Source organism: Ictalurus punctatus, chromosome 12, assembly GCF_001660625.3.
Source record: "Ictalurus punctatus breed USDA103 chromosome 12, Coco_2.0, whole genome shotgun sequence".
In the NCBI taxonomy this organism is placed as follows: Eukaryota; Metazoa; Chordata; class Actinopteri; order Siluriformes; family Ictaluridae; genus Ictalurus; species Ictalurus punctatus.
This window is the reverse complement of record NC_030427.2, coordinates 7,721,340-7,865,518: the sequence shown is the minus strand read 5'-3', so window position 1 is coordinate 7,865,518 and position 144,179 is coordinate 7,721,340. Positions and strand designations below refer to the sequence as shown.

Sequence of the window (144,179 nt, the reverse complement as noted above, 5' to 3'; positions counted from 1 at the left end):
CAAACGCCATATAAGTCTCTGTGAATTAGCTGTTACTATTGAAAAAGGTCATGTATTTAAATGTTTAACCTTGTTTTGCTTCATAGCCAGTACTAATGTCACAGCTGAGCTGTTTCTGAAAATGAATCAACACCTTCTGACCAATCAGATTCAAGAATTCAACAGTGCTTTTGTATAAGAACTAAAGCATAATGAGGCATGCAGTTATAGAAAAATAATCAACTTCTGGATAGTGGCCACTACAACCCCAGAGCCTCATTCTGCTTATACTATAGCAACTTGCCAATAATTATGCATTTTTCATATTGTTATTATGAAATAACAACGTCAAAATTTTAATCTGTACATATGTATGTAATGCCCACAAAAGAAGTCAGTTCCTGCTAGCAAATATAGCTGAAAGATATCAGCTACAAACAGTTGATCCCTCAACATTACTCATCTCTCTCTTTTTTCATTCTCTTGAGGATTTCCTATGCAACAGAATAGCATTACATTTTGCTGACAATACAATTCAATAAATGTTTAATTAATATTCACTTTTCATAAATCTTAATCCTAGCAATAATGATACAGCTTTTTTATTTACTTTTATAGTATGGTTGCATAAAAGGATGTGGACTGCTGACAAACTAATTCTGTTGTTATTATAGAAATGATAGCCTTTGCTCCCCACACGCATTAATGTGCCGTGGGCGCCCACTGGATACTCTGATCCAGTCGTCTAGCCATCAGAATTTGTCAAAGTCACTTAGATCCTTACGCTTGCCCATTTTTCCTGCTTTCGATACATCGACTTAGTAATTGTAGCAATATAATCAATGTTATTCACTTCACCTATCAGTGGTTTTAATGTTATGGTTGATCGGTGAAGATGTGATTTACATCGCATTGTCTGAGCTGACCTATTATAGAAGCTCTCTGAACTTTTGTCCAATCAGAATAAAAAAATGCAACAACACCTAAAGTCAAATACATAAAAAAAGAATTGTGTTATTTCTGTCCAAGGTTTGGACATGAATTCACACATAGATGAGTGATTATTACTGCATTTCTGTAAACATGAAAGCACACTACACTTAGCACTCCAGTGGCTATCACCATCATTAAGGCATTAATTCTCAAAGTGGGGTCCATAATGCACCACAACCCATCATTCATAGTTCTTATAGTTACTTGCCTATTCAACTGGTCACTTGTATTGAATGGGTTTATTCCAAACGTCAATAACTGAAAAACAAGTAGGCCTATAAATACTATCAACTTGGACCTAATGTGTTCTGTTAGTTGAAAGTTCAAGGAAAAATGCTTTATGGCTCCAATAAATAGCCAAGTTCTTATTGTACACATTTAAATAATGAACCTTATGTTTTTTATTATTATTACTGTAATTGGTTTATGCTCATAAATCTGTGAATTTATTTTATACTTAGAGAGGTCCCTGGCTGCAAACACTTTGACTACAAAACCCTTGCATTTAGTGTTGAGAAAGTGACTCTGCTATTTTTTTGTTAACAGAAAAAAATGAAACTAGTTTTAAATTAAAACAAAATCTAAGATAAAACAAAGGCAACCTGAGTAAACACAAAATACAGTTTTTAATGATAATGTTATTTATTGACGCAAAAAAAGTTATCCAATAACAACAGAGCCTGTGTGAAAATGTATTTGCCTCCGTAGTTCCCCAAATTTATGAAACTGCATTCATAATGGGGTTCAGCTGGACGAGACACAACCAGGCCTAATTACTGCAAACCCTGTTCCATCAAATCAACACTTAAATAGAACTTTTTCAACAACATGAACTTGGTTAAAATGTCTTACCCAGTAACACACTATGACAAAGTTGATAGAAATTCCAGAAATGATGAGGAAGAAGGTGATTGAAATGCATCAGTCTGGGGAGGGTTACAAAACTATTTCAAAGGCTCTGGGACTCTAAAGAACCACAGTAAGAGCCGTTATCTCCAAATGGAAAAACAGCACAGTAGCAAACCTTCCCAGAAGTGGACAACCTACCAAATTTCTTCCAAGAACACAGCAATGACTCATCCAGGAAGTCACAAAAGAGCCAAGGACAACATCAAAGGAACTACAGGTCTCTCTTGTGTCAATAAAGGCCACTGTTCATGACTCCACTATCAGAAAGACACCGGGCAAAAATGGCATCCATGGAAGAGTGGCGAGGTGAAAACCACTAACCCAGAAGAACATTAAGACTCGTCTGAATTTTGCCAAAACACACCTTGATGATCCTCAAACCTTTTGGGAGAATGTTCTGTGGAGTCGAAAGTGGAACTCTTTGGAAGACAGGGGTCCCGTTACATCTGGCATAAACCAAACACAGAATCCCACAAAGAGAACATCATACCTACAGTCAAGCATGGTGGTGGAAGTCTGATGGTGTGGGAATTCTTTGCTGCTTGCTGGATTATGCAGCAAGACAATGATCCAAAGCATAGGAGTAAGTCCATCTCTGAATGGCTCAAAAAATGCCAAACTAAAGTTTTTGAGTGGCCTAGTGAAAGTCCTGACTTGAACCAATTGAGATGTTGTGGCACGACCTTTAACGGGCAGTTAATGCCTGAAAACCCTACAGGGTGGCTGAACTAAAGCAGTTCTGCAAGGAAGAGTGGGCCAAAATTCCATCAGAGTGCTGTGAAAGACTATTCTCCAGTTATTGGAAGTGTTTGGTTGCAGTTATTGCTGATAAAGATGGCACAACCAGATTTAAAGGGGTCATTTGATGATTTTCACTATTTTGTTTATTGTGTGCAACAGAATAAGTTAACATGCTTTAATGTAAAAAAAAAAAAAAAAACAAACACACACATTATTTTTCACATACTGTACATTTCTACAGTACCTCTATTCCCAGTGTGTCTGAAATACTCTGATTGATTTCCGGTTTCTCCAAAGCCCCTCCTTACGAAAAGCCCAGAGCGCTCTGACTGGCCAGCTGACCCATTGCGCTGTGATTGGCCAAAAACCTCAAGTGTGTGTCGGAAATGTAACACCCCTTACCATAATCGCAAACTTCAGCTTCCAAGGCTTCTAAAGCAATTATAAACACAGTTAATAATGCCGTCAATTTTACCATATCAGTTCGAGTCCCAGTCAGATTCTGATAATGCAGATGATCAAGCAGATCGATCGGAACCAACTTTGCAAGCACGACTTGAGCAGAATGTTTCAACAGTGGTAAATTTTTATTTTGTAACTTTCTTACCTTTCAGATATGATGTTATAACGGTTTAATTTGTCTTATTCACTGTAACAACATTATGTCCTGAAGTGACAACATAAAATACAATTTTAAAAAATTATATTAATTAAAATGTAAATAATTATGTCAGCATTATGCTGATATTTAAAATTGTGGTGTAGACGTTTTCATAAGTAATATCTGGATTTCGGGCTAGGCATTTTAAGCAGGTCCGGAGCAGTGTCCTCTGTTAGATAGGATAAATCCCTTTGTGGAAGACTATGAGCTTTGTAACTTTGCATCTCTTATACATGCACAAACAGATAAATTACACACTAAAGGAAACATTAAAAAGCATCATATGACCCCTTTAAGGGAGCAATTTGTTTTTAACATAGGTAATACTAGGTGTTGGAAAACGTTTTTGTTTGCCACGTTCGCCTCACACCTCCACGGTCGGGGGTTCAATTCCCGCTGCCGCCCTGTGTGTGTGGAGTTTGCATGTTCTCCCCGTGCTGCGGGGGTTTCCTCTGGGTACTCCGGTTTCCTCCCCCAGTCCAAAGACATGCATTGTCTGATTGGCGTGTCCAAAGTGTCCGTAGTGTATGAATGTGTGTGAGTGTGTATGTGTTTGTGCCCTGTGATGGATTGGCACCCTGTCCAGGGTGTACCCCGCCTTGTGCCCTATGCCTCCTGGCAGAGGCTCCAGGTTCCCCTGTAGGATAAGCAGTATATAAAATGGATGGATGGATGTATTGTGTGTTTATTCAGGTTGTCTTTGTTTTATGTTGTATTTGGTTTGAAGGGCTAAAACTATTTAGTATGAGATACACACACACACACACACACACACACACACACACACACACACACAAAAATCAATACTCAATAATCAAATACTTTTTCACAGCGCTGTATAAGCTCGACCTCATAACGTTAAACTCCAATGAAACAGCTAGTGTTGAAAAGCGGAAGTGACATAGGACACGAACGAAGCGATTATTTCCGCTGACTGCGTGCGCTTGTAATCCAACATGGCTGCGTCCAGTAGTAGAGCCGTGAGGACTATTTTCTCAAAATGTGCCAAATGCAGCTGGAGCTTGTTTATTTCTACGCCAAACATGAACCGACAGGTAAAAGCGCTTCTTCTATTTCATATGGATTTTTAGAAATACATTTGTTTTGGCTTATCGTTCGCTGTAGTTAGCGGTGAAGCTTGCAGATGACAGGTCGCATACCAAAGCGCATACTTCAGTACTAGATAGTGTGCTAGAATAGTGCGAAACCTCTCTGCATTCTGGCGTCCTTTTTAGTGCTGTAATATACGGTTTGGGACGCAGCCCGTATTTGCCCTTGTGCTATTTCTGGGTAACAAGATAAAGCTGATTTCAATAAAGTTTTACAAAAAGGCTTTTGAATGTTACCATGTTGTCCGTGAGTACTTAACTAACCCCTAAAATGCCAACCCCACGTGATAAAAAATATAAATAAATAAAATAAAATAAACGTACTCTGGTTCTTACACCTCTACTCTGCGCACGTTGCTTCTCTAGAACTATATAAATCCTATTATTATATTATATTATATTATATTTTATATAAAAAATAAATCCTGTATGGTAGCACTACTTGTATTGTTCTCCGCTTGATATGTCACTTTGCTTGTATTTCCTCATTTGTAAGTTGCTTTGGATAAAAGCATCTGCTAAATGAATGAATGAATAACTGTAAACATATAAATAATGCATGCAAGTACTTCAAACAGAGCTTATATTTTATCTAGCTTACTAAAGTTCATTGTGTAGGATGTGTGTTAGGGACCCTGAGTGCTGCAATAGAAGTGTTCTCTGTTTTGCCAGGAGATCATGAGTTTGAATCCCAAAGAAGAGTGGAGATTTGACAAATAACATCTATCATGTACACATCCAGTGTAACAGGACTTTCATGGCAAATGTCAATGTGTGCATCCTGGTAAAATACTGTTTAAAGGCTGCAAATCTGACTGATAAAATCCAAACGTTATTGGTAAAAGTGTTTTGTTTATTCTGCAGTGTGTTCGGTAACGCGAAACATAGCCGCATGGATTTATCTTGATGAATGATAGCATGGTAGTAAATACTTTACTGATGTTTTACAGCAATTGTTTAACACTCGTTTTGTCTCTGCAGCTGATCAGTAGGCAGATCTGTGTGTCCTCAGCCGCATGGAGGAAGAACCTGGCAGCGGCTGGGCCTGAAAAGTTCTCAGAGGAGTACATTAAGAAACAAATAGACGAGTTCAATATCGGCAAACGGCACTTGGCCAACATGATGGGAGAAGACCCTGAGACATTCACGCAGGAGGACATCGATGTAAGACGCAAATTATTGCTATAGATTATATTGTCTGTGTGTTCTGAGCACTTTGCTTTGCACTCGTTGAGCAGGAAGTTTAACACCAGATGGATACACTACAAATCTGATGCTTGTTATATCTAGACCTCAGACTGGACCAAAAACGTAAGTGACATTTATGCATACAGTGCTGTGAAATATTATTTTCCCCCATCCTGATGACTTCTGTGTTTGTGCATGTCTCATACTAAATTGATTCAGAAATTAAAACAAAGGCAACCCGAGTAAACACAAAATACAGTTTTTAAATGATGGTTATTTATACAAGCAAAAAAGTTATCCAATAACAACTGGGCCTATGTGAAAATGTATTTGCCCCATAGTTACTAATTCCCCAAATCTATGAAACTGTATTCATAGTGGGGTTCAGCTGGAGTAGACACAACCAGGCCTGATTACTACAAACCCTGTTCAATCACATCAACACTTAAATAGAACTTTTTCAACAACATGGACTTGGTTAAAAGTTCTTACCCAGTAACACACTGCCAAATGTGAAAGAAATTCCAGAAATGATGAGGAAGAAGGTGATCCAGCAAGTCACGAAAGACTCAAGGACAACATCAAAGGAACTACAGGCCTCTCTTGCATCAATAAAGGTCACTGTTCATGACTCCACTATCAGAAAGACGCTGGGCAAAAATGGCATCCGTGGAAGAGTGGCGAGGTGAAAACCACTGCTAACCCAGAAGAACATTATAGAGGACCTATTATGCCCCCTTTTACAAGCTGTAATACAAGTCTCGGGTATCCCCAGAATGTGTCAGTGACGTTTCAGCTCAAAATACACCGTGGACCATTTATTATACCATGCTGTAAATGCCCCTGTTTGGGTGGAGGCAAAAACACACAGTTTTCATGTGTCTCTTTAAATGCAAATGAGCTGCTGCTCCCCGCCCCCTTTCCAGAAGAGGGATGTGCCTTACAGCTCGTGCTTCAGATACTACGGCAACAACAAATCAGGAGAACCAGTCTGACTGGCACTGTAAATACCAGTGTTCAGCCCTATATGTACAAATTATACAGACAGTGAGTGTTTTTGGGTTAAAAATAAAAATTACGACATTGCTCTGGTCTCTGTGAATACAATCAGAGACAATAGTAACTTTAGCCATGGATTTTGGTAAGCGGTACATTCGGAAAGGCGATTTACTAACATTCACAAAATATAAAGCGCAACACTTACGTCTTCTGGATATGAAGCTGGATCAAGAACAGTTGGTATTGATCCATTTTTGAGAATCAACTTTTCAGAAAATCCTGCTTGGTATTGACCCTCGTTCAGAAAGCTGACTGGTGTAAAATGATTATAAAATAAAACTTCAGTGGCTCTGATGCCGGGACTACATGAAGACTCTTATGTTAATCCTTACAACCAACAACGGAACACTTACAGAGCTTACGAAGCTGAGACATTCTTCTGATCACTGTAGCTGCTTCAGCGCAGGAAGTTGAAACTCAGACGCAACTGGATTATGCAGCAAGACGATCAGTGCGTTTACACGGACAACAATAATCCAATATTAACCCGATTAAAACGATACTCTGATTAAGAAACTACCATGTAAACAGCCATTTTTTATTACCTTAATCCGACTAAGGTACTCGTCTAACTTTAGTGCCACTAACATGGGCAGAGCGAGCTCCTTGATGTGGTTAACATTACTGGTTTGGAGGAAAAGAGTGCTGCTCGAAGTAAACACAAATGGAATTAAGACGTGTGGAGTATTCCTGTTTTACTCGCATTATCGACGTGCGTTACAGACATGTACACACCTTAATCACACTGTTAACGCCGTGTTGGAGTTTTCACCGCATTTTGCGACAGGACACGATCACACACGGCAGTGTTCAACCGTTTGACGGCAAACGAGAGAGCACGGCTGCGTCAAAAAACGCGTATTTATCTACTATATAGTAAGCGAGATACATGTATTTCAGCTACTATATAGACGGTAAGTTCGCGGTTTCAGACGCAGCCCACGGCTTCAAGAAGTCTCCTATTTGCACGTATAGCATGACAAATAATTAACTGCACTTGAAGTTTCCATGAAATTAAAAATGAAAACTGTATACGGTACCATAACGAAGACAAACTGTGTGTCGATACGTGAACTTCTGGAGGGACGTCGGACGGCGTGGCGCGGTGACGCAATGACGTGTGCTGTTGATCGATCTATGTTCTATAACATGTAAAACGGGAACATGAAAGGAATATTCCTAAAGCGACTCATGTAATCAACACCTTAATCACAATATTGTCTTATTCAGAATAAGGGCAATAACTAGATTACTGCTGTCCATGTAAACGTCGTCATTGATCCAAAGCATAGGAGTAAGTCCACCTCTGAATAATAGGTGTTGGATAACTTTTTTTTTTTTGCTTCAATAAAAATAAACTAAAACTGTATTGTGTGTTAGCTTAGGTTGCCTTTGTTTTATGCCGCATTTCGTTTGAAGATCTAAAACTATTTAGCATGAGATGTACACAAAAACAGAAGAAATCAGGCTGATCCACAGCACACCTGACTCTGTATCTGTAATCTGCACAGTTCACTTCAAAATGTGGCATAAGACAGTGGGTCAGTGAGCAAAGAGCATAACTGGGTTTATTTTGGTAACTCATGTTGGGGTAATGATTATGTAGATGTAGACTTTGAAGAAAAACAAAACAAGGTCTGTAGGATCAGGTTTTAAAGAATGGGTTAAAGTTAGGTCTTTTGTGTCTCATTGAGTTGCTCTCATATGAACTGATGGTTAGAATGGAAGCTTAGCTTTATTATACAGTTGATTTTAAAAAGTGCATCAGAAGCGACTTTGGTATGAGTTGGCCATGACTTTGTAAAAACACTACTTGTATTATATATTGTGCTAATTTATTTAAGGAATAAAACACAATGGGATGTACGATGTGGCTGTTACCATATTGAAGTTGATTATAAAGTCTTATACCAAAGCAATGTGATAACAGTTATAATGAATCTTTTTGCCATCACTAATAGAGGGGGGAAGAATTATGTTTTCGGGTTGTCCGTCCATGCGATCATCTGAGATTCTCGTTAGTGCGATATCTCAAGAACGAGTGGTTGAACGTTTATAGGATTTATGTGGGATTATAGTTGTAACTAGCAGATGAACTGATTAGATTTTGGAATTGTTCCAATCAGGGTCAATGTCACAGCAAGGTCAAATGTCTGAGAGTTTTTCTTCCTGTTTTGAGGTCATTTAAGGGTATTTGATGCATACAAATTAGTAACAAGAAGGACTAGACTTGTTGGTGTCTTGGCAATGGACTCATCCCTCGTTGGTGCCGTTCTACTTGTTTGTTTATTAATGATCAATACGTCATACTTTTGTTCCATTTATAGTTACATTAAATGTGGTGGACCATCTGTGAAGAAAAGTTAGTTCCACTTATCACTTACATTATAAAAGATATAAACAGTGGTTCCTTCACAAGACAGGAAAAAAAATGCATCTTGGTACAGAGAAACATAGAAAGCACAAAATGCAGCATTTTCGGTCTTCATGACTTTTCCTTGGGGAGAAAATGTAAAGCGCATGTGTCAAACTGAAGGCTCACAGGCCAGATACAACCCACTGAAACGTTTCATTCAGCCCACAAGAAGTACTACTACTACTAAAAGTAATACTGAAATGGCCTGTAGTATCTACTACTCCACATTAGCCAGAAGTCATAGTAGCAAATACTTGTATATACAGTATATACTTGTATACAGTGGCAAAAAAAAGGTATGTAAACCTTTTGGAATTTCATGGTTTTCTGAATAAATTTGTCCTAAAATGTGATCTGATCTTCATCCTTGTCGAGGGTATTGACGGATATAATGTATCTAAAATAATAACACAAAAAAAAATTCTGATCCCTCATGTCTTCATTGAGAACAACCAAAAAAACCTCATAGTGCTTGTGGGAAAAGTATGTGAACCCTTCAGTTAATGACCTCAAAAAAGCTAGTTGGACTCTTGTTAAGAAAATAAGTTTGGAGGGGTGGACTACAGCTACTTTGACTGATAAAAACCCCTCAAACTTTTGGAGTTTGCTCTTCACAAGAAGCACAGTGAGCCATGCCTCGCCAAAAAGGGCTTTCAGAAGATCTACGATCAAGAATTGTTGTTATACATAAAGCTGTAAAGGATTACAAAGTGATTTCAAAGACTTTAGAAATTCACCAGTCTACAGTTAGGCAAACATTCTACAAATGGAGACTCCTTGGGACTGTTGCTACTCTACCAAGAAGTGAGCGCCCAGTCAAAATGACACCAAGAGCACAACGAAGACTCATCAATGAGGTAAAGAAACAACCGAGGATTTGAAGACATCATTAGAACTGACTAACATCTCTGTTCATGAGTCTACAATACGTAAAACATTGAACGAGCAGGGTATCTACGGCAGGACACCACGAAGGAATCCACTGCTTACTAAAAAGAACATTGCTGCATGACTGAAGTTTGCAGAAGAGCACGTTGACGCTCCACAGCGGTACTTGCAAAATGTTTTGTGGACTGATGAAACTAAGATTGAACTATTTGGATAAACCACACAGCATTACATCTGGTGTAGAAAGGGCACGGCATATCATCATGAAAACATCATCCCAACCGTAAAGTATGCTCCAGGAAACATCATGATTTGGGCCTGCTTTGCTGCATCAGGGCCTGGCCAGCTTGCAATCATTGAGGGGAAGATGAATTCCCAAGTATATGTACAGCTACAGGAAGCGCCTGGTTGAGGTTATTGCTGCCAAGGTGGGGTCAACCAGTTATTAATTCTAAGGGTTCACTTACTTTTTCCACTGCCATTTTGAATGTTGAATGAGTGTGTTCAATAAAGACCTGAGGGATCAGAATTTATTTCCTGTTATTATTTTAGACCCGTTATATTTGTCAATACCCCTGACTTAGATGAGGATCAGATCACATTTTATGACAAGTTTATGCAGAAAACCATGAAGTTCCAAAAGGTTCACATACTTTTTCTTGTCACTGTGTACTCATTTAAAGGTAAGAAGTGCTACTTTGTTTGCTGCTGATTCTGTGCGCAGCCATGTTGACAAGAGGCAGGAAATATGTGATCTGTTTGAGTCTTTTAGAGATGTACATAAAATGCTCGATATTTTGAAAATCTACATTCCTACGATGTCCAACTGTGTCTTCAGTACTTTTAAACGGGTTCAAATGTCCGAAGCTAATTGAAACCTTTTGTCACATTCAGAACTGTGATTTAGTTAAAAGCTGGAGCTAGTCGCCTTTCGAGTGCATCTGTTGAAGGCGAATCCAACTCTCTCTACATAAAACGAGGCTTTTTGGCTGTTTCTTTCTGTTATTTGGAGCGGTTCCCATGGTAGGCCATTTTGTGTACTTCGCTAGACCTGTTCATTAAAACAAACTTTGAAACATGTTTCTGTTCAGGCAAAGAACGATAAAAGTGGTGCTGTGTCCTGGAGGGTGATTACGGGAAGATGAGCCGAGCTAAATAAAATTATACGGTAGTGTTGAAGAATCTCAAAATATATCATTAATATAAACGGACACCGGAAATTAACCAAACAGTTGCAATAGTCATATCCTGGATAAGTTTGAGCTCTTTGTAACTGTATGCTCAATAAATAATCAAATACTTTTATCTGTTTTGCTAGTCATGATTATAACCAAAAAAAAAAAGAATGTCAGCAGCCATGGGGACTCGGTTTAGTGCCATCATACGTAATATGTTCTGTCTGTGGAAACATCTGGAATAAAAAGCTCTACAGCTCCAGTGAATAGCCAAATTATTATCGTGCTTGTTTAAATAATATTCCTAATATTAATGTTAGATCATGTTTAAAAAGTGTGCTGAGGGGGTTTGCGGAATTTATTTCACAGCTGAAAGGATATCTTGCTGCGAAATGTTTAAGAACCCCTGGCCTTGAGAATGTAACTCGAAGGTAGTGACATTGTTTTTGAAATTTCCATAATATTGTGCATGTTGAATATGTAAGGAATAACGCATGATGGAGTGCACTGACACTCAGGATGCTTTACATAAATGTTGAAGGTTAATCTTCCAACATCAACAACTAATATATAAATATATATCTCTTTTCTTTGTTTGACTTTTACATAAACGGTGGTTATCAGGCTTGGCTGGAGTTTCATTTGGGATCTGGGTCCAATTCTGCCATAATGCCTAAAGCTTTGCTTTTGGGAAGAAGCCAGTCGAAGCCTCTCCAGTGGTCACGGGAAGACAGTGATGTTCAAAGATACTTTAATGCCTCTCTCTTGTCCTTTCTCTGAACTGTAATTGATTCATCACACCAAATGTGCCCAATTTGCATTTATTCCCAATCCTCCACCATCGTTAATGAATTGAGTCCTCAGTGCCAGCGTGGCTAAGAGGCAGTGACACCCACCAAGCCTCTGCCAGACGAGCGGGGAATGGCTTGGACTGCCGGGCAGCGAGGCGGGGCACTGAACAGGTTGCCAGCTCTGCTGTGAGTGCAGCAGAGGTGTGGGACAGCTGTGCCAGCAGCAAGTAATTCACCTTCTCTTCGCCTGCCTTCCCTTCACTGTCATGCACAGACACGGTCTTGCACGGTATCTTCGGTCTCGCTCGGTGTTTCCGAACCCGTCAGGTGGAGTGGAAGACTTCAGAATGTGTTGCCAAGACTGGTGACAACTGTGATAAAAGCAGCACTGATGGTTATGGGTTCCAGCATGCAGAGCTGCACTGTTGAACTTTTCATTTCATCGGCACACTCGCGCCAGCTCGTTTACATCCATTAAGCGATAACTGAGCTGCGCGACTGCTCCTGTCGTGAAAGCAGATGTGGCAGTGAGCCAGTGCTAAGATTTTGAAATCCCGGCAACATTCTGTTTTAGATTTTACTCTTGCTTTTGATTTTGCAAGTTTTCACATCATTACTCACTACAATGGCGTATCCTTACTCTGTGTAGCAAGAAGGGATTGGCTTGACTTTTCAAGTGCTTGCAAATGACAGCGGTGATCATGACAAAGGGGAAATTAACACCATCCATCCTCTACCACTTACTCCTTCTTCAGGGTCACGGGGAACCTGGAGCCTCGGGCACAAGGCGGGGTACACCCTGGACAGGGTGCTGATCCATCGCAGGGCACAATCACATACAAACTCACACACCCATTCATACACTATGGACACTTTAGACACACCGATCAGCCTGCCATGCATGTCTTTGGACTGGGGGAGGAAACCGGAGTACCCGGAGGAAAACAGGGAGAACATGCAAACTCCACACACACAGGGCCACGGTGGGACTCGAACCCCCGACCCTGGAGGTGTGAGGCGAACGTGCTAACCACTAAGCCACCATGCAGCCCGGAAATTAACACTTTTTTGCAATTAACACATTTTGCACTCTTTAGCAAAATGTCTAACTAGTTTATATAATAATTATTTTCAGATAGCCTTTAAGAATGCCTTTGACAAAAGTAGACCGTATTGGAATCATTCTCATGGATGGATCGGGAAGCTGTCGCAAGGTTGTGATGGACTTTAACAGGAAACATGGCAAGCACGTCACACACACGACGCTCTCGCGAAACTTATTAACAAATTCAAAAAGACTGGAAGTGTCGTGGACCAACCGAGAAGTGGACGTCCATGAACATCCACTGACGAAGGCACAACCGATGTGGTGCTGGCAAACATAGTCCCCTATGTATGGAGACTTTTGGGACACCCTGTCTAAAAAGAAAGCCATTAAATCCATTTTACATCAAGTTCAGTACCACTACGTCTTTGCAGAAATTAGCTGTAATTTATATAAAATGGGTTCAATTGGCATTGCGATTAGGATTTGGGGTCTACAAAGACATCACAGATGACGGTCAATAATTTCTGGAGCCTCTGGACGTGTAAACAGTCACAAATGCTGAGTGAAGTACAGTACGGTGCAGAGTTATGCAGTGCAAAACTAATATGTGTGCTCAAGACTTGATATCCGGACACACTTCTAATGCTATGGCTCCACTTGCCTTCCGGATCTGCCTGATTCATCCTGATACTTTTTTTCTGCTTGGAGTTTCTGCGCTCACGCTCCTGGAGATGGTCTCGTATGGATACTCTCCCTAAAGACTGTCGAGAAACAGTTTGTGGCATATGTACCTAAGAACTGCTGCTGTAATCATGAAGACTACGATACTCATAATGTATATTCTATCAACACACTGCAGAAGAGTAATGATTCCTTATCCCATTATCCGGAGTCACTCCAGGATGAGTTCCTTTTTGAGTCCGATTCTACTCAAGGTTTCAGGGGGTTCCACCTTGCCACTGTCGGTTCTGGCGTCTTCATTAGGGATCTACATCTGGATTTTTGTAAAACTGCTTTCTGACAACGTAGATATAAAATTTAATCGACTTCCCATTCGGCGTTCCATCTAGAGCCTGGATTGTCTAAAAGGACGGTATTTATTACAAAACGTTTGCACTCTTTGGAACAGGAACCTACTTAGTTAAAACAATAAATAAATAAATAATCCTACCACTGGCAGTTGTCATTGCTTCCTGTATAACACTCCTCACATCCTTTTTGTCTTGTATGTTGGCCTTGCCTTAAAGGAATATCCTGTGTATATTCATGTGTATAAATGGAAAGACTGCAAAACCTGACAAAGTTCTAAAAAGTGACGTTTAAGTGGGGGTGTGGAGTCGCAGTTAAGCGTCGCCGCAACATCGGACAACAAAGTTTGGCCACCTTGTATGAAGTTTTGGCAGCAGTGCTTTTGCAGAACAGCGTGATGAGGCTACACCTCCCTCGGGGAGTTGCACCATATTGCATTTCAAGGTATTAACAGGTGCTGCCTTCATCTGTCACTGCATTCTGCATCCGTCCCCTTCTCTCATCCTCCCTCTGTCTTCTCTCTTGCTCTTGTTTCTTTGCTTGCACTCTCTTCACCACACTCTCTCTAATTCTCCAATTTTGACAGTGTGATGCATGACTGCGTGTCCTTTTCCACTGCATCTGCTGTCATCGCACTTCATCTCGCTCTCTTTCACCTTTTTTTTTCTTCTTCTTCCCTCCAACGTTTTCCCTTTTTTTTTTTTTTTTTTATTTTCTCTTCTTCTTCATCTCGTTCGCAAATGGCTGCATTTTTTTTTTTTTGCCATCTGAAGGGTAAAGATGTTAGCACTGCCCTGGTGCTGATAATTGATCGCACATTATATTACGACGTTCAGCTACGGTGTGTGTGCGGTTACCGTGGATGATCCGCAACGGCATCGGTACCACAATCCATAATCGTGTACACAAGTATAATGTTCCAGCTGTCCAGAACTCAGTGCTGGCCAATTAAACAAATGCATGTAGACACGTACTGTTCTGGTATCGTGTTTATATTATAAAGATGACAAAAACTTAGTAGCAGTTATCCTGATCGAAACGTTTAATACGTTATCACTGTGACATCCTGGTGTCTCCTACTGGGTGTATGCACATGGAGTAGTGAGAGATTGAATTAATAATGTTTAGTAATATGATATAGTAATTAATACTAAAAATGTTAGACTAATACTTCACATTTTGTTTTGTATTTTCGACCCTGCAGAGGTGCATAGCGTACCTCTTCCCCTCTGGCCTGTTTGAGAAGGGAGCTCGACCTATAATGAAGGTATGTTCGAACCCTATTTAAGGCTTGATAGAGTTCATACATTTTTTTATTATTATTATTATTATTATTTTCTTGGTGTTAGTAATAACACACATACGCCACACGTGTAATTTCACATTTGTATATTTGTGTTTCAGCACCCAGATCTGATATTCCCAAAGCAGGCAGGTATGTAAATGAGGCTTTGTTTGTTGGTTTTTGCGATAACCGTGCGTTAACACAACACTTTAATTATAAATTGTGTAAAATTGTGTGTTTTTGTGCAGCGGTGCAGTGGGGCGAGGACGGCCGCCCTTTCCACTATCTCTTCTACACTGGCAAGCAGTCCTACTACTCCCTCATGCATGTAAGTGCAGTCAGTCTCTCTGTCTTCCTGTATCTCTTTGCCTTTCTCTTTATAGTATGTCTCTCTTGGACTTCCTGCTTTTGTCTGTCTATGTCTCTGACTCTATGTCTGTCTGTCTGTCAGTTTAAAAAAAAATTAGAAATCTCTAACCGCTTTTACAAACCCGAAGCAGGGAAGCCAACGTCAGTGGTTTAGCCGTAGCATTTATTATTTGTAATCTTTTGATACAGGAGATGCCTGAAGACACTTTTCTGGTGTGAAAGATAGGCATTTGCTTCTAGTAGAGGTTAATTTCGGTTCACACCGAAATTTAAGTAAAAACAGCTAATGTTCTGCGTGTACTATTTTTAAAAGGTCCATATAAAACGTAAATTACTTCAAACCACCAATAGTGACTTTTTCTTCAGGAATCCTTCAGACGTATCTACCAGTATACTGCCCGAACGTTGACTCGCACTGGCCGCGTCAACGTGGAGTATAAAGAGTATAATAAACTGAATAATCAACTTCTTTTGGTCTGTGAACTCATTTTAAGGGTAAAAAAAAAAAAATCCTCACAGCCCCCACATTGTGGTCGTACACTGCAAAATATACCATGAATATTACATTTTGTAGTGTTTCTAACCAGATACCATGACCATCACACTCCCACAAATAAAAAAAATTTAAAAAGCGCTTATTTTTATTTTAAATATCTGCTCTGAGAACTGACGGTGTCCGGTATAAAGGCTTTGATTAACATGACGGCACGTTGGACGTGACACCGCGGAGGTCTGGTGTACAACGGGCTTAAGAGGAGCTCGAACCTGAATGAAGGCTGATGAAATTTTAATAATAATAATTATCTGACCATTTTAATTATTCTGAAATATTCCCTGCATATTCAAGTTTAAGGGCATATGACGACATTGTAAATAAAGGTTAGTAAATATGTCTGGCGACCCCGTTCACATCTCCAGCGACCCCAAGTTGGGTCGTGACCCCATGGCTGAGAATCTCTGTTAATATTTTTTAAAATAATTGTCCTCCTTTGCTCTCCGTGCCCCTGTCTGTCTCTTTCCGTTTTCACTTTCTCCCCACCCTTCACTGTCTTTTACACTCGGCCTTTCTTTCTCTCTCTCTCTCTGTTTTGGGTTTGTCTTTTGACTCCGAGTAATCTATTCAAGGTGTGTTGTTGAAGTGAACATGTTTAAATAGGCTTTGTCAGTATTCAGTTTATTTTTGTAGACATTAGATCGAAGTATCCTCAGGTATTGTGTGTTTTTTTTTTGGGTTTTTTTTTTTTAAAAATGCAACACTACAGTTTTGCTGGAGATTTGTTAGCAAACCTAAATATCGTGAATGGTAGACATGTCTTTGAGGATCGTGAAATGATGTTTAAGTCACATCGGCTGCCGCTAGACTAAGGAGTGTGTAGAGGAGTAGACCTAGAGAGAGAGAGCGAGAGAGATATGGAGAAAGAGGAGTGTGGTTAAAAGAGAAGCTGGGTTTGTTCACTGTAACGCTTTTTTTCTGTCTCGCCTCCCCAAATCGCATTTACAGCAGGGAGCAGCACACACTTCACTAGGCATGCCTGGGCTTTGTGCTATTTCAGACGTGTGTGTGTGTGTGTGTGTGTGTGTGTGTGTGTGTGTGTGTGTGTGTGTGTGTGTGTGATAGAGGTACAGCTGTGCATTGAGGATTTGGGAAATGAACCCCAGAGACATCACTGCACTGTAACCAGCTCTTTGTCACCTCAGCTAATTCCTTTTCAAAGTTTCTTTTTTTTATTACTTTTTTTTTTATATATATATATAGTGTTTTTCCTGCTCTTTATCCTTTCTCCTCTACCGTTTATCTCTGGACTCGACCTTGGGCTAAGACGTGACGCCATAGTAGTGCAGATCCGTGCGCGAGTGTTGATTAATGTGGCATTGTCCTTGACTTGCCCGAGCCCCCGAGCCGCTCCCCTTTTGCCCGGCAGTAGCCGAGACCCCTGCTGTTCATTTAAATAGGTATGTCAAATCAGAAAATAACGTACAGCTCCCCAGCCGGCAGAGAGCAATATTTTACCGGGACAAGAAGGAAAGGGAAAGAACCCAGACGCACATATACACGCACGCAAACGCAGCATACACATTGAAGACTTTTATTTATTTTATTTTTTTTTTAAATCTTTGTAATGCTGAATCTGTACGCTACTAAAGAGAGAGCCTGTTTTTTTGGGCGGAATAAACAAAGTGTACTGAAATTGTGGTGTAGTACACATGAAAGCCGTACCTTTTAATACAGAGTTAATCTGTAACCTTGATCAATCACAAAGAAAAAGATGTTCACTGGTAACACCGAGTACATTTGCATGTACACACAATAATCATATCTGCGCGCGCACACACACGAAAACATCATATTATGGCAATAATTGAAACTTAATCAGATTAATTAGGAAACTTGGGGTCTACATGAGGCAGACAGTAATCTAATTTCTTTTGAAGTACATGACGTATGCAAAATGGAGTTCAACTGTTGGTCTGCAGCAACAAAACCCCTGTCTGTTTATATGTTTCTTATTTTATTTTTGTTATTAATTATTGCTAGATTATTGGGTCCATCAGTCCGTACAGAATTTTGCGGGGTTTGTTCGCGATCGTCGCGGCCAAAAATGCTCGATTTTGCTGCGGCTTTTTAAAAAAATTAAAATAAATAAATAAAAATTTGCCATGCAACTCGCAGTGGGTTTTGTGCTTTATTTTGTGGGAAACTACTTGAATTGGCGAAGTTTGCAATGGCACTAAATTGTTTTGCACGAGAGCTTTTATCTGTACTCATGTTCGACACGTGTGACTCGGAGAGGGCTTCGGCTGAATGCGCGCTGTGATGATGTCACACGACGTGTCTGCAGACGCTCCTCCGGATATCTCGGCGTCCGTCTGACGTTGTGCGCCTTCATCAGCTCGCTAGAAATCTGAAAACAGCTTTCTTCTAAAGATGTCACGTATTAGTATTGTGCTGTTTACATGACCAATTAAGTAGGTCTGCCAAAAGTCTGCTAATGATCATATTCGTGTGCGTGGAAATGTATTCAGTATTTCAGAATATTATTCATTCCGTATCCAAATGACTCTTGTATGACTTGAACTCGTACAACAATAACCTGGAAAAAGTACAGATGTTGTCGTAATATTATAATAAATTCGGTCTTATTCCATGCTCTTATTTATGCACATGAGATGCATAAAGATATATTATTTTTCCTGCAGACCCCCCCCCCCCCCCCCCCCAAAAAAAAAAAAAAAAAAAAAGCTGCTTAAGACTCCACCTTGTAGACTTTGTCATGCTTTACAATGCTCCTCTGATTTATTGAATTTGAAAAGCTCGCAGCTCATAGCAAATCAGGTGCGTTATCTTACCCACAAACCCCCACCCTCAGCAAAGTGGCCTTGATTCTGCCTGACTCTCTTTTTCCTTTGCTTGGTCGAAATTCTCCGACTCCTTTTTATGGCCATCTTAGCAAATGTGTAATGTGCCTTCCACTCATCTTACCCTCTTTCTCTCTCTCTCTCTCTCTCTCTCTCTCTCTCTCTCTCTCTTTCTCTTGTGCGCTCTCTCTTTCTCGCTCTGCCCATTTCTTTTCTATTACTCCTCTCTCTTTTTTTGCACTGAAAATTGGTTTTTGCCCGATGTTTGCTTTTTTTTTTTTTTTTTTTTTCTTTTCTTTTCTTTTTTTTGGCGAGCGCCGGTGGATTAGACGCACTCTATCAGGATGGAATTAAACAAACAGCTGCGGAATAATTGCGGGGGGAAATGAATTCTCGCGTGGCCGAGGGGAAAGGGCCGACGTGAGCTGCATGCGCGTGTGCGCGCATACACGCACACACACGCTCACACACACGCACCCTGCCCCGCTTCGCTTCATCGCCATGACGCCTGACGGGCACTCCAGGCTCGTGGGCGCGATGCCAATTTAGACAAGAATGCCCGAGGACGCCATCCGGCTCTGCATGGCAGCTCCTCCTGCCGAGAGGAGGGAAGGAGTGTGTGTGTGTGTGTGTGTGTGTGTGTGGATGAGAGAGAAAGGGGTTACGGCCCAAGTGCTCCCCAATTCAATTTCCCCCCACACACAATTAAATCCAGCCAGAGCTGAAGAGACAGAGATGGGATCTGCCTTCATAATGGAGATCCCTGTATGTGTGTGTTTGTGTTTGTATGTGTGTTTCTGTTAAAAAAAATAAAATAAAAAAAAAAGAGAGAAGAAGAAGAGGAGGGGAGGGATTTTAAAATTCATGTTTTTTTCATTTCAAGGAATTCCCGAATACATTTTTTTGTTTGTTTGTTTATTCATACTTGCTAAAGGGTCCGTTTCCACTTGAACTATTTAAAACGGGTGCGTTTTCCCCCCAGCTGCGTCTCACTTGAATGTCTTTTGACCTTATTGCGAAACTGCCATATTAAACATTTTTTTTGTTAAAAATCCAGTTTGTTTAGTCCTTTGCCTGTTCTTATGCTTTGAAATCCTTATTGATTCCAGGATATGTTTGGGAAAGTGTTGGCGATAGAAAAATATCAAGACAAGTTGAGAAGCAAAGGACTTTTTACTCAAGACACCAAACAGATGTAAGTACCGCACTCATACATTTCTAATGACATGTAGAGTTTGGGGGGGGATAGTAACACTACAGCACTGGTAAGGACCCAGTACGCACTGGGACACTGATAACCAAACATTTAAAACCTAAAAATATTTCAGTTTTATACGCCCTATGAATTTGTTAGCTTAATCACATGTTCCTCTCCTAGTATGTCAAGCAGGGTCGTAGACTAGCTAGTAGGTTCATTCATTTATTTATTTTCATTCATTAAACACTTTAAAAGTCGTCAGACTCAACTACGCCGTATATAGAACGTAATATACCAACGTAACGACGATGACGAGCTACGTACATATGTAGGCGAAAGTTGAGCTGAGAGGCTTCAGAAAACATGACGTCATTTCCAGTAAAGGAATATACTGAGCATTGATGCGCCTTGGTTTTCGCGGTGCATTGTGGAATTCCAGGAAGGATTTTGTGATTTGTGACAGGCCGACTCCCTGATCATTTTCCAACCTCTGCGCTAGTATGTATATGCGTGGTGGTCTGGGACGAACCAGCGGATGTCACTAAGGCTGAATTCTGGTCATTCTAATGAATTGCTTTGCAAAAACTCAACTAGAGTCTATAAAATTCTGTAGACCAATGGTTCTCAAACCTTTTTGGGCAAATGACGCTGAATGGAAATTTTCTACAAATCTAAATGCAATAAAAAAAATAATAATTTACACCAGATTTATAATATAGGATTACTGTAACATTTGAATTTATGATGATGTTCAAATAAGATCAATCTTAAGTTCATCTTCAGGTTTAAACGCGACATCCACTAGGACTGTCACACTAATCATGCTATTTTAAGACCTCGACTATCGTTTTCGCTGACCTCCATATTTCCCATTGTGTTTACATGCGTGTTTGAACGTCACCGACAGTTTAGCCGATCACGCTGCCTCTGTCCCCTCGTCCGCTCTAGGGCTGTCAAACAAGAAATTTGAACTTTTGTCGAATTTGAGGTAAAAATGCATAACCGTGTGCATTCGAGTTTAAGATGTGTCGCAAGCACAAGCACCGATTCTTAATTAAAACGGACTGTTGAAAATTAAATGATGCGCAAGATGTTAACAACGCACTGACGATGTTTTCGCAGAAGAAAAATCCAGAAAATAGTTCTTCAGAAACGTCAGGATCGAGCCGCTTGAGCTGCGTGAGCTGAAGCTGAACAGTGAATGAACAGCGGTAAACTGAAGCGCTTTACTAGCGGGTTAATTATCTCCCCCAAACGCATCATATACACACATGAGATTGTTCAGATGTTTACACAGCGTAACCTTAACGTTACAACCTGCTTCTGCACAAAATGACCTGAAATGTTTTTTGCACTTTTTGTTAACAGGGCCCGAGAGTCCGTTTCATTTATTGTTTCGGTTGTGTGGTTTTATTTTATTTGTTTTGTCTTAAGAATTAAAAAATCATTGCTCATCGAAAGGGTGTAGCTGCGTTATTATGTTATTATAATGTCATTGTATGTGTGGCGTAAAATGGTCTTAAAATGACAATAATAAGGTTTCACAATTATTTCTGGGACAATATATCATCCAACTGTTTTCCTGACAGGTCTAACATCCGGTGTAGATTTTTTCGGCTACGGGAGAGGTTTTTAAAATTTGTTTGACAGGATGGTGAAAAACACTAAAGCAGCATGTACACTCTTCATTTAAATGTGGCTTGTTCGAACATGTCCCCCAGTATCATTTCAGAACATAAGCACACCAAATCCCTCTTCATAGATAGAGTGATGCTTCTTACATTAATATGTGAAATAAAAGGGGAGGAGATGAGTGTGAGGTTTCTCTCATGACCTCATTGGGAAATCAAGTGACCCCACTTGGAGTTGCAACCCCTAGTTTGGGAACCTCTGATGTACACTCCTGGGCAAAAACAAAATATGGTCCAAGCCCAAAATGGCAAACTATTAAGCTTGTAATTGTCTAAACAACAAATCATTGGTCTGGAAGTTAGCAAGTATGGGATTAGCTTTTCTCTTTGATTTCTTTAACTGTTTAAGCCTTGTGGGTAAACTTTTAACGGCGTTTTAAATAATTAATTTTATTTATTTTTGTACATGCTAGTTTGCTGTGTTAATTTCACGTCGAATATTTTAATAATTGTCATGATTTTCCCTTTGCATACAAGACGACTATATAAGTGAATTCCCCTGTTTCTAGTTTTTCCCTAAACAATTCAATGCAGCAAAAGTAGGAAAAAAAAAAAAAAAAAAAAAAAGGTCTCAGGAGTGCACTTGTTTAATTCTTTCTAATTTCCTGACCAATGATTTTGTTGTTAAGACCATTAAAAGCTATGAAATATTTTGCCGTCTTGGACTTTTTTTTTTTACCCATTTAAATTTTTGCCCCGGAGTGTAGTACTGTATGTTTTATTATCCTTCTAACATTGTCTTGGGTTTCTACCGACAGAGATCACATAAGATCGATAAGGAGTGCGATGTAAGAAAGTGTTAAACATCTGTAGGCTCTGAACAAAAGGCGGGTTCAAGATGTAGTTTTCATGGTCATATTTATTATTTTTTTTATATGATATTTATTATGTTAAATTAAACGTGGACAGTCAGTGTGTTTTGAGGCTTTCGATGTCGCCAGAAGTCTTAAACCTCATCATGCTAGAACTTTACTTCTTGTGGTTGAGATATGCGCAAGAACAAAGACAATGACTAAAGTGACGTCTATTTTTAGATCTATAGGAAAGATAGTTTAAAGGTTTGGAAATTGAAACGCATATGAAATGACTGTGATGCTTATACATTAGTGTGGTATGTAAGAGGGGGGGGGGGAGTAAGTGTTCTTCAGGTGACGGAGAATGCAGGGATCAGACTTGGCGAGAACAGTCCATCCATAACTACACAAAGATGACTGTTGTAGTAGTGTTAAAGTAAATCATCTACATACTACCAAGATGTGATAGTTCATTGGGGCACTGGTCCTACAGAGATGTGGGAAAAGGTGCTATATTTAGATTTGTTTTTATGTTATTTGCGCTTTATGTGAGTGTTTTACATTAATATTAACATTTACGTTAAATGTCTGTGTGCGCGTGTGTGTTCCCAGCTCTCTGAGCGGAAGCCGGTGGCTATTGAAGGAGGAGCTGCAGCAGTTACTGGTAGAGAATATCTCGGATCATGATGTAAGTGACAAACATCCACCATCACGTCTTATAAGCACTTGCATAGCTGGCACACTTCCTATTAATAACACAAGAGGGCGCTGTTTGAAAACGTCACATCAAGTCTGGTTGAATGTATTTTTCTTTGCCTGTGTGTGTGTGTGTGTGTGTGTGTGTGTGCGTAGTATGCTCGGTTCCTACAGCTGATGGAGAGGCTCTTGTCCATGCCCTACTGCTCTATGGAGGAAGAGTTTGTGCAGCGTTTCCGCCGAAAATTGGAGGTTCAGTCCAGCCAGCAAGAGATTCCCGAGATACAACACGATGAGGAAGGAGTGGCCTTCAGTCAGGCTGATGGTACACACGCGTGCACAAACACACAAACTGTTCTTGTTTTCATTGTCAGGACTGTGCATGAAACCATCTTTATAGCCATTAAGTTCTACTCCCATTTGGGTTCTAAAAAAAAGTGCAGGTGTTTAAAAATAAATAAATACAATTCTCCAAGACTCCTACATGCCAATGATCTCGACTCTCTCACCGCTCTTTCACTCTGCAACAGGAAGGAGAAAATCATCCAAGGCCAGCGTCACACTCAGGGATCGGGGTTCTGGACATATCACAATCAATGGCAGCAACTACATGCAGTATTTCCCCATTCTGCAGGACAGGTGTGTGTGCACATGTGTGTTTGTGTGTGTCTGCTAAGATTGGGCTCTGGTGTAGACGGGTAGCACAATTTTAATAATGTGAGCTGGAGATACAGTGTGGTGAAAAAGTATTAGCCCCCATCCTGATTTCTTCTGTGTTTGTGTGTATCTCATACTAAATAGTTTCAGAAATTAAAACAAAATCTAAGATAAAACAAAGGCAACCTGAGTAAGTTTTGTTTTTCTTATGATAATGTTATTTATTGAAGCAAAAAAGTTATCCGATACCAACTGGGCTTGTGTGAAAATGTATTTGCCCCCATAGTTACTAATTCCCCGAATCTATGAAACTGCATTCGTAATGGTGTTCAGCTGGACTAGATGCGACCCGGCCTGATTACTGCAAACCCTGTTCCATCAAATCAACATTTCAAATAAAACTTGTTCAACAGCATGAGGTTGGTTAAAAGGTCTTACCCAGTAACACACAATTGAAAGAAATTCCAGAAATGATGAGGAAGAAGGTGATCCAGGAAGTCACAAAAGACTCAAGGACAACATCAAAGGAACTACAGGTCTCTCTTGCATCAATAAAGGTGTTCATGACTCCACTATCAGAAGGACACTGGGCAAAAATGGCATCAAAGGAAGAGTGGCGAGGTGAACACCACTGCTAACCCAGAAGAACATTAAGACTCGTCTGAATTTTGCCAAAACACACCTTCAAACCTTTTGGGAGAATGTTCTGTGGATTGATGAGTCAAAAGTGGAACTGTGACATTGACTTTGTTTACTTTCTACATGTGCGTTTGTTATGATTTCTGTCCTGTCCTGTCTCTGCCCCTGTATTGTCATTGGTTGTTCCCGTATGTGTCATCATTAGTCTCAGCTCTTTTGTGTTCACCCTTAATTATGTTTGTCATATAAACCCCTCGTGTCTCGTTGTTTGACGCGAAGTATTGCACGAGTCTTCCATGTACCAAGCATTTGTTCATAGTTTCAGGTCTCATAGTTTTAATCCTGTTCTGGACCTCGTTGTTTGATTCTAGTTCAGCCTTGTTTGTGCCTGTTTGCTGATCGCCTGATCTTTCGCTTGTTTTTGACCACACTATTGTCTCACGTTTTGGATTTGTCTGCCTGTCTTCAATAAAGCCCTTATCTGCACTTGCATCCATCCTAAACCCTCACTACGTGACAGTTAGCAACCGCCTTTTTCAATACACGTAAAAGCTTTTTTTTTTTTTTAAATCACGAGTGGGGTTTTACTGGCGTATTTTATGTCGTAGAATAAAACCTGGAAATATTTTGAGCTTGCGTTCACCACAGACGTTATTTCAGGCTTTTAACCGAAATCCCATTCAAAAAAACCCATTGACTTTGGGATGATGGACCAGAAGGGCTAAAATGCTAACTTGTTAACGGGTTTTGGCGTTACAAAATGATGCGCCGCTCTATGGTGATCGGCTGTAAGTTTAGGAAGCGCTTGATTTGATCTGCAGCGGAGTTTTCCATGAGCGGAGGACGAACATTAAACGTCAACATCGCAGTCGATCGTGTTCATGTAATCGCGGCCAAAATCGAGATCGATATTCGATTAATTGCACAGCCCTACTCCGTACCAGAAAATTCCTAAAGGAGAATGTCCTGTCTTCCGTCCATAAGTTGAAACTAAAGCGCAAGTGTATTATGCAGCAAGACATTGATCTAAAGCATAGGAGTAAGTCCACCTCTGAATGGCCCAAAATGAAAGTTTTGGAGTGGCCTAGTCAAAGTCCTGACTTGAACCAATTGAGATGTCATGGCAGGACCTTAAACCGGCAGTACATGCTCGAAAACCATCCAGTGTGGCTGAATTACAGCAGTTCTGCAAAGAAGAGTGGGCCAAAATTCCACCACGTCTCTATATAAGACTGATCTCCAGTTATCGGAAGCGTTTGGTTGGAGTTATTGCTGCTAAAGGTGATGCGTGTTGGATAACTTTTTTTTTTCTTCTTTTTGCTTCAATGAAAAAAAAAAAAAAAAAACTTTGTGCGTTTACTCTGGTTGCCTTTGTTTTATGTTGTATTTCATTTGAAGATCTAGAATTATTTAGTATGAGACACAAAAAGGAGAAATCAGGATGGTGCGTACTGAAAAAAGCACTGTAGATGTGGTGGCTCATCGGTTAAAGGCTAATCAGAAGGTCGGGGGTTCTAGTCGCAGCACTCGCTACAGGTTATAGCTTTTACTATGCAACACATATAAAACCCATAGCAGACACCTTGTACTGGATAGCAAGTGTAAAATGGTTGTGGCATAAAAGGAATAAAACATCATGATATATGTGCCGTTACTGGAAAATCATTCTTCAGGGTAGTAACACATGACGCCACTCTGTGGCCCGTTGTGTTTTATCCTCACGTTATTCTTTTACCGGTATTTTTATGCAGAAGCGTGGCATTGTATTTTGCGATTAAAAGGTTAAGGAGTTGTCCTGATATGAAACATTTAATGTGCGTATTCTAGTCTGTTCAAGCCTTTATGCTCTTTTAGAATGCTAAAGCCAGAGCCTCTCAAAGAATATGTTCGTACGCAGCAGTTTTCTCCCCACTGTGCTATTGTATTTTCCCTTCTTTTTGTAAGTCTTGGAGGAAGGTTAATTACACAGCTGAGTGAGTAGAGGGCCTACTCTTATCACAACCCATTCAAGAGGATGAGTGACGTTTTCTTGGTCTCGGAAGTGCGAGACACGTTGCCGTGCCTTCAGACTGGTCGACTCGCAAGCACTTGGTGTATACATGCATGCAGTCGTGGATGATATCAGTGACGTCTGGAGTGTTAATATACTTTAATGCAAGAATCATCGAGGAGGTTCTCAGGTCCAGTCGTGGGGACCCCCCCCCCCCCAGGTCTTCACTTCTCCCACCATACCAGAAAACTTCAAACAGTGTGGATCCTCAGAAGTGGAGTTGAGAACCACTGATTCAATACAAACCAAAAGCAAATGGAGAGATCGCTGATGATAAAGCGTCCATGACCTGGAGCCCTGCCTCCTCTAGATCACCTACTGCAACTCTGAGTGTTGCAAGTCTGTTCTACTCTGAATGAGAGATGGGAAATGGGGTGAGATATCTCACTCCTTTATCAGAGAACCAGGGTTACACACACAACCTTAGAAGCTCTTCCGAATGTTTTCTATCTCAGTATGTGAATGATACGGGTGACTGCAAAGTGAAATGGGGAAATAAATGTAATCAAATCAAATACCTTTTTGGCAATAGAACAAATGTCATTTAATACCCACAGTGCAGTGAACTCGAAGGCCATCAGGGGTGCGGATGTAACCGAATACGAATACGTTATTCGGATTTAACAAACAACGTAAATATAAAAGCATTCGCCCTATTGTTAGGAGATTGCAAGCTCAATGCAAGTTTGGTTCTCTTTCCCAAAATATAAAGTGGGATTACAAAAAAAAAAATACTCTTTCAAGATTCATATGCAGGATGCATGTAGTACTGGTATTTCTGCCTCCGTGGGTTTTCCAGTGGGAGACATAGTGGTAGGGTTCAAAATTCCAGTTTTAATCCAAATACTGCTTTCCTCATTAGCCATTGGGGCCAGATTGGCTTTCCTTTCTGAGGAACACATACAAACACAAATATCTGTTTGTTCCTATAAGCTTTCATTTTGTGTTAAAACCAAACACAGATAATGTAGTCTCTGCTCTTCATTGTTCTTCTTTCTCTAGAGAGACGGTTTTGCATGTAACGGACAGAAATGCATTTGTATTATTTGTGCCTCTTAGAGAACAGCTGATGTTCCCGTTACACTTTGTGGACATGTTGGAAAGGTTCGATGTGGAGGCCAGCGTGGAGGGTGGTGGTCACTCGTCCAAGGCCGGCGCTCTGAGGCTGGCCATCTCACGAGCACTGCTCAGCTTTGTTTCTAATGGAGATGTGGAGAACATGAGGCAAGGTGAGTGTACTGCTAATTTCTCTCATTACAGGCTCCGCTTCAGAGACCTGCACATGTGATGTTTTTTTTTGTACACTTTTCTGATCATAAGCTTCAGGATCTTTAAAACATGATTTGCTTTTTGCTTGTGTGTTAATTCACTTCCGTGTGCAGGTCAGTCAAATGTCTGTTGTTTATAGGTTTCATTGTTTATTGAGAACATATAAGACTCTCTAGCAAGGGCTAGAAGTCTGGCTTGTATACCTTTTTTTTATTATTATTATTATCTTTTAAATATAATGTTTATTGTGAGTTTTCTACCAACTGTCCCTAACAAGTGTTCGAATTCATCAGACCTCTGATGCACAAACCTATCTTAAAGTATGATCTTTTATGACCGCAACCAAGACAGATTTTAAGGAGAAGCTAACATGACTCTACATGCCAATCTACAGTGACACAAATGCGTCCCAGTATAGTTGGTGTGAAATTTTACAAGTTGACATGGAAAACCTACCAGCCAGGGATGATTCAGCTCCAACCTGCCCTCTAGTGGTTATAGCGTTTAATTCAATAGAAGCACAAAAGCCACTTGCACAGCCGCTTTCTCTCACTTTCACCTTTTTTGTCCTGTTACACAATTACAGATAAACAGTCTCTTTCTCTCCTCATAGAAACTCTTCTGCAGTTAGACAGAATCTTTCTTGTGATTACACATTTAGTCAATCCTTGTCCTGTATATTTAGAGCGCAATAATTTTTTTTTTTTTTTTTTATAAACTTCCTAACCAACAAACAAACACTTTTAATATTTTTAAAATCTGTTGTTTTCAGCTGGTCTGCTGACATCTGACCCCAGAGTCAAAGAGAGGAAGAAGCCCGGCCAGGCTGGAGCACGCAAGAAATTCACCTGGAAAAAGCGCTAACCGGTAGCAGGCACTGTGGATCCAACATTAACATCTAACATCCCAAACCCCCCACAGAATTAAAATCCAGTGGATGCATCTCATGCAGTTTGCATTGTTTGTATAAAGGAGTCATGTATATTGCAATAAAATAAATGTTTTCATCTAAGCTTTGTTGAAATTTTGTTTTTGTACCACAATAAAGCATCAGCACATTTCCTCAAGCACCAAAGGATAATTATTCTGGAGTTGACGGTGTACATAAAAGTTCAGAATATTCACCTAAATAAGAGACATCCGGAGCCCTTAAAGTGATAGTTCACTCAAAAATTAAAATTCCGTTCTCAATTATTCACCCTCCAAATTGGGATTAGACCACTGGAGTCACATGGATGACTGTTACGGTGCCTTTATGAACTTTTCAGAGCTTGAAAGTTTTGGTTACATGGACTGTAAATGGAGGGACGGAAATCTCCCAGGTTTCATTCAAAATATCTTCCATCTGTGTTTGGAAGATGAACGAAAGCCTTATGGGTTTGGAACGACATGAGGGTGCGTAACTGATGACAGAATTAAAAATTTTCGGGTGAACTGTCCCTGTAAGTAAGGATTAAAGCATGTAAGCATGTCACAAAGGTGGCATGTTGTTATAGAAAAATAATCTGACAGAGTGGTGTGATGTGGACCAAGGCGTAGCGGAGCTATGCTGAAACTGAGTACTTTCCAATAACAGCATATCCCAAAAGGTTTTGTTCCTCATATACCACATCTCATTTTTATAGTTACATTTAATGTTAAGGAGCATTCACGAAAAAGTTTAGTTCCTGTTGTTGTGAAGAAGTTGGTGCTGTAAAGATTAGGGGTATAACTGGATATGAATATATTATTTGGATTGGACAGATAATGCATCCTAAACAAGTAAGAATACAGATATAAAGACTGAGTACTTAGTTTTTTGTGTGTTTTTTTTTTTTTAATAAATAGAAAGCATGCCAAACCCTCACAATAGGTGTCAATCTCACAGGACGAAACAAAAAAAAAAATGAGTACAATCATGAGGTTTTTACTTTATAGTAGAAATTCAGCACAATCCAGAACAGCTCATGGCAGCCTGTGGGGAGCCAAGGGTTGCCAAGTTTCACCACGACTCAAAGACCGCGCTAAAAGACTTGAAACTAGCCAAAAAAAAAAGAAGAAAGAGACGTTCTTCTTCATTTTCTCACTCTTTTCAGGGGAAACAAGTTAACAGTGTTGTGCGTTTCTAATTTGCAGTATACTGTACACTTACCGTCCACTTTATTAAGAACACCTATACATCATGTTGCAGCAGCGCAATGTATAAAGTCATGCATATACAGGTCAAGAGCTTCGGTTAATGGCTAATTGGGCCCAATCTGTACATTTTCACTTAGGGGTGTACTCACTTTTGTTGCCAGCGGTTTAGACATTAATGGCTGTGTGTTGAGTTATTTTGAGGGGACAGCAAATTTACACTGTTACACAAGCTGTACACTCACTACTTTACATTGTAGCACAGTGTCATTTCTTCAGTGCTGTCACATGAAAAGATATCATCAAATATTTACAAAAATGTGAGGGGTGTACTCACTTTTGTGAGCTACTGTACCTAGCCTGCAGCTAAGTATCTGTTAGCACCCACAATTCCTTATTGACTGAGCATGCGTATATATCTCCTCTCAGTGGATTTTCTGCATAAGATGTTTACATGCAGCAAATTTCTGAATGAAACAGGCATATTCAGGGGTAGGAATCAGAATGTTGTCTTAATATATATTGAATCGGGCAATCAGATTGTAGCGTTTACATGACTCGATACTACAACCCTTATTCCGAAAAAGTTGGGACAGTATAGAAAATGCAAAAAAAAAAAAAAAAGTCATTTGAACTTTCAGTTCACTCTGTACTATATTGAAAATACATTAGTAACACATTTTTTGATGTTTTACTTTGTGAGTTTCATTTATTTTTGAAAATATACACTCATTTCAAATCTGATGACTGCAACAGACTCCAGAAAAGTTGGGACAGTCAAGTGTTGACCACTGTGTAACATCACCTTTTCTTTTTATAACACTTATTAAGCGTTTGGGTGCTGAAGCCAGCGGTTGGTTAAGTTTTAAGGATTTGCGTCTGAAATATTTCTGAAAGCACATAAAAAAATTTCCAGTAACTTTGTATCTTGGAGCAAAAAAAAAACAAAAAACTATGGGACAAATCATCATCTACTGAGTTGCACTTATCACAAAGAGATGAGACATTTTGAAAAATTCTATGCGGTTTCTTTTTTGAATAATGTAGTCTGTGAATATCCTTAAACCGAATAAGGCCTAGAATTGATGACGTGTTCATTAATATCCTTTAAACTATTCTGCGAAGTTTCCTGAGAAACTTCTGAGAGTTAAAGGATTGCAACAAGTCATAGATTATCACTAACACCTTTTTACTTCCTTTACACTGATCAAGACGCTTATCAATAATTGAAGGTGATGTATTACCCAATGAGGATGTATGAGGGTGCATGTATATAATTCCTAATCTGCAGACATTAAATTGCTGTTGTAATTGAGTAAAGGATGCCAGAACCCCGTCAATGAAAAGGTCCCCTACAGTACGTACACCCATTTCTCCCCTGTGCGTAAAAAAAGGTCCCACCCAACCTTCATTTGATGGCGTAAATGATGGAATCCTAGCGATAGGAGTTTGAAATTAAAGGGACCTTATCTTAAATTGTTCTTGTATATGTTTCCAGATACGAAGTGTATTCCCAATTATGATACTACTATTGAAGTTATATTGAAGACTCTGAGTTACATAGGAGAGAATCACCATTCCCACAAGAATGGAAGAATAATCTAATCTAAATGCGTAAAGAAGGATTTAGACAGAAAGATTGGAATGATCTGGAATAGATTATTATTAATATCTGTGGTAAGAATATCATTTTAATTGCATTTATTCTGCCAAACTGAGAAATCGGGAGCGCTCTCCAAAATTGTATGTTAGCTTGCAATTTAAAAGTGAAGAATATTTAATGGTATCTACAATTCCAAGATATGTCCATGTTTCCATCATAACTTTAAATGGAGAAGATTGTATCAAAGACTAATCTTTCAGTCCAACAGGCATGAGCTCACTTTTATTCAAATTAACTTTAAACCTGGAAGAAATCCCAAACGCATTAATAGGGTCCAGAATAACCGGCCAACTCACACGGGGTTTGGTGATGTAGCGCAGAATATCGTCTGCATATAAAGATATTTGATTAACTGTTTTTAAGGTGTTAAAGCCATGAATAGGTGGGTCAGAACGAATAGATTGAACAAGGGGCTCTGCGGTCAGCGCAAATAGGAGAGGAGAAAGACTGCAACCTTGCCTAGTCCCTCTTTGGAGATTAAAGGGACCGGACAAAGTGTTATTGGTTAATACTTGAGCTGTAGGACTTTTATACAAACTCTTAATCCAATCTATAAATTTATCACCCGCGTCAAATTTTTCTAGCACTGCGAAAAGATAGTGCCATTCCACTTGATCAAAAGGTTTTTCAGCATCGAGAGAGATTATTATTACCAGATTGTCTTTGGAGTGGTGCATTATGTTAAAAAGATGTCTTTGTAAGACATTCCTGCCTGGAATAATGAATCTTTTAATTATATTGTGCACTGTAGAAGGTGAAATGCCAAAAATCCTACCGATTTGTCTTTGGGGAATGTCGTTCTCATCGTTGCTCGTCACGTCACTATTAGTCGTAAATTGCCCCTGTCCCAACTTTTTTGGAACGTGTTACATGCTTCAAATTCAAAATAAACGTTTATCTTTAAAAAAATAAATAAATAAATAAACTATGCAGCTGATTATGTAAAAAAATCAAATACCTTGTCTTTATACGTTTTTTGTCTTATATACAAGTCAAAGTACATTTACACATCACTCCTCTTTGTTTTTATTAGCATTTTTCATAGTGTCCCAACTTTTTCGGAATTGAGGTTGCAATTAGAATATTGCCAAATTCCGTTTAATATCAGAATATTGATGTGCATGTAAACATAGTCGATGTTTTGAAGTTAGCTTGCTTGTTCAGTCACTTTAGGTAGAAGATAGAAAGCTATATTTTTATCCATCTATCCATCCATTTTCTGTACCGCTTATTTGTACTGGGTTGCGGGGAACAAGTCAGGGAACGCCCTGGGTGGGGTGCCAGTCCATCACAGGGCACAATCACACACACATTCACACACTACGGACAATTTTGGACATGTCAATCAATGTACAATGCATGTGTTTGGACTGGGGGAGGAAACTGGAGTACCCGGAGGAAACCCCTGAAGCACGGGGAGAACACGCAAACTCCATGGTGGGAATCGAACCCTTAACCCTGGAGGTGTGAGGCAAACGTGCTAAACTCTAAGCCACCGTGCCCCTTGCTATAGTATACTGTTATAATTTGTCGATTTTTAAGCAGCCGTGTTTTTCCAGTGTTTCCAAAGTATAGTGGAAGGGTTAAATAAAATATTCCGGTTTAGGCCACGCCCACTTCATGTTTTAATCCAAACCAGAAACAAATATAACAGATATATGAGCACTAAATAGATACAGATATAGATAACAGCCTAATAGAAATGATCTTATATTTAAGGAGTCTGGAGTATAGAAGTACTTTCCGAGCCATGCTCACCTCTAGATCAATCCGAATTGAACATTTAACAGCTCTATGGTATAGAAATAGTTACACTTTAACGTTACATTGAATAGTGTTTAACAAAATGTTTAACTGCAGTCCTCCCAGATCCCCCCTGTGTTAACAATTGAGTGCTTTGCATTTGTTGCTAACACGGTTAGCATATTAGTAAAATTGTAAACGCTATTTTGGACTAATAGTGATGGGAATTCTGTCTCTTCCATGCTGAAAAAACAACAACAATACAAACTATCACAGAAATTCGAATGGTTTCCACTACAAATTTCATTACAAACCATCAGCTAACCATTAAAACCATTACCAGCATTGGTCCTTAATGGTATCCACTAGACATAACATGCCACCAATAGATGGCAATAAATTACCAGTAGAGACCATTACAGTTTCCATTAACACCAATAAAATTCCCCATTATAAGCATTAAAACCATTTCAAATTCTATGAGGGTTTCTATTGTTTTTTTTGTTTTTGTTTTTCAGCAGGGTTTCCAGTGAGTCACATCATTTGACTCAGCTCACCAGTAAGAGTCAACTCTTTTGGCTCCCAAACTCATTTTCTCGTTTTCTCTTTTTTGGAAAAAGACTGAAACATTCTGACCCCATTCTTCTTTGTCATACTAAAAGTGATAGTGTTTCATGAACTTTCTAATAAACAAAAACAACATTACCTTGCATTGCATTTTGACAAATACAGTAAGCATCCATTTAATAATTTTAATGTGCCTGCTGTGTCTGTGCTTCATTAATAAGATTAATTCCCACTGATAATGCTCACATCCTTTAATAGGGCTGCATGATATACTGGTACAACGGTAGTATCGCAATATTAAAGCTTCAAAATACCACCGATACCACTGTATTTTTTAAATGGTAGCATCGTCAGTTTGGTAGTACCGTAAGTAATGTTGTATGTGCGGCGGTTAATGCTATTTTCGTTAAAACGACACATCTCACTGCTTTTGCAGAATACACAAAGGTTAGTGACACTTCATTGAACCTAAATTCTTTACTTTAATATCTTTAAAGATTTCCTGTTTGTCAGTAAGCGAGATAATGTTACACTAACCGCTGTGTATACATACTAAAATTAGCCAAAGCAAGCTAACGTTATGTTAACCGCTGTGTGTAAGTACCAAAATTAGCTGTGTTTTATAGTAAGCGAGCGAACATACTCAATTTGATCATTTTTTGGCGTTCGTTTCCGAATTCAGTTATTTATTCCTAATGTTGTGTTCGTTCTTTGTCCTCTGAGGACAATTTCCATTTGCATGACTTCACTGCCCCAGAGAACAACAGATGAAATATGTGGCACACTGAATTAGTAGCTTTCCAACCGTATGACTGTTCTTGAGTTTTTCCCCAATAATTCATTCTCATTCATAACGTATTCAGATGAAAAAATTTGGTTTGTCTGTTTTCATTTATAGCTGTATTCCTGTAAATGCGGTTCATTTTGTAGATTTGAACTATGAATTAACATAATATCGCATGGTATCGTGATACTTCAGTCAGTATAGTATCGTAAGATATGTTTAAGGTATCGTGACAACCCTGTCCTCGATACTACTACAGTATAAAATTACATCGCAAGGGGAACAGCATTGTATTGCCTACTCTAGAATAAGAATCAAAAAATGACTCGTATATGCGAATCGGCTCCCAACGTTCACCTAAAGAGTCAGTTCAAAGAATCGACACATTACTCTTTCGGGCACAGCGAGTGTTTTTCCAGCATAATCGGGAGTATTAGACGCTAGATGAACAGAGCAGTTCAGTGATACGAAACTGCAAAAACACACACAAAAGTTCAGTGAGTATCTTAGCGAAAGAAGGTATTTTTGGACGTGAGAATGTAGGTGGCGGACCCGGCGCGTGTCCCTCTGAGGCGTGTGCGGCGCGCGCATCCTCTCTCTCTCCTCACGAGCCAGAAAGCGCGCGCACAAACTGTTGAGGAATGAGCCAGAAATGTCTTGTTTTGAAATGTCTCCCCCCCTGTTTGTTTTTAACGCCGCGACGTTCTGTACAGTCTCGAAAATGGCCAGCTGACTGAACTAGCAGTCTGTCGCCTAGTTTAAAGGCGAGGGAAACCAGACGCGAGCTCTAGACTCTCACAATCACGTCAAGCGCGAACCGACACAGGTGAGTATTAATACTAAAAGTATAAATGTGTAGGATTAATATCTATTAAACTACTACATAGTATGTAAAGCTAGTACTCATAGAACGCGTAATAGTCATTTTTACGTACTATTTACTGCAGTAGTGCGGTTTTGGACCAAGTTCTCACGGTTAAATCGCACCTTGTAAAATCTCGCGAGACTCCGTGACAGACGGATTTAGCAGTCTTGATCATAATAAAGCCTAAAGCATTTATTTCACTGATGTGACTGATATACTGTTTACTTAAAATAAACAAATGAGATTGTCTAATGTTATTTTTTTCTTCTGAGGTTGAGGTGTGCTGCATGTCAGCTTCCAGCTATTCAGTTTGCACTATTTTTGGATATACTTTTTTTTTTTTTTCTCACCCAGAGAGCTCTTGTTGCCATGGAGCTGCTCTCCAGTTTCCTTGGCAGCAAGGGACAGGAATTCAACACCTTCATTCCTTCATGGCACAAAACCTTCCTAGTCTACATTTTTTTTTTGTTTGTGTGTGTGTGTGTGTGTGTGTGTGTGTGTGTGTTCTTCTGAAGAGGACTCGGCGTTCTCTGATCATCCCCATGATGCGGGTGTGGATCAGCATCATCATAGACAGACGACACTGCATCACTGTTATGAAGCAAGCTATATTTCATGGTATGATCTCACACGAACGTCAGAAATATGTCCGTTGTGTGTCTGTGAGATTATAGACACTTCAGAGGTCTTCAGTTTATGGAAAAATCCATAAACTTGGCCTGGGAGGCCATCTTGGTCAGTGCGTGTAGAAAAGAAAGAATGTCTGAACTGGTGCATGTCTTCCAAAACAATTTTGTGCATTTACTATTTTGCCAATTGCCAGTAGTTTTCAACAATTTCATGTCACAAATGCCTTCACGCTTCAAGTTTCAGGCGTTGTTGTGGGTTTATTTTTTTTTGGAAGGGGGGATTAATCAGTGGCACCCATTCCCGAAACCTGCTCTGTTTTGTAACTTAGAACTGCTCTCTTATCCTCTATCATCTAGATGCAGAAGAATGGAAATCATAGACGAGGAGAAGGAAGCCGACTGGATTAAAGTTGCTCCTGATTTCCTACCATCTTCACCATCATGATGGTGTGCAACGTCAGTTCAGGATGTGGTCTACCAGAACATCACACACTCAGATATGTAACAAATGTCACTGGGCTTCAGGAAACCACAAACTCCTCTTTATCCACCAGCCTGAAGGTTGTGCTGTCTGTTATAATGGTGGTCATCATCACCATCGGTTTTCTCGGAAACGCCATCGTCTGCCTCATAGTTTACCAAAAGCCGGCGATGCGTTCTGCCATCAATCTGTTACTAGCCACGCTGGCTTTCAGCGACATCATGCTCTCACTCTTCTGCATGCCTGTGACCGCTGTTACCGTGGTGTCCCATGATTGGTGTTTCGGACTGGACTTTTGCCGCATCACGCTCGTGCTCTATTGGCTCTTTGTTCTGGAAGGCGTGTCCATCCTGCTGATCATCAGCGTGGACCGCTTTCTCATCATCGTGCAGCGGCAAGACAAGCTGACGCCGAGTCGTGCTCGCATGTTCATCGCCGCGTCCTGGTTGTTCTCCTTCTGCTTGGCCTTGCCTGCTGCCGGCAGCGTGCCAACTATTAAAGCGTCACGCTGTGTTTTGGGCTACATCGAGTCCCCTAACCGCGGCTACACACTGCTGCTGGTCAACGCTGTCTTTTTCGTGCCCGTGAGCGTCATGCTGGTCTCCTATTTGCGCATCCTAAACACGGTGCGCCGCAACGCCTTGCGTGTCCACAACCACACCTTCCCCAGTCCTGAACATGGAGGAAAAGTGAGTTTGCCGGTTCTACGGCGCCCCCCGCAGCTCAGCGTGGACGTGAGCTTCAAGACTCGGGCCTTCACTACGATCCTTATCCTTTTTGTTGGCTTTTCCGTGTGCTGGCTGCCCCACACGGCGCTCGGCCTCTTGGCTGCTTTCAATCAGAAGTTCTACACGAGTAACGAGTTTTACGCAGCAAGCGTTGGGGCGCTGTGGCTCAGCTACTTGAAAGCTGTGTTTAACCCTGTGGTGTACTGCTGGAGGATCCGCAAGTTCCGCGAGGCCTGCGACGAGTTTGTGCCCAGGAGCTTCAGGATGCCCAGGCTGAGGGCACGAGGTGGACCCAGGGTCCGTCCCTGCAGCATCTACGTCTGCGCCGAGAGCCAGTCAGCCATGTGATGCTTTGCCAGACATGATGTTACTTGGACCCTCGATCGTTCATTCATCTTCAGTAACCTCTATATCCTGGACAGGGTAACAGTGGATCTGGAGCCTATCCCAGGAACACTAGGTGTAAGGTGGGAACACAACCAGTACATTGCAGTGCACCATATGCGCACACATTCACACTCTCATTCACACCTTGGGCCAATTTATCTTAGTCAGTCCACCACCATGTTATTGGGAGGTGGGAGGAGACTCGCACAGGCACAGGAGAAACAGCGTACAGACGTAACTCGAACTCAGGACTGAACCAGGGACCCTGGAGCAGTGAGGCACTACACACAACAAGATGCTTCTAATATGAGCTGTTACGCTGTTTCTGTTTGAATTGTTTTTAATTAAGCTGCTCGAAATTCACCTCTGACCAGGTCCGAGTTACCCAAAAGTATCACAGTGCAAAAGGTCATGCTTTTTATCTTGGACCTTTTAGCAGATATGTAACATTTGACTTAAATTTTTAATTAATTCTCTTTTTTTTTTCCAGTTTGGAATTATATTTATACCAAACGTACAGATGGGTAATATCACAAAAAAAAAAAAAAAAAAACCCATCATACCGCGATACTTCAAGATGTAACTACAGCATTTTGGTTTTGTAATTTGATAAATAATTATATTTCATGATAAGCACCAACAAAACAACGGAGCCACTTTATGGAAAAACTGTATACAAAATGAAGATATTTAATGTACAGTATCGATATTCTGAGTGTATGGTATCAGTTCATGGGTTTACATATCCCTTTATGGGTGATATATATTTTCTCATTCTAGAGTTATACAGTCTATACTTGCAGACCCTTCGCCTTTAACGAACACCAATAATATTAAACCTCAGAGGCTCTGCATAGCCTAACACCTTGCACATTGTTCTTGACCTTGATCTTTTATATCTCTGACAGACACGCACACACACTGCCTACATCAGGTCTGGAGACTGAAGGGCATGGCACAACCTTCAGGATATGTTTGCCTTGTATTTTGGAACTGCTGTTTACTAACAATACATCTATCCAATATCTGTACCATTTATCCTATACAGGGTCGCAGGGAGCGTAGAGCTTATCCCAGGGGACTCGGGGCACAAGGCATGGGACACTCTGGACAGGGTTTTTTTTTTTGTTTGTTTGTATTTTTTGGAAATCAGTGTAAATCAGTATAAACATAGCTACTTTTTCCATCTAGAAACATAGTGATACAAACGTTGCCTTCAGCTGTACGTTTAGAGATAGTAGTTACCAAGGAAACCGATAGAAATGCATATACACCTGATGATACCAGCGATACTCAGGATGTTACTGATATCATACCCACTTATCGTCCAGCCCTAACCAGACACACACATTCGGGTCGGTACAGGTGTAATCGGAAGTATTTTAGCCTGCATTAAATCAGTGGTCTCCAATGAATCCAGTTTGCTCTCGTTAAAGGAAAAATCCACCCTGAATGACTCGCATATTAATCTTTATAATTAACCTGTGATAATCTTCAGTGGTGTCCAGTGGAATTCCGATTTTCCTTTTTTTTTTTTTTTTAATTTAGTTTAAACATCTTTCATTGACGCAATGTTCTATTTTCACTTTGTGACGCAGCAGCGCTTTAAGTCCGTTATCCTATCCAGCTGTCCGATCTCACATATAGCAGTAGACAACTCCTGACCTCTCACGGAAATAACGGAAATACTGCACCAACCAACAAAATGGCACCGGAAGCACAAAAAGTGCCTCAGGGTGAAGTTTTTAAAAAAAAAAAAAAAAAAGTTCTCCTCCGTTCAGGTTGCTAACGGACAAGCTGCAAGACACAGGTGTAAATATTTCTTCCAGATTGTGTACTAAAAGATGCACAGAAAGTCACGACTAACATAAGCAGTCAAGTTTATTAAAATGGACATCTTTACATTTGTACATTCCAACTACACGGCCATCCATTTACAAAGCGACAAACAGTTATAAATACAGTATGTACACGAGTAGATATGCGTTTATAAAATACTCGAGTGGATAGAAAGAGGCAGACGGATTCCGTCTGCAGTATTAAGGGTCAGGCGGCTGTAGTTAGATGCACTCGTGATCAGGGAGAGGAGGTTAGAGTCTGTTACATGTTAAGACCAGGTCAAGTGTCATGACAACATTGAGGGCCGGGTTTGATCGAGAAAAAAAAAAAACAAAAAAACAGCGTAGTCATAAACGCCGTTACGATCTGCACCATTCTAATAGATAAGATAATCGTAACACTACAGTGCTTTTGGAAAACCAGGCCCTGGATTATAGACACTGTCAAACAATCGTACGGATTCGACATCAAAAGACGTGTTGATGTTATTTCCTTCTTTTTTTTTTTTGCTGTACACATTGATTTAATTCGTCTATGCATAACATTTGTTTTTTCTTCATTTTTGTACAGTGAAATCTGCAAACGTTTACATCCAATAAAAGCTGAGCCTGAACCAGTCCATAAGCAGGTGTCGGTGTGTGTCTCCACGAGCAGGTGTGTGTCTTTGGTTCCTGCCCATGCACCGGTTGAAGTATTGATATCGTAGGCAGTGGTTATACTGTGCTTGAGATTTTAGAACGAGCCTCCGCCAGGGGCATCATCATGCCGCTCTCACTCCCAGTCTCTCACACAAAAGCATTCCCAATCAACATGTGCATGTCGCAAAATATATTCAAAAACACACTACCGTTATTAGACGGCAAGACCTTCATTATGCTATTCAATACTTTTTGAAATATCTCTGTTATTCACAGCTTAGCATTTATAAGACTCGCAGCTCAAACGAAGGACTTGACGAGAAATGCGCGTATGCGAAACGAGTGTTCTTCTGCCCTGTCGCGTAGCACGAGCAGCTGTTCAAGAAGATGCACTGGCTTCACATGGTAGCATGTTAGGGAAAGGCTAGCTAGTGAGTGGGGATTGGCAATGACTCAAACTGGGAGAAAACATTTTCTTAAAAAAAACAAAAAAAAAAAAAAAAACAAACAATCTTTGAATCTATGTTCTTCATTCACAAATTAAAAAAAAAAAATCGTATTACTGAAGATTCAGAACAAGAGAGCTTTGAGAAAGTTTGAGAAATTACAAATGTGGTTCTTTCTTTGTCCTCATCATATATTACTAGGGATGTAATGGAATATGAATACATTCAGAAATGATCAGTGTGTCCTAAACAGATACAAAGCCAGGCATTCTATTCTTTTAACGCTTGCTAGAAATCTGGTTAAGACTAGAGGTGTGGATTAGAGAGGAATCCAACAGGAGGCAATAAAAAGTCTTTCACTTTCACGTGGGCGGAAAGTGGGACAAAGAAAGAACAAATTGATTAAACGTGAGCGTGACGCATTTAGAACGGCCATTCATTCAAAATACCTGCCTGGTCAGGGTCGTGGTGATTAATATCTATCCCATAATATCTAGATAGAAATAATCAAGCCTAAGCATGTTTATGATTCTATGGAATTAAAAATCTAATTACTTTTTTTTTACATTTGGACAGAAATATCTTGCATTTGTTTCTAAAATAACCGCGTCCCTGTCGGCACAGACGTGAAGAGCAACTTTGGTGTCCTGTCGATGAAAACATAGAGCAAAATAGATCCACATCCATGAAGAATAACCACGTGGTTTCGTTTTTTTTTCCTTATCGGAAACCGCCGACGTCCGAGCGTTTGATGACGTCGGGTACAGTGACGTAACGATACGACGATCCGCTGTGAGATCAGGAAGTACGGGTCGTTAGACGAACAGCAGAACCCACCGCCAACGAAACATTCTGTTAGTGTTAAAAACGACATCGCAACAGCAGCCTCGACGACTCCGCTCTTTTCACGTCATGGCGTTTTTAATGGATTCTTCTTTTATAAATGTTTTCGTTGCCCGTTTCTTTAAAACAAAATTTGACCGGTTCAACATGATCTGTGTTAGTAATGCCGAAAGTCTAAGGCGAGGAACACGAATAAATAGCATCTCATCATTTCATACAGCTCTCAGTTTCCCCTCATGCTCATTCACGCAAATGAAAATTCCGTCTTTCTCTCAAGCCACACCCATGCTTTAACCAGACTCCAAGCCGCTCTGAGCGTTCTAGATGTGCGACGCGTACACTCGTTCCCCCTCTTTCTCTCCCTGTGCCCGTCTCCACCCGGGTGCTTTCAGTCGTCCAGGCCCAGGACCAGCAGATGCCCCCCTGCAGTGCGTCCCACTTCCTGCAACCTTCATGTATGATTGCTGGTGTGGGCGTGGTCTACTTGTCGCTTTGTGGGTGAGCCCTTAAGCTTCTGGGTGGCACACTGTGTGTGGACGGGCTTGCCACCCGGGAGGCACACGCAGTCTGGCTCGCTGAAAGTGTTGTGGCACAGGTGGCATCCCTTTTTTCCCGACACCAGGATTGGACCGCCGCGATGCTTCAGCTGAACAGAACAAAGATGAGAAATGATTCGTAAGACTGCATAGCATTAAACCAACCGTTACTGTTCAGCTTCACTGATACCACATCACGATTAATTACTCCATGATTAACGCCATACGAGACTGCATAATAAAGAGGTGCCAACATTTAAAAAGTGAGCTTTTAGACGCTTACTCTGATGACTATCCTCGTCCGTCACACCACAACACAGGTGCTCAGACTGGGCGTATCTTCAAGCTGCTACGGAATTTATTTGTAAATCGCTCACGTGAGCGTTCACGCAAGAAATTTGGTATCCGTGAAAATCCTGAAAAACGTTTGTATCCTCCTCGAAAACGTACACAAGCCTACCTAATGTAAACCTCGACACCTTCAGATCATATAAACCACACTGTTATATATGGAATATACTACTGAAGTCAAATTGCTTATTTCTATTGTTATGTTTACAGCATTTATCCGGAGCGATTTACAGACGTGCTTTGTAGAGACATTTTGGGTATTATTTCATCGCCATTAAATAAAGAATATAAAAAAAAATTAAGAAAACGAGTCGACACGAATCTAAAGCAAGAAATGAAGACAGATCAAACAAATCGTTCATCCGATTTCTGTACCGCTTATCCTACACCAGCCTGTCCCAGAGGACACGAGGCGGGGGACATCCTGGACAGGGTGACAACCCTTCACAGGGCACAAGCGCACACACATTCGCACGACTCTGGACAATTTGTAAACGCCAATCAGCCTACATCACACGTCTTTGGAATGGAGGAGGAAACCGGAGTTCCCGGAGGAAACCCACACTAAATGCAAACACCACACACACACACACGCAAGGTGGAGGCGGGATTCGAACACCCAAACCTGGAGGTGCGAGGCAAACGTGCTAACCTCTAAGCGTCCGTACCCCCACGAATCATTCGATTAGGACAAGAAGAAACGGGTCCATATAAGAGGACGGGCCGGTCTGCCTGCGCAGAGCTGTACACCGTAAACACACACTCTCAGCTGAGAAACAGCTGCATTTAGCACGTGCTTATTATTATATATTATTAAATCATTTTTATTGGAATAGATGGGAGTCAACATAACTTCCGTTTCTGTCTTTCAGCCTTTACCCTGGTTGTCCATTTTGTGCACCCAGTTTTCAAATGGGGTTTTGAAATTCACACCAGACTTCTAAACATTTCTGCAACGATGATTTTCTCGCCACTCGCACGTGCATATTGATGAATCCCAATTACCCACAAATGATCGGGCTCAGCTTTAGTGCCTGGAAAACTCTACGGAAAGCTCACAAGAGTGGAAAAGCAATGACTAAACCTAGTGTGCTAAAATATCCACTAATGCAGCACAGCCACTGCAGCACGTCCGCTACCACGGGCACGTTTACTATTCTGTGCCATTTCCTTTGTCGTAACTACATGGAAAGTAAACAAGCTATTTAAACCTGAGTGTGTAAATCTGTTTATAAAAATGCAACCACCTGCACCAATTAACAGCCAAGGTTTCCATTAATGAGTCTCCTCCTTGCATAAATTTACGAACTCGGGAGCACGAGAAGGCGACAAACGTTTTGTAGTTTGTATCTAGCTTGATGAATGAAGCCCAGAGTATGGCCTGGGACAGTACCATATGAACTTTATTAGAACCAAAAGCTTAGTATCTCAATATTCAATGAACAGACAAAAGAATTATCCTATAAAGTTTAACCTATATTTTCATTAAAGAGAAATTGGGATTTAAAAAATAAAATGATGAAAAGGCTAATGTAAAATATTCATATGATGTTAAGTTCATCTGGATGCACTTGTTTAAAATAAACTCACCCTGTCATGGTGCAGCTGCAGATTCTCAGCTCGCGCGAGCCCCAGTGCGATCTGGGAGGTGTGGCGAGCGTGCATGCTGGCTCTCACAGCCCCACACAGGAAGGGGCGGAGCAAAGGTAGAGACCACGACTCGGGGAGAAGTTCCAAAACCTTTGGGGCATCAAAAACCTCAGCGTGGTGGTTCAGCAAGTCCACAGCCTCCACAGTCCGCGGCCCTCCGGGTACGTCCGGGTCCAAATAAACACGCAGCAGCTGATGGAAAATTTCCCCACGGTTTTTGTGATCGTGAGCCGCAGTTGCCCATGTGCAATATTCCTGTGCGGCTGCAGAGTTCTTCAGCTGGTGCACCAAGATATGTAGTGCTTTATCGTGCTCCTCCAGCTTACCATGTAGTGTCGCTCTCTCCATTAAGAGCAGCTCAGAGTCTTGGAGTTTACCTGCGGAAGCACGCAGACAGCCATGTAAACGTTACGATCGACAACTTACATCGGCGTTACTTTCTGCTGCCTTACTCTGGGTAAAATCTATCATGTATAGACACATCTAAGACACAGCTCTTGGCATGAATCTTAACCTTGGCTTTAATATTCAGCAAAAACATTTCAAGTATGATATATAACTAGATATGCAACTGACTAAGTTAGTGGTTCTCAACCAGGAGAGATCGGAAGGAGGGCGCAAATTGTTTTCAACTAAAACACAGACAGGGCATCGTTTGTGTACTCGGTGTATTTTATTGCTTTTCAAATAGAATGTGCATAAATGAAAAACCCCGCGTTCCCTCTCCCTCTGTTTCCTTTTTGCTGAGGAGAGGCGGAGCTTAGTCTGACTTTTATCTAGCTGTCAGTGTAGACCAGTGTTACCAACTTAGTCACTTTTCAGACCCCTTTAGCAACTTTGTTTTGCAAAAAAAAAAAGTGCCTAGCGATAAATCTAGCGACTCTGGACAAACCTTAGCAACTTTCCAAATATCACCAGTACCGTCCTGCAAGCGCGAGGTCTTGCTTTCCCGCTGCACTCTCACCTCTCTCCGCGTCTGCTCTGTTCAGTGAGGGTCCGAGAGCCGGAGATTTAACACCGTCGTGGATAACGAGACGCGCCCTTCCTCCCAATCTACATCATTCTTATGCGGATGTTTATATAATGCAAGACGAATGGAATGCAAGATATTTTACATGTTAAATAGTCCACGCTATTACAGCCTAGTTCTCTTGTTCAGAGTAGTTCTAGTGTTCAGAAACATTTTTCATCGTTCATGTTCCACACCTGTCCGTTATATAGTTTATAAAAGTCATGAAATGTAATGAAAAAAAGTACAAAAACACAAAAGCAAAAATAAAAATCTATCTATCAATCAAAAACATGATAGATTAGGTTATTGATAGATAGATAGATTTCATATAGAATAGATAATCATTATACCTGGTCTCCTCCAATATTTGGGGGGGGGGGGGGGGGGGGGGGCACATGATAGGGGAGGCTTGGGGGGCTTTAGTTACAAAAGGTTGAGAACCTCTAGACTAAATAAACCAAATAAGTAAACATCCATCTATTAAGAGGTGGACTAATACAGTGCATCCGGAAAGTATTCACAGCGCTTCACTTTTCCCACATGTTGTTATGTTACAGCCTTATTCCAAAATGGATTAAATTCATTATTTTCCTCTAAATCCTACAAACAATACCCCATAATGACGACGTGAAAGAAGTTTGTTTGAAATCTTTGCAAAGTTATTAAAGATAAAAAACAGTCTTTGCCGTGACACTCAAAATTGAGCTCAGGTGCGTCCTGGTTCCACTGATCATCCTTGAGATGTTTCTACAACGTGATTGGAGTCCAGCTGTGGTCAATTCAGTTGATTGGACATGATTTGGAAAGGCACACACCTGTCTATTTAAGGTCCCACAGTTAACAATGCATGTCAGAGTACAAACCAAGCCATGACGTCCAAGGAATTGTCTGTAGACCTCCTGTAGCTTGAGAGGTCCTGCAAAGAAGAATGGGAGAAACTGCCCAAAAATAGGTGTGCCAAGCTTGTAGCATCATTCTCAAAAACACTTGAGGCTGTAATTGGTGCCAAAGGTGCTTCAACAAAGGCTGTGAATACGTATGTGCTTTTTTTATTTTTAATAAATTTGTAAAGATTTCAAACAAACTTCTTTCACGTTGTCATTATGGGGTATTGTTTGTAGAATTTTGAGGAAAATAATGAATTTAATCCATTTTGGAACATAACGTGGGAAAAGTGAAGCGCTGTGAATACTTTCCGGATGCACCGTATGTACACTAGGAAAAATGCTACATTAAACGTCTGCATTTCCAGGTAACATTTATGTTCTTTGTCCATGGTAATCACATGTATGCTACAGATCCAAGATTATCTCAAGATTATTCATTAACACAATGTTCATCCAATTTTCACCTGATATTACCTGCTCTATTAAAGTCAATCTTGTTGCATGAGCACAAATATTTTTGTGATCTTTGAATAAAACATGACAGGGTACGCTATTCTAAGAAAATAAACAAATGACAATAACCTATTAGAACAAGTGCATTAATATAAAGCTGTGACCAATCAAATTGGAGAATTTAACGGCATTGAGGTGTAATTATCTATAAATATTCTATAACCATTTCAATATTGGTTTTTACAGTGTACCTCGAATACACATATCCTCACCCAGTAGCAGCTGGACTCTGTACAGGTTGGATTCTCTTAACAGTCGCTGCAGTTTCTGTCGGGCTGAAGAGAGCTGATCCTCCGTGGCTGAGGTTCGAGAGACGAGAGCGAGCACTCGGTCGGCATACAGTACAGCTAGGTGTGTGTGGTACTTCTCTTTCTGCGTGCAAGCACACACGAAAGATGAAGCAAAGTAAAAACCAGGTGAGACGTTAGTGATGTAGTTCGTGCTGAAAATTTCCTAAGACAAAATACCGAGTTGGCCAAAGTCATTCATGTTCAATTTTCCCTCATCGGTCATCAATAGGAAAAGTGAAACACCTTTTAAGAATGTCTAACATTTGAACAGAGCGGGCTTCATTTCATCTAAAAGTTTGCAAAACCAATAAGGTATAAGTAAAAGTTACACACACACATATATTTTATTTATATATATAAAACATACACAGTATCTCACAAAAGTGAGTACACCCCTCACATTTTTGTAAATATTTGATGATATCTTTTCATGTGACGACACTGAAGAAATGACACTTTGCTACAATGTAAAGTAGTGAGTGTACAGCTTGTGTAACAGTGTAAATTTGCTGTCCGCTCAAAATAACTCAACACACAGACATTAATGTCTAAACCGCTGTCAACAAAAGTGAGTACACCCCTAAGTGAAAATGTCCAAATTGGGTCCAAAGTGTCAATATTTTGTGTGGCCACCATTATTTTCCAGCACTGCCTTAACCCTCTTGGGCATGGAGTTCACCAGAGCTTCACAGGTCGCCACTGGAGTCCTCTTCCACTCCTCCATGACGACATCATGGAGCTGGTGGATGTTAGAGACCTTGTGCTCCTCCACCTTCCGTTTGAGGATGCCCCACAGATGCTCAATAGGGTTTAGGTCTGGAGACATGCTTGGACAGTCCATCACCTTCACCCTCAGCTTCTTTAGCAGGGCAGTGTTCGTCTTGGAGGTGTGTTTGGGTTTCGTTATCATGCTGGAATACTGCATACTGATCATGCTCTGCTTCAGTATGTCACAGTACATGTTGGCATTCATGGTTCCCTCAATGAACTGTAGCTCCCCAGTGCCGGCAGCACTCATGCAGCCCCAGACCATGACACTCCCACCACAATGCTTGACTGTAGAAGACACACTTGTCTTTGTACTCCTCACCTGGTTGCCGCCACACACGCTTGACACCGTCTGAACCAAATAAGTTTATCTTGGTCTCATCAGACCACAGGACATGGTTCCAGTAATCCATGTCCTTAGTCTGCTCGTCTTCAGCAAACTGTTTGCGGGCTTTCTTGTGCATCATCTTTAGAAGAGGCTTCCTTCTGGGACGACAGCCATGCAGACCAATTTGATGCAGCATGCGGCGTATGGTCTGAGCACTGACAGGCTGACCCCCCACCCCTTCAACCTCTGCAGCAATGCTGGCAGCACTCGTACGTCTATTTCCCAAACACAACCTCTGGATATGATGCTGAGCACGTGCACTCAGCTTCTTTGCTCGACCATGGCGAGGCCTGTTCTGAGTGGAACCTGTCCTGTTAAACCGCTGTATGGTCTTGGCCACTGTGCTGCAGCTCAGTGTCAGGGTCTTGGCAATCTTCTTATAGCCTGGGCCATCTTTATGTAGCGCAACAATTCTTTTTTTCAGATCGACCAAATTTAACACACCTGCTCCCCATTCACACCTGAGACCTTGTAACACTAACAAGTCACGTGACACTGTGGAGGGGAAATGGCTACTTGGGCCCAATTTGGACATTTTCACTTAGGGGTGTACTTACTTTTGTGAGATACTGTATATACATATATAAATATACGTCTATATATAAATATATACACCCCCACACACACACCTGTTATTTATCAACAAATGACAGCTGAATAGGCTACAATAAAAAGGCACTCGAACCTGTAACCTCCTCTCTAGAACCACATGTTCCAAGTACAGAACTAGAGCCTGGCTGTGCTTCTGTAGGTACGTGATCACTTCGTCTGGATTCAGCTGCCTGGTCTGCTCTTTGGAAACAGGTCTCTTGGTGAAGATCCGTACTCCAAGCTATTACAAAAAGAGAGCGAGAAAAAAAAAAACATACATCATATAAAGTAAAGCGGTTAACTGAAGATTTGTCAGTTTAGTCTTTTTTTTCTTCTTCTGAAAATTAACAAAAGAATTCAGGGTTCATCTTAAATTGTGACATTTTCTACTACGGTGGATACACACACACACACACACACACACACACACAAATGAAACCAAGATAAATCATGTCAGGACCTTTTCTACCATTACTGTGAAATTTTAAGCTATTAATTAAAAGTAAAAAAAAAAAAAACATTTGTTTTAGGGGAATAAATGAAGAATAAAAAATGTAAAATAACCCGGTTGCATAAGTGTGTACACCCCTAAACTAACACGTAGTTGAATCTCAATCTTTTTGGGTAAGAGGCACATCAGTTTGGCACGTCTTCATTCGGATAAATTTTGCCATTCTTCGTCGCATTCTAACTCTGTCAGATTGGCTGGGCATCTCCTGTGCAATCCTCTTGATTGGATTTAAGGTTTAGAGCCAAAACCTTTAACTAGTTTTGGTGAAGCCATTCCTTTGTTGATGTGGAGGTTTCCTTGGAGTCATTGTCATGTTGAAAGGTGAAATTCCAGTTTTTCCAGGAGAAGCCTTAAGCCTTCGCGCTAAAATGGACGGGCATTTGGAGCTATTCATTATTCCTTCCACCCAGATTACAGCCGCAGTTCCGGAAGCCCCAAAGTATGATGCTGCCACCACCGTGCTTCCCAGTCAGGATGGTGTTCTTTTGGTGATGGTTTTTTTGGCCCATGGTTTTTCTAGTTGGATGTCGGTGGTTGGGGGTGTTGGGGGAGAATCCTATAGGAACAGCTGTACTTTAGTTGGGGTTAATCAGTCACTTTAATTGATGGCAGGTGTATACTAATTAGTATTTAACATGAGTTTGAATGGTATTGATTCTGAACACTGCCACATTCCCAATTATAAAAGGATGTGCACACTTATGCAAGCTGGGTATTGGAAGGATTCTTTTTTTTTTTTTTCCTCCCTCCTAAAAACATTTCTAGGTGTTTGGCCACTTGATATTTATATGTTGCAATTTCACAATACAGGTTAAAAAGATTCTGACATGATTTAAGTGAGTTAAAAAAAAAATTACATCACAAAAACGTGCCATTTTAACAGGGGTTTGTAGACATTTTATATCCAGCGTACATCTAGTTGAAGCATTTTAAAATCTGGCTACCTCTAGAAGTGAAAAAGGAGAAAACTGCGATTAAATATTCATTCCATTTCCACTGAAAGGCCCTGACACACTACTGCATATTTATTTATTTATACATTATACTGACAACTACGCCCGCCTGTATTCATAGCCTACTGCTGTTTTTGCTGCCGAGTTCATTAAGACTGGCTCCGTATCTACCTGACGTGATATTTGCGGAAAGCCTAGGCGAGTGTAGAAATTTCATCAAAACGTTTCTACGCGAGTTTGGTGAAATATTTTTTCTTTGTCTGTCAGAAATCAGTCGCGGCATCATTCTATGGGTTTTCCTATATATATATATATATATATATATATATATATATACATATACACACACTGAGTGCCTGGGACAGCACTGAGTGGTTTCTACAAGGGGAGGGTAGTGACAACTGCAATAGTGAAGAAATCTTCTGTAAAGAGCATCGGGATTAGTAGAGTAGGCCGTAATCGTAGAGGAAGAGTATTGAGGTTTACTAGTTCAGTAATTAAATAAACCCTTTATATATTTAAATCTCTTACATGATACGGCATGGACCCGAAAGATAAAGCTACTGATAACTCGGGACGCATGTTTTTGATTCCTGTTGATTCTGATATTATTAGTAGTATTAATTCATCAGGAACGTCACAGAATATTTTTTATTTTGCTCCGTTTATGTTTCCCTGGTTTAAACAGTGGCCACGTGCAAGTCTATGCACTTCTACTACTAGGCTGGTATTTTTAGCTTCTTTGAGGTGGAATCCCTCGTTTTCAAGGACTGATGGTGGATGATCATCAATAACAATATACTGGGTAAGAGCTCTGTCATGTGCTCCTAGTGATGAACTCCTTGTGCTGAGTTTTATCAGCTTACTTGTAATGTGGGAAAATGCCGTAGCTCTTGATATTTTTACCGAGCACAGTTTACAGCCATTAATCATTAATCGTTGTCATTTTGTGTCATCTGTAAGTAGTGCGACATGGCACACTGACATGACCACTCGGTGTCAACCGGTATCGAATGTTGGTATTGGAGCATTTTTTGTGTATGAATATGTAAATGAGCACAGGATTGGACCGATACCCAGACCGGTATCGATGCATCCCTGACGACAGCCATACTGTTTGTTACGATTTTTCAAACAAACAATCAGTATGCTCTCACCTTCTGGTCCTTCTGTAAAGCCCAGTCTGCATACTTCCATACGAGGTCCAGGTTCTTGCAGGAACTCAGGAAATCCACAACATACTCAAACAGATCAGCATGTGTGGAGTCCTGGAGGTCCCCATTGACAACTCGAACCCACAACTATGAATACACAGGGTGAAGTTCGTGTTCATATGCCACCGAATATAAAAATAACATTCCTCAATTGTATAAAATATATATATTTTTTTTTAACTGTATCAGTATTTTATCATTTGGGGGTGAACTAAGACTTGTGTCTGTTTCTTAAAGCAAGGCTTGTCAAGACACTGCTGCAGTATAAAAGCTAGATACCAGACACATACCATTGTATTAGTTGTAAATTGATATAAAGCTATTTATATTAAGGTTAAAAATAGAGGATTAGGTAGTTACATTTACAAAAAATATAAATAAATAAATAAATAAATAAATAAATAAAAAAGTAATGCTAAACAAACAAAAAAAAAAAAAATCAGTCCTAGTGATGTGTCTTCTGCCGATTTTTAATATTTGGGAAATTTATTCTCTCCCTTTTATCCTGCGAGCTTCATATCCGTCCCACTCCCACCTGCATGAGAGTACAATCTGCCTGCTCTCAAGACTTCCTTTTCGTTCTGATTCACAGCTCTAACTTCCACACCACAAAAGTCACAGCTGCTTTCTCATCTAAATATTGCCCGACGTGGCTCTTCTTGTTCGGATATTCTCACTGACTCCATGAGGACGTAGGAGTTTGAATACCCATGTACATACAGAGTCAGCACCCTTTCTTTTTATGAATATGGCTTCCTTTATATGCATATGAATACCTGTAGAGCCGCGGCATCCTGGCCGTTGTAGTGATGCAGGAGCCCGAGAGCAAAGTACCTGAAAAGAAATACCATTAGCCTCGAAACTCCTACACATGCAATTATTACTTAGCAAGGCCAAGCTACTGTCAAAGAGTGACATTTATCGACGGTTTAATCTCTGTGTTGTCATGGCAACAGCAGATTCTTCTACAGCAATCAGTCCAAGGGCAGAAGAGACAACTCCTGCATAACAATGTCTCAACATAAACTGATACTGATTCCCAGTAGGTAGAAGTACCAAAAATGTTCCCTGTAAGTGTTGTGTGGCATTTTGACGAGTAAGTAACAAGCCTCTACAGACACGGGCTCCCTTCAGTCACAGTACAGATATAGAAACGGCACTACAGTACACTGGATATACATAGCCTGAAACTGAATCTGATCGAACCCCTTTAATAGACTCAGATTAATAGGCATCACGGGTTATGCCTGAATCTTGATCCGTCCACTATGTCCAATGAATGACCTGATTATTGCTAGAGCTTGGACCAATACCTTTTCTATATTTCTGCACGTTACACACTTAATAATTGACCTTGAGCATGGCAACTTTTTTTTTTTTTTTAATTATTACTATTTGACTGATAAATATTAAAGTGTGTGTGGTTATTGGATTGTCTTACATACAGTCTGCTCCAGAATTAGTGGCACCTTTAGTGAAAAGGAAAAAAAGAAAAAGATTATGAAATAAATCTGCAGGTATCCAATGAGCCAATCGTGTGGCAGCAGATGCACATACAGGTCAAGAGCTTCGGTTAAAGTTCACATCAAACATCAGAATGGGGAAAAAATGTGATGTCAGTGACTTCGACCGTTTCATCACCGTTGGGGCCCGACAGGGTGGTTTGAGTATTTAAGAACTTGTGGGAATTTCACAAACAACAGTCTCCAGAGTTTACACAGAATGGTGTGAAAAACAAACAAAAAAAAGAAACATTTAGCGAGCGGCAGGTCTGCAGGTGAAAATGATGAGAGAGGTCAGAGGAAAGTGGCCAGACTGGTTTGAACCAACAGGAAGGCTGCAACCACTCTGTGGTGAGCAGAAAAGCATCTCAGAACACACCACACACTGATCCAGCAGTGTGGGCCACAAGAGCAGAAGACCACATCGGTTGTCATGCCAACAAATTATTAGGAAGGAATGCCAGAGGAAAGCATTTTCTTTCACTCTTATATCCCAGTGATTTGAACTGAGAGATTTTACCAAGGGTGTGAATAATTCTGGAGCTGACTGTAAATAACAGATACCACATCTACATGAGGAGTTCGGTATACAGATCGCATAGCTACAGCATAAGCGTATGGTGGCTGACATATGAACGTTTAATCTGCACAGCTACAAGTCTGTCAGCCCGTCTTGACAATGTAGGCATTGATTTAGCTGTACCGTACGCTCTTGATTTCTGAGTGTGCCCACAACCGTGATTTTGTTTTGAAGAACGATCATTACTGTCATTTCATGAATGTACATGTCGTGTAAATGTTTCACTCATGTAAAGATTTCTGACCTGTGGTGTTTCTCCAGCCAGGGTGCGCTGTCGGCCAGCAGGCAAGAGTTGTCAGAGGCCAGCAGCTCCAGCAAGCCTTCGTGACCTGCCTCGGCGTAGAGCTTCAGCAGTGCAGTGTCTACATCCTGTCTGAAGCCATTGGCACTCTCGCTAGCACGCACCTCACGCAGGTAGCTGATGAGGAAGCGCTTGCAGGACTGCACTTTCTCCTGATCACCCTGCGTCAGATGGTTCAGATCGGCGAACTCGTGCAGTGGCGGATGGCACCGTGTGAACGACGATGAGGCAGGCAGCAGCAGCGGGCACAGTGAGATCAGCTCGCGTACGTCTAGCTGCCCCTTCCTGACAAAAACACATGGAGAAATGCACGTTCCCAATCTTGCTCCTAAGACTTCCTGACCTCAAGCTCCAACCGCATTTTACTACAGCAGATATACCTTTATGCACACAACAACAATTCTGTCCTATGGAAACAAGATCTGTCACATGACAACACGTCCTCATGTGATGCCTCAATGAGCACAAAAGATTTTTTTAGCATCCACTTTTGTGAGGTACTTCTATAAATCTAAGACTAATGAAAGATCTGTACATTAAAAATGTGCTGTTATCTAACAATGAAAATAGAATTATTGATACGATGACATTTTCCATGAGGAGGCGTTTATTTCACGTAATCGGAAGGAGTCTCCAGTGTCGGCGCTCTGGAAACGTTTTCCAACGCACGTCTTTAGCTTGGAAGGGTCTGCGGTTTACGGCTTGCTTCTTTTTTCGTCTTATTAACTTCAAGAGAGCGCGAGAAAACGAGGCTGGTGAGTGATCCGACTGTTTACAGCTGTCATAACAAGAACTAGTATTCCTCGACATTAAACTGACCTATAAACTGTTTCAAAAAGGTCATTGTTGACAAACTGCAGTAGTGTCAGAGGAATAAAACACTTCAAGGGCATGCTGCTTATGGGGAAATAATCAACCAAATCACACCATCACACAGATTATTTTCCCTATAACAGCACATGCCAGTCATGTTTTACTCCATATGTAACATTTTTAATTTTATTAAACCAAAAAAAAAACAAAAAAAAAAACAACAACAAACGTCTGTTTTTTTTTTTCCAAAAACTGCTGAACTAGTCTGAACACCTATGTCCTCTTATCAACATGTGAACCAATGCATTGGGTATAAAGTAAACGTATATGCTGTTGGTCCTATAGTTCATGACTTAACAACATAGTGACACAAAGGTGATATTAAGACCAGGTGTGTTGCAGCTTTTTATTTATTTATTTTTTTTTTTAACCCAGGTCCTGAAATATTCAAATGAACTGAAATATTCCTATACCTGAACTATTCGGATTTAAACATAATTCACGCTGCTGGTGCAGAAGAGCCTTTTCACATTATTATTTCAGACATAACGCTCCCCATCTCCATCTTTGCATTAAGTGGAAAGAAGCATGAAATATTAATGCGATATTAAAGTGCTGTTTGGGGGGGGGGGGGGGGGGGGGGGGTGCACTCATGCAGCATCTGTGACTAAAAATGATGGTTTATTCGCGATCACAGAAACATCATGTGGTCCATTTATTCAGCTATCAGAGAAGTTTATGTCCCCCTCATTAAGCGCACAGCCATTAGGGTCAGGTGCACTGGGGGAGAGACGATTAAGGGAGCCGTTAATGAACTGCATTTAGCCGCTTTTGGAACATCTGGGCCCGGAGTGGCAGCTAACTACGTTAATTACAGGACAAAATGATGCATTCACCTAAAATGCTCTTTAGCTTCAGAAAACTGAAGCTGGCCAAACTGGATGAATCCCGCCTGCTGGAGAATTCTTTTGTGTAATATCTGGAAATAAACACAAAATGAAAACAAGCATTAGCCAAGATCATTATCCGTTAACCGAACCAATACCTTAGACAAGCATGAAGACGCTGAAATATTAACATTCAACCATCGTACCTGGAACTTGTCTTTAGGAATGTTTCTCTGTGCACCTTCGGTCAGGGTCAGCGCCTCCTCCACTCGACGTCCTGCCAACAGGTCCTGGATCTGTCGTTCCAGAGGCAGAGGCACCAGCACATACACTGCCTTTGTGGAAGCCAACACCACTTTGCCTGAAAATCAGTGAGAAATGTTTTTGCCAGTTATACACACGCACACACGCTTAGCTCAGTTATTGGCAAGAGTCCTAATGAGCAACTGCTATGAATGTTCAATGCCATTTGATATGACCCAGATTACCGAAAAGCAACAAATATTCCAAGCTAACTAGAACAAGCCAACATCATAACTTATATGGTGAGGTAGTTAGCTAGTTAATACAGACTAGCTGTATGATGCAGTGACACTATCTGTATCCGGAAGGTATATTTCTGTAAACCTATACAAGTAAAATAAAATTTAATTGAATCTGTTTCATCCTCACAATTTTCATATTTGGATTTGGACTTCAACATGAGGTGGAGGTGATCTAAAGCGGAAGTGCTTGGTATTTAATTAAATATGAAAACACAGGAAATGCCAGAAATACCAACTGTCTGAATTCTGGCTCTGACAGTTCCTCATCACGAGTTCATAATCTGTCTCGACTAGAAATGTGCGCATAAGTAGCCGAATGTAAAAACAACCATGACCAGGCTGTTACTATGTACAGTTAAGGCCAAAAGTTTACCAACATGTGTCATGTGTTCACATCAGTTTTAAATAAATAAAAAAAATCTTTTTAGCATTTTTTTTAGCATTAATTCACTATGTGTATAAATACACCAAGTTTACTGTCTCTTTAAACACTCCAGAAAAATTCAGAAATTAATGTAATGCCTTCTGATTGGCGAACTGTCATAAATAGGAGTTAAAGGAGAGTGCATGTGGCTGTATAAGTGGCTACCCTTTTGAGCCAGTGTCTTTTGGTCTCAGAGCTTTGAGGGAAAAGGCACAATTTAACTGCAAGGGATAGACAAACTTTGGTCTAAAATGTTCAACTGAACCCCAAGACAACAACGAAGGAGTTGGAGGAATGAGATATCAAAGTAGGTATATCCACCATTAAGACAGTCCTACATTGTCATGGTGTGCAAGGAGGAAGCCCCTACTCCAAGCCGGACTAAAAAAGCGAGATTGAAGCATGGTAGTGGCAGCATCGTGTTGTGGGGGTGTTTGGCTGGGAAAGGGATTGGTGCTCTTCAGAAAATAAATGGCATCTTAAGGAAGGAGGATTATCTAGAAATACTGAAGCAAAACCTCAAGACATCAGCCAGAAGGTTCAAAATTTGGTCTTCTAGCATGATAATGATCCTAAGCATACCTCCCAAGTTGTAACAAAATGGATTAAAGACAACAAAGTAAAAGTACTGGAGTGGCCATCACAAAGCCCTGACCTGAAACCCATAGGAAATTGGACATAGTGAATAAAATCTTTAGCCTAGATGCATGTACGTATGCAACCTTTGGCCTCAACTGCAATCATATCAAGCAGCACCAACAACGGTCTTTCTTTGTCCAACAATCTTTACATCTGACCACCCCTACATGAAAGTAAATGTGTGCTGCCTTGCAATTTACAATCATGATTATTAAATGACTTTGCTACAAGCTAGCAACGTCACGTATACACCATATAACAACATATATAAATATTATACATATAATTGCACATAAAAGTATACATTAAGGATGTCATGAGAACAGATACTTCAGTACCAACATTCTTAAAACGGGACGGTACTTGATTTTCTGCAGTCGTGTAAGTAACGTTATTAATGAAGCTAACGAGGTTGCAATTCTTCCGGAACTGAAGGGGGCAGCAAATACGCTCGAGTGTTTTGGTCGGTCCACAATTGGTGAAGAGGAAGAAAAACGAAGAAGAATGTCTTTGTATGCTGTAGCTTTAAGATTTCCCTTCACTGGAACGAAGAGGCCCAAACGTTCCAGCATGTCAATACCCCTATGCACAAAGCAAGCTCCATGAAGACATGGTTTGCCAGGGTTGGTGGTTATAGAAGAACTCCTGACCTCAACCTCACTGAACACCTTCGGGATGAACTAGAACGGTGACTGTGCACCAGGCCTCTTCGCCAGTGCCTGACCTTGCTATTGCTCTTGCGGCTGTATGGGCAAATTAACACGGAGATCGCTCCAAAATCGAGCAGAAAGCCTTCGCAAAAGAGTAGAGCTTATTGTAACAGCAAAGCAGGACTAAATCTGGAATGGGATGTTCAACAAGCACATATGGGTGTGATGGTCACATGTCCACAAACTTTTGGCCACTTTTATAGTGTACATACAGCATGTATTTACTGATAAGATACACCTATTTCTAGTGTATGTGTACTTAAGTGTTGAAAGTGCACCAGTGCTCCATGCAAATGTAAAGAAAGAGCTCTTATATGTAGCTTATAGATACACTATTGACTAGATGCATACATCTTATGCGAGCTTGGAAATCTTTACGACATTCAGAAGTGATTTGGCGACAGCAATTTCACTTTTCAGTTCACTTGATTTCTAGCAACCCTTGCGATGCTATGGAGAGGTCAAGCGACTCCTTGTCAAGACAAGCAAACATCAGAGGCCTCACATTAATTCCAAATTCTTGGATAAAAAGCTCCATCTCTCCATCAGTGTTAAAGCTCTGCCTAAAATCACCATCTGTCGCTTTACAGTTTCCAAAGCAGCGGGATATTAAGAACCCAAAAAGCCTTTTTGCCCCTAGTGATTCAATTACTGAGTCAACAAAACTGGCGTTAAATCATCAGTGCAATTTTTGATAAATGCTCATAATAGAGAGCTACATGCTCTGACACCGTCCCTTTACATAGAGGTCTGTTTCATACCGTTAACTATTTAGACATTGTTCTTTCATGCAGATATCAATGTTACCCCTGTGTCCAATCCCATGCAGCTCTCTAGATTATAAGTAGATATTCTGGTGCTGTACTTGAGCAATTCACAGTTATTCTCTCTACTATTTCTCAACACATAAAAAGGTTCATGCACTGCACAGATTTTTGCCAAAATAAAAAAAAAAGAAGAAGAAGAAGAAGTTTTTTCATGTTCAAATGAGGCAATATCTTCCTTAGAATTCTTTGTTCGGAGCAAAGCATTTACGCACGACACACTTCCTGACTTCAGTGCGACTTGCCGAGCAGCTGAATCACTGAGAGCGAGAACAGAGAGGTTGTGAGAGAGACATAATGAGATATAATGAGCTCACTAATATAATGCGATCATTTTAAATTAGATCACAATGCCATTCTCGATCATGATCGGTCAGACGGTGTTGATTATTACGTTTCTAGAGCGGCAGCTCGGACAGTGGTGTTGGCTATGATTCGAATCACGGTAATTAATGTGCTCGTTGTAATACGCTTTAATTTCTATAGCAACAGCTCCTACTGGGACTGGAAACACTACTGCTGTGGAATAAGTAATGACAGTAACTGTTATGGATCAACTATCGTTGATGTTAACTATAAGTGGGTAATTTATTTATTTTTAAGCATGACATTGTTCTTTAATAAATACACCAGCGAGTCGGGCTGAATCACACCCCCGAGTTGTCGATTATATTCCTACGAAAACATGGTGGCATTGTATTACGTAGCTAGCACAGAAGGATTGCCGAAGCTGATCGGCTCATTTTATTCAAGTACCTTTACATTTATGGCATTTGGCAGATGCCCTTATCCAGAGCGACATACAATTATCTCATTTTTTTATACAATGGCAGCTTGGTGTTGCTGGCATTTGAATTTACGACCTTCCGATCAGAAGTCCAACGTCCTAACCACTGAGCTTTGTATTCCAATATGGTGGGTTATTATGCTCATTCACGAGCCATCTAGAGCCATTTCCAGAATAACCAGTCCACCTACTGGTACGTATTTGTGAGGCTGGAGAACCCAGAGGAAAACATCCCAGGGAAAACATCCACACAGACAGTTACCTACAGACCCTAGAGCTATGAAGGAGTACATGCTTATGAGAATTATTGTTGCTTAAATCGTTTTGTTCTGTAGCATTGCAATTTTGGATATATGTGCGTGAGTGCAATTGAGCCTTTGACCTTTTTTGCTTGCCTTATCCTGATCCTACTTTTTCCCGTCTCTGCTGCTACAATCAGATGAGAAGGAGGATGTAGCATGACTGCTAGCAAAAGTCTCTGAGCACAAACCTGTTCATTTTGCTGTAGCAAGAAAAACAAGCTAAACCCACAAACATAAGTCGTATAAGGGTATTTTCATAAGTTGCTGCATTTGAGAACACCAAAACCGTATCGGTGAGCTACAAGCTGAGCCAAGCTTGGGATTGTAGTTTGTGATCTGGTTTGTTTTACATCCTATGCTGTGAAAACACTGTAGAGAAAAACAACATGAGTTCTGGCCCTTTTAAATTATTCTAAAATCAGCCATTATTCATAATAACATTGGCAAATATGAGTCATCTGTTTATATAAAGCACTGACTTTCTCACACTGCTGTATACATGCTGTGTCTGACTAATCCATGCAAACCTCCCTACTGAGGTAAACACTCACTTATTATCTTACTACACAGTAATGCTCACAGGACACCGAGATTAAAGTAAAATAAATAAAATCATTATGATCAATAAGAGGTGCGCGAACAAAGCAGCTGGAGGTCAGAGACAAATTCAGAACAAATACACAACATATATTTATTTTATTTACAACTTTAAAAACTTGTGTTACATTAGCTGTGAACAGTTGTTTCCTCAGCAGGCGAAAACACAAGAGAATTCGCACACTAGAGACTCCTAACATAAATGTTCGAGACACATCTCTTCACAGCAAACCTCACTGTGTCAGGGCTTACATGTTCGCTTTAATTCTTTTATGTGAAGCGTCTTTGAGTTCCTGTGTAAGTTGATACTACAGAAACGATAACGTATTAAAAATGTCATTCAAATTTTCTGACCAATAAGAAGTGAGAACTCAACGGCGCTGTGGTATAATATGTTTTTTTTTGTTATTCAATGTAATTATATTGTATAATGTCACCGCATTGTCCAATATACACCGATCAGCTATAACATTTAAACAACCTGCCTCATAGTGTGTAGGTCCGCCTTGTGCCGCCAAAACAGCTCTGACTCGTCGAGGCACGGACTCCACAAGACCTCTGAAGGTGTGCTGTGGTATCTGGCACCAAGATGTTTGCAGCAGATTCTTTAAGTCCTGTAAGTTGCGAGGTGGGGCCTCCATGGATCGGACTTGTTTGTCCGGAACATCCCACAGATGCTCATCGGATTGAGATCTGGGGAATTTGGAGGCCGAGTCAACACCTTGAACTCGGTCATGTTCCTCAAACCGTTCCTGAACAATTTTTGCAGTGTGGCAGTGCGCATTATCCTGCTGAAAGAGCCCACTGCTATTAGGGAATACCGCTGTCATGAAGGGGTGTACCGTATCTGCAGCAATGTTTAGGTAGTTGGTGCATGTCAAAGTAACATCCACCTGAATTCCAGGACTCAAGGTTTCCCAGCAGAACATTGCTCAGAGCATCACACTACCTCGGCCAGACTGCCTTCTTCCCATAGCACGTCCTGGTGCTATCTCTTCCCCAGGTAAGCGATGCACACGCATCCGGCCGTCCACATGATGTAAAAGAAACTGTGATTCAACAGACCAGGCCACTTTCTTCCATTGCTCCATGGTCCAGTTTTGATGCTCATGTGCCGATTGTGAGTGTTTATGGTGTTGGACAGGGTTCAGCGTGGGCACTCTGAGTGGCTACGCGGCTCCATACCCAGCAAGCTGCAATGCACTGTGTGTTCTGACACCTTTCTATCATAGCATTAACTTTTTCAGCAATGTGTGCTACAGGAGCTCTTCTGTGGGATCGGACCAGACAGTTAGCCTTTGCGCCCCACACGCATCAATGACCCTTGGGCGCCCATGACCTTGTCGCTGGTTCACCGGTTTTCCTTCCTGGGAGCACTTTTGGTTGGGACTAACCACTGCAAACCAGGAACACTCCACAAGACCTGCCGTTTGAGAGTTGCTCTGATCCAGTCATCTAGCCATCACAATTTGGCCCTTGTCAAAGTCGCTCAGATCCTTACGCTTGCCCATTTTTCCGGCTTCCAACAAATCAACCTTGAGAACTGACTGTTCACTTGCTGCCAACCCCTTGACAGGTGCCACTGTAACGAGGTAATCAATGTTATTCACGTCACCCGTCAGTGGCTTTAACGTTATGGCTGATCGGCTCTATATCATCAACATGACAGAGAACATTAATCCATGAGTACCGCAGCAGAGGGCTAAGAATAAACAGAGACTGAAATGGTAGAAGAAAAAAACAAAAACAAACTCAAAGTAGGTCACCATTTGTTGACTGGAGACATTAAATAAAGAGAGTAGCTACAATGCTGCTGCCTGTACGAAGGACTCTAAAAGACACACCGAGATATAAATACATGAGTGACAGGACTGATATATTCAAGTGTAAGTTAGTAATTCAGCAATACAGTTTGTATGTGCTGCATTGTCCGCGTCTCACTCTGTGCACAATCGATCTCTGTTCTGCAAGAACACTCACTTCAGCACTTTAGCGAAATCGATACACACCTCCCGAAGCAGAGCTGACACCCTCAGAAGCAAAATACCCATAAGGGCTTACGACACTCTCGCTTCATCTGTCTAACACCAGTCAAGTCTTTTCATAGAAATCAGAGCACACAGGGCTGACAAAGTACATAAAATAAAAAATTGTTACAAGAACTGGAACTGTCTGAGCCAATGGTGGATGCTTCATTTTCTTATTAGATGTTATTACTAAGGACTCAACCAAGAATCTGTACTGTTAAAAGGAACAATTTAATTGAAGTATATGTTATAAACACTCCATTCGAGGCAGATTCAACTGTTCTCTTGAGACGAGCACTTTCTACTTTTCTCTTCAGAAAAGCAGTTAACATCGATGTATCCCTGGGAAAAAACAGGCTTAATCATCCAGAACTGATAACCCAAAGCCGAGACGTTTCTAGCAGTAGGAGAGGGTGTAAAAACATGACCATTTCTACAGTTGGGGATTGCTTACCAGCAGACGTAGGGCTGCACGATTACGGCCAAAATGATCATCACGATTATTTTTCGATCAATACTGAGATCACGACTATTGATTGATTTTAGGGACGACGTATTTTTATTGCACTTTCACGTTTAAATCAACAGACCGCTGCTTTCACCTCCACGTCGTGCTACGTTCCTGCTCATGTACGAATCTTTACATCAGATTAGACCGGTCCTTAAAGTGCATCATCTCGTAGAAGCAAAACATTAATAAAGCTGATTATAGGATGAATAAAAATAAAAATGCCATCAACCAAATGAAAATATGCAATTAAATATAACAATATGCAAGCCAATGGTAACAATTCAGGCGAATGCAGAAAAGGCAGTAACAGTGTTTGCAGGAGGAGAGACGCAGACAGATCACGCAATAGAGCGGTGACGCAGGGACGACGCCGTTTTGTACCGGAACCCGGAATTTATCACCACACCGGTTCCCTCGGCAAAAACCCAACAGGATTTTCACACAGGCTTTTGGATTACTGCAAAAAATAAACTCTCTGATGAACAAAAGTTTACAACACTAACACGTTCTGTCCATCAAGATACTTTTCACAAATGAACACGACTTTTATGAAGTTTGAAACCTGCATACAATCGCCGGAAATAAACGAACTACACCCCGGTCGCTCCGCCTCAACGTCACCAAACCTCCGACTACTTTTCCAAACTTGATTTAAAACTTTTTCCATAATACGGATTTACTCTGCGGATGAATCTTCATCCACGTGTTTTTCGGGGAACTGTGCACAGCACACCTGAACCAGTACACCTGCAAAGTTTTTACCTGTTCAGCGCGATGACGTTTAATTTCCCCGACAACCTCCGTAGTCCCATTTAGCACCACGTTAATGTCACGATTTCCCCTCGCACAAGCGCCGGAGCTAAAATGCTAACTCGTTTACGGGTTTTGGCGTTACAAAATGACGTCATCCCTGCGCCGCTCTATGGTGATCGGCTGTAAGTTTAGGAAGCGCTTGATTTGATCTGCAGCGGAGTTTTCCATGAGCGGAGGACGGATTTTAAACGTCAATATCGCAGTCGATCGTGTTCATGTAATCGCGGGCAGTCGAAATCGTCATCGAAATCGATATCTGATTAATTGTGCGGCCCTATTTCAATCCAAAATGTTCAGTGGCACCTTTAAAAAATATATATATAGTTAACTGGTGTTAGATATATACTTGTGTAATGTCGAACACACATCAAAACATTCTCCATTTAACTTGACAGAACATTACGTTGCCCTTTGGGTCCTGAAAGTCCTGAGAGCGTGTGAGATTGGGGGAAGGGGGCGGGGCTTCCACACAGTGTTATGTACTAATTGAGAGTTCAGAACACCTGTGCACACAATTCCAGATGATGACTGGAAGAAAAAGACTTTTAGAGGGCTTTCACACCGGCAGTTTAGTCCGCAACGGTTTGCAGGAAAAATTGGTAATGTGAAAGCTGTCGCGCGGACCGGGAAGCACACCGTGGTACCGAACCCGAGACTACTTGTACGAGGTGGTCTGATTCCAGGCTGCACTGGAACCGTGCCACGATTCCTGTGAACGTGAACGCAACTCGTACTCGGTTCCGCGCTAGTTCAGGAATTAGTTCATGTGTTTTCGCTGGTGTAGACACCGCATGTGTATCATGAGTGGCAGGGGAATGTTGTGGGACACAGAAGAGGTCCACTGCTGGGCATAATATCTGCTGCAAATAACAGCACTAAAACAATAATAAAAAAATGAAAACTATGATGAGTCGCATTGTGTTCTCCACGCATGTCTGTGATGACGTAAGATGAACGCAAGTGCTCCGGGGTTCGAAAGACTCAAGTGAGTCTAAAACCAGACCAACACTGCAGGGGACGCCGGGAACAATCGTACTCGTGTTCGGACCGCGGCAAACGTGCCCAGTGTGAAAACCACCTTAAAAGGTTGGCGGGTCTGGTAAAGTAATATAACTGGAGTAAACGCCATTGGATATCGTGGCAGTGTCGAATTGTGTAGATTTGTGTTATCGAGTCTAACGGAAGAAACACGTTCAGGAGTGTAGACAAAGAAGACTGGATTCCAAACCTTCAAAGTCCTGCAGGATGTGTCCTTCACTGAATGACAGCGTCTGCTTGAGCTGCTGATCCAGCATGCTGTGAACCGTTACAAAGCTCTCGTCCAGAGCCACCACGTACGGGAAGCACACGGCTGCGCCAATCACGTTCTCCGACCACTTGACTGGGGCACGCTGGGAGATGCCCTCAGAGTTAACAAACATGCCTGTGTGTGTGTGAGAGAGAGAGAGAGAGAGTGAGCGAGAGAGCGAGACACAAGTATGACTCAACACAACTGGTTGTGTTGACAAAAGATAGAAGGAACCGTTTCACTTGGGTGTGATCTGCAATACACACCTAAAACAAAACCGGCATAATCTAAATGCCTAAAGGCTTCTTAAACAAGCGCTAAACCAAAAGAGTATATAAACATTTTGTCTGAATAGAATAGAATAAACCCAGGCAATGCTTTCACAAAGCTCTACCACTTAATATACGAGCACTTAAAGGACAACCCACCCTGAACGACTTCCATATCCATAAGTAATACGTGATATTCAATCGCGCCAAAGATTTAACTTATAATGAAATTCCAAGTTTACTTTGGTGTACACGTCATTCATCGATATGTCAGTCTTGTTTCAAATAACAGCTTCCTACATAACCCGCAATGCTGTTTGACTACCTGCTGAAGGTGGCACCAGTGAGGATTTGCTTCACCGTTACTTATTAGAACTAAATGTCCAGCTCTCTCAACTGTGTCTCAAACAGACAGGGTTCCAAAGCGTTAACTTTCATGCTAATGCTGCTGTCCACAATTCGTAACCAACGTGCTTAAGATCTCGTGCTCGTTCCTCATAGCTGTAGTAATATATGAATGAAGTGATTACGTATTCTAGCGTAGCCTATGCTCAGATATTCCACGTGAACCTGATAGCTTGCCGACTCCTCGGATAGCTCACGCACCTCTTGAAAACTCTCGGTCGGTAGTTTGTTTGTGATATTTTGCTGTTGAACTCACCGAGGCCACCTGGCGCAGCCAGGAGAAACTCCTCCCTGCCAATCCTTTTGACAATGGGTTTCCTCTCCTCGCTGTCATAGGGGAATAGATCCTGCGAGGCACCTGAGCCATAGTTCAGGATCACATACCGTGTGGGAAGAGCCAGGCACAGGAAGTAGCCGTCCAGGCTGAGATCGCATGGCTGATCGGGAGTGGCCACTTCCCTCAGGATCTGCACACGATCCTCGTGCACGGTGCAAATGTGTACAGCGCGGCGCCGTGCAGACGCCACCGCCATCTCCACGCAGAAAGGCTCGGCCGTCACAGGGTTCTCGTTAACACAGAACACAGTCACGCCTTTAAGTTTGGTCCCTCCAGATGCCACCGGTTCCAGTGTGACCATATCCACCAGCAAGATGACACCGTCGCACAAGACGATCAGGCGCTCCAGGGCCGAGGCAGCTTTTAGCTCGGACGGCGGCTTCTTGAGGCCTAGCTGTTTGTGTAGGAGCTTCTGCGAGCTGAAGGATAGCTGGCCTTTAGCTGTGGTGCGCTCCTCCAGCAGGAAGTGATGGATGAAGCCATCGTTGGTGCCCACGTACAGGTGCTGGCCACAGCATTCGATGCACTCAACACCGATGCGCGTCTTCTCGCCAGCCAACTGCTCCCGCTCCACAGCGGGCACCAGCTCGAAGGCCTTCACGCTCATGCTGCTTTTCACATCTACTCGGAATATGAGAAGAAAGTTACTCTTTAGCATAAATGTGCTCTTTGAACAGTTCTCATTCCGTGAGGATAATACAACAAATATCACGACTTAAAGGGACGGTTCGCCAAAAAATGAAAATTCTGTCATCAATTCCTCGCCCTCATGTCGTTCCAAACCCGTAAGACTTTCGTTCATCCTCAGAACACAAATGAAGATATTTTTAATGAAACCTGGGAGATTTCTGTCCCTCCACTTATAGTCCAGTAACCAAAAATGTCAAGCTCCAAAAAGTCTGTAAAGGCATCGTCAAAGTAACCCATGTGACTCCAGTGGTTTAATCCCAATTATATGAAGCGATACGAATTCATTGTGTGTGCAAAAAAACTAAAATGAACTATTTATTCACAGAATATCTTCATTTCCTCATAGAACACACGTTCACGAGAGAACCGCGACACATGCGTGTCGTGTTTCCGTGAGAGCTGACAAACAAATGTCTGCAAGAGCGGACAAAAAAAAACGTTGAAATCTTCGTTACAAAGATTGTTCTACAGTATGCGACTCAGTTCGTGTACAGCGTCCCTCTTCCTCTGCTGTAAACAGTGCAGTGCTTCCAGGTCCCGTTGTATCGCGAGAACGTCGGCTCTCGCATCGAAACGAGACGCGTGCCTCGCGGTTCTCTTGAGAACGCGCGTCAAAGATCTATACGGAAGTGAAGATATTTTGGGGTTTTTTTGCGCACACAAAGCATTCGTATCGCTCCATATAACTGAGATTAAACCACTGGCGTCACATGGATTACTTTTACGAAGTCTTTATGCACTTTTTTGGAGCTTGAAAGTTTTGGTTACATGGACTGTAAACAGAGGGACGGAAATCTCCCAGGTTTCATTCAAAATGTCTTCATTGTGTTCTGAAGATGAACGAAAGTCTTACAGGTTTGAAACGACATGAGGGTGACTAATCGATGACAGAATTTTCATTTTTGGGTGAACCATCCCTTTAAGTCTAATGCACACTAGATAGCCAATCAGACGGCTACCTTTAACACATTTGCTTAATTAATTCCAGACATTTAAAAAACAAATACATCATTTTAAGCAATATGGCCAAACTTCTGTCAAATGTGCTGGCTGGAAATATATGTGCGGGTTTTGTTTGGTGTTGATAAACCACGTAGAAACTGAGACGCAGACGTTTAAATTCAGTTTTGAATGCCAAACTGGCACAGGATAGTCCTTGCGTTTATTTCGAATATCAGCTGGAAAAAAATCCAGGAAGATCCAGGTCTTAAGGTTGAATCGGTTCCATCAAACAAACCGGAGCTACGGGAATAAAGTGGAAGCGGTGGGACGAGCCAAAACACAGTAGAAGAGGAGAAGTATTGCATGGTTAACATTGTTAAAGATTTTACACAGAGGGGCAAAATCTAAAGAACACGAAAACAACAAGTTTCGGACGGGGGAAAAAAAAACTGTGAGGAACATGAACACAAGCGAGGAGAAACAGGAACTGAAAAGCAAAGCAAATCATCAGCACTCGGGTCTCCTTTAGTGAACAGACGACTAGTTCAACAAAGACTTCATGTGAAAGCCATAATGAACTTTCTTTTACTCTCACACTATCCGTCGTGACCCGGATGAGTACGGGTTAATTCTGAGTCCGGTTCCTCTCAAGCTTTCTCCCTCAGATCATCTCAGGGAGTTTTTCCCTCACCACCGGCTCGCTCAGTAGGGCTAAATCCACACACTGAAAATCTCTATCCTGATATCAGAGCCCTGGATATGATCTGATACCCAATACTGACAAGCTCCTGTCCATGCAAACTTAATATCGCAACGAAACCGTGTCTTGTATTCGATGGAGGATCTCTGTCGTGCCGATCATTAGAAAATGATCATCAGAGAGCATGTCAAATCCGATCTGATATCGATCTATCGTTTCCTGCCCCGACAGCGATACTCAGTATCGGATATCGTTGCACCCTTACCCACCACTACTGCTGCTGCTGCACTGGAGCGCTAAAGCGGACTAGCTAGCTACAACTAGCTACAACACCTGCTGTCCATCAACAGACCTGAATACATCCACCTGTGGCGTGTGTTTCCAGCTTACTCCCTCAGGGCCAGCTCTATTCCACCGAGTCCTGTCTAGCTTTAACTCCCTGACACTTCAGCAGAGCTCAGGAGTTGTGAAGCAGCTCGCTAACCACTAGCCAGTTAGCTACCAAAATACTAGCCTGTGCATAGCTTCCTATAATAACGGCAATTTAAATACATATAAATATATAAACCCGTTCTGTAAGAGAACCTCTATTATTATTATTATTATTATTAAAATACTCACACATTTCAGTCGCACACTTGCTAATTTTACACTCATTCAGCGGACAGTGGACTGAGTCGCCTGTGTGACAGCACTTAAAGCTAACTTAAGCGTACTGAATGAGCGCTCGGCTAATAAATGGTAATAACCGCTGCTGGAAATGACTCGGTGTGATTCTACAAGAAAGTGAGGGGTCACTAGTGAGAAATGTGCGCCATACCCCAGCCACGGCCGCCGCGCTAATGTTTTGAGAGATGATGCGAACAGCCCTCGGCCTCTCCGTTCACTTCCACAGTGGTCCACTCTCCCGACTGCTGCCTTACTGCTTCCCACCGCTATTCCGACAAACCCCGCCTCTTGGTAGCGGCTCGCAGTTGACACGCGGACTGGATAGGAATATGTCGGAATACGGGTAGGAAGGTAAATCTCCTGCTTGCTTGTCACCACAGAGAGGATTTTCCGGCGGGACGGTGACGCGATTTCCGATTTATCCGGTCACGTGACTTAGGATGCCGTTTGGATTTGTATTATGGACCACACTGCCTTCCACAGATAATAATAATAATATTAGTACTAATAATAATTAAATAATAATTATTATTATTATTGTTGTTATTGTTATAATAATTATTGTTGTTGATAATAATAGCAATGATAATAATAATAATAACAATATTAATATTATTATTGTTGTTGTTGTTATTACCTATGGAAGGTGGTGTGGTCCATTTAAGACGAATCCAATTGACTTACGGTTTGGTCTGCACAATTAGTTTTAAGGAAGAAATAATAATAATAGTAATAATAATAATAATAATAATAATAAGAAGAAGAAGAAGAAGAAGAAGAAGAAGAAGAACAACAACAACAACAACAACAACAACAACAACAACAACAACAACAACAACAACAACACTGTATCATAAAATATATTGTTGTTGTTGTTGTTATGCCTTAAACGATCTACAACTGATCAAACCGTAAGTTGTAGAGATATGAAACTTGGTCAACAGGTACTCCCTTCCCCCCTCAGGCAAGAACTCCAGTGTTTACATAGGAAACTAAATTCTAACACTAAACAAACCACCATAGGCTCTGGGGGCAGAGCTTTTTGTACGTGTGAGCTTAAGCAGTAAAAAAAAATTATAATAATAACTCAACACACAGCTTTCTTCAAAATGCTGTTACAGGTTTTGTTTTGTTTTGTTTTGGTAGTTATTTCCTTGTCAAGTGGTATCTCATTGTACTCAGTCATGAACCATGGTCAGTGGACCAAACTATTATTTTAAAGGGAGGGGTTTATTCTTTGGGAAACTTATTTCATCACTAGCACTCCAGTGTTTACATAGGAAACTAAATTCTAACACTAAACGAACCACCATAGACTCTGCGGTCAGAGCTTTGTTTACATGTGTGAGCTTAAGCAGTAAAAAATAAATAAATAAATAAATAACTCAACACACAGCTTTCTTCAAAATTTATAAAAAATTATGATTTTTGCCAAAATTCTGTTTCAGTTACTATGATTCAGGCTGTTATGCGTACAATAATTCAGTCATAGCAAGGGGTCTATGGACTACTGGAATTTTGGAACGACAGCCCTGGCTATATTATAGCAAGGTGAATTCACTTATATAAGGGGATGTGGTCAGCATCAAACAGAAAGTTTACCCCAAAAAATCTTGGGGTAGGAAAATGACATATTCTTCGGCTAGTTTTATTGCTAAGGTTTTGAAATTGTCATTAATTATTTTTTTCCATAAATTGTATTTAGGAGGCATATCTCCATAAAATATACTAATGTACAGTATATGCTCAAATAATGTACGAATGTTTATAATTAAATAATTTCCAACATGCATAACTCAGCATGCTTCAGGTTAATTGGAACAATATTAAATACAGTAAGTGGGGAGAAGAGGGGCTGTAATATGAATGTGTGAATGGATGCATGGAGCACCCCACAACTGTGGTTACAACATGATGCAGTGATGGCTTTTATGTGCATTAAAGGATGTATTTCTTCATTTTTTTTATCTTAAGAAACAGGGAATAAGGTAAACTGATAAGGTGAAGAGATTTTTATTTAGTTGACTGTGTTCATAACATTTTGGAGATTTCAGAAAACATCGGGTATAAATTTGGAAGATATTTCAAGGAAATGTTAATATTCTAAACCCTGTTATTGCTATTATTACACGGACAAATAAATGATAGAATTTTACTGACGCCAACACCTTAATATGCAGTCATTTTAACTCAGTCTGATATATTCACACAGTATTAGAATATAGTGATGATGCATTTGGATAAGATTTTTATCAATCTTTTTTCATTAAAATGTGATTTATTGATGCCATGAACGTGTAAACTTGTAATTACGGATGAAAGTAAAATCCTAAACCAATGAAAACGTGTCACAAATAATCAAACATGTCATTAAAGATATTTTTATATATTGACAAAAGGGCAAGCCATCTTTCTTCAGAATATGATCATATTGAAGGAAATATAATATTATATTCTCATATAACCTGCGTAAACACAAAATGATAATCTTATTTATTGAAGCAAAAAAGTTATTCAATACCAACTGGGCCTGTGTGAAAATGTATTTTCCCCCATAGTTAATAATTCCCCAAATCTATGAAACTATGGGGTTCAGCTGGATGAGACACAACCAGTCCTGATTACTGCAAACCCTGTTCAATCACATCAACACTTAAATAGAACTTTTTCAACAGCATGAAGTTGGTTAAAAGGTCTTACCCAGTAACACACTATGACAAAATTGAAAAAATTCCAGAAATGATGAGGAGGAAGGTGATTGAAATACATCAGGGTTACAAAGCTATTCCAAATGCTCTGGGACTCCAGAGAAGCACAGCGAGAGCCGTTATCTCCAAATGGAAAAACTCAGCACAGTAGTGAACCACTTCCCAGAAGTGGTCGGCCTTCCAAAATTACTCCAAGAGCACAGAAACAGAAGAGCCAAGGACAACATGATAAACCAACATGAAGACTAGTGAGTTTGTCTATGGGAGAAAAGCAAGCTGAGAAAAGAGAGGAAATCAGAGCCATGTTACAAGCATTGGGTATAGCCAATGCAACAATTTGGAATGTCCTGAAAACAAAAGAAACCACTGGTGCACTGAGCAACCAGCCATTGAACAGGTCGGCCAAAGAAAACAACAGCTGTTGATGACAGTATCTTTGTGAGAGCTCTGAAGAAAAACACACAAACAACATTCAGTGACATCACCAACAACCTCCACAGGGCAGGAGTGATGGTATCACAAGCTTGGAAAAGCATCAGAAAAGAAGAATAGGTGATGTCAGTGGGACACCGGCTTGATGCAGTTACCGCAAACGAGGGATATGTAACCAAATATTAATCGTCATTTACTTTAAGACGATCTGTTCCAATACTTTTGCTCACCTAAAAATTGGATGGTCTGCCACCAAAAAGCCATGTTAAACATTATTTAACCCATCTAGATGTAAATATCAAGACAAGAATTTGAGTTTGATTCTGATCTATCGTCTCATATTCATCTTTTGATCTCAAACCCAAACGTCTTCAGTATATAGCGAAAACAAAATAAGTGGCCTCGATGTTCCAATACTTTTGGAGGAGATTGTGTATTTTACACATACATGCCTAGTTTGTCTGATATTTGAATTGTTGTTGTGATCATACTGGGGTCCACGTTGTCCGAGAACCCCTGTTTTACAACTTTTATAGTTTACAGTTCATTCTGCTTACTCATGTAACTTATAATGAAAATAACCGCATGAACTATCTGTAAACAATCAGATACTTTTGTTTATATATATATATATATATATATATATATATATATATATATATATATATATATATATATATATATATATATATATATATATATATATATACACATATATATATAATTTTTTTTATTTATTTATTTATTTATTTATTTATTTATTTATTTATTTGCGAAAATATAATAAAAATCATTCATTGTGATCAATGGTAGCTGACTTTTCACTTCCAGAATTTCAATTTACACCACCAGAGGGCGCCAGATATAACGCTTTCATTGCCTGTATACTGTAGGCCTGCAGTCGCCAACCCTGTTCCTGGAGATCTACCTACCTCAAGAGTTTATCTCCAACCATAATCGTTCCCACCTGACCATGTAATCGTTGCCTTGAGAAGAGAATAGGCGTGTTAGATTTTGGTTGGAGATGAAACTTGCAGGAAGGTATATCTCAAGCAAGAGGGTTGATGACTGCCGGTACAGACAGCCTGCTACCAAATAGGTAATAGATGCCAGATTAGACACATAACCCTGCCTTAACTCCTGCATAAAGTCTTCTCATAAAATCGAAAAACACAGATATTCATCAGAGCATTTTCCTGCAACAGCTGAAGCTTTCTCTGGAACCTTTCCAGCGAACCGTGTTGAAAAATGGATAATGTCAAATAAAGGAATACTTAACAAGTTATTGTTTTATTGTAGCCTAGATTTTAAGTTTATATTATTTAAAGCCCATGTTTACAATGTACAAGTTCATGTTACACGTTGTCAGATATGGTGCAGATATCCTGCTTTTCTTTCGATACATTTGATTGAAAAAAAAAAAATCGATAAATAGCCCTCTAGGGTGGCCTTACAGTACAGAAAACAGTGAAGTGTTTTTCCCCCTAACATCGTGTGTCTGCCCCGCCGGTGGAGCTTGCAATGTTTAGTTGTAGGTAAGTTGTGTCATTGGTCATTAGTGCAATCATGTCTGTAAGGTTTAGTTTTCTACAGTTGGATAGTAACCATCCATCCATCCATCTTCTATAACGCTTTATCCTTGTCAGGGTCACGGGGAACCTGGAGCCTATCCCAGGGAGCATCGGGCACAAGGCGGGTACACACTGGACAGGGTGCCAATCCATCACAGGGCACACACTCACACACCCATTCATACACTACGGACACTTTGGACACGCCAATCAGACTACCATGCATGTGTTTGGACTGGGGGAGGAAACCGGAGTACCCGGGGCACGGGGAGAACACGCAAACTCCACACACACAGGGCCACGGTGGGAATCGAACCCCCGACCCTGGAGGTGTGAGGCGAACGTGCTCACCATCGACACAGAGCTTCACCTAAAGTTCCCTACCTTCTATGACTCCATAACACTTATGATAAGAGAGACGTCTTTAACACACGACACTTCAGTGCATTTTTCGTCTATTTTATTAACAGCCATAGCTCTTAATTTTGTAGATAAACAGCTGCAGAATCATGCTATTAGTCCATTTCAGTGTTATGTCCTTAGAAATCGGCAATACCTTAAATCACAATAGTCTTTAGAGTCAACATAAAGCCTTTCACAGTGCAGGTACTACTGTGGTTTGGCTATCCAGCCTCATAAGGGGACGTTTCCTACTTATATATTCGTAATGATATAATGACATCGTTATCTAGTTTAAAATATATATATTATATATATATATATATATATATATATATATATATATATATATATATATATATGAATCACTCAAACAGATTAGATATGTCAGTGAAAAGTTTGACAAAATCTTCAAATTAAAATAGTCATTCAACATCAGCAGCTACTTATTATCTCATGCCGTCAGCTACTTTTCCACTCAGGTGCTCAGTGCTCAGACGTCTTTGCCACAGTCAGGACACAGGATGTTGTCCCTCACGGTCAGGAAGCCACGATTCACCAAGGACACAGCGCACTTCGTGCAGCTGAAGCAGTCATGATGCCACTGGCGCTCCTCGAAGGAGATATACTTGCTGCCACCCAGACCTGTAGTTTTGCAGGATAGAATTACATTCATATTGACATAAACTGCATGAAAAATGAAGGATATTTATTACCTCGAATGGCACACTTCACATACTTGTAATGCTAGTAGTGAATGAATGAATGCCTTTTATTGTCACATGTACAATGAAATAATCAGTGGTATATATTTTTTTAAAGAATGCCTTTTAGTGACAATAAAAGGCATTCATTAAAAACATATATATACCACTGATAGGGCTGGTACAGGAGGCACACTTCTTAGCATAAAGGGTGCAGAAACAGGCAAGACAGTAAGGGAAGCCATCACGAGACGTAAAGCGCTGTCCAGCCAACTGCTCCTTGCAGCCCGTGCACAGGAAGCAATCTTTATGCCACGGCTGCTCGTGGTAGGTCACACCGCCAGTGGTGATTGGCTAAGGGGAACAAAATAAGTGGAGTTTAAATCCGCAAAATATATTTAATTAGTTCGATATGTGATGTTGACATTTTGGATGGGGGATGTTTTTTTCTGTGTACAGTTGAGCTTATAAGTTTACATACCCCTTACCCCGTTTTTGAATAAGAGGGATCATAAAAATTGCATTTATCTATTTATTTATTTATTTTATTATTATTTAGTACTGCCCTGAATTAGCTATTTCAAATAACACGTTTACATATACGGTAGTCAACAAGACACAATAACAACTGGATTGACACAAATGAACCAGTTCTTATATTTTTCATTTAGTACTGAATTTCAGAAGATCATCCTGTTCAAAAGTTTACACCCCCTGGCTCTTAATATCTTGTATTGCCTTCTTGAGCGTCAGGGAATGTTTGCACCTTTTGTAATATGGTAGTTGTGTATGAGTCTCTCAGTGAAAAGATGGACCTCGGTATCATATAGTCGCTGTTGGAAAGGGGTCAAATATGTAAGAAATGCTAGAAAACCAAGGAAAGTGGAGGATTTTCCTGAAGAACAGTGGGCAGTTTAACTGCTCGGGACAAACAAGGGACTCACGACCAATTATCACGGAACGTAAAAACAGTCGTTGATCATCCAGTTAACGACACACGGTATTAAGAATCAACGTGTGTAAACTTTTGAATGGGTTCAATTGTGTAAATTCAGTTATTATTGTGTCTTGTGGACTGTATGTAAACATCTGTTATGTGAAATAGCTCATTCCGGACAGCACTAATTTATGATCCCTCTTAATGCGTATGTATAACTTATGAGCTGAACTGTAGGCTCCAGGAATGATGAGCGGTTACATAACATGCTGCAATTTTTTGTGGAAATATATATTATCTGTAAAGGTAACTTGACTTTGCATAAATGTTATGGGATTTTTGCAATATCCTTAAAACACGAGATACGAGAAGACGCACTGTGGATCATGTGAAACACTTGATTTTTGACTTTGCGTCCGGTTAATGGGAATGTTTATTTCTTCATCTGTTTAATGCTGTTTTCAAATCGATATCTTTCGTTTCATTTGCAGAAGCCCATGTGTCAAACCAAAACAAAGTCTCGTTTTCGGTCGCGTGCCTTTATATGTTAACATTACTATGTCGTAAACTGTGAAAAAAACCCGTTTAGCGTGTTCTATATAATTTCAGGGCTTGAACGCTGATGTCGTTATTAGTGTCACCTTCTTGCACTGCACACACTGGAAGGCAAACTGCTTCTCGTAGCAGGGCACACAGTAGTTGCCGTCATCTTTCGGGATGAAGCTCTTGGTGCCGATGAGCTGCTGACAACGCTGACACGTGAAGCATGTCTCGTGCCAGCTACTACCCTTGTGCTCCATTTTCCTCGAACCTGAGAAAGTGGGTTTACTTACTCACTATGCACGCATTAACGCGCCTGTCAGTGAAACACCCAAACAAAACACTGAATATAATGAATAACAGTGTTAGCCCTCTCCCTCGATTACTTACATACTGTAATTAAGGAATAAAACACAACACGACATGGTGTTATAGGAAAATAATTAACAACAGAGTAGCGTGATGTGTTACGACCCTGAATCCGATCGTTTTCCTGTAAGTCTTTGATCCTTCTTACATTACAGCAGTTTGTCAACTCTTTAACTCTTCATCACATTGTGTAATTTTACACCGATTGTTTAAACGGGTTGGAATGTCTATGAAACAAGTCTCCAGTGGGAGTCAGCACGTCGTAACATTTTCTGACAGAGGACGCCATCGGGATGATGACGAGAGGAGAGCACTGTCTGTAGCTTCTATAAAGTTGTGATAACAGGACCGAACTTAAATCCTGACTATAAACCGATACAACGTCTGATCTGTCGTTCTTTAACTGACGGATCGCTGTGGTATACGACGAATAAGACATCATAAAATGTCAACTTCATATCACGGCACCCTATCTGTGATTATCTTCCTATAACAGCATGCTTGTCGTGTTTTACTCTTTACTTAATGAACACTTCTGAGCAATCTTTGTATAGACACAATTACTTTGTTTTCTGGACGTACATACGGTATGTGACATTCAACTGAGCATGATAAAAGCACATGCGTTTTTTGATCTCACCAGGCATGATGGTCTGCTTGCACTTGTGGCACTTAGACGAATACTCGTTGGCGTAGCACTCGGTGCAGAGCAGCTGCTCATCCTTGGTTGAGAACGGTTTGTCTGCTATGGAGTGTCTACACTTGAAGCATTGGAAGCAGTCACTGTGCCAGTGGCGGTCCTTATAGGAAAGATCCTGTGGGACAACACCAAGCAGGCTGTAACTGCTATGAACACTCATTAAGATTGAGATGAGCGCTAAAGATGTAAAGTAAATGCCTTAACTTTCATGTTCTCTTACTACTTAGCAATGGATGTCCCATGACTCTTGCCACCTCTGCTGCAATGATACAGTGTAAATTTAATATATATCTCAAAGATTAGCTATACAGTATATGTTATACGGAACTGTAGATACCCAAACCCTTTTACATGGTTTATGTGGGTCGGTGTGACTGCAAATATAACATTAGGAGGAGATTTTTTGTCACTTTTAGGTCAAAATCGTCACGATTTCCGCTCACGTTAAGCGCTGGAGCACGCAGCGCGCTCCGAAGTGCGAGAACGCGCGTCCGGGTTTCAGTGACACTGACTTTGTTTACTTATGACGTGTGAGTTATGTTGTGATTGCTGTCCTGTGTCATTAGTTTCAACTGTTTTGTGTTTCACCCCCGATCATGTTTAGTATTTAAACCCCTCGTGTCTCTCTGTTCGTCGCGAAGTGTTGCGTGAGATTTCCGCATACCAAGCCTTTGTACCTTGTTCCTCATTTTATTTCATAGTTTTTTGATCTCGTTTCTCATTTCGCATAGTTTAAGCCCGTTGGCCAATCGCCTGACCTTTTGCCTGTTTTTGGACCAGGCGTTTGATTCACGATTTGGATTTGCCTGCCTGCCTCTCTTTAATAAAGCTCTTAGCTCCCTTACGTGCCTTAGGTGACAAAAATGACTTGAATACGATGATTATAGTATAAAGTGTTGTGAATTGAGATCGTCCTTTTCATGTTCAGGTCCCAAGCGCACAAAATGTCATTTCTGTGTTGTATTTATTAGTTCTTTTAAATATATATATTTTTAAATGGCCCGTATTTGCAGCTCTCACCACATAAAAGACGAAGCATAAACCGATTTTCTTTAATCTTCAGCATCGTGGCAGGTCATTAAGCGGTGTGTGATGGGGCTTGTGATAAATCAGGGTGTTTTGGTGAGACTTAGTCTTATCCTGTGAGCACATACAGCATGCGCACAGCCTTGTGACCTGACATACTTAATTATCCGCCAATATGGCCTTAAAGAGCCCAAGGGTGTGCTCGTACATATTAAATCATTATTAAATCACAACGACTGTGAGTTGAAGAATTTTGGTTGCTGTAAGAGGAGGGATGAGGTGGCTAAAGAAGCCAAGGACACTGGTCACACAAAAATGACTACTCTGCACGTGAATTAGCCTGGAATGTGACCCTAATGCCAGGAGCCTGAGCAGAAAAGACAAAGTAAATTCTCATAGACTACAGTGAGCTATTTGCTTATTTACTATGCAAATCTTAACGATGGTAATACTTTTGCTCTATGCTAAATTCCATGTCCCACTTCATAGAGGTTTTTACGGGGTTTTGTCCTTGAAATACCAACGAGGAGCCATGCGTAGCCTACATATCTACAGAACAGAAATGAGTGCTAATAAAAACCAAAGAGAATAGTTTGTCTGGAGCCGCACAATGTTGCAATTCTATTTTCAACCAGCCCCCTTCACATCTCTTTACAAATCAGGAAAACTTCAGAGTGGCCAAGTAAATGATATGTGGAGAAGGGCTTAACACTGAACAGAAATCTGTGCAATCTTCCCCTTGACAGTAAATACAGTGTGCTACGGTGAACTCGTTTATTTGTGTATCAATTATTATTGTGTCTTGTGGACAATATGTAAACATCGGTTATGTGAAATAGCCATTTCGGGGCAGTAGTAAATTTTTTTTAAAAATTAAAAAATGAAAATGTTATGATCCCTCTTATTTATTTATTAATTAATTAATTAATTAATTAATTAATTAATTAATTAATTAAATGATGGACATTTTGCAGATTCTGCAAGGCGTATGTAAACTCACGACTTCGACTGTAGCTACATAAGATGCAATATCCCTAGTTCCCTAGGTATCCAAGGGCTCGGTTAAAAAGCATCACTTAAACTAACAAAGCAATGAACCGCCCTAAAATAGTGACAGTAATTTGTATAAGGCTGTGGTGTTTCTTGCTTTTTAGCCCACTCTGTGATAACACGTAATACCGTAGGACAACTGCAAAATACTCAGTTTGTCCCTTGGTGTAAAATGAGAGGGTATGAAAGGCATATCAGGGGCAGTTGATATAAATGGGATAACAGAACTACACACACGGTGTTGAATTTACACCCTACAGTGTTTATATAAGTCCACTGGACACAAATAAACACTAAGGTTTCATTCTCGGTATCCGCATAAGATTCTTTGCCGTTAACAAAATGTGCATCACCAATAGGCATACGAAAACTACATAGAATGATATGAAGAAGCTGAGGCTGATTTCTTTCTAGGCCAGAATGTAGATTCATGCAAACTAGCAGTGGCAGTCATGCCAGCCATGCCAAAAAGAGTGCACCAATTCCTAGATGTTTTTCAGCCCGTATCACTGACACATCTGCGACACAACATCGTGATTGGGAAGGTAACGATCTGAAGAACATTAGACCCAGGCAAAAAGCAATACATTTTCATAACTGACGGATACAGACGAATCCTGCACAATACAACACAGACTAATAAGGTTTCGATTTCCGGTTGTCTTTAACAGGAGAGACTTCATTTCTCTCCATTCTAGACGCTGTAGTAATTAATTATTAATTATTAGTAGTAATTATTAATCCCACGCATGGTTCAGCCGAGCTAGATGTTAAATATATTGTGCAAACGCCCAAGCTTAGTGATCTATTCATAGGTTAGTGATACTACCATATATTGGACTAAGCCTGATAAGTCATGAATCTTAGTCTAGATAGTGTTTATTTATTTTTTCATATTTACAATGACCAGTCAGGTGTAATACTTTTATCTTATCTTACACTAATTGTGTCAAATTACCCAGAACACGATATATGTAGTAGTATACAGTCAACCACGTCATTGTTGCCAAACTTTAAGACAATAAACGAAACCTGATTTATAATTAAATGCTGCGTTAATTCACTATTTCTTTTTGAAAAAAATATTACTAAATGTACCTTTACGATTAATATCTGGTGTGACCGTCCCTGGAGAGGAAAACAAAACTTCCTAAAATGTTTAACAAAGTCGGAGGTGCTTCTGGAGGTTCTTGATATAAGTTTGGGTCACTGGCTCATTATCTTGTTTTGAAGCTCTATTCATCTACAGGCAGCGTAACCAGGTTGTGAACTAAAACATCTCTCTGTGTTAAATGTGAATTATTGTATTTTATACAGTAATGTTTTCCTGTTCTTTCGAAAGGTATCAATCATTTTCTTCTAAACAACCTTTTTTTTTTTTTTTTACTATCGTTCCACTATTTTGAGAAAATTTTAACTGGGTCCTAAAGAGGACATACGGGTCAAGATGAAAACTGATGAAACTTGAGCTGATGAACTTACCCTGCTGTCGCTGCCAATGGGTTTCTTGCACTCCTCGCAGGTGTTGGAGTAAAGGCTGTTGTAGCACTTCACACAGTAGGGGTTCTCTTCTCGCAGAATATACTTCGCCCCAAACAGGGACTCCTTGCAGTAGTGACAATCATAGCGTTCTGACATTGTGGGTCCAACAGCAGCTGGAATATATACAGTATATAGATATATGCGATGAATGTGCACACAATGGAGTATTTACTCTATCATCCAAATGTCTTTGCTTCAACTTTCAATTTCTCCTCCAAACATTGCACAATCAAAAGATACACAAAACGTCCAAAGCATATTTTTAGTGGGTGGTTTGTAAACGAAAATTAAATGACAATTTTTTTTTTTTTTAATACCATGTTTGGCATTTAGAGGAAACACAGCAAGACCCCAGTACAGTATTACAAATTGAAATTGGCGAGTCTGGATTCAGGTTGAAAAAAATAATCTTCACAAGGATTCAACAAGGATTCTTTAGAATATTTACTGCACGAATCAGGATGCCAGATATCGCAATAGACTTCACTGCTGCAGACCTATTAGACAGATGGTACAAATTTCATAAAGCACGTAGGTATGTTAGTATCAGCTCTTGTGTGTTTTTCTTCGAGGTAAGCTTTCCCTGTGTATTATCCCTGAAAATATACCCAACACTGGCTATCATTTAAAATGGTTATCCTTTGATCCGAAACGTAGACAGCTTTGACAAAACATTTTGTTCTCATGCTTTGAAGCGAGATGACTCCAAGCATAAGTCTGTATCCCCAGCTGAAAGTGCAGCTGCACAAAATCTTGCCCTTTTACTTTGCCAGTCAGAGATTAAGCTAAATTTAGAGTGTGCGTACGAGATCTTTTACTCACCTATATAGTATGTCTACTGTTAAACCTAAACTGTAAGGAACATTTACGAAACTTTCACTGTAACAGTGAATTCGATGACAGACTGAATGGGTTGTGAGTCAAGCTGATTTGAGAAAAAAAATCATCAGCTCGTACTGTTGCTGCAAAATAACTTCTCTGATCTGTATTAGACATTGAGGTATTACATCTGGCGTTAGAATGCCAGGTAATGCTAGGAGTACAGACCGCTATCAGTGGTAAATATTCAATACATACAGCAACATGAAAACATTTCTCTGACTTGAACCAGGTACAACAAGGTAGGTTCACCTAATACACCTGCAGCTCTGTCAAATTACATGTATTAAATGTCATGATCATCTCTGACAATAGGCCTAACTGGGCATTGTTGTGCAGCCTTGGAAACAGAATTTAAAAATGTTATGCAAAAATTTTTTAAAAAATGTTTCTACTACAGAGGGAAAATCTCTTATGTAATGTACAGTACAATAATTTAAGTCAATCGATACATACAACTACATAGTATTACAACACAGTCCATTTCAGAGAAGAGAAGAGAAGAGAAGAGCAGAGAAGAGAAGAGAAGAGAAGAGAAGAGCTCAGGCTTTGGATGTTGCACGTACCAGTGTTTGATGCTGTGCTGAGTTGTGCCGAGTTCCTCTGCTGCTTTGGCTTTAGTATCTGAGGAAAACACAGAGGGGCGATTCGGTCTCTCCTCCTTATTGGATTACTCCCCCTGCAAACAGGGCAGTGGCGTGATGGGGACGGAAAATTTACTTTAGTACTAACTATAAATAAACTATTAATACATGCGCACATAAGTAAAAGATTCTGAAACGTACAAAGTGTACTGGCATGCTGCATGTCTCTAGTACTTTACACCAAATTATGGCATAATACACATATATATGCACTGTCCTAGTGTATTTTTCTATATAGACTATTTGGGAACAAATACCAGATGAGAGTGAATATTGTTCCATTGAGAGCGCCTTATCCGCAGCCTTAGGATGTGTTTATTGTGCTCAGACTTCAGGAATTAGAGGTGCGGGAAACAACATTGGAAAAAGCCCTTTTCTCCTTTACGCACTCTACATCTTATTGGCAGTTAATAGACTTTCAAAGTAATCAGAGTGTTTACTGATGCTTAGTGTTTAATGAGCATCACGGCATGAAATCCATGAACATAACGGCAAGTCCCTTGTTGCAATAGAGATGGGTAAAGAGAAGAAGAAGAATACAGAGGAAGAGCATGAAACGAACAAGAATTCCAATCTCACAAAACAAAACACCGAATAACAATCACGTGGATTTGCTCAGGAAAAGACTTTCATACAACCTGTGTACTCCTCATAGAGTTCGAGCTAGTGTTACAGAGCTTAGCTATATTGGATTCAATCAGCAATGTGGCTTCAACATTGTACCTCATAGTCTACTGGAAGGATCAGAGGCTAATCTGGGAAGCCTCCATCACCAAATTCCCCCAGGCTATGTCCTCTCTCACATATCATACGCAGACCAGCCAACATTCTCCGGTAGTTGTCAGAGAGAAGGCTTTGAACGCTCACATCCCTTGTCAATTAACACATGACATCAACAGGGACATCAAAAATGATTACTGATTTATAATTGTTATATAAATATGTAACTCGTTTTCAGGGATAACTGGAATAGTACCAAAACACGTACAATCAAATCCACATCTTCAAGCTTCGCATTAAATAATCGAGATTCCCCACTAAGAGAATTCCAGATACACGCTCAGTATTCAATATCAGAAGTCAGAGAGGTGTTCAAGCAACAACACAAAAGCAATCTTTGTCTCTTGAAGAGAAGAGCAAAGCAGAGTCAACTGATGCAAGCTAATGTCTTTAAAAAAAAAAAGGCATCACACTTACCTTAAAGGGGGAAAAAAAGTTTAATTAACTTAAACAAATGAAGTTTTAGTCTTTATTAAATTAGCTCAGCCGTTCGGTTGCTATGGCGACTCCCCTTCAGAGCAGCTTCTGTTCACTCTTAGCCAGACCAAGTTGCTCTCCTACAAACATTTTCGTACCTATTCGTACCTTTTCTCACGCAAAAGCTTACAAATCACAAGGCTGTGTTGGCACAGTGCCAGGCTTTCTGCCCAGAGATAAGACCTCAGATAAGCTCAGCAGCTGTCTACATGAGGCAGCTAAAGCTCTTCGTTTAGCGTTGCAGCAGATGAGGTGCAGAAAAGGTCAGCGGTGACCCCCCCCCCCACACACACACACACACACACCCCTGGCCGAACACTGACCCAGCCACACAATTACTGACTGTTTACCTTCAAAGAACCACGGCTTGTCTGTAATTCCGTATAACTAGGTTACCCTTTTCTGCGTGCGTCATTCTCTCAGTCCTAATGCATAGGAATGTCTCTGAATCCCACTGACAAGGTGTCCCTGTGCAATATGAATGTTTAATGTAAAGGAGGACTGCTCAAAGAGCCCAATTCTGGATAAATATCCTTCACCGGTTGGGAACTACAATCTTATCTTGTTGATGTGGCTACAGGTTTTCATCACAGCCAAACTGGAGACACATGTCAAAGTTATTTGAAGACCAAGAACAACTAATGATGTGTGATTCCTGTTTGTTTGGAACAAAAGCCTGCAGTCACACCGGCCCTTTGCGGATAAGATTTAAGATCCCCGACCAGAATCAAAATCAGAATCACACAAATTATACATGGCAAGCATGGCAGGAATTTGTTTTAACAACTCTGGCAACACGCAAGCACATGCTTGAGATCGGAAGGGGGGCGCAAATTGTTTGAGAAAAAACACCGAATATCGTTTGTGTACTCGGTGTATTTTATTGCTTTTCAAATAGAATGTGCATAAATGAAAAACCCCGCGTTCCCTCTCCCTCTGTTTTCTTTTTGCTGTGGAGAGGCGGAGCTTAGTCTGACTTTTATCTAGCTGTCAGTGTAGACCAGTGTTACCAACGTAGTCACTTTTCCGACCCCTTTAGCAACTGTTTTTTTTTTTTTTTGCAAAATAAGTCCATAGTGACAAATCTAGCGACTTTTTGGACAAACCTTAGCAACCTGCCAAATTTGGCTAGTACTGTCCTGCAAGCGCGAGGTCTTGCTTTCCCGCTGCACTCTCACCTCTCTCCGCGTCTGCTCTGTACAGTGAGGGTCCGAGAGCCAGAGATTTAACACCGTCGTGGATAACGAGACGCGCCCTGCCTCCCAATCTACATCATTATGCGGATGTTTATATAATGCAAGACGAATGGAATGCAAGATGTTTTACATGTTAAATAGTCCACGTTATTACAGCCTAGTTCTCTTGATCAGAGTAGTTCTAGTGTTCAGAAACATTTTTCATCATTCGTGTTCCACACCTGTCCGTTATATAGTTTATAAAAGTCATAAAAAAAATCTATCTATCTACCTATCTATCTAAAAACAGATTATAGATTAGGTTATATATATAGATCAATTTTATATAGAATATAGATAATCATTATACCTGGTCTCCTCCAATCAAACAAAATACTATAGGTCTCTGAATGCGTCAATTAACTGGTTAATCCAGTGAAGTCAATTAATCAAATTGATCCACTGTAACCCTGTCCAGGATAAAACAGTTAATGAAGATAAATGAACGGTCGCTTTCTAAAATACAGTAGCACATATACATTGATCAGACCTGTTATTTTCATGACAGTTACTTGTTTAAGAGCAAAATGCAGCTGCTGTATATCTAAAAGGTAAGAAATAATTGACGGCTGGCCACTGAACGATTAGAAAATAGTGCACATCCCAAAGTGGTAATGCCGCTACACCTCGGGTGTGCGTTATTTTCTAGTGACTCAACAGACCGGAGTCAGTTATTCCGCTCACACCACAGTTACCACACCTCAAGACGTCGTTCAGATGTTTTATTTAAAGACGTTCGTCGGGTTTTCGTCCTTAAAATGCTCACGTGTGGAACTAATATATCACGCATCCCATCTCAAGCCTCCGTTGCTAATTCCATACCGCCATTTCAGAGCAAGTCATGAAGGCTTCAGCCATATGGAGTTGGAGAGAGAGAGAGAGAGAGAGAGAGAGAGAGAGAGAGAGAGAGAGAGAGTGTTCATGGTGGTTTTTTTTCTGTTTCGTGCTGATAATATAAAAATAGAATAAATTAAATAAATAATTAAATAATTAAATAAATAAATAAATAAATATCGATAAGCCTACTTGTTCACAGGGATTTTTATTACTGTAGAAAATACAACAAACAAACAAACAAACAAATAAATAAATAAAGATACTTGTTCACTGGCTTTTCTGTGTCATCACAGCAATCACACATGCTGTCTCATGCTCTCTCTCTCTCTTTCTTTTTTCTTGCTCTCTCATTCTCTCTCGTTCCAATAACTGCATATCAATGCTCAAGCCTCTGTTTCGCCTCGTGGCCGCATTAGCACATCGGGTGCACATTATTTTTTGTAATAATTCAATGGCCCGTCACTACTTACTTATTACTTACTTATAATGAGAGAAATTGAACATTTTTTTTGTCCTTTTGATTGTTGTTAAATGTGTGTGCTGCGGTGGACCGTAGGTAACTTTTCTGTTGTTTCCGTTAATCGGCGAAGTGATCTAGAACTGTAACGTGGTCGAGACCTGACTGGAACTACTTTAGCTGTGCATTTACTGAAAAATATTTGCACACCTCAGAACGTCTGTCAGCCAATCAGAATAGAGAATTCAACAGCGCCGTGGTATAAGGATAATATATTGTTGCCTGAGATGGGATTACACACATTGTGAATAGTTAAATGCGTGTTTTGTTAAATTCAGGGTTTAAGAATGATCTTAGTAATAATAAAGTTTAATATTTTAAGTCACCCAGCTAGTCCAAAACTAAAATGACTGACTGACAGTTCTGAACATCACCTCTTTGTTACCAGCTTTGTTACAGGGCTCTCCACTATTATTGGCACCCTTGGTAAATATGACCAAAGAAGGCTGCGAAAAAAGTTTCTTTATTGTTTAAACTTCTGATCTTTTGTTAAAAAAATTCACAAAAATACTCTGCTCATGGATATCAAACAATTGCAACCAAAACACAGGGTTGTTTAAAAAAATCTTTATTAAATATAGCTGTGCAGCAATTATTGCCACCCTTTCAGTCAATACATTGTGCTACCTCCCTTTGCCAAGATAGCAGCTCTGAGTCTTATCCTGTAACGCCTGATGAGGTTGGAGAATACATGGCGAGGGATCTGAGAGCGTTCCTCCATACAGAACCTCTCCAGATCCTTCACATTTCAGGTCCACGCTGGTGGACTCTCCTCTTCAGTTCACCCCACAGGTTTTCTATGGGGTTCAGGTCAGGGGACTGGGATGGTCATGGCAGGACTTTGATTTTGTTTTATGTTGTGGATCATCGTCCTGCTGGAAAGTCCAACCACGGCCCATTTGAAGCTTTCTGGCAGAGGCAGTCAGGTTTTCATTTAATATCTGTTGACATTTGATAGAGTCCATGATGACATGTATCCTAACAAAATATCAGGTCCTCTTGCAGAAAACAGCACCAAAACATTAAAGAGCCACCACCATATTTAACCGTGGGCATGAGGTACTTTTCCATATGGCTACCTCTCTGTGTGTGTACCAAAACCACCTCTGGTGTTTATTGCCAAAAAACTATAGTTTGGTTTCATCTGACCACTGAACCCGATCCCATTTCAAGTTCCAGTAGTGTCTGTACACTGAAGACGCTCGAGTTTGTTTTTGGATGAGAGTAGAGGGTTGTTTTCTTGAAACCCTTCCAAACAACTGGTGGTGATGTAGGTGACTTCAGATTGTAGTTTTGGAGACTTTCTGACCCCAAGACGCAAATAACTTCTGCAGTTCTCCAGCTGTGATCCTTGGAGATTTTTTGGCCACTCGAACAGTCCTCTTCACGGTGCGTTGAGACGATATAGACACATGTCCAATTCCAGGTCGATTCATAACATTTCCAGTTGACTGGAACTTCTTAATTATTTCCCTGATGGTGGAAACGGGTATTTTCAGTGCTTGTGCACTGAACTTATAGACACTTCCCATTTTGTGAAGCTCAACAACCTTTTGCCGCACATCACAGCTACATTCCTCGCTCTTACCTATTGTTATGAATGACTAAGGGAATTTGGCCTATGTATTACCTCATATTTATGCCCCTGTGAAACAGGAAGTCATGGTTGAACAATATCCTTTTCCTATTCACCCAGGTGTACTAAAAAAAAATTAAATATCAATGGGAAGATACTTCAAATATATTTTTCTCATATCAATTCAAAGTGTGCCAATTAGTGTTGCACACATATTTAACAAAGATATTTTTTTGATAAACCTGTGTTGTGTTTGCAATTGTTTGATATCCATGAGAGCTGAGTATTTTTGTGATTATTGTTTATAAAAAAAGGTCAAAAGGTTAAACAATAAACATATTTTTTCACAGCCTTCTTTGCTCTTATTTACCAAGGGTGCCAATATTAGTGGGGGGTGCTGTACTGTATATATTTTTGAAGTTTATAACAGGTTTCTCAAACATTTTACAGCCAGGTACCTCTTTAACAACAAAATAATAACCACTGACACAGTACTGACTTATTTAATAAACGGTACTGAAATTAGTCAAGTAATATTTTAGAACCACAGAGCCTTCAATGTATGAACTCTGAGTTGACATTGGTGCTGGGACTCTGAAATATTATAATAAATACAGTGGTGTGATTTCCACCACTGTAACGCGCACACACACACACACACACACACACACACACTATTGGCGTTCACAGAACCCACTTTCAGAAACCCCTGTGCCCATGTTGTCCATTTAGTGTCTTAGAGTTGAAAATTAGTCGGAACACTGGCCTCTAGTGGTCAAACACCTCCTAGCATTTGGCTAAAAATGCTCGCCTACGTCATATTTCTGCGACTTTTAGGGCAGAATATGCGTGAGACTTAACTCTTTTGATATTACAGCAAGTAGTAAGAGCTTGGCTTTAAAATGTCGGTTTTTCACGACGAAGTCGAAATCGAGGACTTCGAATACGACGAAGAAACAGAAACGTATTACTTTCCGTGTCCCTGTGGAGACAGATTTGTTATCACGAAGGTCAGTAACGCTAAATATATACACTAATGCTGAAATGTAGACACAACCTGGCTGCGTTACTTATTTAAAGGACCAGATGCTGTCCTTTAAAACATTTTATTGCCAAAGGTACATCTTAAGTTTATCATTGTGTGTTGTTTAAAGCAAACGTTTGACTTCTGTTAGGATAAGAACAAATAAGGCAGCCAATTACAGAGCAAGAACTTAAACTAACTCAAATTAATGAGGAAAACAACAGTAACAGAACCAGTGGGTCAATAAAAGCAATCAATAAGCAAGCAGATAGATAGATGATAAAAAGTTTGATCAGGGATGTGCAGAGTTCAGCAGGGGCTCAAATGTTAAAAAAAAGGGGGGGGGGGGGGGGGGGGCACATCACCTCCACATCACCTCGTCCCTCAGTTTGAGGACACCTTACTATCACACGCTCATATATGGTTCTTCTTCCCCGAGCTGTTGCCACAAAGGATGTCTTTGTATGCCATAACATTAAGACTTCTGTTCACTGGAACTAAGGGGCCCAAACATTTCCCAGCATGACAGTGCCCCTGAGCACAAAGCCAGGTCCATGAAAACATGGTATGTCAAGGTTGGAGTGCAAAAACTTGAGTGTTGTGCACAGAGCCCTGACCTCAACCCCACTGAGCACCTTTGTATTTGATGGACTGGGTGCCAGACCTCCTCGCCCGAAATCAGTGCCCAAGTTCACTAATGCTCTTAATGCTAAATCCACAAATCCTCTCAGCCACATTCCAACATCTCGGAGGAAACCTTCCCAGAAGAGTGGAGGTTATTGTAACAGCAAAGAAGGACTAAATCTGGAATGGCATGTTCAACAAGCACATATGGGTATGATGGTCAGGTGTCCATTAGTTTTTGTCCATACTGTGTATATAGATGGATAGATAGATAGACCCACTTATTATCTATTTAAAATATTGTGCATTGGTATTCTCCCATGCAGTATTTAAAAGAATAAATGACTTGTTTGTAACCCTTCACTTTGTCACTAGTATCTAAAGAAATTCTAAAGCAAAACTTTAACGCTTGTATTTTACAGGAGGATTTAGAGAACGGTGAGGAAGTGGCCACGTGTCCAAGCTGCTCGCTGATTGTTAAAGTAATTTATGACAAGGCAAGTAGTTCATTACTGTCATGCAGAGACTTGTTACTGGCTGTTTCTCACACCGACCCCATATGCCCTAGTTAGTCCACTTCCTCTGTTTGTTTTCTTAGTGTTTCTTTTTTTTTTTAAAAAAAACATTTTGTTTTATTTTGTATACTCCCTCTATAGAGAACATCATCACTTTATAGTATGTAATAACGTTCTTGAAAGTAACCCAAGTCTCAAAGTCGGCATTTTCTATGGTGTCCCCTGGGGATAGTATATGCATTATCACCAACACATGGGTTAAATGAGGGAAAATTTGTACATGTTTAGAAGCGTTGTTTATTTTTCAGGAGCAGTTTATGTGTGGGGAAGTCATTGCTGCACTGCCTGCGTCGGAAACAAAACTGGAGGTGGCCCAGAGATGACGGCTCATCAGATCTAAATCTAGGTCTAAAGGTTGTTCCTGTGTAATGAACGTTGGACCTGAAACCCTTAGATGATATAGAATTGTAGAGCCATTTAAGGAAATATCCTTCTCTTCTCATGGACTCAAGACACTTGCAACAGCAGCATTTTGCACATGGACTATTAGTTTTATAAATTATATAAACATATTTGTTAATACTGTATTGTTCATGCCTCCTTGTCTGAATGAATGTGTTGCTTAAATTCTGGAGCATTTGAAACGTGCTGTATGGTGTTTTGACAGCAGGGGGCGCTGCTAGATCACGAGGAAAAATCTGATTATTGTTTGGGGAGGCAAAGTTTGTGGCAACGTTTACTAACAATTGGATGATCCAAATTAAAACAGGTTTGTGAGGTAATGACGTGTATGTGTGAGAGAGAGCGAGAGGGACAAACAAACCTGTTAGGATGGTGTGAAAATAACAAACCAAACACTGTAGGTCTCTGTTCATGACCTACAGAGAGAAGAGTTTGGCAACAATCGGGAATACATATGAGAATCCATTTTAAATATAGTGAAAATTAAAATCAGCTTTATATTAAAAGGGGTATTGCTTTATGGATGCATTGCCACATGATTATTGAATAAATTGGGCAGTGTTGCCACCTCACAGGGTCTTGACAGTGTTGCTGGTTCAATCCTGAGCTCCGGTTACTATCCGAGTGAAGAGATAGATAGACAGATGATTGGATTTGCCATGATTGGTTACAATAAATTGCTCCCAAGTGTAAATCTATGTGTGCGCATGGTGCCCTGAGATGGAGTAGTCCCATCCTGCCTTGCTCCTGGAATAGGCTCGGGATTTACCAAGAACTTGACCAGGATAAAATGGTTCCTGAAAGTAAGGGTATGTCTCCACCAGCTCCCTAGTTCAATAGTTAGGGCACTGATCAGGGAGTCAGACATGTTAAGGGCGGTCTCAACTGCAAAATCCTTCCAATGAACTGGAACGTTTGCACTCTAAAAAAAAATATCCCACAATGCACCACAAAACCAAGGAGCATCGATGCTCGCTATGTTCCCTTACTGGAAATGACGTCATGTTTCCTGAAGCCTCTCAGCTTGAAAAGATGGAGGATGAACTCTCAGCCAACTTCTGGCTACACGTCGGCTTGTTCTCATTAATGATGATGATGATGTAGCTCTCAAATGATTACTTACGTTAACAATTAAAACTTTATTTCTATATACGGTTTGAGTCGAACAACTTTTAAGCGTTTAATGATTTAAAAAAATAAAACATCCAACATGGCCTATAATTCTGCTCGACATGTTATGACAGAAGTACGTGTGATTAACCTAACAATTTTAAAAAGCTTTAAAAAGGCATATAAAGCTGACGTTTTATGACGCCAGTACGTAATCATGTCGCCGGAAATTGAGTTATCAGTGTCCCAATGTGTAGTGAGCCATGGGGTCCTTACCAGTGCCCGAACTCGAGTATATATATATATATATATATATATTTGTGTATATATTCGCGATATACCGATTCACGCGCTAGGGAGATGACTGACACACCCTACGTGAGAGCTCTGATTAGTTGAGGGTTAAGTTCCCCAACAGTGGCTCACCGTCCTCATAACATTTAAGTAAGAAGAACAGCTTACATCATCGGAGGATTAGCAGTGATTATAATGTGAGGTTTCAGTAGGTGTGGTCAGCAAATTGCTGGTAGTCTGGTATCTATCTGGTATTTAAGACTTACTTTTCCTGTCCAGCTTGCAGTAATAGTTGGTCTATTTTAAGATTAGAGTTTAACAACAAATGTTCCCTTTTAGTATGGGCAGTGGGGATGACAACCAGGTTTTGATCTAAATATTCTAACGTGACTCACAGTTAAAGCAGAACATAATCAGTCCAAAAGCGTGTAAGTGATATACCACAACAGGAGGTTGTTTTATGATTTCTGTTTACAGTTCAGTGATTCATACGCTGGATACTCATATCCAAAGATTATTAGCACAGCTGGCTGTCTAATTGAAGCTCTCAATCTCCATGACTCAGCTCTGAACAATGATGCTAATGGTGCTAAATGATTAATATGGCGTGTCATAATTATCAGTTAACAGGTTGGACAGAATTTCTTCTCCAGAGCCTTCTTTTTTAAAAATGTTATCCATCCATCCATCTTCTATAGCGCTTATCCCTTTCAGGGTCACGGGGAAACCTGGAGCCTATCCCAGGGAGCATGGGGCACAAGGCGGGGTACACCCTGGACAGGGTGCCAATCCATCACAGGGCACACTCACATACACACACACACACCCATTCATACACTACGGACACTTTAGACATGCCAATCAGACTACCATGCGTGTGTTTGGACTGGGGAAGGAAACCGGAGTACCCGGAGGAAACCCCCGCAGCACGGGGAGAACACGCAAACTCCGCACACACACAGGGCCACGGTGGGAATCGAACCCCCGACCCTGGAGGCGTACGTGATAACCACTAAGCCACCATGCGCCCATTTAACGCTAATAAAAATATTCATGTGTCATTACACTCGAACAACTTATTGAGACGGCTCAGTGATTTTTCTGCACACAGTCTGATTTTCACAGATTTGCCTGAATTTATATAAGCATCATATTACTGACAGCCCAAAAATAGCTGTGGAGTGTAGCCACAGAGGAAATTGAACGCCAGATGATGTTGCTTATAGACTTTTAAAAGAGTGGTGCATTTAATATGAACAAAACCTGCCTCTATTGATGTGTGTATTATTGTATGTTGTTATATATTAGTTTAGGTATGATACGATACAATTTCGATTCTTACGGCAATTATTTGATATTTGATCCGATCCTTTAGATCGGATCCTTTAAGTCCTGTAAATTGTGAGGTGAGGCACCTTCGATGTGTGCTACAGTAGCTCTTCGAATCGGATCAGGCCCAGCTAGCCTTCGCTCCCCATGCACATCTGTGAGCCTTGGACGCCCCTAACCCTGTCGCTGGTTGTCCTTCCTTGGACCGCTTTTGGTAGTCCATACCAGGAACACACCACGAGACCTGCCGTTTTGAAGACCCAATCGTCTAGCCGATCCTTACACTCGCCCATTTTACCTGCTTCCAGCACATCAACTTCAAGAACTGACTGTTCACTTGCTGCCTGATATATCCCACCCCTTGACAGGTGCCACTGTAACGAGATGTTATTCACGTCACCTGTCAGTGGCTTTAATCTTATGGCTGATCGGTCTATCTATTTATCTGTCTTACAGCAGACACACCTAAGTGTTGAGTGGATCCATGCAAAAGAGCACTACAACCAGTTTTGGGTTTTTTTCTTCTTCTTTTCCATCCATTAAACTTTTCAGACTGTGCTTCAAGTCAAATTATTTCCAAAATTGAGACAAGTATGCACACAGTCAAGCACGTGCCGTAGATATAATGTTAAAACGTTCATTTAAACGCGCTTTAAATAAATAAATAAAATTTTAAAATTGTATCATGTTGTGGTTTGACGCTTGAACATAACATCGCACGTGACGGTCCTGTCCGGGCGGCGATGACGTCACGCCGCAACCCTTGGCGAAGGAGCAGCAGAAGCAGAGGATAGAGGACGAAACCCGGGGAGGCCTGCTGAAAACACCGTGGCACGTTTTCGGAATCAAACTTTCGCATGTTGAGGAGCAGCAGCAGCAGCAGCAGTCCAGGAACTTCCATTCTCGCTGTATTCGCTGTCCGATCCGCTCGAGCGCGAGCCGCAAGGTAAGACTGACGTTAGCTAGCAGCTCGCTGGAAAGTTGGCGCGCGCGTGTGCGCGTGTATGTGTGTTTAATAGGAGATGCATTGGCGGGACAGTTTGGAAAGGATTTAAAGTACGATTTGTGGAGCCCACCTGCACAAATACGAAACAAATCCACAAAGTTGCATCTCACCCGAGCGAGATTGACACACGGTGTTTATTTGCTTCGCCGAGTCTCCATAAATATACAGGACAAATCAAAGGGAATGGCTTTGTTTAGCCGCGCGCGCGCGGTAGCTAACGCTACAACACTACAATAGCTGGACACGATGGTGCTTTCTATTTATTTATTTATTTAATTCTTTTTTGGTGTAGATAAACAGTCAGTGTTCAGGATGAATAATGGATTTGTTCAGCAGAAATTTAGCGTTAAGCGTCAACGTTAATAGTGTGTGTGTGTGTGTGTGTGTGTGTGTGCACGCGTACGCACGCCCATCTGTTTTCCTCGCTAACATTACCCAGTGTTTACCTCAGGCTCCGTGCTCTGGTCATATCCACTGAATACTAACAATAAACTGGGTTCCACATGTCGCACACTGGAGTTATATGTTTAGGCTGGAAAGGTAATACATGTGAGTTCCCTTACAAAGCTCTTTGTTTGTTTGTTTGTTTGTTGACAGATTTACAGTGAACGTGCATCCAAATATAGGAGCAGTCAGGTTAAAGGTGCTGAAAAGTGACTTCTTGTGGACTTTTGATGGTCTACAAGTGCGCATTACTTGATGAAGAAGTCTTCAAAACAGAGATCCTTGCTTACACTGTACGTTCGTGTGGATCGAAGAGCAGGGACGGGTCCGAATATCGGTGCGAGGTTAAGATAAATAAGCAGTAAAACTGCTCTGGTTGGATAATAATCAACGACGGAGTGGTGTGATGAGATGTGAAGACCGTCACAACCCTGACGTAGTTTCTTTCCTTCTAACGGCACATTTCGAGCAGTGTTATTCCTGAACCACAGTGTTACATGATCTCTCAGACATACACGTAGTCTTCTACGGTTATGTTAAACGTCGTCGAATGCCCGCAAGACAAGTTGCGTTCTAACATCTGTAAACGGCCTCGTTTTTTTTCCTCGCTCGAAATGAATAAGAAACAGAAATGACACTGCTTGTTATGTTGGAGACATCGGAAAGCACGACGCGCATGCTGAATACTCTTCTGTAGTGGAAAGGTTACTGTCGGTTACGAAGCTCTGAAACTGGAGACTCCTTCCATAAATAATGTCATAACGGCATAAATGAAACGTCTCCTGTACCGTATCAATAATTATACACGTTTCTTTGTGAAATAATGTTTATTTTTTATCCAGTTATTATTAATCATTTTGTTAATCATCCATGAATGAGTTCTTACTGTAAAAGCTAACTAAAAGGACTAGAGATGCACCGATACTAAATTTCTCAACCGATTATTCCGAGCGATATCGGCCCGATACCGATAACATAGTTCTGCCTTTTAGACCTTCTTTTAAATGAATAATGATTAATTCCACAATTCTGAAGGAAATGCAAATAAAAACTTTATTCAGCAAGTTGCTCCACAGTAACTGGTCTCATCAACAGAACACACAGTCCTCTCATTAACATGAACACAAACTCAATTCTGAAGATCAAAGTAAGATTCTTAACTTATTGAATGTTATTCATTCGTATTAACATCGACTGAATTGTAAAAAACCTCGTGTTAGTCTCACGTTCACTCTCCACACACACAGGCATCTCTACTCCATCATGAACATCAAACTGCTCATATATAATATCAACTTTTATATATTAACACGAACTGGATATGAAATATACCACTCTACAAATATATTTTTCTGTGCTCTATCTATCTGTGTGTGTATATTTTTGTCAACTCCTCTTCATTGGAATCTTTCATGAGTGTACTGGTGTTTTAATTTAGTGCGAGCAGCGCGGCAAAAGAATAACTCGGACTGTACGCCGAAACTCGCGCTTCACTGCTGCAGCGTCCCGTGTAAAATTTTATCAGCGCAGACGTTACAGAGATTACAGACTGCAGTTTTGTCATCATCTTTACACACAGCACGCAATCCATGTGTTTTCCCGCCCTCTTTTGATTGACAGGGTATAATCGGCCCCGATCGTCTGATGTTTTTAAACCACTAGCGTGAAGAATAGACTTTACCGGCCGATACTTCGGTGCATCTCTATAAGTAACTATTAGATACTATCAGGTCACACTGATATAAACTCGTCATTTAAATTTCAGCCCGCGCTGCTGTCACAGCCGTCCTGTTATAGAAAATTCCGAAACGCTGTTGCTTAAGTATTATATCAGCACGTGCATAGTTTTATTTAAAGCTTTGATGCTACTAGAGATAAATATCATCTGAATAGTGTTTTCAACCGGCTAGGCCTGTAGATGGGCTCATATATTGTCTCCAATTAAATGCAGTAGTATCCTGAAAATGTGCATCACTCTTTCACAGGGATGTGCAAAGACTGGTTTATACTTCTGTGTTAAGGCGCACTTATGTTGCGGCACAGAGAGGGGGTTTCTGGGTAAGTCTGATGTGCAGCAGTGCACTGATGAACTGATGTGTATTCCTTCGAAAGCTTAATGCAAATCTACAGTGCTGTAGGTCAACCTGATTGGCTGGTTGAGGCGGGGAGGTGTGTCCTGCTGGAAACGTTGTGACCACTTTTCCCTGGGTTAATTGATCCCACTGCAAACGTGGCATTGCTCTGAGGCCGTGTTCACACTAGTGCGTTTCTGTTTTAAAGCGGCGTCTCAAAATGAAAACGATCCTCGTCCGCACTGGCGTTTCCGCCGCGTTTCAGAAACGATCTCCGTCCAGACTACACGACCGAATACGTACGTATGAGCATTCATGCGCACTGGATACGCGTATGCGAGTGTAAACAGGAAGCTGGTTGCTAAACTCCGGCAGGCACGACAAACCGGCGCTCCATGTAGGGATTACTATGCTTGAAATGAGATTTGTTGGCGATTTTCTCTAATCGTAGCTCGCCTCGTGCGCGTGTAGGTAGCGCAGAGCTTGCGGTTCAGTCTCCGTGTTGTTGTGTATACAATCAAAGTAGCGTAATGGTCATGTGGTACGGCTTGACGAATCAGGGAAGGATATGCAATGATCCAGAAGGCCAAATCAGTGGGGCGGATGTGGGCGAAGCTGAACCCGGAGTTTTCAAACTAAAACGGGGTCTTCGGCATTTCCAAAAGTCTCCATCTTCGAGGGTTCGAAAACGCCGGAGTAGTGTAGACGACGGGCGTAACCGTAGCAACAGTTATGCGTCTCAAAACGAAAACGCACTAGTGTAACTGGGTGCACTGAAGCAGCTCCATATTGAGGACCTCCTGAAAATAGGGGCGCAACGATATGGTATATTGTATCATTCGATCCATGAATATTGAACGATTTCAACAGAATGCATATTAAAGTAAGCTTTTTGTTATGAACTACCTATTGTATCGCACAAGCTGTAATTAACATGCAAATGTAATCAAACTCACAATCCGTCCTCTGAAAAAGCAGCTTTATTTATTTATTTATTTATTATACATCTCAAGATAGGTTAGTAGGGGTTTAAAAAAAAAAAAAAAAAACACTTACTCCTAAACATGCCCTTGAGGAAATGGCAATGGCTACAGTCAGCAATAAGCAGGAACGTACGTGACTGGTGTATGGGACCGCTGTGGCTTTCTGGTAAGTTATGATGCTGATGGCCAGTGACCTAACCTTTCCGTTCTGTAAAACTACAGTAAGTGAGAACATGAAGAAACGTACAGGCACACGTCCTCTGCTACATTCCGGCAGCCTTTCCCGGCTGATTGAAGCCAGGCGAACGAACGTCACAGCCACAGGAACTCCATCGCTGCAGATATGAGCCCGTAAAGTAATCGACAACACGAGGACACGATCGCGTCGTTATTAAAGATCAACGATCGTATTGTCATAACGTTGAACGTTTTTTTAAATCGGTTGAAAATGGAAACTTAAGACGCATATAAACCCCGATTGTTTAAGACAATACGACATTCTTCATGCACGATCGAATTCATCACATAAAGGATGTATGAAAGTAGCCAATGATTCAGTAAGATGGGTAAAAAGGACGGAAGTGAGAAACAGTTTGTAAGGATTGATTTAATAAGGGTTTTTAACCCTTAACCTAATATGCTCCATGTGGCTTCAGACACCTATACAAGATAGTGTGTTGATTTAGCTGCCATTCTGAGTTCCCCAGTAGAACGGTGTAGACGTGATCAGGATGGGACGGTTTGTTTGGTTTTGCCCATTGTTTCGATCGGAAGTAATGCATGAGATCTAGATGCTAGCCTTCAGGCATTTATGGATGAATATTTACCTCATGCAACACGACTGGCAACCACATGAGAGGAGGCAGAGACGGTGAAAACCCTGCTAGTGTAGCTACATGCTAGTCAGTAGCCGACTCGTTTGTCTACATCGTATCTGTGTAACTATTTGTGGGTGTGGGAGAGGGCGAGGTGAAATGTGACGTCATGTCTATTTTTGCACTTGTGAGAGTACACGTTCACAGAGACCATTTAAATGTGGGCAAAGTTACTGGAAGATTACTTACAAAGAAAAACGAAATTTTTAAACGACGATTTTAACGTCGACAAAATGCGAACAACGTAACCGGGGACCTGAGCCGGCTAGGTAGAAGAATGTCGGGTCGGCGTTCAGGTGGACCCGAGGTTGTATTTTACCAGCCCTTTTGTCAAGAAATCAACTAAGTTACAGGGGAATCGGATCAAATGATACAAAACCGCCATGACTGTACACGTTCTCATAGTGTATCTGCATTCCCACTCCGTAGAAATCCATACACCATGTGAATCCATTAGCCGGCTTGTGGAGTGATGAGCTGCTCAGCATGTGTGGCTGATGCATCTTTTATTAACCATCTGGGGAAAATAGCGCCTCAATATTTAATCAGGCTAGCGTGCGTACTCGGTGCCAGGAAAAAGAATGACGCTTACTAAAAATAGACACTGCTGGAAGTTTCAGCGAGAGGGACAAATTGTAGGCCTATTAAACTGAACGGAAAGCCATGTGTTGCTCCTCATTTATTTCAAAAGGCAGTTTTGTTGAAGTACTGGAACGCCTCTGAATAAACAATTCTCGGTTAGAAAAGATTCAGGGAGGATGCCAGTTCCTGCTTTGGGACAGTTATGGAACAATTTGAAAAATGTATTCGATAAAGCCTGCTCCCAGACTCACGCTCACCAGGGGCCAAATACCTAGTTTGTAAGTCTCTTACATGGTTTTGGAGAACTTGTGTTCAAGTCTTGATCTGTCCAGTTTCGAATGAGTCCGTGCCCATGATAGCTTCTGATTCCTGTTCTTGGTTGACCGAAGTGGAACCTATGCTGTTGTAGTCCATCCACCTCGAGGTTTGATGTTTTACGCATGCCGAGGTGCTTTTCTGCTCACCACGGATGTAAAGAGTGGCTTTTCAAACCAATCTGGCCATTTTCCTCTGACCTTTCATCAACAAGGCGTTTTCCACTCACAGAACTGTCGCTCCCTCTGTGTTTTTTGTTTATCGCACCATTCTGTGTACACTCTTAGAGACTGTTGTTGTGTGTGTGTGTGTGTGTGTGTGTGTGTGTGTGTGTGTGTGTGTGAGAAAATCCCAGGAGATCAGCAGTTTCTGAAATATTCCGACCAACCCATCTGGCACCAACAGCCATGCCATGGTTCAAGTCACAGAGATCCCCCCCCCATATATTATTAAAAAGTACATGAGTATGTGATCTGAAAATGCATCCTGACTCCAAACAGCTAGCTGGCTAGCGAACTGCTAGCAAACAGGTTTTTTTTTATTTTTTTTTTTAGTAATATATGCCTATTTATTTATCTTTAAAAATTCATATATGCCTATTTCATAAACATTTACATCGGCCATTTTCTCAGCTACCTACCCTAACAGTAACTTTGTAGGTATATAACCATTCACTACAGCCCATCTTCTACTGCACACAATTCGTCAGTTCTCCTCGGCCCCCGTCGCCGATGGAAAAACACCACCACTGACCGTGTTATTTGGATAATGGACCATTCTTGGTGCAGCTGAGACCTCTGCTGGGTCAAAAGCGGTCCATTGACCAAAAATATCCGGCGGAGAGCGGTGCACAAGTGACACTGATGATAGGCTGGAGCAGGGGTTCCCAACCTTTGTGTCTCCCCATTACCCAGCACACACCACGAGAATAAAGTGATTCATTCCTAATCTTGATTTACATCAATTATAGTTTTTTTTTTTGCATCAATTATAGTTACATCAATTATATATATATATCTTTGTGTATAATTAACTTTAGGCCTACACATTGTTACAAAAAGAGTAATAATGATTCATTATCAGCGTAATATGTGATTAACAGCACCCATGTAGCTCTGTCCTGCATCTCCGTCAGACCAATTAACTGGAGAGGGGCAGTTACAGACACATCATGTGGACACAGCTATAATGTATGTGTTATGAAAAATAATAACAAATAAGTTCCTTAAAAAAAACTAATGGCCACCTTGGGCCTGCATAGCTCTGAGCAGGGATGGGATGTCAGATGTGATGCTAGTGACAGCCAGCCTATTACCTGGTGGACATCGAGCCTGTTACAGGCTTTTGTTATTGTTCCAAGCGCGCTGAAGGCCGTCTCAGACAGGTACATACTGTAGTGCTGAATGGTAGAATGACCCTTGTAGCTGCGTGTTTGGCCAGTCTGGGTGCAACAGCGTGTCCTTTTACAATCCAAAGCTTTTTGTATCCGTTCTTGTGGAAATAGTCCTTTGACACAGAATCGGCTTGAAGGTCAGCAAGCTCATCTTCACAGCTGAGGTATTCCACGTCCCCGAGACGGCAAACGTAAACGCCGAGTAAACCCCGTGTGTAAAGACACAGGCACAGCGCCTCTCGAGGTATAGCCTTACTTTCAGCACGGAATGACTGCTTTTACCTTTCTCTGCTATTATTATTATTATTATTATTATTATTTTCAGATTGGCCTCGACATTGCAAGTATATGCTTTTTAATAACACTTTAAAGTGGATTAGTTTTACAGTTCGGTTATAGTGGAACATTGTATGCATGTTTGAGTGGCAATTCTGCTGGAGGAACCACCCTGAGAAGTCACAGGAGAATGGCCAGACTGGTTTGAACTGACAGGAACTCAAATAAATCACTCTCGAAAGAGCCGGTGAGCAGAAAAGCATCTCAAAACATTCTACCGAGTTCCACTCTGGGCAGTCAAAGAAAGGAATCGGAGACTAAAATGAACACAGGCTCACCGATACTGTACAATTGAAGATTGGAAAAATGTCAGCTGATGCAATGAATCGTGGTGTTTTTGTTTTTTTTTTTTGGTTCCCGCTTCTGTTTAGTACATGTTAGAATGTTCAAGTTCAATTGGAGATATTAATATCCTACAAAGATCAGGTACTACATATTACATAGGGTAGATTATGTAGTGCGTAGTATATCTTTGAGACATACCAGCCTGAACCTGTGGCCAGTTATCTCTGCCACTGGCAGGTGAATTCTGACATTCCTAAGGGTTTTGAGACTTGCGGTCTTGCGTAACGAACCAAATCTCATATAACATCCCAAATCCCAAATCAAAGGATCCAGTTCATGCTATTCGGTTTTGCTTTGTAGGTGGTAAGTCCAGAGCATAATGGAAACACTGTAGAAAGCCTTTAGGCTAACCTACTTTATTTGCTAGCTAATTGGAAGAGCTTTGCCGAGATTTATTACAGTCAAAAGACTCATGGAGACGCAGTGTTGCCACCTCTTCAGGTGGTGAGTGATCGTACCAAAATAATAATTCTGTCAGATGCCCTGCGATGGATTGGCGCCCTGTCCAGGGTGTACCCCGCCTTGTGCCCGATGCTCCCTGGGATAGGCTCCAGGTTCCCCCGTGACCCTGAAAAGGATAAAGCGGTGTAAAAGATGGATGGATGGATGGATATTTCTGTCGGACTGTGAGGATTTTCAACAAGAAATGCAAGTAAAAGCATTGAGTCCTGCAGTTTGTCTGTACTGGAGTATAAAGTCCCCTGTGAAATGTATTGGAACAGCAAGGCCGGTTCTTTTATTTTTGCTATACCCTGAAGACATTTGGGTTTGAGATCAAAAGATGAATATCAGACGGTAGATCAGAATTTCAGCTTTCATTTCCTGATATTTACATCCACATGTATTAAGCAACTTAAAATATGGCACATTTGGTGCGCAAAAGTATTGGAACAAATTGTTTAATATTTGATTTTATATTCCTTATGCAATAGCTGCATCAAGCCTGTGACCCACTGACCTCACCAAACTGTTGCATTTTTCTTTCGTGATGCTTGTCCAGGCTTGCAGCTTATTTAAGTTGTTTTGGGTTTTTTTTTGCAAGGGCGAGTGGGGGCCACCTCCCTTCAGTCTCCTCTTCAGGAGGTGAAATGCATGCTCATTTGGGTTAAGGTCTGGTGGTTGACTTTTCCAGCCTAAAACCTTCCACTTTTCCCACCTGATGAAGTCCTTTCTTGTGTCAGCAGTATGTTTTGGATCATTGTCTTGCATGATGAAGTCCCCTCTAAATTTAGATTGGATGCCTTTATCTGTAAATTGGCCGACAGAATGTGTCTGTAGAGTGTCCGTAAAGATTTGTGAACCATTCCAAAAGTAGCCATGCAAGCCCAAGCCATGACACTACCTCCATCGTACTTGACCGAAGAGCTTGTATGTTTGAATCGGAGCCTTTATTTGGTTAGAATCTTGGTTCCAGAACTTTTCTGGCTCATCTCTGTATTTCTTTGCCAGTTCTGATTCTTATTGCTGATGAGTGGTTTGCGTCTTGTGGTATCGCCTCCGTATTTCTGCTCTTAAAGTCATCTGTGAACGGTGGATTGTGATCGCTCACCCCTGCCCTGTTTTCTCCCATGGACAGCTCTCTGGTCTTCATGTTGGTGATCCTTTTTAACAGCAAATTCAGTCTTCATAGGCAAAACACAGGGCTCAAACCAAGAGTAGACATTTGGAGCTATTCATTGTTTAAACAGTCAATCTAACAGGGTACACCTGGACAATAAGAAACACCTGTCAGTCACATGTTCCAATGTTTCCGATCACTTGAAAAATGGGTGGGTTCAAACAAAAGCTGTCATGTTCCAAGTTAACACATCTAGATGTAAACATCAGGAAACGAAAGCTGAGATTCTGATCTATCATCTCATGTTGGTGTTCTATCTCAAAACAAATACACCTTTAGTGTAAAGCACAAACAAAAGAATTGGCCTTGCTGTTTCTATACGTTTGGACGGGACTGTATGTTTTATTGGATTCCAACGTTAATGTCAGTATTTTAAGAAATTATATTTCCTCTTTTGCAACAAATGACTTCAAGAAAGTCACGATCATGTTCAGTTGTATGCCTTTTATGTTTAGCTGGTTCCTTTAGAAGCACTTGGATCCATTTGGCCTCTAGCTGTTGGTACTGAAGGTATTAATTCCACAAAATGGAATCTGTCGAGTTGTACATTGAAAGTTAATCTTCACCGTATGCTTAGTTAATATTAAGTAGGGCTGTCAAATATCTTTTAAAATTGCAACCAAATTTCGGTTACTTAGCTAGAAAACAGCTAGTTTTCCAATGCATTCAGATATTAATTGGGTATAAAATTAGCAGGAATTTTATGCTGCACTCATGGGAAGTGAATCTGATCGTTTATCTGATGGAATCCAGTTTCCACACAGTGTCCGGGAGTCACATGTCTTTTATTTTCCATCTACTAGTTGTAACAGTAGGGATTTCTTTGACTTTTTAGAGTAACCTGATTTAGACTTGTTTTTCTTTTAGTTGCCTAACACGAGATCTTAAACATCTGGAAGTGTTCTCTTTTTGTTTTGTCGTCAATTTGAATAGGATTTGGATAGTGAGATTTGTTTTGACAGCCCTGCTGTGCAGTGTGAAAATCTGTGCTGCCCTTTCTATTTCAAAGGTTGGTGTATATTGCGAGCTTGTGGGCAGAGGAAGCTTCTGTTAGCATGTCGTGGGGTGTATATAATGTACTGTTGAGTTATGTGTGAGGCTGTGTTTGATTTGCAGTTCGTGTTGTCGCTTCTTTTCGGGAGCCTCCAGGTTTCGAATCCGCCACCGATTTATTTGTTGGATTCTTTAATCTGCTTTGGCCGACTTCCTTCCTGGAACTGGTCCTCTTTCCTTCCTCGGTTTTGCCAGATTTTGACTTTGCATATCGACGCATCTTCGATTTACATGTCTGCTGTACACCGTTTCCTTCTGAGCGTATTTCTCCTACAGAGAAAAGGTCGGCGGTTGTGCCGAGTCGTTTTGAATCGAGCCGTCACTCACAAAGCCTCAGCTCTTTATACCTCCCAGTGTCTAATTGTGAAAAAGATCATTCCTTTTGAGCATTCAGTCACATGAGCTTTATCTCTCCTCACTCAATCTGCTTCCTTGCAACTCATTTTCGGCAAATTAGACTCGTCAGCCTGTGAAATTGTGTGTGAGATACAGGAGGAGGTTTACTCCATATCTTGTAGGATCTATGAGTAATGTGTATGTGTGTGTGTGTGGTAGACAGGGAGAGTAGTGTGTGGTTATGCCGTCCGATCTAGACCATAAAATTTAAATCTGTCAAGAGGAAGAGTGTTGACATTTTTGCGCTGGGGGTTGGCTTGTTGGTATATAGCAGCTCTGGAAACCGTTCCATTTCTAAATTGCAAATTTTTTCAGGTTGTGAGACATTTTTGCCCACTTGTATGACTATACAACAGATACAGCTATTTTAAGGACATCAAAGTTGTGTAGGAACAAGCACAACCCGAGCTGAGATTTGTGTACAAGTGATGAATCCGCTTCAGCTGCATGGAAACCAGCTCCTGCCTATTAAAGCGCACCTGTTATGGTTTTGAAACGGGCCGGATTTTTTAAAGGTCTCGTACAATAGATTTACATGCATCCAAGGTAAAAAAAAAACACTTTAATGTGCTCATAATTTAAACTGCAGCATTAACCTTTTTTTTTTTCCTGCTGTGTCACAAACGACTCGTTCAGTGATCCATTCTGAAGGATTCATTCTAAACTCCTTTCAGAGAGCATACTCTGCTCTGATTGGTCAGATGTCCCAGTCGGTTGTGATTGGTCTTACCGCTGTCAGCGTGTGCCAAAAAGGAAACGCCCACTACCATAATGAGTTTCAGCTCCGTCTGTTCGCGAGTCGCGGATGAAGAGCAGAAGCGGGGCTTTTTGTTACAAACCGATGTAAGTTAGTACAGGAAGTAAAGTCTGGAATCACTAACGACTCGATTCAGCTGTTCAAAATCGGTTCCTTCGTTTGGGAGTCGGTAACTCCGTTTGTCTCAATACAAACGGTTCTGTACATTATAGACACTTTACGTTTTTTTTTTTTTTTTTTTTTCTTTTACAGAAATTTATTCTGTTTAATTTAGATTATACGCTGAATGATCTTGATGGTTGTGGAGTATTTTTGCTGGCCACCCTGAAACTGTCCGCTTCTCCTCCTTCACTCACTGAAAATGTTCATAAAGTGAGCATGGGGCAGCGTGAGTCCTGCCCCAGCGTACCTCGATTGGCACTTCTTGCCGTTTTTGCAATAATAAGGCAACATCAAAAGAGATAATTAGTCACTCCCTCCAGGATTTTGCAATTTTGCGATCGCAGAAATGAATGGAAAATCAAGCAAACTCTGCAATATTATTCAGAGGAGCTTGCGATTGTGAAAAATTACCACAGATTTTCTGCACATGCACAAAATAGCAGCAGCAAAATCGAGCATTTTTTCGCCTGCACCGATCACAAAAAAAAAATCTGTTGAAATCCTGTACAAACCGAATGAGTACTATTTCAAATCAATTAAAAAATGTATGGAGGTGTAAATGATGACTTTCTGAAGTGTAACATTTGTTTATATATAAGCATATATGTAAGTTTAACATTATATAATATATACACTCATCATTAAATATAAATTTCGGGTAGTTAAAATATTCCGCTCAAATTTACATGCACTCCAACCAGACACAGGTTTGACCTCACAGATGCCAAAGATTAAATTGTTGAACAAGGAAACTGTAGGTGGAATTTGTATGCGCTTGTTTTACAATCAGATTTAACTGATGCAGCGTTGATGAATAGGAGCCACTGTGATTTTGTAATTTGCTTAGCCATGAGCACATTTTAAGGTAGCTGCAGTTCACTCTGTAAAGAGGTTTTACTGAGTGATCGGCTAAAAATACACAAGTGACTTGCCGAGAACATACAGCTGCATAAAGGGGGAAGAGGTTTTGAATCATTTGCAATTACCTTTAGAGCTATGAGGGATTCACTTGAAAGCCTTAAGTGGCACTTACTAGTATGCTGGGTAATTAACTAGTGAGTTGAATCAGGTGTCTCTGAGCAGAGAAATCACAAATTGTGCCGGAATGTGCTTTTCAAGATGGCAGTTGAGCTCTTTTGTATCAGGAAAGTGTAGACGTGATATTGAACCATAGCACTTTACCTATAGTTGTAGTGCAACTGGGAGTTTCCAGGCTCTAATGGGAGGTTTCAGATTGGCAGCAATTAAATAAACTGGTTACGTTTTCATCTGGGCAAATCCAGTCTTCATTCAGTGCATTTACACGGACAACAATAATCCCCTATTAACCCGATTAAGACGATGCTCTGATTAAGAAACCGGCATGTAAACAGCCATTTTTAATGACCTTAATCCGATTAACGTCATACTCGAAGTAAACACGAATCGAATTAAGACGTGTGGAGTATTCCTGTTTTAGTCGCATTATGGACGTGTATTACAGACGTGTACACACCTTAATCACACTGTTAACACCGTGTGAGAGTTTTCACCGCATTCTGCGACAGGACACGATCACACACGGCAGCGCTCGAGCGTTTTACGGCAAAAGAGAGAGCACGGCTGCGTCCCAAACCGCGTACTCGCCTACTATAGGCCTGTAGTAGCTGAAATACACGTATCTCGGCTACTATATAGACGGTAAGTACGCGGTTTGGGACGCAGCCCACGGCTTCAAGCAGTCGTCTTTTTGCACGTACAGCACGACAGATAATTAACTGCGCTTAAAGCATTCGTAAAAAAATTGAATAAAAACACCCGAAAGTGTATACGGTCCCATAATGAAGACCAACTGTATGTCGATACGTGAAATTCTGGAGGGACGTCGGACGGCGTGGCACGGTGACGTAATGACGCGTGCCGTTAATCGAACTATGTTCTCGAACATGTAAAACGGGTACATGACAGGAGTATTCTAAAAGCGACTCGTGTACACACCGTAATCACATTATTATCTTACTCAGAGTAAGCTCAATAATTACATTACTGCTGTCCGTGTAAACGTAGTCACTGAAAAGAAGAGTTAGTTTCTGTGTATCTGCAGTGTTGAGGAGATCAGCATCAGGATAATGGCTGTGAGCTGTGAAGAGGCCCAAAAGACTAATATGTTAACAGAAACGATATCACTCTATAAATGGGCAAGTCTTGTGTGATGGCATTACCAATATTTTACATGATGTAGTATATGTTCTTGTTTGTTTTGAAGGATTTCTGGCTTGCGTGAGGGTTTGTGACATGTCGTACTACTCCGAGAGAGTGGTTACCCTTGTCAGTCGTGGCTCAGGATACCATTTGTAAATATTTGAACCAGCTTCAGGTCTTTAAAATGTTTAACTGATGTTCTATGATTTTAATATCCAGCCTTGATGAGGAAGAAGAGCACAGTTGGTGACTGTATATAGAATCAAGGATCCCGTTGTCAACACACTCTTTATGTAAACAGGAAAACACCATGACCCATGCTGTTATAAGCAAATAATGGGGTTATGAAACATCCATGAGATAAGCTCCTGTTATCTCTCTCTCTCTCTCTCATTTTCTTCTTCTTTGCTTTTACACAGCTTGTCATGTTACCGGGAAGAACAGAAAACGAAAGAGAGCTGCTTGTGAAAGAAAATGTACTGGGTTACTGATCGGAAGGTCGGGGGTTCAAGCCCCTAGTCCTGCCCTTGAGTAAGGCCCTTAACCCTTTCTGCTCCAGGGGGCGCTGTATCATGGCTTTCTGACCGTGAAGAAGAAAAGAATTTCACTGTGCTGTAGTGTATCTCTGACCAATAAAGACTCATCATCATCAGTGATTAGGCCAGCCATGCTCATGCTCTTTATTAAAGACACAGCTTGGACTCCAGAACATCTTAAAACAAGAACCTCAGCACAAAGATGAATGAAATGGGTAATCTATTCATATTTAGTCTGAATTTTTTTTTATCTATTTATTTATGCTTTTAATGGTATTAATTGGTGGTATTCATTTTGTTCTTGGAATACTTTTACATAAGAAAGCAAGACATTAAACATAATTCACACAGAATGCAAACACCACACGACAGACCGATGAACTGAAGTAATGATTGGTGTAGGGTGGGTGGGGGGTTATATTTGGGATTTTCTACTGCTGTATATACACTGGTGTTGCGTAGTACCTAAAAACCGCTTATACTGCCTTTTATTTCGGCAACTTTTCATGTACTCTCACCTCCGAGTCCATCATCCGTCAGTTAGGACTCAAATGCATGTGATGAGGTGACAAAAATCTTGTTGGTTGGAAAACCTAACTGACATTGTAGTCTGTAGCTTAACAGTGTAGCTTAAATAATCAGTTGCAGTCCACACCCAGCGGCATTTAGAATATACCGATGTCTATACAAAAAGGTATGCATTTATTTTTAGAAATGAGAAAAATGTGCCGCATTGGAGCTGCCCGCTGAGCTGTGATTGGCTCATGCCTCGGTATTTTATGATTTCGAAACAGAACAGGTTTTGCTTGCCTGCAGTTTGTGGAGGAGGACAAGTGTTAGCGTCTATTACGGACAACGTGTGTGTGTGTGTGTGTGTGTGTGTGTGTGTGTGTGTGTGTGTGTGTGTGTGTGTGTATATATATATATATATATATATATATTTACTTTAGTGACCATTAATGTTCATTCAGGGGAGGGGTGGTTTGCTAAAAGGTGAACTGTCCATCCATCCATCCATCTTTTATACCGCTTTATCCTTTTCAGGGTCACGGGGAACCTGGAGTCTATCCCAGGAAGCATCGGGCTCAAGGCGGGGTACACCCTGCACAGAGTGCCAATATCTACAGATTCTGTGATTATAAATGTTTGCCCGTACCGCCTCTCGTGTGGGCGGACTTAATAGCAATTTACTCTCATTGGCTAGTGAGATTCGGATCGACCAGGAAGTACTTCCAGGAGACTTCAGTGGCACGAATTCTCGGTTCTCGGTCTAGTTATATTGTGTGCGGTGTGTAATGGAAATTACTTATTTACTTCCTTTCTTGCTTAGTCAATATATTAGTTATTAATATTTGTATATGACCAGTATATTAGTAATTAATACTTGAGGTTTGGATCGTCTCATATGACTATTTTTTTCAAGATGAGTTCTCAGAAGCGATATGGAGCATTGTTCATCCTCCTCCTCCTCCTCCTCAGCTGGACACTCGAGCTGTCGATCCAAATCTCACCAGCCAATGAGAGTAAATCGCTGTTGAGCCCCGCCCACACGAGAGGTTTGTGACCGAATGGTGAGCGTACATTTGCGGAGCATAAGCGAGAACTCATAAACCATGATTAGTGCGGAGGAAGCTTAGGAAAGTGTTAAGAAAGAACGCTGTTGATTTGAAGACCATGTTAAACTTTTGCCACGGAGTTCACGGTTTTCAGTTTCGGCGTGTTTTTCTTCTTTCTCCTTGCATACCTTTTGTCCAATTTCCCATATTTTTCTTTGTCAAATCTATTTATATGAAGTGATTTAGATGACTAGTTACAGTCATTTCCGTTAGTTGGGGAAAGCTGCCACGGTTCCTATTGAAGTTTTACTGGAACTTTTAATGGAAAGTCAATCATGACTTAATGTTTGAGAGATCTTAAGTAATTATCCTGGGTAGGGTACACCCTTATTTGTTCTGCATCTAGATACAGAGCCTCTATGCAGGAGATCCGTTTGTTCAGTGATGCGGCCATCTTTATTCTCCTGCGTCATCAGTCACAGCGATTAATGTCCAGTACAAACCTTTTCCATTTCAGTTTGCTCGTATCCTCCTGATGACTAATGATGTGTGTATATTCATGTGTTGTAGTAATTCTTTAGGAAAGATGAATGTGTGTATTTTCGTGTATTTTATTAATTACCTGCTTGGTCTGTTACAATTTATCCTGGTGTAACGTACTGTGCGAGCCTAATCTCTCCTTTGTAAGCACAGGAAGTAACTACATGCTGCTTTTGTGCTTTCTGACTCGTACACACACATTTGTCTGACTATCCTTGTAAGGACCTTCCACTGACATAATTATTAATGCAGCTAAATAATGCTATGCTACACCTGAATCTATCCGTAACCTTAACATTGGTAACCAAACGCAGACCTTTTGGGTCTTTTCTTTCTTTATTTAAAATAAAAGCTGGATTTATTTATTTATTTTTGGTTTTTAAAAAATATATTATAATAATAATAATAATAATAATAATAATTAACCAACAAGGTCAAAACTGCCAAATATTCCTATCCTTGTGGGGACATATGGTCACCATCTAGGTATAAAAACAGGGCCACAAACACAAATGCATCCTGGGAATAGAACATAACTTGATTAGAGGAGTCACCGAGTTAGACATGGAGGAAACAGTTATGGAAGGAAGACCTCTCCTTTATTACTTGTAAATATAGCCTAGAAGAAAGTTTAAAACATAGAACAAAGTGTGTGTGTGTGTGTGTGACCAACAATAGTGATCAGTAATGGTAATCTGGCAACAGTTGTGATTGGTTAGGAACAATGGGAACCAGTGGTTAGTCATTTGGAACAATGGTGGAACAGTGATTAGTTGTTGAGAACAATGGTGATCAGTGATTGGTTATTGAGAACAATGGCGATCAGTGGTTGGTCAGTGGGAACAATGGTGGAACAGTGATTAGTTGTTGAGAACAACGGTGATCAGTGATTGGTTGTTGGCAGCAGTGGCGACCACTGGTTGGTCAGTGGGAACAATGGTGATCTGGGATAGTGGAACAATGAGGGACTAGTGAGGAGTAGTTTGGAACAATTGGGACCAGTGATTGCTCCCAGTTGGGTACAGTGGGTCATTAATTTCTGCTGAAAAGTCATTAACTTTGTTGCTATGCTCTTTTTTCTCTCTCTTTTCTCCAATACTTAACATTTTGTGGAAATACTGAGAAATTTAAGTGCATACTTTTATCAAGTATAAAAAAAATTACTGTGGGTAAAAAAAAGAAGAAAAAAAAGAATCTGAAACATTAATGTTTTTGCGATTGTGTGTTTGACGTTGCCTTTCACGTTCAACAGAAATAGGCCACTACACACCGTCACTATTGAACTGTTCGGAGAGAAAAGCAATTCGATCTACAAACATTATCGGAACAATTCTATAACAATTTTAGTTGATTTTCTGAGCCCCAGCGCCTGAGGGGAATATTCACAGCCGTGTTTGCTTCACTGTAAGTCCGGTTATGGATTAATACATGGCAGAAGACCCAGAGCCAACGCCATTTTTTTTTCTTAGACGTTGCAGAACAGCTGTTTTCCTACATTCTTGACTGTGTAACTAGTCTACATAGCTGGGAAACTACAAATCATCCCCGAGTGTGAATCATGCCATTTATGTTTTACAATACCATCAGACGATCCTTGGCATTCGCATTCCTCCTTTAGGCAATGCTATGAGAACAGACACACACCCATGACTCTCCCTGTACAAAACAACCCTCATTCTTTCCCTACTTGAATGTAACTTGCAATACTAGATGTTTCTGTGCAGCTAATACCTCAGCATCACCTGTGTTGGGAATTCTTTCATCCCAACAGATGTCCACTATAGCATTAACCTACATTTCAATGCTCCAGGGCTCCATCTAGCCAGATCAATTAACTGTGATGATAGATACTGTAGCCTCATAACAGGTATATTTTCCGGAATTGAAATCTGATGATGTTTTTAGTGTCTTAGTGAGCTTTGTGTGTGTGTGTGTGTGTGTGTGTGTGTTTATACTGATGCTTTGTGTTGCCTTTCACGTTAAAGGGAAAATCCACCCTGAATGACTTGCTCATCAGTATTAGTGTTTGGCATTTAGTGTGTACAGTGTTATTATACAGAGCCTTTTGGTTGCCTTTTTAAACTCCTTTCATTGACCTGGTCTGTTTTCACTGGCTCTCCGCATCTCAAATCCGACGCTCATTTAATATAGTGCTGCGTCATTCCCACGACGTGGAGATAACGGTCCGGATCGCGAATGCGATATGAAAACGGATATCGGATATTATGTTCGGATAAATCTGATACGACCCAGATATTGTTTTGCTTCTTGTGGCTGTTTAAAAATATATATATATATATATATATATATATATATATATATATATATATATATATATATATATATATATATATATATATATATATATATATATATATATATATATATACATACATACATACATACATACATACATACATACATACATACACACACACACACACACACACACACACACACACACACACAATACTGTGGAAAAAGTATTTGCCCCATCCTAAATTTCTTCTGTTTTTGTGTATATCTCATACTAAATAGTTCCAGATGTTCAAATTAAATACAACATAAAAGAAAGGCAACCTGAGTAAACACACTCTACAGTTTTTTATTTATTTTTTTTGAAGCAAAAAAAGGTATCCAACACCTGTCATCAATGTGAAGAAGTAATTGCCCCCTTAAACTTAAAATCTGGTTGTGCCACCTTTAGCAGCAGTAACTGCAACCAAACGCTTCCGATAACTGGAGATCTTTCACTTACTTCCAGGATTAGGATTTACTCCTATGCTTTGGATCGTTGTCTTACTGTATAATCCAGTCGCGCTTGAGTTTCAACTTACGGACTGGACGTTCTCCCTTAGGATTTTCTGGTAGAGAGAATTCATGTTTCCCTCAATTACTGCAAGTTGCCCAGGCTCTGAATCAGTAAAGCATCCCCACACCATCACACTCCCTCCACCATGCTTTACTGTAGATTTGATGATCTTTTTGTGGAATTCTGTGTTTGGTTTATGCCAGATACAGTAACAGGACTCCTGTCTTCCAAACACTTCCACTTTCACCTCATCAATCCACAGAACATTCTCCCAAAAGGTTTGAGGATCAAGGTGTGTTTTGGCAAAATTCAGACGAGCCTTAATGTTTTTCTGGATTAGCAGTGGTTTTCACCTCGCCACTCTTCCATGGACGCCATTTTTGCCCAGTGTCCTTCTGATAGTGGAGTCATGAACAGTGACCTTTATTGTGTGTGTCAGGATGACTGAGCGGTCTAAGGCACTGCATTCAGGTTGCAGTCTTACCTGGAGGAATAGCTCCTACTGCCCTGAAACCCTTAATAAACTCGTATATTAACAACGAATGGCAAACTGAGTGGGGACCAATGCACCATGAAACTCCATGAAATCAGCCCTATTGTTGACACACTGTTCTCTGTTTTCAAATCTCTGGGACTAGATTGTCTACACCCGCTTTTGATTCGGTCACTCCAGGATGACTCATTTTTAGTATCAGTATGAATTCTGCCAGAATTCATGATCCTTTAAACATGTTTTATTTGACTCTACTGCTTTTAACCCCGTGAAAAATATTTTTTATTCAGTCAAAACTCTGGAATTTTTTTTTTTTTTTTTTTAACAAAGTCATACCTAATGCAATTTTAGAGTTTTTAGGAAAAATAGATTTTAAAAACCTTATATAGAGTTCCTTAGACATTTCTCGCCATGGAAATAGCCATAGAAGCTCACATGGCAATAAAAAACAAACAAACAAAAATCTCCCCTGGAAGCATGGGTTCAAATCCCGTTTCTGACATTCCCTCCCTTTGCTGCACTTTGGTCCATTGTTCGGCAATGGTATCTTGGTGGTTAAGATGTTGGGAGACTGATCGGAAGGTTGTGAGTTCAAACCCCAGCACCGCCAAGCTGCCACTGTTGGTCCCTTGAGCAAGGCCCTTAACCCTCAACTGCTCAGATGTATGAATGAAGTAACAAGTAAATGTAAGTCACTCGGGATAAGGGCATCAGCCAAATGCTCTAAAGGTATTGATGCAAGAGAGGTCTGTAGTTCCTTTGATGTTGTCCTTGACTCTTTTGTGACTTCCTGGATGAGTCATCGCTGTGCTCTTGGAGGACTTTTGGAAGGTCGTCCACTTCTGGGAAGTTTCACTACTGTGCAGAGTTTTTCCATTTGCAGATAACGACTCTCGCTGTCATCCTTTAGAGTCCCAGAGCATTTGAAATAGCCTTGTAACCCTTCCCAGACTGATGCGTTTCAATCACCTTCTTCCTCATCATTTCTGGAATTTCTTTTTTTTGTTAAAGTACTATTTAAGTGTTGATTAGATTGAGCAGGGTTTGCAGTAATCAGGTCTAGTCCAGCTGAACCCCATTACGAATGCAGTTTCATAGATTTGGGGAATTAGTAACCATGGTCGCAAATACATTTTCACACCGGCCCTGTTGGTATTGAATAATGTTTTTTGCTTCAGTAAATAATGTTATAATTTCGAAACTGTATTTTGTGTTTATTCCGGTTGCCTTTGTTTTATCTTATGTTTGTTAACTTCCTTGTGGCTGTACAATGGCAGTCTTCACGATTTACCCAGATTAACCCTGAGAAGCCGGAAATCTGGCTTCTCCTGACAAGTGGTAGTGAAATAGGCTAGATAAATTTGTGAGCATTGGTGAATACCAGAAAATGTATTTATCCCGTATCTTCACACCCTGTCTGGAAAGAAACAAATGAGCTGACCGACTTCAAGTGCAGGGTGTATGTGTGTGTATACAGGGCCCTCCAGTAATATCGGCACCCTTGGTAAATATGAGCAAAAAAGGCAGTGGAAAACTTTTTATATTTTGTTCAAAAAAATTCACAAAAATACTCTGCTCTCATGGATATCAAACAAGTTTACCCCCCAAAATATGTTTTGTTAAATATAGGTGTGCCACAATTATTGGCATCCTTTTAGTCAATACATTGTGCTAACTTTCTTTGCCAAGATAGCAGCTCTGAGTCTTATCCTGTAACGCCTGATGAGGTTGGAGAACACATGGCGAGGGATCTGAGACCGTTCCTCCATACAGAACCTCTCCAGATCCTTCACATTTCGAGGTCCACGCTGGTGGACTCTCCTCTTCAGTTCACCCCACAGGTGTTCTATGGGGTTCAGGTCAGGGGACTGGGATGGTCATGGCAGGATCAGGATCTTGATGTTGTGGTCAGTAAAGCATTTCTGTGTTGATTTTGATGATGTTTTGGATCATTGTCCTGCTGGAAGATCCAACCACGGCCCATTTGAATCTTTCTGGCAGAGGCAGTCAGGTTTTCATTTAATATCTGTTGATATTTGATGGAGTCCATGATGCCATGTATCCTAACAATATATCAGGTCCTCTTGCAGAAAACAGCACCAAAACATTAAAGATCCTCCTCCATATTTAACCGTGGACATGAGGTACTTTCCATATGTCTACCTCTCTGTGTGCTCCAAAACCACCTCTGTGTTTATTACCAAAAAGCTCTATTTTGGTTTCATCTGACCATAGAACCCGATCCCATGTGAAGTTCCAGTAGTGTCTGGCAAGCTGAAGACGCTCGAGTTTGTTTTTGGATGAGAGTAGAGGCTTGTTTTCTTGAAACCCTTCCAAACACCTTGTGGTGATGTCGGTGTCTTCAGATTGTAGTTTTGGAGACTTTCTGACCTTGAGACGCAAATAACTTCTGCAGTTCTCCAGCTGTGATCCCTGGAGATTTTTTGCCCACTCGAACCGTCCTCTTCACAGTGCGTTGAGACGATATAGACACACGTCCAATTCCAGGTCGATTCATAACACTTCCAGTTGACTGGAACTTCTTAATTATTGCCCTGATGGTGGAAACGGGCATTTTCAAAGCTCTTTCTATTTTTTATTTATTTATTTTTTTATAGCCACACCCCATTTTGGGTGTGCCCAAAATGCTCAACAACCTTTCGCCGCACATCACAGCTACATTCCTTGATCTTACCCATTGTTATGAATGGCTAAGGGAATTTGGCCTATGTGTTATCTCGTACCTTCCCTCTGAAACAGGAAATCATGGTTGAAGAATTTCCTGTTCCTAGTCACCCAGGTGTACTAAAAAAAAAGTAAAATATCATTGGGGATTATTTTTTTCCTCATATGAATTCATAGGGGTGCTGATAATTGTTGCACACCTATATTTAAAAAAAAAAAAAGTTTATTTTTTTATTTTCAGTTTTCTATCAAAAAGGTTAAACAATAAAGACGATTATTCACAGCCTTCTTTGCTCACATTCACCAATGGTGCCAATATTAGCGGAGGGCACTGTGTATACTATTTATTTATTTATTTATTCATTACAAAAATGATAAAAGGATATTCACAATATCTTGGAAAGGCGTATTGGCATAATTTATCATGATCTCAAGATCATATCGTCATCTCTCCCAGCTTTGTTCTGTGCCTTATTAATTTCCTAAATAATGTGAAACCGTTAGCTTGACGTGATTTTATAATCTGTCTTAATTTCAGTTTTGTGAAAGTATAAAAGCTTTTTTGTTTAATTTAAAAAAAAAAAAAAAAAAATCCAAAACTTTTAGCTTGTAAAGTTCGACAGGCGACCTTTGACCGAGAATAAAAATATAAATCAAAACCGTAGACAAAGCATTGTGGATGTGAGCGGTGTTTTAATGACCTTGACTGAGACTGACACTTCTGAGGAACTTCTGATCAAAAATATGGAAATGAACAGGGTGGCAGGGTGAGGAGCAAGTAACCAGAGGGGAAGATTTGGATTCCAGGTACTGAAACATCTGAAACAATCATTTTTGAGCTGTCTGCTCTGACTGTATATTAAATCATCCTGCTGGCGTTCTGAATGCGCAAAGTTTAGATGGTGAGGTGGACAAAAATTTGGCTGAGACTTTCTGTAAGGACCGGTGGCGGTCATGTGGGTTGTTAAGGAAGCTTTCTCCTGAAAGCTTTTCCTCTGTATTTGCATTCTTGGTTTAGGACAGAGGGACCTCCCTGTGAGTGTCTGATTGGCTGTTGAGCTTGTGGATAATTAAGCGTTATGATAACTGTGTTCGGGAATAGATTGAGTTGTGAGGGTGTGAACCACATGCTGGATTATTTACATAACCCAGCCGCTGGGTTGAGTCAGTTTGGCCGCTTTCGGTTAGTTAACGTAATGGTTAGGTTTCCATTAGAACCTAGCATTTGGTTTCATTCTTTTATATATATGCGTATATGGATAGCCAATGGAGAATGAAATGTTGGGTATGTATATCTGCAAGATTATTAATGAAATGGGAATTTCGATCATGACCTATTTTTTTGCGTATGGTGCTTTGACAAATGTAAGAAACAAACAAACAAAAAAAACGCGCCTGACTTGAGCCCCATAGAGAATCTATGAGAGACACCTGACCCAACAATACGGACGAGCTGAAGGCCGCTATCAAAGTATCCTGGGCTTCCAGAACACCTCAGCAGTGCCACAGGCTGATCGCCTCCATGCCACATGGCATTGATTTTATATTTATATATATATATTTTTATATATATAATTAGTTGTACACAATCTATTGCAGAATCTGCAAGATCTTAATACTGTTAACAAAATAAGAATGATCATAATAATCCCATGTTGATTTTCATTTAGTCCTGTCCTGAATAAGCTATTTCACATAACAGATGTTTACATATAATCCACCAGACAAGATAATCGCTGAATTTATAAAAATTACCCCGTTCTAAAGTTTACACACCCTCGATTCTTAATACTGCGTCGTTACCTGGACGATCAGCGGCTGTGTTTATGTTTTGTGAGAGTTGATCACGAGTCCCTTGTTTGTCCTGAGCAGTTAAACTTCCCGCTGTTCTTCAGAAAAATCCTCCACGTCCTGCACGTTCTGTGCTTTTCCATCATATTCTGCATATTTCACCCTTTTCCAGCAGCGGCTATATGATGTTGAGATCCATCTCGTACACGACTATTATATAAGGTGAAAACATTCACTGATGCTCAGGAAGGCAACACTATGCATTAAGAGCCAGGGGGGTGTAAACTTTTGAACAGGATGATGATTATTATTATTATTTATAATTGGAAATAAACAGGGTTTTCGGATTTCTTGCTATTTTTAACAAAGAAAATAAACTTTCAGTATCTTGAAAATGTAATGTTCAAGATCCCGCACCGTTTCTAGGTCCCTATTTAAATGTAAGCATTGACCATGTTAACTGCTTCGTACAAAAGGTCTGATTTCCCTCATGTCTAATCTCTTCTATTGCAGCTATGCGTTCAGACGACCCCCAGACGGATTGGATCCGAAACGGATCATGAAGTTTTGCACAAACCTCGTGGAGTCCGTGCCGAGTGCACGGTCATTAAAGCAAAAATGCGGACAAAACAAATATTAGGAAACTCTTCAAAAAACAAATAAATAATGTAATTATTTCAAAGACTCAACTTTTCACTCAAGTTGCTGTCTGTAATATAATTTCTAATGATTAAATTGTTCTATTAAATGAGAAATTCATGCAGAATTGCATTTTCACTAGCGCTCTCAGGCGTTTTGACCCCACTGTATATTTTCCTAGCACATGTTTAATGGATCAAATTCGCCTACGCTATATTCACGACTGGTTAAGTTAGCATTGTTTGTTTTATTGCTAGTAAGCACTCGGAGGCGAATTAGTATTGAATAACACGTGTGATGCATTAACGGCAAGCTTTCTGACTGAGATGACCGTTTATTAGGCTAAATTTGTCGCGTCTCACTACAAGCGGACGTTTGGGTCATTTTAAAACCAAACACCTAGAGAGCAAGTTATGACCAATCATGTTCAGTTAGTCAGTAATGTATCGGGAGTATTAAAGTGATACAGACTCGCTAATCGCAGAGGACAGTCGGACGCTGCTCGGCATCATGAATCGGGTGAGGTTTCTAATGACGTGATTCTGCACTGGATTACTTTTGTGCAATGTAAGGAGATGTTTGTCAGTATTGAAGATAGATGAGCGACAAATGGAGGCAATTAAACCGGCGTATAGCGTGGAGAGCGCCTAATGACTAACTTGGAGTTATTTATATCTGTAGCGAACAAAAGGGAAAAAGATCACTTTCCTGCTGAAGGCAAATAGAGCTGAATTCTTCTGACAGCTGCGTGTGACTCAAATACTAAGCACAGAGCAGCAGGCTTCGTTTATCGCTTTCCCCCTGTGTTGGTTTAGAAGAATCTCTTCAGCTATCGCTTTCTCGTTCTCTTCTGATGATTTCTGCGTTCGTTCATCTCTCTCTGTCTTCCTCACTCTGTCAGGTGTGCTTTGTGAATTTTGGCGTTTTAAAAAAAAAAAAAAAACACCCATGATTGATGTTTGATACAGATGCCGGAGAGATGGTTGCTCCTGTGGTTTCTAGCTTCTGGGAAACACGATATCTGAGCGCTGTGACACTACAGCTGGGGCTTCTGGGATTTGTGAGAGAGGGCTTAGGATGACCGGATGAGCTAAACACGGAGGAGAACGTTTGGTCTCTCGTGTGTAGTAAAGAAAGAGAAAATACAACGCATTTTGATATGAGCGGTATGAAATCTCTCTCATGAAGCCGCTTATCCTTTTCAGGGTCACGGGGGAACCTGGAGCCTATCCCAGGGAGCATGAGGCACAAGGCGGGGTACACCCTGGACAGGGTGCCAATACATCGCAGGGCACAATCACACACACACTCACACACCCATTCATACACTACGGACACTTTGGACACGCCAATCAGACTACCGTGCATGTCTTTGGACTGGGGGAGGAAACCGGAGTACCCGGAGGAAACCCCCGCAGCACGGGGAGAACATGCAAACATCGAACCCCCGACCCTGGAGGTGTGAGGCGAACATACTAAGCACTAAGCAGGGTAGGAAATCTCTCTAATAATTTAATATGAGATGACCGGCACAATACAAAATGTACAAAGAGCTCACCATTTAAAATACCCAATTCTCATCCTCTGCTGTTGTCCTCGTTCGAGGACTAAATAGTCAATAGTAGTAGTCAGTTAGTAAATACAGGGTGTCCGAAAAGTCTCATAACACCGCATATGTTAACCGAAGTTCATCATGAGTGGAAGAGATGAATCATGTAGGGGATGATTATTTTTTAAAATAATCTTACATTCTGCTAAAAAGTGTTAATTTCTCCTATGTATGGAGACATTTGGGACTTCCTGTAGTAGAACAATGGTAGAGGTAAAAAAAATATCTCATGCCAAATGATGAACAAATGCTTTTCTTAATCACTGCTCATGATGTTCTCTGGATGTGTTGAAGCAGGCTTAAATAAATCATCCCCAGTGCACATGAAATCTAGGGAGTGTTCCTCTCTCTGGAATCACCTGACGGTCAACGATAGCCTACAGTCGAGGTTGACCGATTGATCGGTTTTGCTGATTAATCGGCACTGATCACCGTTTGCTGGAGCTAAAAGTCCACACTTGATAGTTTTCCCCGGTTGCATCCGTTGCCAGAGCGGCTGAGAAGGGTGCGCCGTCATCATTAGACCGTATGAGAACGGCCTCTAGAGGCGAAATAAAAACTTTCGCTGACAAATTTTGTTGTGCTGTTTGAAGTGTTTTTTTGGGTGTATATCTTTATTTATGCTTATATTTATTAATAGCTAATATATTAATATTTACATCATTTTCATTTTAAAAAGTACAGTACATTTTTTCATGGTGCAGTCAGTACTGTTTTAATTTTTTTGTAATAAAGTTCAGAAATGTTTTACTTTTAAGTTTTATGTGTTTAAGTATCAATTTTATTTTGTTATCAGTTATGGGCAGGTACTGCCTAGCTTAGCTACTGGTAACAGTAAAATCCACTATCGGTTGACCTCTAGCCTTCAGGAATCTACAGTCGGGGCTAGAAAGTAATCAGCCCAGTTTTTTAACAGCAAATAAGACATGGGTTCCCAGTCTTTTTGTGCAAACAAAGATTTTCATCAGAGCCAAAACATCAAACAGCAGATGTTCAGAGCTGTAATCATATCGGCCACTTTGCCATCTATAATGCGGTTACATTCTGTTTTATTAGTAGTTACGTTAATGCTAGTCAGCTTGCCTTAACAAAGTACCACAGGTGCTTCAGGTGCTCACTCATACAAGCTGTGTTAATGATTGACTCGTTTTTGTTTGCAGAGACCACCTTGAACATTAGTGTGTCCCCAAACATGGGATGTTTTCAGGGTGTTTTGACGAATGTTTATTTTTGTTTCATAGCACGTTCGCCTCACGCCTCCAGGGTCGGGGGTTCGATTCCCACCGTGTCCCTGTGTGTGCGGAGTTTGCATGTTCTCCCCGTGCTGCGGGGGTTTCCTCCGGGTACTCCGGTTTCCTCCCCCAGTACAAACACATGCATGGTAGTCTGATTGGCGTGTCCAAAGTGTCCGTAGTGTATGAATGGGTGTGTGAGTGTGTATGTGATTGTGCCCTGTGATGGACTGGCACCCTGTCCAGGGTGTACCCCGCCTTGTGCCCCATGCTCCCTGGGATAGACTCCAGGTTCCCCCGTGACCCTGAAAAGGAGTAAGCGGTATAGAAGATGGATGGATGGAAAATCCAGTATGTACTGCTGTGTTTTATTCTGTTCTCAGCACACACTAAAGTGTGATGAGCGTTTCTCACTGGTTTGTGGCATTACCTGCTCTGCAGTAGCTCTATAATGGCAGTCAAGTTAGATGTGTGTAAATGACGGTTGTTTTTTTTTTTTGTTTTTTTTGGCACAATTTTAAATACCCCCCACACACACACACAGCAGAATGCAGGGATTTGTGTGCCATTGTTTGTAGTCTGCAGATGGCACTGGCTGATTTTTGAAGCCGAACAAAATGTGTGAAATACAACAAACGGCAAAATCTTCAACAGAGAGGGAAATAGTTCCCGTCTCACCGCTTTGTTATTTCGGCACCATCTTGCGAGAAGATTCCAAGCAGAATTGCAGTCAAGCTTGTACGTTTCTCATAGCAGTTTAGTCATATACCTTTTTTTGGAAATGGAATTTTTTTAAATTATTCTTAACATTCTTGCTTACAGTACTATGTATAAAGAGGCTGACGTTTACAGACGTGTAACTGAAGAAGGTTCAGGTACAGCAGGTGTGTTATTTATTTATTTATTTATTTACATTTTTTATCCTCTTCTTCTTTCTCTTATCATGTCCTGGAGTATGTTGACTATAGTTGTAAGCGTTAGCCTATTAGCAAGACACAGATCTGGCTTGCAGTATTTACTTGTCTTGTCTTGTATATCTGTGGTTCAGACAGGCTTGGTGTGTATTTAACATAATGTCTGTCAGTGAAGGATTAATGAGGGTGTTTTATGTTTGCTCCATTTTCTCCAGTCCCACCAGGGATTGTTACCAAGCACCCTACCAGGCTGTTGGGTACAGTAGGGTAGGGCTAGCCGATATAACACGGACAATCCTGATCACAAATAAGTAGGTACTTTTATTTATTTATTTATTTATTTATTTAAAGTTGTTCTATTCTCCTATCCAGCCGCAGAGTTACTTCTGTTGGTGTCATTCCACTAGGTGGTGATTTTAAATCCACAGACAAAGAGGGGAAAGAAATCTAACCGTAAGTGCAAATAAGTCTGGAAGGCCCTAAAAGGGTTGGAAAATTGTCTCAGAACACGAGGGAAAGTGTCCACGCGTGCTCTGCAAGGTGGAATTGGTTTGGGTTTTCAGTCAGATGTCAGACAGCGGCATTATTTGAAAAGTTTGCCAGAGACAGTAGACGGATTTATTTCTTCCTGGGGGGGGACAGTAGCGGAGAACTAGAAGTGAACCAACATTCAGAAAGCAGGTGGGAAAAATTAAGTACACCCTATAATTCAGTACCATGTAGAACCACGTTTAACAACAATAACTTAAAGTAAATGTTTTCTCTAGGAGTTTATCAGTCTCTCTCAGAGTTTTGGAGAAATTTTGGCGTACTCTTCTTCACAACATTTGTTTGTGCATAGCTCCTCTTAAGATCCCGCGTCGACATCCCAATGGGGTTGAGGTCTGTACTTTGACTTGGTCATTCCACCACCTACATTTTTTCTTCTTTAGCCCTTGAGATGTTGATTTGCTGGCGTGCTTGGGATCATGACGCCATTTTGGCCCAGCTTAAGCCGCCGGAAAGATGGCCTCGCATTTATCTCGAGAAGATTCTGATATAAAGTGGAGTTCATCGTTGTCTCAATGAATGCGAGATTCCAAGGTCCTGTGGCTGCAAAACAATCCAGCACCATGCTTGACAGATGGTATGAGGTGTTTATGGCGATAGGTTGTGTTTGGTTTTTCGCCAAGCATGGCGCTGTGTATGACGGATATCTACACTTCGGTCTGATCAGTCCAGAGGATGTCGTTCCAGAACGTTTGCGATTTGTTCAAGTGATCAGTCAGCCATGACATTAAAATCACTCTCAGGTGACGTGAATAGCATCGAGTATCTCATTACCGTGGCACCTGATAACGGGTGGGATCTATTAAGCAGCAAGTGAACAGTCCGTTCTGGAAGTTGACGTGTTGGAAGCAGGAAAAATGGGCAAGCGTAAGGATCTGAGCGACTTTGACGAGGGCCGAATTGTGATGGCTAGACGACCTGGTCAGAGCATGTCCAAAACGGCAGGTCTTGTGCGTTGTTCCTGGTATGCAGTGATTAGTACCTACCAAACGTGCTCCAAGGAAGGACACGGAGAACTTTTTGATGGCTGGTATTAAAACTTGCATTCTCCTGTATGTTCAGATCTGTAAAAATATAAATGTTTTCAGAATTGGAGTGACCTGCTTCTAGCAATGGGAGTGAGGGGAATAAAGTATATTTTTAGAATTTGACAAACAAGAGGCTTTGACAGAGTCAAGATGTCAGAAGTGCGACACTCCTTCCTTCACTTTCCCTTCTTCCTCTGTCACTCTGTCAGGATCAGATGGTTCATGTCTCTAACTTCCTGTGTGTCTGCTCCACGCATTCCTATCTGTCGTCTTCTCTCCGGTGCAGTCTGTTTCTCTTGTGCTCTCTCGCTTTCTCACTCCCTCGTTCTTGCCCTCTTCCTCTCTTGCCTCCGGGTTAAGCCTTTCCCAGCAACTGGGTCGCAAGGGGGCTCGAGTCACATGGATCAGTCTGGCTAAAAGTACTGAAAACTGACACCACTGATATTAAGACCAGACTTGAATCTCTCTCTCTCTCAATCTCTCTCTCTCTCAATCTCTCTCTCTCTCTCTCAATCTCTCTCTCTCTCTCTAATTGGAGTGTTATGCAGACCTGATCATGTAAGATTAGAGAACGATGTGGCACCTTAAAACCTTCAGCCTAGAACCTCAGTGCTAATGGACTTGCTGACAAACTTGTCTAATTTTGTAATGTAATGTTTGGTCAGGTTTATGTACTGTTGGATAAATTGTTAGAAATATAACCGTGCTCTGATACTGACATCCCACACCTGTGACAAATGTGGTCTCGCAGACAGTCATCTAACTAAATTGTATTATGCTCAGGGCTGGACAGATTATAGATCTATTAGCAAACCCTTCAGGACCCGTAAAAGCACCGACGTGCTGTCCAGTTGTTTTGGTTACCTGGAAACCCAACGACACGGCGGAGAAGTGGTCGCTAATGCGTAGGGAACCGTGCCGTGATACGGTCCGGCATGTCACGATGTTTATAACACCGCGATCACAATGTTCATTTATCAGCAAATGACACATCGTGCAGCTTATAGTTCGATTTAATGTCGTAGAATGGGTGTTAATACTTCCCTAAACCGTTCCCTCACCTCTCCTTTACTCTTCTGTCCTGAAGACTTTCCTGTGCTGGGAAGCTTTGCAAAGCGCTGTGACTGTTCCGAAGCGCCTACACTCGAGACGCCTGACATAAATGTTACACAACCGTCTCCTAACGGGAAAAACTCCACCACGTCAACGATCGTGTTTTTCTTTGTTAAACAACCCCGTTTATTTATTCAGTCTTCGATTATGTGACGTGTCCGCCGTACTAGTCCAAACGATAACGTATTAGAATGAGCGCGTTAATATAAACCCAACATTCGCGTTACAGCTGGAACTTTACTGTCTGAGCCTTGCCGTTGTACAGGAAATTCATTCTTCTGACCAATCAGATTTGAGAGTTTAACCACACTGTGTGTAAAATGTAATAAGATATATCCAATACAGACTGTAGCAAGTTATTGGCCGATTAGGCTTTGAGATTTGGTGTCGGGAAAGGGGTTAGCGCGTTCGCCTCACGCCTCCAGGGTCGGGGGTTCGATTCCCACCGTGGCCCTGTGTGTGCGGAGTTCGCATGTTCTCCCCGTGCTGCGGGGGTTTCCTCCGGGTACTCCGGTTTCCTCCCCCAGTCCAAAGACATGCATGGTAGGCTGATTGGCGTGTCCAAAGTGTCCGTAGTGTATGAATGGGTGTGTGATAGTGCCCTGCGATGGATTGGCACCCCGTCCAGGGTGTACCCCGCCTTGTGCCCCATGCTCCCTGGGATAGACTCCAGGTTCCCCGTGACCCTGAAAAGGATAAAGCGGTATAGAAGATTGATGTATGGATGGATTATTTTTTGGTTGCTTCTCAAAGTAATGTCCTCCATGCACTGGATTATTGGCTTATAAATTGTTGCACAGTGACATTCTCTAAAGCTTACTTATTAAAGGCTGGGGTTTTTTTCTTCTCCTTTAAACAAGCATGAGGAAGGAGAATTTGTAGTATACACCTGAGTACAGATGTCAGGTTTACAGTTAAAACAAGTACATGGAAAGTACATGAAATCTCCTTCAGTACAATTTTTCTTGAACGCGAAATCAGAGTCAGACTGAAATAATCCGGTTGTCCTTTCATTCTGCGTATTCGTTCTTTCACATCGGAGACCAAGACTGAAGGAGTTCATTTTCACATGAGAGCAATGAGGATAAGGAGGATCAGTAAGTCTTGGTTATTATAGTATACAGATATCCTCAAGCTGATATCTGACGGACACTTGAGCATCTCTGAGCGAGACTTGCCTACTTTCATACAAGCTTTGGTTCACATGGCACTTCGTGTAAAACGGTTAAAAAAAAAAAAAAAAAGTTAGAAAAACGCTTACTCAGGTTTTTCCCCTTTTCCGTTAGGCGATAAAGCAGCTCACAGCACCGTTCTCCCTGTATCCTATTGGATGAGGCGCTAAATGAACGAGGACGTTGAGATGAAGAGAAGGGGATAGTGTGAGAGGATCGTTTCTTGGATGTGCTTCCATGTGTGTTTTAATGTCTGCTTAACAGCTCCCGGCGCGAGCTGGCGGAACATCGTGGGATTCTTGTTTGCGGAAACGAAACTGCTCTCTCGTGCCCTCGGCCCGATCATGTTTTCCAGCTGCGAGGGTGATTATGGGTGGCTGTGGGCTAAAACCGAAACATCTGCCTTGAATGAAAGAACAAGGTCAGAGATGGTTCCCATAGGCCCTGTGCGCGTTGTAGACTGTATGAGAGAGAGAAGATGGACGGGACAGGCCGGGGTGTTCGTTGTAGGTACTCCATCGGCAATCTTATCAGCAAGTAAATAAATAAATAAATAATAAATAATATATATATGACTTAAAAACACTTGTTGAGCAGTAGTGAGACTGAGGAGGAAGGAGCGTTTCTTTGATTAATTCTTTACAATAATGACATCTACTGTATATTTGATCATCAACCCTGGCCAGATTCCTAGTCCCTGCTGATAAAGTTTCCACACTACACAATGCTACCACCGGCCGGCATCACTGTGGAGATGGTGAAACAACAGCAGCTTTTTTTTTTTTAAGCAAAAAACAAACACGTTGTGTAGTTTCATTTCAGTAAATTCTTTGCTCACGTTCTCTAACAGTAATTCACCTGCATCGCCACAACACGACGGCGTTCTCAGGGTTATGAGCGGCGTCAGCCGGATGTACTACATGTTCAGATTTGGTGTCTCTTGAGTCCCTGCCATGTTCGGGCAAACCACAAGTGGGATTTCAAATGGGTTTTTCAATAGTAGTTGTTTTTCCTGACGCTCTGGGCTTTATCGAGTGTCCTGGATATGGTTCTCCCATTCGAGATAATGATTCCTCCAGGTACATCCATACATTTTTTTATTGTGACCTCTGGGTTGTTTCTCTGACTATTGGCCTCCTTACCCGTTCACACACTTGTGGATGACGACGTTCTTTAGGCAGAGTCGTGACGTATCCGTTCCATTTTTTAATTTTTTTAAACTAATGGATTTAATAATGACTGGCACCCTGTCCAGGGTGTACCCCGCCTCGTGTCCGATGCTCCCTGGGATAGGCTCCAGGTTCCCCGTGACCCTGACGGAAGGATAAGCGGTATAGAATTCGGGTGGATTTAATAATGATCAGTTAATATTTATCTATTTATTTAACAAAGTTATGTTTAAGTTTGTTTTTTTGTTTGTTTTTTTTTAAATCAAACCCTGATTTATACATTTCCTGAACTTTGTTCTGGGCTTGTTTTGATAGCTTCTTGTGATGGTCGTCGTTGTGATGTTTGTTTAGGTGTGCTCTTTGGGACCTTCCAGGAATGGGCATGTATTTATAGTGAGATCATGTGACTCTTTAATTGATGATTAAGTGGTTGCACCAGAACTGATACATAGAGGTTTCACTGCACTGCACAATTTAAAATATTTTTTAAAATTTGTAAATCATTTTGCAAACTATATTGACATTGCAGCAACCGTTTTTGTCATCAATAGGCAATGGACGCATTAAGGAAGACAAACAAAAGAAAACTTGCAGTACACAGTTTTTTGTTTTTTTTTTAAATTTGTGATGGAACCAGCAAACAATTTTTTTTTTTTTTTTTTCTAATAAAACAAGATTTAAATTTTTACAGCAAGTCAGCCATTGGTTAAATATTTATATCACAAAAGTTTAATTTGAAACATTCCCAACAGGAAATTATGCTAATATTTGCGCATGTGTTAATCCCTTATTTGTATTAGTCGATGGGAGTCAACGGAACTTATCTCTAGTGACTTCTTTCTTTCTGTTCACTTACTTGTGCCATCACACTAGTCTAATAGCACGTGCTGTACATAGAGATTTTTCAGAGATGCCCGTTCTGGGGAAAAAGTTTCCCCAAACAAAAGCTCATTTGTGTAAGCACAACCATTACAGCAAATCGGAGAGGCAGGAAAAAGCCATTTCCTTTTGTATTTCGTCTGCTTTCATTTGTGAATGGTGCACCTCAGCCTAAATGGAGAAAAGTTTCAGGTCGATTTCACTCTTGAGAATGTGAATGTAGTCTCGGATGCTCATCTCGGAGAAAATCATTCCGCCCTGTCTGAAATTATTCACTGCACTTCCCGATACAACCATTATACAACGCTCGACACTTGGCGTTAGGGCTGCATTAACTGATCGATTAAAAAAAATAAATAAATCGATGATGATGATAGTTGCCAACAAATTTCACTTAAACGAAATCACATGAGCAAGAGTGCCGTTGTACTGAATCCGGAGAGCACGGACGATTTTGCTTCCTTGGTCATGGATGGCTGTGGCATTGCTGGGGTTCGAACTCGCGGTCTCCCGACGACCGGCCGAACGCTTTTCTGGTGCGCCACTCAGAGCCCTCAAATTACAATGTTACACACTACACATGAACTTTAAATGTAAATATCAGTAGGAACCCTGTGAACCCTGTGTGCATGGTTAAAATACAATCGTCTGTGACGATTGTTACCCAAAAGCTCATAATCCTGCAGGCCTGCTTCAGCATTGGCATGATGCTCTGTGTCTGGTAAATTATCTGCTGTACTGGGCCAACTGTAAGAGAGAGAGGAGCGATGGGGATGGAGAGCCAGGCTGTGAAGTGGCCATGATTTGTGTGCAGTATGATGGATGGCATGGTATTCTCCCAGAACACCCTGCAGTGACCGCTGTACCTGCTATTCCCCAGTGGTTGTTGTGGGTATGGCTTCTGTCAGAGTGATTGGGTAGCAGTGCGAGTAAGAATCCCTGAGGCAGGAAGTGGATTGTCACAGCCCCATCACACACTATTGCCTCGTCTCAATCAGCCAGCTCTTGTTAGAAGCATTTGGTTCATCTGTTCCTCTCTCCCTCGCATTCTGCTTTCTCATTCACTTTCTCCTTTTCTGGCCATGGTATCCCTTTTCCCAAGCTTCAGTGTTTTTACGTGCAAACCCGCCTCACTGTTTGAGCTTTTATAACTGTTAAATAAGTTACAGTATTTTAGTGGAACTGGGAAAATCTTTAATAAGGGAGCTGTTTTAGGTGTGGGACTGTAGTCTAAACGTGGCATAACTAAGCAAGTGATTTTCTGGCTAGATGAGCTTACCTCAAGCTGGCAGGACTCCCAATTCTCTGTCGCTGCCCATCCATGGTCAATTACCCAGGCTGGCAGGAGCGCTAGATGGCCAGCATGGTGCAAGATGGCAAGGGACACATGGGCTCTTTAGCATTTCATATTCTTATTTATTGTTCATACTCTAGGTAATTAATGCAGTAGTGTGTGTGTGTGTGTGTGCAAATAGCGTTCCTATGTACTATTCACTGGAATGAACCGTAGTTCTTCGTTTTTTTTTTAGCGTGACTCCATGAAAGATGTCAGAAGAGGTGATCGTGATCGCCAAGTGGGACTACTCGGCACAGCAGGAGCAGGAACTCGACATCCGGAAGAACGAACGCCTGTGGCTCCTAGACGACTCAAAAACGTGGTGGCGTGTCCGCAACGCTGCCAACCGCACAGGCTATGTGCCGTCCAACTACGTGGAGAGGAAAAACAGTCTGAAGAAGGGCTCGCTGGTGAAGAACCTCAAGGACACCCTGGGTAAGCTTTATTGATTGGTCAATTACCTGCACAGCAACTGTTGTTCGTTTTTTTAATCGCCGTTCATTATTCGTCATCATCTCGCTTAATGAAAGTCTTCATTAGACGTGTCTCTGTAGAATCAGGGTGGTGTTGCCCTTGAAGGACCTTTTTAAGATGAAGAGTGCGTAGGAGGCTGAACTGATCGAGATGGGTCTTATTGTAAAGCAGAATTCATTACCGAGCTCTTTTAATCGCACAAAGTGGACGAGGGATTGATGGGCCATGTCGTCACCTGTAATGAAACGGTTTTTAGGCCGGATTAACAGGCACGAGTCTGGGAGTTTCAAAGCTGTCTGAAAGCTGGGATTGGACGACATAATGCAGCGCAGTTCATAATCCAGATTAAAAATATCCTGTTTTGTGTCTGACCTCAGAGAGATTTGTGTCTGCCTTATCTGATAGGATTTTGGTGGAATAGGTAGAGCTGGCGTACTGCTGCAGGTGCCCATACTTGTAAATGTGAATCTTTATCGCAGGGGTTTAGTTATGTAGATTGGTGAACTGCGATCATTTTTTTTTCAAACTCGTCTAGTTGTTATGAGTGCTTGTATTTTGTCGAATGTAGAAATAAAATGTCCTGTGAAGATGCGGGTTTGATCCACGACGTCTTGGAGGGGCACGTAGAAACCCTGGGCGTCGATCGTGTGCCTGTTTATGGGTACTTAATACTCAATGACGGTGTTTCAGCACAGAGAGGCGAACTTCAGTGAGTGATGGAGCAATTTACACCGTACACCGCTGTCCGAGAACACACCGAGAACACACATGCTCACACTCGCGCACAAACACATTACAGTGCCACATAAATTCATAATTTTCTCTTCACACTAATTGGATGCTTAGCCTGAGGTCTACATTCTTGGCTGCTCTGGACATGGACAATAAATCAGTGATTGAACGCATTGCATCTGTTCGAGACAGGAAATGGAAGAGTGATATGAGCGGAGTTATGCAGAGAGGTATGGGGCTTGGAAAATGACGCAAGCATTTGAATATGAATTTAGACCGCCTTTACTTACAGTGGGGCGGGGATAAGTACTGAACGTGTCAACATTTTAGTCAGTAAACATATTTCCAATGAGGTTATTCACATGAAATTTTCACCAGACTTTGGTATTAACTCAATAAATCCACACACACAAAGAATTCACAACATTAACGTTCATAAATGAAGTTACGTGTAGTAAAGAGGAATGACACGGGGAAAAAAGTACTGAACACGTTAAGTGAAATGTATTTAATACTTAGTGGAGAAGCCTTTGTTTGTAATGACGCTTCAAGACGCTTCCTGTATGAAGAGATTAATCCAATTGAACGAGATTTAAAGACAATATGTTTAGAAGAACGCCTGAACACTGCGGCCCATTAATTTCTTCATACAGGAAGTGAAAACGATGTTGACGCGTTCAATACTTACACTGTATATCATTTATTAAAGCTACTAGAGTTCTGCAGCCAAGAGTAGAAATGTTTTTCCTGACCGACTGATATTAAAGACATGAACAGTGCTAGCTGCACATCTTGTTTTCGAACACGTAAATGATCAGCTCATCAAAACGCGATGAGTAAAGCCCATCGTGTCCTCCCATTTGTTTTCCCCCGATAAAAGTTCAAGCATTAAATTGTTAACAAGGACTCTTGACCGTGTTAGCGTCAAACGTGCATATGCTAACCATTTAAGTAAGCAAGCAAATAAATAAATAAATAAATAAATAAATAAATAAATAAAACACTGGAATTAAACTATGCTCCAACATTCATATTGAAACTCACCTGCTTGAACTCCTTGAATAAATACTGCGGTCAAACCAGCCGCTCTTCCTGAAGGCGCGGTTAATCCATCCGCACGTATATTTTAGGGGTGCGGCTTTTTTTTTTTTTTTTTTTTTTTTACACATTTAGCAGTAACGGCACGAAGAGCGGGAAACGAGCGTCTGAGAGCTCCTACACAACAAACGCAAATTAACAGTGATCATTTTAAATAGATAAGAAAACCAAAAATTTACCTAAATCTGGGGGTCGGGCTTTAAGGTGCTTTCATAGGTTAGATGTATTGGCACCCTGTCCAGGGTGTACCCCGCCTTGTGCCCGGTAGAGCCTGGGATAGGCTCCAGGTTTCCCCGTGACCCTGAAGAAAGGATAAGCGGGATAGAAGATGGAGGGATGGATAGGTTAGATGTGTTTGCTCCTTTTGTTGCAAAACTTCGATTACAGTGTTTGCAAATTGGTTTTTGATTATTGATGTTCCCTTTGTGATCTGCCTCAAATGTGGCTCTTTGACCTGGTACTCGGTGCTTGTGAAAATCTGGTACCGTCAACTTTTTTTCTTTTTAGTAACAACTTGGTACCAAAGTACTTTTGACAATCCTCGTAGTTTAGTGAAGTCAGAATGGACGATGAACCTTAAAGAGGTAATTGTGTTTAAATACATGTGATACTGAAAACGCTACATTTCTATTAATATTATATACTATGCATTGAGTGTGAGCATGTAGAAATCTGCCAATTTGAGTAGAACATAAAGGAAAAGAAAACGTCTACTTTTTCCCTGAGAATCTCAGACACTTCACATTTGGCTTCATTTGCATAAAATAAAAAATATTTGAGATTCGTATTTAGGGTTTTGAAAACTGTTCTCAGAACTGTAACCCATAATTCTGAATTATTTTAAAGGCGAATCTTACTTGTAGCAAGTTCAGAACAAAGAAAGAACGTGGGTAAATCTGTAAATTTACAACATATACCACAGAAAGCATTATTTAATTGTGAATCTGTTTTTAGAGGATTTAAACCTAACATGGTGAGCAAATTATATTATAGAATTCAGGCAATTTTACTGGGGTTATCTCATACCGTGTGGCAAGTAATAATCTGGAAGGACCTTTGTAATATTACAGTCTAAAACTGGATTTAAAGAGAAGCAAATTAGTAAATGAATCACATGAAAATGTATCACTTGAATGTGAAGCTCATGAAAATGAATCACATGTAAATGAATCATGTGTAAATGTATCGCATGAAAATGTATCGCATGAAAATGTATCACTTGAATATAAATCTCATGAAAATGAATCACATGTAAATGAATCATGCGTAAATGAATCGCATGAAAATGTATCACTTGAATAGGAATCTCATGAAAATTAATCTCATGAAAAATGAATCATACGTAAATGAATCATATGTAAATGAATCACATGTAAATGAACCATATGAAAATGAATAAATAAAAGACAAATACAAGCTGGAAAAAAAAAAGAAAAGAAAACAGAAGTCCAGTATAGATTTCTGAACTACAGCGACTGGCATTCTAGCAGAACATAACAAACCATTCCATATTACATGACTAGATTGGAATCAATGAAATCAATTTTTTTTTTCTCCTGTTTCAAATAATAAGACCGTATCCACGTCTAAACACAACCTAGTTTTGAATCAAAATTCTACCTCCAAGAGCTAGACAATATATACTGTACTGCAGAAGCAATGAACACATTTTATTACTGAACACGTACACAGTACACATCCGAACTGCAGTTATTACAGCGCCGCAGTTTCACACTTGGTCACAGTATATGATCAGACACCTACCTCATGGTTAACGTTCTCAAAATACTGATTCAAATGCACTGCATTTCCTCATGGCCACGCCCTCTTTCAACTGAAAGAACTTGGAAGTACAATAATCTCAACAATGGTCCGGTAGATTGTCGTTTGAGTTCCTGGATTTTACCGAAATGACTTGGATTCTGCAGGCCTGTCTGGAACGTGTGCTCTGTTTTCCAACCTCACCTGCAGGCATTTCAATGTCACCTCAGTACTTGAATAGTTCAGATAACGCTGGAGTCAGATTTAATTAAAGCTTCATTTATCAACACACGGGAGCTTCTGCGAGTTTCCATCCTGAACAAATGAGCAAATCCTTAGTGCATTTCGGGTAACCAAAGCACATTTTAGAAATCAATTATACCTAAATGATGTGTTTTTGTCGCTCTGAAATGATATAATAACCTCAAAAACATACAGTGATATCCAAGCACCTTTGCATAGTCCTTGCATGTGTTCCTGACCAGGTTTCTATAATTAACACTAGCTGCACAAGTATTTATCATTTTTTAAAATCTTTATTTAAAAAATTTTTTTTGTAAGTGTGTGTTTAGCTACGTGATGTGTTCTAGCTAGCGATTTCCCTTCATCAAATTGATTGAAATCAGATTCCTTTCTATAAATACACCCGTTTTATTGTATACTTGCTACAACAGAATTAAGTTATAAAACACTAACTCGTCAAATTAATTATTATTATTATTTTTTTTTAATGTTGGGTATTTCTAAAGAGTGTACCGTTCCGAAGAATAAAAGCTGAACTGCCGACCAAAATTGTGTCATTTGTTCGTTTTTCCACCAACCACGGAGTAGTTACTGATTTCATTTTTGAGGTAGATTCATCTTCAATGTTCATCAACCACAAGCTTACAGAGCAGCTTTAATCGCCTTGGCCTAGATTCTACAACTCTCTGGAAGTATACAGGACGAATGAACACCATTCCTCCAAAAGACATCGCCTCAGTGTGCGTTTTGTTGCCGAATGAGCTATAGAGCGCTGCCCGACGCATCTCTCCGAGATATCCCATCGGGGTTTTATTGGGTTGAGAGATACGGTGACTTGTTTGAGTATGAAAATGATGTCAATCACATTGAGTGACCCTTATATCAGGACTCGTATAGGATGGAAAAAACTTTGGCTCGGTCAGTGAAGACATCTGGCGGAGAGCGCAAGTCTTTACTCTGCTTACCTATTGATTTTTAAATCAGTATTTAATAATGTGTGTGTGTGTGAAGTTCCTTGGAGGTGTGAATCAGGTGGTCTCACAAATGCTCAGAGGAATTTCTGAAGTATTCCACAAAGTAAGATGAAAACTTTTGGTGGAGGGAGAAGAGAAAAACTAAAAAACCATTACGCGTGCAATATGATAATCAGAGTGTATGTTGACGTGATGTTTGCTCTTTGGAAAAGTAGGTCACCTTGTTTCAACAGTGTTGTAGCTTCGGGGATTTACCTGCGTTCCCTGCATTAACATGGCACAAGTGAGTCACGAGTCAATACGTGAGTCACGAGAACCGTTTGGAATTGAGTGACCTTGATGACTCACGGCTGTCCGAGGTCGGATCTAATTTTGTTGCATGTTAAAAATGAGTCCATAACCTGACGTCTGATTGAATCGGATATCCCCTTCTGATAACCACACTAGTATATCAGACATGTATTTCCGGGAAACGCCACTGAAACACTTCGTTATATCAAAGGCAAAGCAGGCATGCCGTCTCCCTCGGAGTATCGTCTGTTCAGTTTGTCTGCGTGGGAGCGTGTGAGACTCGGAGACCCGAAACACAGCAGATGCACAGGTCCTCAGGTGGGGTTTCCATTCCACCTGTTTTTATGCGAACATTGAATCTTCGCATAATAAAGGCCTTAAAAAAAAAAAGTCTGTAAACATTTCTAAGCTATACTGATGTGGCAAAGTTTGTGTATCCTATAACGGAACGCAATAGAGAGTACTATAATCCTTTCGAATAAATTACACCGCAGAGACTTATAAAACAATTTTGATATAGGTAAAAAATATATCTATATACATTCAAAACAGCATTGCGGTTCAAAGCTGCCTATTTCCACCTGTCTTATGTAATACCTTTCATTGTTCTCGTATCCATTAGACTAAAGCCACAATGCAAGTACGTCCCGATACATATTTTGAGATGAGAAGGCAATGTTTATAACCGAGCTCCGGTTCGCAGGTGTAAATATTAGAACTCGCCAGTCGGCCACAGACGCCAAGGGATTCGTTGTACTAACCGGTGGTAAGAGCATCGGATAACGCGACGATTGATTTATGCGGTTTATTATTTAAAAGAAAAACCATCAGTTAATACAAGTGTTACTTCCTTTGTCAATGGTGTATTAGTGTTGAAGTCCGTGGATTGTTCGGGTTAACGAAAGCATTGAACGATGTCAGTTAAGGGAATCTTAATGAAAAGCATTAGCATAAAGTGGAAATAGTGTGACGAGTTAAAAAAAAAAAAAAAAACCAAGCCATCTCTATACTACATTGCACCTTGTTTATTCCTTGTGGCACGGCTGCCCGATTTAGCGGGTTGCCATCTTGGATCTTGACATCCTAGTTATCTAGACTAAATTGGATCAGACCCGTGTCCTGACCTGTGTCTTGGAGCCACCGCGAGACACTTTTGACGCATCATGTCGTGAGTCGTCATCTGCTGTGCTTTCATGTGAACTGCTTGAAGCGTATGGAAAACGGTGACCTCCATGACTCACAGCTCTCTAGAGCTTCTATTTTTGTTGCCTGTTAAAAGCCGCGTCGTTGACCCCTAAATCCACCCGATGTCTTCGTGTATAACACAGGCCTTTGTTCTAAAGGTTACTTTTTAAAAATAAATAAATAAATAAATAAATAAATAAATAAGCAGTGATGATGATGATGATGATGATAATATTGGATGAAGTTTGCACTTTGAGGACCAGACTGCAATTGTGAAAAATAAATATTTTGTATAATGAATATCTTTATTATTTAGGACCGCCTGAATATTCAGTATGAATAGGAGAGCTTCCGTTTGTACCTAAGGAGGTGAGACGACCTTTGTCCCGATTGTTAAACTAAACAAAGAGCCATAATAGTGGAGTAAGCAATATATAGTCAGACCTGTTCATTCGAAGATGATTCTTCATTTCGACGCCAAGTATACGCGCTGTAAACCAATTATCTGAAAATACTCAAGCGGAGCTGATCGAATCATTCCTTCATTAGCCATCCCGAACAGTTCGGTCGTTTTTACCCGTAACTTAACGTTTGCAATCAGCTCATTTCTGGTTCTCATCCTGTGTGCAAATTAAAGTAACCAAGACTAGAGTTTTTAGGATAATGGATAAGTGCGCAGGCATTTTTACATATCAATTTCATAGCCATCATCAACAAATCGTTGATGAGTCAATGATCAGCCAGTGATTAGTCAATGATTAATGATCATAGATCAATGATCCGTCACTGACGAGTCAATAATGAGTCCGTGATCAATGACTAATCTCGGATCACTTTGATGCATCAATTACAAGTCGATAATGAGTCCATGAATCGGTGATCAATGATTACTCAATCACTCAGTGTTAAGTGTATTAAAGTATAAAATGAGCACAGTCAATAAACCCATTAGAACGCCTGCGTGTGAAGTATATTATGTGATATAGAAGAGTCTTAAATCATCTTTATTTTGAGATCGCATTGCCACAAGAAAACCTTTTACAGAGTCAACTGCAGGAATATGGTATAAGATGATGTTTTGTATTATTATTATTATTATTATTATTATTATTATTATTATTATTATTATTATTATTATTATTATTATTATTATTATTATTATTTAATGTCTGTATTTTGTAAATTTGGCCTCCCTCTGTCTTTGCTGCTTAAAAACCAGGTATCTTACACAAATAAGAGAGCGATGTTGCCACTGAATTGTGGCGTGTGTTGTGGTTAGTCGTATGAGGGATGTGCAGACATGCACATAAAAGGCTGATTACTTGCCACCGTTTCCTCAAGAAGACATGGCTTTGACAGATTGATGCAGGTGTACAGGAGAGAACATAGTGCTCAAGTCTGACATTCTTCAGACACATCTAAATACAGACAGGATGTCAGATTTATTTTGTTGACTTAATCTGCTGGTTAAAAATAGAGCTCGTCATGGTATGCGTTTGCTTATGGGAGACTGGCAGTGCATGGTGCTGGTATGTGTTTTGCGCAGTAACAATGGGCTTGAATACTCTCCAGTCTGAGTTTGTGAATTTCAGCTTCTCTCATTACTGGTCACGTGTTTGATTTCGGACGCCTCCGCGTTTCATTTGGTTTTTCTGCTAAGACGAGAGATTTCCGTGTTTATAATCATTTGTTTATCAAATATGAAATACTTGTAATTGTCTAAAACAGTGGTTTTCAAAGTGGCCACCAGGGGGCGCCCACGGGGCCTCAACAGTTTGGTCGGAGCCACCAAGCCCATCCCTCCCTCTAGTGCATTTTCTCTTTCTCACTCCGACAACCACACACACACACAATCAATTCCTGAGGTAATGTAAAGATGTAAGATGTAATTATTAATAATAAAAGGGGGGGGGGGATATATTCAGAATTCTGTATTTTTAATGTGTTTTAAAGACATCTTGCTAAAGGGGGGCCTCGGTCAAACGTTAATGCCATTTGGGTGGCCTTGCCCTGGAAAAGTTTGGGAACCGCTGGTCTAAAAGCCATAAAGTGGGCAGGGGGGTGGTATCCATTTTTTAATGGATACCAGTGTTTTATCAAAACCCTTCACATGGTCAAATATTTGATGTTTACTACTTTATATAGTTTTAAAAAATGACAGCCTTTTTAAAGATATTTAAAATCTGAAAAGTGAAAAAATTGATTCCAATTCCACAGAAAGATGTCCCACCTACTTCTACATTTATGGCTAATACACAGCGACTTGCATTTATCTCATTTATACATCTGAGCAGTTGAGGGTTAGGGCCTTGCTCAAGGGCCCAACACTGGCAGGTTGGCGGTGATGGGGTTTGAATTCATGACCTTTTGATCAGTCGTCCAACGTCTGAAACACTGAGCTACCACCTGCCCGACCCCATCTACGACTTGTGTACAAACAACGTGTGAACGAAATTGTAAAGAACTGCAAGTTTAAAATGGGAATCATCACCTGAGGTAAACGTCACTCGCAGCATTTAATCACAAGCCTCATCACTGTCTCGTCACCCGACTGATCTCGTCACGCTAACGTCCACGAGGAAAGCCTGACGTTCGCTGTGTGAGGAAATCACACTTCGCTAGCTGGATTTTAGATATCTTGATGCATGTTTTTCTCCCAAATTTGCTCATCTGCCAGTTCCCTGTTCTCCCTTATCTTCAAAAGCTACAGTACCAACCAGAAAGGGTGAAGGCTAATACGAGTTTCCTCTGAGACGACCACATCTTTATGACCTGTTACTCGTACTGCTTTACAGGGCAGTGTAACACACTCCGAGGAAAGCGCCATCTGCCGCCTTCCACACACATGAGCTTACAGATGCCCAATCACTGTGGTTGAGGGGGTAAAAATATACCCCTATGTGTGTTTTTTTTTTAAAGTAGATATGTGAAAGTATATTACTGGCAGAAAAACTCAATTTTGTTCAAAATCCTGTTTTCGAGAATTCCGCCATAGAGAAAGTGCTGGACTTGTTGAAAGTGCTCATATTGTTGTATAAGGTGATAATTGGAAACTACAAGCATTTAATATCAAATGACCGAAGCAGCTGATGATAATATTCCAATCAAAGCTCACCAAGATGATTAGTCTTATATACAGTCTATAATACAACTCGTTGTTTTAATTCGGTTGTGTTTTTGAAACTGACTGATGGATGGCGTATCGTTGCAGGTCTGGGTAAGACCAAGCGGAAGCCGAGCACGGATGCCGAGTGCCCACCGAACGGCGTCGGAGCAGGGGCAGAGCGCATCTACGAGCTGCACACGGCAGCGGTGGCCAAGTTTGCGTACACGGCAGAGCGCGACGATGAACTGAGCCTGGCGAAAGGCGCACGTCTGCTGGTGCTCGAGAAATGCAGTGACGGCTGGTGGCGCGGCCGCTGCGGTGACGGCCGGGTCGGGTGGTTCCCCTCCAACTACGTCCAGGAGGAGGAGGAGGATGAGGAGGAGGAGGAAGATGCAGGTATGGGTGATGGGCAGAGCGCACGAGCGTTGCACAAGGTGCAGACGCTTTACCCCTTCAGCTCGGCCACAGAGGAAGAGTTGAATTTTGATAAGGGGGAAATCATGGAGGTCTTGGAGAAGCCTGAGAATGACCCCGAGTGGTGGAGGTGTAAAAACAGTCAAGGCCAAGTGGGCCTCGTGCCCAAAAACTATGTGACAGTGCTGAAAGATGGGTCGGCACAAGGAGGAGGGGCCAGCAGTTTCACGGTCCATCCTGTGCAGCATGCAGGCCCCACCCACACAGGCAGATTCGCTGGGAAGGACTGGTACTACGGCAGCGTGACGCGGCACCAGGCTGAGTGCACGCTGAATGAGAGGGGAGCCGACGGAGACTTCCTAGTGAGGGACAGCGAGTCCTCTGTGAGTAAATGAGGGAATTAGTGTTTCACTTACAGGGTACTTCTCCAGGGTAATATTCAGTGATGTTCAAGATGTTTGGTTACTGATCTTTTCTGCTTGCCAGACTGATTCTTGTACATTTCACGAAATTGGAGCCGGGAGAGAAATTATAAACTGTCCTATTATTCCAATAAATGTCTGTGCTCATAAAATATTCTCATACTGTGCTCATATATTCACAGAAGGCTTTATTGGCTCAAACAGAACCTGTTGCTTTTAACTTATCCTATTAACGTCTGTAACTTGATAATCATATACTCATAGCTCTTTTCAATAACTCGAGGAGATTTACAGCAAGGAAAAACATTACACGCAATCACCGAGCACACACTGGTGAAGGGGTGGGGGGCGGGGATAAAAACCTGAGTCGTAGTTGCCTAGATTGGATACAAATTGGAAATCTTTGTTTAATTCACTAATACAGCGATGTGATATGTACGTTTCTCTTTCTTTAGCCGAACGACTTCTCCATCTCCTTGAAGGCATCGGGCAAGAACAAGCACTTCAAGGTGCAGTGCGGCGAGGGTGTGTACTGCATCGGGCAGCGGCGTTTCAACACTATGGACGAGCTCGTCGAGCACTACAAGAAAGCACCTATTTTCACCAGTGAGCACGGAGACAAGCTCTACCTTGTCAAACCCCTGCAGTGACCCCCCCCCAGCCAAAAACGAACCTTATCAGACCTCACACTGAGCCACGCCTCCTTACTGAACTCCTTGATGGTCAGTTCTCACCAGCAAGAGTGCCAACTCACGCAACTGGGCGGTGACACTGTCCCTCTTACTGTTGAATTTCCTGTTTACTACGTCAGATATTTTGTCCTCGCTGGACATAAAACCGTCTGCTAATAAATCTTTCCAGTTAAGTGTTGACATAAGAGATAAGATACGCTTTTGTTGCCGCAGTTTCGATTCAGATTTTACACTGCGAACAGACTTAAGCTGACAAGAAGTAGCCTTTTAATTTTATTTTTGTTATAAATTGATTCGACGGTACGATAGGGAATATTCTGAGCCTTCACATGGCAGTCTGTATCAGAGGAGCTACAGGACTGTCTGTCTACGTGTTGCAAGAAGAGCCAATTTGTGACACACAGATACTGACTGCCCCCTGCTGGACACACACGCACATGCACGCACACACATACAGAAGGATGCATGGACTCACACAAGGGAGGTCTGTTTATGAGATGAATTGAATGTCAAATGCTCAACCAAATGTGCCACACACTCGTTAAGTGTAACGATCCACATTTATTCCGACCCAAAATCGACAATAGCCTGAGTCGTACTATATCTGTATGGGTATCTTGTATAATTACAAGACAGCTTTTTTTTTTCTCTGTACACGCCTTTAATTTCCCAGCTTTTTAAAAGTATTTGTCTGAATGTAAGAGCACTGTTATTTAAATCTGTGTCTATTTAAACTAGAGCATAAGGTGCATATAGGAGTTTACTAAGCACTGTACCAATGACCGTTATGTTGGACGTTGATATACATTTTGTTTAATTAAACATTTTGCAAAATAATGGTAAAACGTCTCAGGCTTTTATCATTGAACGGGTAATGTATAGAGAGTTAGAGTGGGGGGACGGGTTTCAACAGGTTCGGTGTAGAAGCTATAGACCAGAGGTCAACTCAAATCTGTAAAGGTTTAGTTAAATAAGAGTCCTTGCGTACAGAGGTCCAGATAAGCAGCCTACATGACTGAAAGGAGACAACACCGTTGCCTTTTAATGCTTAACTATTCATTATTGTTTTTGACAATAAACGAGACCATTTAAAGTGGTTAGGTTTTGACGGGCATAACAGACTCATTTGCAGATGTATTTATCTTGAATTTGACACAAGGAGAGTAAATCCATACTTCACTGTCCATTCATTGTTTTAAAAAAAAAAAAACACAACAACATTTATTGTTGTTGACTTAATTTTTTTATAGGTTCTGAAAGTCTGTGAAAACTCCCCACTAAGCCGTGTAGCTCTGGTAGTCTCTGATGCAATGAGCTGCCACCAGCTAAATAATGTACACACGTTACAGTCCCCTCCAAAACTATTGAAACGGCAAGGCCAGTTCAGTTGTTCGTGCTGTACATTGAAAACATTTTGGGTTTGAGATCAAAAGATGGATATGAGATGAGAGTTTTAAGATTTCAGCTTTTATTTCCTGATATTTACATCTAGATGTGTTAAACGACAAACATGGAACCTTTTGTATCGGACAACCCGATTTTTACAGGAGCAAAAGTATAGGAACAGGTCAGTCTCGAAGTACTTCATATTTGGTTGCATATCCCTTGCTTGCAATAACGGCGTCAAGACTGCGACTCACCAAACTGTTGGGTTCTTCTTTCGTGTTGCTTTTCCAGGTTTTTACTGCAGCCTCTTTCAGTTGTTGTGTTTCGGGGGAATGATGAAGTTCCTCCTGATTAATTTCTCTGTAAATTGGCAGACAAAATGTTCCTGTAGACTTCTGCTGCTCCCATCATGAGTTACATCATCAGTAAAGATTAGTAATCCTGTTCCAGAAGCAACCATGCGAGACCGAGCCATGACACTACCTCCACCATGTTTCACAGACTGTATGTTCTGGATCATGAGCAGATCCCTTCTTTCTCCACACTTTGACTTTTCCATCACTTTGTCTGAGGTTAATCTTAGTTCCTGAACTTTTGTGGCTCATCTCCATATTACTTTATGAATTCCAATCTGGCTTTCTGATTCTTACTGCTGGTGAGTGGTTTGCGTCTTGTGGTATGGCCTCTATATTTCTGCACTCTAAGTCTTCGTTCAATGGTGGATTGTGATCTCTTCACTCCTGCCCTGTGGAGGTTGTTGGTGATGGCACTCACTGTTTTTGGATTATTCATAAAATCTCTCGCAATGTTTTTGTCCTCAGCTGTTTTCCTTGGGCAGCCCATTCAGTCACATTCATCTTTTGATCTCAAACCCAAATGTCTTCAGTCTACAGCAAAAACAATTTAATTGGCCTTGCCGTTCCCATAGTTTCGGATGGGACTGAATATGGCTAAAAGTATGTGGACACCTAACCAAGCATACCCATGTGCCGGTTAAACATCCCATTCCAGATTTAGTCCCTCTTTTGCTGTTTTAATAACCTCATAATTACTCATTTCTGTGAAGGATTTTCTCTAGATTTTGAAGATGTGGGGATTTCTTCCCATTCAGCCACAAGAGCATTAGTGAGGTTGGGCACTGATGTTGGATGAGAATTCCTTCTAAACAGTTGTGTGCTTTTAACTTTGTGGCAACATTTTGGGTGAAGACCTACATACGGGTGTGGTGATCGGGTGTCCACATACTTTTGGCCATAGGGTATAAAATCATATGATCGCCAACAATCTGCAACAGAGAACATGCTCCATTTAGAAAACTAAAGTGGCTAGTTTATTGTTTATTGGCTCTGCTACAGGGTTCATACTATATTCATACGATGTTATGAATATGAATGGTTTTGCTGCGATCACATTCTGATCTCATTCACACAGAGTTCACCATGCTTTAATCCACAGCTTACTGTCTGGACCGAAGGTATTTTGTGTTGGGAGACCCAAATAGCGATGATTTCTCAGGGAAGGATTAGGATTAAGAGTTCATCTGTGTAATCAGTGTGTCCTTGTGTCAGTAATACACAAAATATGTGATGTGTATTTTTAGTTCC

General features: G+C 40.8%; 6 protein-coding genes across 10 annotated transcripts; 4 read left to right on the top strand and 2 right to left on the bottom strand.

The window, feature by feature from the left end:
* The first annotated feature begins 4,191 nt into the window (after positions 1-4,191).
* mrps9 (mitochondrial ribosomal protein S9) lies at positions 4,192-29,003 on the top strand. Its single transcript, XM_017482089.3, has 11 exons — positions 4,192-4,338; positions 5,374-5,556; positions 15,191-15,253; positions 15,391-15,421; positions 15,520-15,599; positions 20,107-20,192; positions 23,293-23,368; positions 23,533-23,701; positions 23,907-24,015; positions 27,782-27,951; positions 28,764-29,003. Exons 1-11 carry the CDS (start codon positions 4,240-4,242, stop codon positions 28,853-28,855), a joined length of 1,158 nt encoding a protein of 385 aa, XP_017337578.1. The 5' UTR covers positions 4,192-4,239; the 3' UTR covers positions 28,856-29,003.
* Positions 29,004-34,850: 5,847 nt separating this feature from the next.
* Positions 34,851-41,526, top strand: LOC108273089 (high-affinity lysophosphatidic acid receptor). 2 transcript variants are annotated; one of them, XR_008397287.1, is made up of 4 exons: positions 34,851-35,689; positions 36,244-36,346; positions 36,715-38,033; positions 39,002-41,526. XR_008397287.1 is itself a non-coding variant. In XM_017482088.3 (3 exons), the coding sequence occupies exon 3, from the start codon at positions 36,799-36,801 to the stop codon at positions 37,912-37,914; it is 1,116 nt and encodes a 371-aa protein (XP_017337577.1). In that variant the 5' UTR covers positions 34,851-35,689; positions 36,244-36,346; positions 36,715-36,798; the 3' UTR covers positions 37,915-41,526. The 2 variants fall into 2 exon arrangements, 1 of the variants encoding a protein (XP_017337577.1); XM_017482088.3 differs by having other exon boundaries at positions 36,715-41,526.
* On the bottom strand, positions 39,817-69,240 carry tgfbrap1 (transforming growth factor, beta receptor associated protein 1). 2 transcript variants are annotated; one of them, XM_017482087.1, is made up of 12 exons: positions 69,097-69,240; positions 65,864-66,565; positions 64,874-65,068; positions 55,673-55,827; positions 55,476-55,558; positions 53,710-54,051; positions 52,160-52,217; positions 51,327-51,470; positions 48,800-48,946; positions 46,881-47,040; positions 44,197-44,633; positions 39,817-42,365 (listed from the first exon to the last, which is right to left on the bottom strand). In XM_017482087.1, exons 2-12 carry the CDS (start codon positions 66,549-66,551, stop codon positions 42,171-42,173), a joined length of 2,604 nt encoding a protein of 867 aa, XP_017337576.1. In that variant the 5' UTR covers positions 66,552-66,565; positions 69,097-69,240; the 3' UTR covers positions 39,817-42,170. The 2 variants fall into 2 exon arrangements, with proteins under 2 accessions (XP_017337576.1, XP_017337575.1); XM_017482086.3 differs by lacking the exon at positions 69,097-69,240 and adding an exon at positions 68,898-69,085.
* Positions 69,241-74,099: 4,859 nt separating this feature from the next.
* fhl2b (four and a half LIM domains 2b) lies at positions 74,100-83,751 on the bottom strand. 2 transcript variants are annotated; one of them, XM_017482376.3, is made up of 7 exons: positions 83,644-83,751; positions 82,369-82,481; positions 80,864-81,036; positions 77,246-77,420; positions 76,338-76,507; positions 74,927-75,113; positions 74,100-74,700 (listed from the first exon to the last, which is right to left on the bottom strand). In XM_017482376.3, exons 3-7 carry the CDS (start codon positions 81,017-81,019, stop codon positions 74,549-74,551), a joined length of 840 nt encoding a protein of 279 aa, XP_017337865.1. In that variant the 5' UTR covers positions 81,020-81,036; positions 82,369-82,481; positions 83,644-83,751; the 3' UTR covers positions 74,100-74,548. The 2 variants fall into 2 exon arrangements, with proteins under 2 accessions (XP_017337865.1, XP_047014975.1); XM_047159019.2 differs by lacking the exon at positions 83,644-83,751 and adding an exon at positions 83,170-83,195.
* A 4,929-nt stretch (positions 83,752-88,680) lies between these two features.
* dph3 (diphthamide biosynthesis 3) lies at positions 88,681-90,616 on the top strand. Its single transcript, XM_017482379.2, has 3 exons — positions 88,681-88,878; positions 89,939-90,013; positions 90,340-90,616. The coding sequence occupies exons 1-3, from the start codon at positions 88,771-88,773 to the stop codon at positions 90,412-90,414; spliced, it is 258 nt and encodes an 85-aa protein (XP_017337868.1). The 5' UTR covers positions 88,681-88,770; the 3' UTR covers positions 90,415-90,616.
* Positions 90,617-93,955: 3,339 nt separating this feature from the next.
* nck2b (NCK adaptor protein 2b) lies at positions 93,956-142,034 on the top strand. 2 transcript variants are annotated; one of them, XM_017482374.3, is made up of 4 exons: positions 93,956-94,172; positions 129,991-130,232; positions 139,767-140,458; positions 140,953-142,034. In XM_017482374.3, exons 2-4 carry the CDS (start codon positions 130,007-130,009, stop codon positions 141,145-141,147), a joined length of 1,113 nt encoding a protein of 370 aa, XP_017337863.1. In that variant the 5' UTR covers positions 93,956-94,172; positions 129,991-130,006; the 3' UTR covers positions 141,148-142,034. The 2 variants fall into 2 exon arrangements, with proteins under 2 accessions (XP_017337863.1, XP_053540215.1); XM_053684240.1 differs by lacking the exons at positions 93,956-94,172; positions 129,991-130,232 and adding an exon at positions 135,049-135,688.
* Positions 142,035-144,179: the final 2,145 nt, after the last annotated feature.

What these genes read in the sequence shown, in the direction of transcription:
- mrps9 (XM_017482089.3), top strand. Translation starts at nt 4,240, where the DNA reads ATGGCTGCGTCCAGTAGTAGAGCCGTGAGGACTATTTTCTCAAAATGT. An exon ending in GAGCTCGACCTATAATGAAG is followed by an intron (nt 15,254 to 15,390) that starts GTATGTTCGAAC and finishes TTTGTGTTTCAG; the next exon opens with CACCCAGATCTGATATTCCC. An exon ending in CCTACTACTCCCTCATGCAT is followed by an intron (nt 15,600 to 20,106) that starts GTAAGTGCAGTC and finishes TATTGATTCCAG; the next exon opens with GATATGTTTGGGAAAGTGTT.
- LOC108273089 (XM_017482088.3), top strand. Translation starts at nt 36,799, where the DNA reads ATGATGGTGTGCAACGTCAGTTCAGGATGTGGTCTACCAGAACATCAC.
- tgfbrap1 (XM_017482086.3), bottom strand. An exon ending in GGCTGCGCCAGGTGGCCTCG is followed by an intron (nt 65,069 to 65,863) that starts GTGAGTTCAACA and finishes ACACACACACAG; the next exon opens with GCATGTTTGTTAACTCTGAG. An exon ending in CAGAGTCCAGCTGCTACTGG is followed by an intron (nt 44,634 to 46,880) that starts GTGAGGATATGT and finishes GTGCTTCCGCAG; the next exon opens with GTAAACTCCAAGACTCTGAG.
- fhl2b (XM_047159019.2), bottom strand. An exon ending in CAAGCAGACCATCATGCCTG is followed by an intron (nt 76,508 to 77,245) that starts GTGAGATCAAAA and finishes CCACTTTCTCAG; the next exon opens with GTTCGAGGAAAATGGAGCAC. An exon ending in AGTGTGTGCAGTGCAAGAAG is followed by an intron (nt 75,114 to 76,337) that starts GTGACACTAATA and finishes TGTTCCCCTTAG; the next exon opens with CCAATCACCACTGGCGGTGT.
- dph3 (XM_017482379.2), top strand. Translation starts at nt 88,771, where the DNA reads ATGTCGGTTTTTCACGACGAAGTCGAAATCGAGGACTTCGAATACGAC. An exon ending in ACAGATTTGTTATCACGAAG is followed by an intron (nt 88,879 to 89,938) that starts GTCAGTAACGCT and finishes TGTATTTTACAG; the next exon opens with GAGGATTTAGAGAACGGTGA. An exon ending in TTAAAGTAATTTATGACAAG is followed by an intron (nt 90,014 to 90,339) that starts GCAAGTAGTTCA and finishes TTTATTTTTCAG; the next exon opens with GAGCAGTTTATGTGTGGGGA.
- nck2b (XM_017482374.3), top strand. Translation starts at nt 130,007, where the DNA reads ATGTCAGAAGAGGTGATCGTGATCGCCAAGTGGGACTACTCGGCACAG. An exon ending in GAACCTCAAGGACACCCTGG is followed by an intron (nt 130,233 to 139,766) that starts GTAAGCTTTATT and finishes GTATCGTTGCAG; the next exon opens with GTCTGGGTAAGACCAAGCGG. An exon ending in TGAGGGACAGCGAGTCCTCT is followed by an intron (nt 140,459 to 140,952) that starts GTGAGTAAATGA and finishes CTCTTTCTTTAG; the next exon opens with CCGAACGACTTCTCCATCTC.